The sequence below is a fragment of the Myxocyprinus asiaticus genome, chromosome 8, assembly GCF_019703515.2.
Source record: "Myxocyprinus asiaticus isolate MX2 ecotype Aquarium Trade chromosome 8, UBuf_Myxa_2, whole genome shotgun sequence".
Classification (NCBI taxonomy): domain Eukaryota; kingdom Metazoa; phylum Chordata; class Actinopteri; order Cypriniformes; family Catostomidae; genus Myxocyprinus; species Myxocyprinus asiaticus.
In genome coordinates, this window is record NC_059351.1 from 38,814,593 (window position 1) to 38,941,055 (window position 126,463).

A 126,463-nucleotide genomic window follows, 5' to 3' on the forward strand; every position below is an offset into this window, starting at 1 on the left:
GAGCCTCAGCTTCATTAACATAGAGACCAAGCCCCATTCCCCATTCAAGGTGCTTAATTTAAAAACTTTACCAAATAAATAAAGAACTAAATAAATATAAGATTCCACATATAGAATAATAAACAAAGAAATTGAAGAAATCAGTCATTCACAAACATTTGTTCAGCATAAGCATGCAGATATTGTTATGCGACATACAGTATTTTGATATACAGAATTAGATTTATGCATTTTTAATTCATTTCTTACTTTCATTTACAATTTGGATTATATTTGAAGCATCCCTGCAATGCTTTTTTTGCCACCTTTAAATTTAATCTGTGATATCTGTGTGCAACACTGATGATGGACATTGAAGTGCAACTCAGTTCATTGCTGTATATTTGCAGACATAAAGAGTTAAACTATCCTCTGTATTCTGTCATGCTTCTTGCTGGTGACCCATATAGTGGAGGAACACTCCACCCACGTAAACTCATAATATCATACAATCCAAGTTTCATGTTCAAGTTACTATCAATTTTATTATCCCTTTAGGGAAATTTGGTTTGCATACAGAGTTTTGAGAAGACACCATAAATGCATAAAAACATAAAATTATCTTGATCACAAGACAACACAAAATAAAAAATAATCAGTATTATTAGTCCATCACCTGCTGATAATCAGGATGTTGAATCAAACACTCACATCTGTGCTTTGCTCTCATTCCAGTCTCTGTCTTTAGAGAACAGACAGAACAGAATAAAAAGCTTAATGTATTTTTTATTATTATAAAATAATAAAACATTTTTTTAGATTACATAGCCAGTGGCACCTCTAGGAAAGTTTTAATGGAGTGCCCAGAGGGGGCAGTAAAAGTCCTATAAGGGCACTCTAAAATGCTTAAGCATAAGCTGCAGATGGTTGATAAGGAAAAAAAGTCAAAGACGAGCTCAGCAGCGGCACACAGCGCTGCTGCTACGTGTACCAGTTGTGAAATATTAATAATTCCTTACATTTATAAAGTGCTTTTCTAGGCACTCAAATCTCCTTAACCACCACCAGTGTGCGGCATCCACCAGGATGATGCGATGGCAGCCATAGTGTGCCAGAACACCCACCACGCACTAGCTATTGGTGGAGAGGAGTAGAGTGATGTAGCCAATTCAGGGATGGAGATTATTAGGAGGCCATAATAGATAAGGGTCAATAGGGGGGATTTTGGCCAGGACACCAGGGTTATACCCCTACTTTTTACAAGCAGTGCCCTGGGATTTTTAATGACCACAGAGAGTCAAAACTACTATCTCAGTGTTCATGCACTACACGGAAGGGTTTAGCCATTGAGCACCCTGTCTATGTTAACATCAGTGTCTCCCACAGAATGCATTTACATACGTCGACACAAGAACGTAGACAGGAAAATAAAGCCAACTGGGCCCCTGCGCTTAAGCCCAGGTAAGCCTGTGCATTAATGTGGCCCTGCCTGTCACTATAGTGGGGCATTAGGACCCACACAGACTGCAGGGTGTGCACCCACTGCTGGCCTCCCTAATACCACTTCCAGCAGCAACCTTTGTTTTCCCCAGGAGGTCTCCCATCCTGGTACTGGACAGGCTCAACCCTGCTTAGCTTTAGTGGGCAACCAGGCGAGGGCTGCAGGGTGATTTGACTGCTGAAATGTCAAAACCAGTGCCATTCCAGTTCTTTTTACTCTAGAAAATCTTGGGAGACTCTCATGGCATCTTGGCAAAGAGAAATGCAGTCCGATTGTTTGTCTTATTGTTTACTGTAAAGTCCCTTTAACTTGCACAAAAACCATGGGAAAGCTTGGTAATTATTATTTAATTACTTATTAAATTTTGTTAATTATTTCAATTTGAAAGAATTTGAAACTATATTAGATTTTGAAAAGGTCAAGAAATTGCTTGACGCAGTTCCCTAACCATGAAGTGCCCCTGTGAATGGTAGTTAACACCAGGTTACTTTTTTTTTTCTTCTTACAGAGGACACACTTTTTTTCTTTTTCTTTTTTTACAAAGGACAAGCTAAAACAAAACTACCCTTTTACTAGTAAAGGAAAGCGAAACCCACCAAAGACATCTAAACTCGCAATATGTGCTCCAAAGGTGAATTTTTGAATAAGGGATGCTGCAGCTGTGAGCTCCAGGGCAAAGCGAATTCTCTGTTGCTCTGAGATAACACCCAAACTCTCTTGTCTGTCTGTTGCAAATGATGAGTGAGACTACATTACTTCAAAGTGCTCACGTTTATTTTTGTCATCAACAATATCTTGCAGGGTATGAACACAAACGTCGGGGTGGGCAAAACTTAAAACTTTTTCCTCACTTGGTCTTCTTACACCGAGCAGCATTGCTCGCACACACACTCGCACTACACTACCTAAAATCCCCGAACTACTTCAAATCCCACAATCCTTACACATCTTAAAGTGGTACACTCCTATTTCTCAAAACACTACCCCCACTCTGGATGGTGATTAAACTTAACACCACTCCAGCACCCCTACAATTACTGAGGGGTGAACCAAAATTACCACTGAATTATTTTACAATGCATATGCAGAAGTAGAACATAGGGTCAACCGTTTGGTACGTTTTAGCAAACATTAGACGTTAATTTCCCCCTAGGGGTTTTAGAGAGCTCTTTGCTCTTCTTTCTTTTTTTCTTTTTTTGAGTTATCTTTCTTCTTTCTCTTTCTCTCTCTCTTTTTTTTTTTTTTTTTTTTTTTACTCTCTCATCCTTCCATTTTTTTCTTATTATTACTTTTGCATGTACAGGGGAGCAATAACACTACACAGCAGTCCATATAATCCAACTCCACTAGACGGAGCAACCAGTCCATGTAATCCAACTCCTCTAGATGGAGCAAACAGTCCATGTAGCAGGTGGCTAGCACAGTATCAGTACTCACACAGTCTAACAGAAAAGTTCCTTTCCCCTATATTCATGCAAAGGCAAAGGGTTAGCACTCAATGTAAACAACTTCAGTTTTACAGAACCAATATTTTGTTTTCATTTCACTTTACTATCTTTTCAGTGACAACATGCCTTGAACATAGATTGCCCACCCCTAACACAGAACAAAATGGCAATCAACAATTACATGCTCTTGCATTATCTTTTTTTTTTTTTTTTTAAACAGAACAGCAGAATAATTTGCATGTTTCACTTCAATCCAATATTAGGATTTAACAATGGATAAAACAGTCCTGTCACCAAACCTATCAGGGGGACAGCTTACTCTTTTTGGCCTCCTCACAGCTGCCTGTCAGTTTGCCACTGGACTGTCAACAGTCCACATTTGATCTTATCAGACTTTGCTACCCCCATTGCCTTGAACATCATCCAGTGTTTCAAGCTTGGGCATTTGCAAAATCTCCTCAGGGATACTCTCTGCATCCATCCTGGTGGAAATTTCGGGTTAATTCACAAACAGGCTAGACAGTTCAAGATCAGAGGTGCTATGGTCCATGTCGAGAGCAGGTGGTGCGACTTCTGCAGGCTGCCAGGTTTTTGTGCTTCCAAGCACCCAACTGTTGTCTAGGGTTTGACGTGTGTGATATGGCTTGAGTTTGTCATGATGAATGACTTTAGCCTTTGTCTTCGGCATTGGCATAGCCAAGGGTGGGCCGGGATGGGCCTAGCCCACCCAAATTAGACCCAGGCCTACCCAGAATATTAGAGATTATTCTTTGACTTCAAATATATATTTATAAAGTAGTATAAAAATGCGTCAATTCTGATTTCTGAAAGCGTGAAAGAATTCGTTGAATGTGCCGCTTCTCTGTTGTTAAGGAAAATTTGGTAAAACTTGGCCTATCCATTTTTATTGAGGCCCACCCAAAAGTAATTTCCTTGCTTCGCTCTTGGTCTTTGGACCCTTCTGAATCCGATACACCTAGTCATCCAATTGTCCCAGAATGAAGTAAGGGCCCTCATAAGCTGGTAGGAATTTCCTGACTTTGTTCTTCACTCGTTTTGTCCCTTTTATCAAGTACCACACTGCATCACCAATTTTGTATTGTGTCCTCACAATATTTTTATCATACTGCTTTTTGGCACATTCTACAGATCGACCTAGTGCTTCTCTGGCAATCTGATGAGCAAGCTCCAGTTTGTTTCTCAACTCTACGGCATACTGTGGAGGGGTTTGAGCCAGTGCATGGTCAGGAGGCAAGCCTGCTACCAAATCAATCGGCTCTGTTAATTACCTACCATAGAACATCATATTTGGGGTAAATGCTGTGGAGTTGTGCTTGGTGGCTCTGTAAGATATCATGGCATAGGGAGTCATGCATAGGGAGTATTAAACCATTAAACCTGCACATCAGTCTGGGGTTCAAATGGGGTCATTCAAGTCTTTTCAATAGCCAACAGCTCACACATCCTCTGGAAGACTTCAGACACAAAGTTGGAGCCTTGGTCGCTGTGAAGTGTCAGTGGTGCTCCATAACAACACCCATTTGGATACTAGAACCTTGGCCACTGTAGCAGCTTGCTCATTGCGCAAAGGGTATGCTTCCACCCATTTAGTGAAGTAATCTTGTACTACAAGCACGTAGCGATTGTAGCATTCAGTCTCATTCATGGGACCCATGACATCTATGGCAATTCTTTCCATGGGGCTCCCGCATGGACAGTGCCCATAGGTGCTTTTTTTTTTTGATGGTCTGGCCTTGGCAGCACAACTGGTACAGGTGCGGCACCAGAGTGTGACATCTTTCCTCATTTGATACCATTAGTACCTTGACTGCACTCGAGCAAGTTTTCGCTCCATGCCGAAATGTCCACCAATGGGCCCGTCATGCATCTTGTGCATGATGTCCGCTCAAAACTACTGTGGAAGTCCTCCAGGTAAAAACGTTGCACCAAGACACCGTCCTTCAGATATAGTCTCTTCCACTGACTCCAATAGGCTTTAGTTGCTGAATCATAAGGTGACACATCATTCCAGTATGGTCGCTCTCCTCCCTTCTCCATCCATCTTCTGACAAGTGCTATATCAGGATCCACTGCCTGGGCTTTACATAGTTTCTCAGTAGTCCATCCAGAGAACAGGGAGGTGCTGTTCATGTCTGCTGCTGGATAAACAGGCTGCACTTTCCCCACTGGACAGAACTCTATAGTAATGGTTTCAACAGCATTATTTACTGTGCTGGTGCCCAAATCACACTGTACTGCTTGGTGACAGAATTGATTGCTATCCTGGGAGAGATATTTCATGTTACAGGGGCAAGTCTGTCTGCATGGCCTTCTGGACATAACATCTGCATTGTCATGTTGGCGTCCAGGGCAGTGCACAACTTTGAAATTGTACTCTCCAAGCTTCTCAAGCCATCATGCAAGCTGTCCCTCTGGTTCTCTCATCTTTATGAGCCACTGAAGGCTACTGTAAATCAGTGCACACTATGAAATTTCTTCCAAGAAGGTACTGACGGAAGTGTGCAGTTAAGTCCACTACTGCCAGCAATTCCCTCCGTGTGGTACAGTAGTTCTGTTCTGTGGGAGACAACCCTTGACTCCCATATGCCAGCACACACTTCTCGCCATCCTGCAGCTGAGATAAAACCCCTCCGATGCCGAAGTTGCTTGCATCCGGGTCCAAAAAAAAGGTCATCACTGTCCAGTAGATTGCCCAGTACAGGAGCGTTAGTGAGCAGCTCCTTCAGCTCTTCAAAGGCCTCCTGGCACTCCGTGGTCCAATGGAAATGAGCATACTTTTTCATGGGACTGTGATGGGCCTTAGCCACTGCTGCAAAATCCTTGACAAAGTGCCTGTAATAGGGTGCAAGGCCTACAAAGTGACGGACCTCAGAAACACTGGTTGGCTGTGGGCATTCCCGGATTTTCTGGACCTTGTGGGGATCGGTAGCAATGCCATGCTGGGAGACTATGTGTCCAAGGTAGGCTACTTGGTGGTGAAAGGCAGCATTTGGCCGGTTTTAGTTTAAGGTTGGCCTGATGCAACCGGTCGAACACTTGGTCAAGACACTGAAGCATCTCCTGGACATCCCTCCCCAACATAACGATGTCATCCAAATAAACCAGGAAGGTCTCCCATTGCATGCCAGCAAGTACACAATCCATTAATCGCTGGAACTTTGCCAGTGCATTGCAGAAAACGAATGGCATCATGTTCCACTCAAAGAGGCCCTTTCAGCTGCAGAAAGCAGCTGCTTTACGAGCCCTGAGAGTTAATTCCACTTGCCAGTAGCGTGATGCTAAGTCCAAGGTTCTAAACCATTTGGCAGTGGAAAGGGTGTCCAGGGTGTCTTGGATACATGGAAGTGGATATGCATCCGTTATAGTGCACTCATTTAAAGCTTTGTAATTCACACAAAGCCAATAGGTTTTGTCCTTTTTCGGCACCATAACTATTAGTGAAGCCCAACTGCTATGGCTGGCAGAGGCTAGGCCAGCATCAAGATTCTCTGAATCTGCAGGCCTGCACTGCACTGCTCTCAAATGCCATTCAACGTGGCTGATGTTTCACAGGTGGTCCAAGCAATGTCTGGATGACATGCTGCATGAGATTACTGCGACCAAGCTCCATTGGTCCAGTGGTGAAGACATCCTGATATGCACTGAGTAGCTGGGCCAGATCACAGCATTCATCTGCCTTGAGGTCAGCAGAACTTTCTGTATACAAGAATTCTAAATGACTTGGAACATTCAAAGGAACAGATCTTATTTGCAGTGACTCAGGGGCCACATCAGGGTCTTGAACCACATTTGCTGACTGAAAAAACCCAGCAATAGCTCCCTATATACTATGCTTCCGCCCATTTAGATATGTAATGGTAGCCAGCTGGGACATGATAGCTGTGTGGTATGTGTAAACCTCACTCCCTTGGCCTCAAGAGGTGCACGCGACTGACGCTTGAGGCTGTGGCCTTTAGTCTCCTCATTAGCATGCTCGCCTCCCATGCCGGCTGATACCGGTTCAAATCCCACTCTGAGTGGGCCGAGCATGACCAGTGATACACACACACACACACATATATATATATATATATATAAGGGCTGTCAATTGATACAATTATTTATCTAATTAATTACATGACATGGTGGCAAATTAATCTAATTAATCGTATACATCATTATTTGCTGAAAAAGGCCACCAAATAAATATACCACCAAAGTTACACATTAAAAACATGAGTTTAAATAGTACAATATATATATATATTGTACTATTTAAACTAATGTTTTTAACGTGTAACTTTGTATATTATCTCTAGATCTTCAAGCAACAAAAAAAATGATTTGAGTGTTAAAGGTAAAGTATTATTATTTATTATTTTTAAGTATTTATTTATTTACATGACCATTTATTTTATAAGTACAGGCCCAATATACTGTATATATACTAAACAACCAGTAAAGCCCGACATATACTAGCCAGAGATTATATGTAGGCTGAATTAAAAATGATCTAATACTTGTTAATGCACAGTGCGTAATCCAGGTGAAGGGTTCTGAATTCTTTTGGTTGGAAAAACGGGTGGGGAAAAGTGCGACAGGCAACACTGAAATAACAGGTTTTTAAGTCAGAGATATCACCCTCCTTTGTGACTGCACAATGTGAAAAATTCCATGCAATAATAAAAAGAAGAAAAGTATCCATCATTGATTCTCCAGGTCTGTTTGAAACCAGCCAAACTGCAGATGAGGTGGTGGACAGAATTAAACAATGTATTCCACTCTCTTCTCCTGGCCCACACGTGTTCTTAGTTGTGATTCACCTGGGCAGATTCACAGATGAAGAAGCAGAAGCAGTTAGCAATTTTTGGAAAAGAATCCTCCACTTACACCATGGTACTGTTCACTCATGGAGAGTGATTGAAAGGCAAAAACATTAAAACATTTGTGTGTGACAGCCCAAAACTTGTCAGTTTCTTCAAAACTTGCAGTGGACGATACCATGTGTTCAACAATAAAGGAGAGAATCCAAAACAGGTCATTCAGTTGCTTGACCAGATTGATAAAATGGTCACTGGAAATGGTGGGCAACACTACACCAGTGAGATGCTGGAGAGGGTAGAGAGAGCGATTGAGGAAGAGAAATGACATATCCTGAAAGAGACAGAGGAGAAGAGACAGAAGGAGATAGCAGCTCTGAGGGCTCAAATAGAAGACGAGGCCTTTGAAAAAGAAAAAAAGAAAGTTAAACAAAGAATATGAGCTGCTGGCAAGAATGGAAGCTGAAAGAAACTTTCCATTCCTAGTGGTCCAAGTGATCAATTCTTTGATTATAGCATTAAAAATGTAAATTTTTTGATCACCTTCTGATGTGAGCAATCTGAGACCTGACAAAGTGTAGCTAGCTACTGCAAGACAAATTTAATTAATTGCAGAAGGCATTTAAAATCTCATGACTTTTACAGGGCTTTAGGGTGCAAACTTTGAAAATAAGTGAAATCCACAGGCCATTAGCAGCATAATTGATTTTTCCTAAATGTATTCCTGGTGATTGTATCAGAATGGTAAGAATGTATTGGAACATAAAAATTAGATTTTTGGTTTATGTTAAATATATGTTACATATGTGTTTAATATATGTCTCTTTGTGTCTTACTAACTCATTGTCAAAAGAAGGAAAGAGTAAGCGTCCAGTATGTTCTATCAAAACTTTTATTCTGCGAGAAAGATGCAGTGGTCAAGAGTGAAAGTCTAACTGCAGCGTATATAACTTGTCTTATCCCATGAACTGTTTTAGGATACATAGCCTGATCTTTGTCTGTTGCCTGCTGATCATCCTGTTTTAATTATTCTAAGAAGCCTCAACATTTTTCCACAAAGCTTCAGGAAATTCACACATTTGTGCTATGTAATGGCTTACATTTTGCTGACTTTTGCCTTTTGTATTTACTAAATAATTTAACCATTGATTAAACTTGTTATTCCTTTTAGAAAAAACAATTTCTTTCCAAACCCATCTTTACAAATAGTTATTAACACACGCTGTTTTGGATATATAAAATTCTAAGACAAATTTACTGGCTAGATTTCCCAATAATGTTGCAACTTATGTCCAGGAGTTTGTCTTCTCAAAATGAATCAAGAATTTCACTTAGCCTGTAGTTTTGCTCCTTTGGCTAGAAACTGATCAGATGCACACAGAACAGAATTTAAATGACTGTGATGAGTATCAAACTTCTCATAGACCTATCTCAACATAGAGAGACATTTGTTGTATTCATAGATCATCTGGTCTAAGCACTGTGCACTTGTAGCCTTACTGCCATTATGCAACATGCAATTTGTGACCGCCATGTAAAAAGATAGGCTCTTGGAACAGATTTGAACCAGCCATTGGAGGAAGGAGGAAGAGAAAGATGAGGAGAAAGGAAATTAATAGAATGAAGGAATTGCTCACTGCACACGGTAATCTCATTTTTTTAAGGAATAGTTCACCCAAAAATGAAAATTCTCTCATCATTTACTCACAATCATGCCATCCCAGATGTGTATGACTTTCTTTCTTCTGCAAAGCACAAACGAAGTGTTTTAGATGAATAGCTCTGTAGGTCCATGCAAAGCAACTGATTAGTTACCAGAAATCTGAAGGTCCAAATTACACATAAAGGCATTATAAAAGTAATCCATATGACTCCAGTGGTTTAATCAATTTCTTCTAAAGCGACCCAATTGATTTAAAAAAAAAAATTATACACATCTGGGATGGCATGATGTTTACTAAATTATATGAGAATTATCATTTTTAGGTGAACTATACCTTTAAAGATAAAATTGTTTAGTTATTTTTAGGCCTATTTACTTAGGCTTAAACTGAAGTGTCATATGTGTCTTTTGTGAAATCAATGTGACTAATAAGAACTAATCATCACTCTATGGCCATTATAGTTGCTTATCAAAGAAGGCCAAAATAAAATTCAGTAATCTGTCATGTAAATTAAGCCCTATTATACCACATGCACAGACTGCGGAGTAACATAGTATAACCTAATAATTTCACATAAAGGCATCATAAAAGTAATCCATACGACTCCAGTGGTTTAATCAATGTCTTCTGAAGCGACCCAATTGATTTAAAAAAAATAATAATTATACACATCTGGGATGGCATGATTTTTACTAAATGATATGAGAATCTTCATTTTTTTGGGTGAACTATACCTTTAAAGATAAAATTGTTTAATTATTTTTAGGCCTACTTACTTAGGCTTAAACTGCAATGTCACATGTGTCTTTTGTGAAATCAGTGTGACTAATAAGTACTAATCATCACTCTATGGCCATTATACAGTGCATCCGGAAAGTATTCACAGCGCATCACTTTTTCCACATTTTGTTATGTTACAGCCTTATTCCAAAATGGATTAAATTCATTATTTTCCTCAAAATTCTACAAACAATACCCCATAATGACAACGTGGAAGAAATTTGTTTGAAATCTTTGAAAATTTATTAAAAATAAAAAACGAAAAAAATCACATGTACATAAGTATTCACAGCCTTTGCCATGACACTCAAAATTGAGCTCAGGTGCATCCTGTTTCCACTGATAATCCTTGAGATGTTTCTACAACTTGATTGGAGTCCACCTGTGGTAAATTCAGCTGATTGGACATGATTTGGGAAGGCACACACCTGTCTATATATGGTCCCACAGTTAACAGTGCATGTCAGAGCACAAACCAAGCCATGAAGTCCAAGGAATTGTCTGTAGACCTCAGAGACAGGATTGTATCGAGGCACAGATCTGGGGAAGGGTATAGAAACATTTCTGCAGCACTGAAGGTCCCAATGAGCACAGTGGCCTCCATCATCCGTAAATGGAAGAAGTTTGGAACCATCAGGACTCTTCCTACTAGCCGCCTGGCCAAACTGAGCGATCGGGGGAGAAGGGCCTTAGTCAGGGAGGTGACCAAGAACCCGATGGTCACTCTGACAGAGCTCCAGCATTTCTCTGTGGAGAGAGGAGAACCGTCCAGAAGAACAACCATCTCTGCAGCACTCCACCAATCAGGCCTGTATGGTAGAGTGGCCAGATGGAAGCCACTCCACAGTAAAAGGCACATGACAGCCCGCCTGGAGTTTGCCAAAAGGCACCTGAAAGACTCTCAGACCATGAGAAACAAAGATTGAACTCTTTGGCCTGAATGGCAAGCGTCATGTCTGGAGGAAACCAGGCACCGCTCATCACCTGGCCAATAACATCCCTACAGTGAAGCATGGTGGTGGCAGCATCTTGCTGTGGGGATGTTTTTCAGCAGCAGGAACTGGGAGACTAGTCAGGATTGAGGGAAACATGAATGCAGCAATGTACAGGGACATCCTTGATGAAAACCTGCTCCAGAGTGCTCTGGACCTCAGACTGGGGTGAAAGTTCATCTTCCAACAGGACAACGACCCTAAGCACACAGCCAAGATAACAAAGGAGTGGCTCCGGGACAAGTCTGTGAATGTCCTTGAGTGGCCCAGCCAGAGCCCAGACTTGAACCCAATTGAACATCTCTGGAGAGATCTGAAAATGGCTGTGCACCGACACTCCCCATCCAACCTGATGGAGCTTGAGAGGTCCTGCAAAGAAGAATGGGAGAAACTGCCCAAAAATAGGTGTGCCAAGCTTGTAGCATCATACTCAAATAAACTTGAGGCTGTAATTGGTGCCAAAGGTGTTTCAAGAAAGTAAAGCAAAGGCTGTGAATATTTATGTACATGTGATTTATTTTTTGTTTGTTTTTGTTTTTTATTTTTAATAAATTTGCAAAGATTTCAAACAAACTTCTTTCACATTGTCATTATGGGGTATTGTTTGTAGAATTTTGAGGAAAATAATGAATTTAATCCATTTTGGAATAAGGCTGTAACATAACAAAATGTGGAAAAAGTGAAGCGCTGTGAATACTTTCCGGATGCACTGTAGTTGCTTATCAAAGAAGGCCAAGATAAAATTCATAATCTGGCATGTAAATTTAGCCCTATCATGTCACATGCACAGACCTAATGTTTTAAATGCAACTTTTTTGAACACCTTTTTCTCATCCTCTGAAATAGTGTGATGAACTGGCTGATAAAAATATATTAATATAATTTAATAAAAGTACATTTGTCTCTGACAAACTATCCAATTCAAATATACTCATGAATAGGGGAAATTGGAAAGCTGAATATGGCGACTTGAATATGAATGGAAGTTCCACCTTACAGTTAAATGAGCTAGTTACCTATTTGTCTGTTTTCAGTGTGAATGCACATGCGCATTAGCTGGACCAGCCTGAAAAATTGCATTTTTAGCATGATCTCAGCTATATAGAAGCACAGTTTATGATATTATTTTTTTGCCATATTTTATTGCTGAATTGAAATACTGTATATTTTGTGCTCATAATCTTGACCAACCATTTTGGAGACTTTAGGCCACAGAGTGACCTGACTTGCCTTATAGAAGCTTTGTTTATATGTTTCGGAAACCGTCCATAGATAAGGTATTGATTAAGGATGCCTCAACTACATTTTCAAACATTAGTTGAAAATAAAAATGGACAAAAAACACTATTTTTAAAAAAAAATTTTTTTTTTTACATCTAGTCATATCAAGGTGCTTTTTGAGTTGACAACTAAACTGTCCAGTCAACTTAAAAAACTTAAAATGATTTTATCAGATTGTACTTATGTTGAATCAACAAGTGTATTTGTCATGTCAACTCGCTTAACAAAGCTGTCTGAATAAACAAAGACTTGCCAGCTCCCAGCATGCATTGCAGCATGAATAAATAATTAGGCTTTTTTCTTTGTGGTGCTATTTGTGTACTTTATTTGTGCTGCTGCTGTTGTTGTTTTTGTCATTACTGTTAATTAATAGTTGTGTGGTGATTTAAAGCTAATCTTTTACTAAATGGTGTTTTTCGAGTATCACCATTACTGAGGTTATATGTTGATGTCATTGTTCCTCCAAATCAAACTACAGTGTATCACATGTAGCTTGTGACTTTCGGGAAGAGACCATCCTACAGTGCAAATCATGCAGGGTTGTTTTGACAATTGAAGTTAGGTTCACTGAAAAATAACTTTACAGCAGTATGCTGTGAAGTTCTATCAGAAAGACTTGGTACTGCATAGTGTAAAGGGAATGACAATTTATTTAATAAAATAATAAAGTAAAATCTTTTGCCGTAAGCCCTCGTCTGATGGACCGGTGCAAATTTTAATGAGCCGTCAAATCCTACCGGGGAAGACGGCAGGGGCAAGGAACCTACCCGTCAGACGAAGACTTGCTGGTGGTGGTGGGGAGGAGGCGGTTGCCACATTGGCACCTGAAGGCAGCAGAGTGGTTGGCTGCTGGCAGACCTTCAAAGCAAGAGGTGAACAGTGATTGGTTAAAGGAAATTATGAACGAAATGATGACATGTTCCGAGTCTCCCTGACAGAACTACCACTTATGCTTCCATTTCAATTAGAAAGACTCAGAACAGCATAGCATAAAGGGAATGACAATTTATTGATGAACAATAAAATAATAAAGTCTTTTGGCGTAAGCCCACATCTGACGGTCAATTTTAGTGAACCGTCAAATACTGCTGGGGAAGATGGCAGGGGTGAGAAGCCTACCCCAAAAATAACTAATCTGTAAAAGATAATGGAGCAATTAAAAACATATATATTTTTTTGGGTTAAAATGCCATGCTGTGGGGGGTGGTGGGATGGGGGTTGGGTGGGCATCGTTTGTGCAAAACCCCTGAAAAGGATAACAATGCTAATGAGGAAAATGAGGGAGGGGAGCATCATTTGTGATGTTTGATGCATCAGAACCCTGACTTGGGCGAGCATTTGGTTGTGCTTTGACAAGAGTAACCAAAGCTTATGATATAAGTGAGCCCTGAATTGGGCAAACATTTGAGTGTGCAGTACCCTTGAAAAGAGTAACCAATGCTATATTTAAGCCCTGAATTGGGAGAGCATTGGTTGTGCAATACCCTTGAAAAGGATAACAATGCTTGGAGGAGTATGAGGAAGGGAGTGCATAACTTTCTTTGTACCTTTGATGCGTTGCTTAATATGAGCTGAGCTTGGTTGATTGAATGCAGGTTGGTATGTATGTATGTCTTGTATGATGAAGAAGACCATCATCCCAGCATCTTAATGGAAGACTCAGGAAGTCCTTGTGAAGCAGCTGCTGTAACAGCTCCTATCCTGAAGGAATGGCCAGAATACGATCAAGGGGAGAGACTGCAACGTATAGGCGTGTCGGAAAGATGAGATGTGAACCAATGGCGAGTCATGGGGTCCCCCAAAGAATTAATAAATAAGGGGGAGGCAGCTGAAGCGTGAGGCTGTGACTTCAAGGTGTATGGGCAAAAGGAATTATTGGGAATTTTATATATTGTAGTGGTGCGACCATGATCTAAACTATCTGTTTCAGAATGTTTAAGAAATAAAAATAATTTTTGGAGAAAATAAATATCAGAAAAAGTTCAATGTCGAGAGGGCAAGAAAACTAGAGAAAATGACATGAATTCCCCACACTTCAAAAAGCCTTAAAATGCCATAAGAAAGACTGCTTCTAAAAGAATGTCATATAATTTAGAAAAACAACCTGCTCTGAGAGTGGAAATAAGGAGGTGTAGAATGTCTAAAGTGATAGGAAGCCGTTTATCAGGAATGGTAGGGGAGATTTTTCTGATACCTCTTAGAATTAGCCAGATGGATGAAAAGGAGAAAAGACTTGGGAATTCAGGTGAATAACATCTAGCATGAAACTGAATGCCTGCCACCATTTTATTAATGGATGAAGGTTTCATTAATCGGACGTTAAAAAAGAAAGCAATGAAAGCACAGACAGTTGACACTAACACTGGGAAAAAAGGGGTCTTGTGAGAGTTGCAGAATGAAGAATATTGAAACCAAGCTTGAGCTTTGAGCATAGAGGAATCTAGCAGGGGCAAAAGGGATGGGTTTAGTCGAGCAGAAGGTCCGCTACTGGAGGACACGGCACTGGGAGATCGCTGGCTGATGGGCAGAGGTGACGAAACTCCTGAAAACGAAAGCAAGACAAAGAGTAAGCCATGGACGGGGTTGGGCGGGTTACTTTTGAAATGTATTCCACTACAGATTACAGAATACATGCTATAAAATGTCATTTGTAATGTATTCTGTTAGATTACTCAAGGTCAGTAACGTATTCTAAATACTTTGGATTACTTCTACAGCACTGGTAGATTTTTTTCACTTGTTTTGACTACAGAAACTCTGCCAATTAGACAAAATACACATGTTAAAAATACATTCTCTGAAAAACCTAAATATCTTATGCAATGTTGTTTCTAAAACAAGATCAATCAAATTTATCTTGTTTTAAGGATTTTTAGATATTTTTACAAGAAAACAATACAAAACTTATCAAGAATATGATTTTTGCCCTAATATAAAAGATCTTACTAGAAAAAAAGAAATTATGATCTAACATGAATTTTCTTGATAAAAAAAATATGATTGTGCCTGGTAACGTGCATGTAAAATGGATAGAAATAGCATTTTAGCTTAACGTAAAGCTGACAAATTACACAAGGTTTATTTCTAATTCTTCTGCTCCAAACTTCTCTGTCTGCTCGTATGAATGTAACACATCATAAGAAAGTGTTTCACCACTGTTCAAATGCACTTTGGATCGCATCATTTATATGTATAAATGTTTTTCATCTGAAAGGAATAAGTATTAAATGAAACAAATGACAATAAAATGCAAAGTAATCTCTTCAGTAATCAAAATACTTTTTGAATGTAACTGTGTTCTAATTACCAATGATTTAAATTGTAACTGTAGTGGAATACAGTTACTTATATTTTGTATTTTAAATACATAATCCCGTTGCATGTATTCCGTTACTCCCCAACCCTGGCAATGGAATAGTGAAAACCAGGGATGTGTTGCGCTGTGAGTATGAAATTACAATTAATGCTCTGCCAAGTAAGCCATCTCAATAGAGACATGATCATACCGCAAGAAGATCAACCTTTGTTGATTATTGCAACAATGGCTGCATTGTTGAAATAAATGACAACGTGCTTGCGTGACCATTAGGAGACCCATAGGATTCTGGCTACCACGATGGGGTAATTTTCAAAGAGATCAGTTAAAAACAAACTGCTAACTAGCGCTTTAAATTCTGTTGGCCAGCTCGCCGTGAACCACAACTCATCAAAGTAGCCCGCGAAGCCGATGGTGAGAGCTGCGTCAGTAAAAAAAGACAGGGAGTTGGAGGATTCAGGAATGTCTTTATATAAAAAAGAAATGCCATTCCATTGTTTGAGAAACATGGACCAAAATTTAAGGTCGGATTGACAGCCTTCGTTTAGGGTAACCTTATCTGACAGGTTGGCCATGGAATGGGCTAAGGTGAGAAGGCGTGAGAGGAATGAACAGCTTTGGGGTATAATACTGTAACGGGGTTCACAGGACAGGCAAGGAGGATGCGGGAACTGGCAGAACAGTCAACATAATTTTAATGACATAACTGAACTTAAACAAACATAAACACACAGACACACACACAGCGGCCACGTGTGTCTCTCTCTCTCTTGAACTGGCACCTCTGGCTCATCTTTATCCCCCTCACGGATGATTAGGACAATTCAGCGCCAGGCGTGCATACTCATGGCCCGGCGATGCCCTCCTCCTCGTCACACTTATGCATTGCAAATTTGAGATGCCCTAAAAGAGACAGAAGGTCACGTTTAGAGATGTCATCAGAGTGAATAATAAAATCACAAAAAGTTCTGATTCGGTCCAGTTTATCTGGGGGTAAAAAAGCCTGCATTTTGCGGTATCAAGTGTGATCCCTGGAAATTCCAGGGAAGTAGAGGGCAGGCAGAAAAGGCACAGAAGATGGGGCTGAATTTGGCATTATCGGATGAATGGAAGCTGAAGATAGCGGAGCAGGTTGAGAAGTTTCCAGGAATTGCAATCTGGAGTCGAGATTTTTGACAGTGCCGTCTAGAGAATGCATGGCCTCCAAGAAATCCGGCCGATGAAGTTGAAGGAGCAGCTGGGTGAGGAGTAGATTTCTTGTTTGGCTGAGAATGAATAGGGGATCTTGAATAATTAGCTGTACATTTCTCCCTGTACGGTATTTACACGAAAACAGAACTGTCCGTTATGAAGAAAAGCAAAAAGAAAGCCGGCATACAACAGGTATCCAGGCCCTCATTATGTGCTCAACACCAAATGGTGAGTTAAATTTTTTTAACTTAAATTTTTTTCTCTTGCATGCAATATATAATTCACTTTATGTATATATATATATATATATATATATATATATATATATATATATATATATATATATATATATTGATATATTTTTTCTTTCTTTTTTGCTTAAAAAAATAAATAAATCAGGTACATTTTGTTGCTGCTTTGAAAGGAACCACAGAGATAGAATGTAGAAAAGACAGAGCTAGAGCATGCACACACATGCATTTTTTTTTTTTTTTTTTATGTTTAGTGTACAGTACACTAGTAGCCAAGATCTAAATCTAGCTTGGAAATAGTTACATAGCTTAATTTGCATATCTGTTTAATGGTAAAAAGCTGCATTTAGTCAGGATGTTGTATTCCGTGCATTTGCACAGATCTTTTACTTGCTGTAAAAGTGACATAAATGTAGTCCTAGAAAACATATTTTAGTAGAGAAGAAACTCTAAAATGTTGTAAAAATTAGATGTGATCTGTGACCTACTATAAGCACAGTAAGGTCAACACAGAGATTACAATCATGGGAAACAATGGCTGTTTCTCAGTGTGTGTTCTTATGTGTTCTTGTGGACTCGATCAACATCATCATCCACTGCCAAAGTTCGATTCTGGCACTGTGTTCCAAGTAGGATAAATCCTCCTCCGAAGGGCACTTTGAAGGCAGAACAACCATGGTGGTCATGTGGTAAGTTCGCTTCAAACAGAATTTCCAATAAAAATGACTGAAAAAGTGAGTTCCGAATTACCCTTATTTTTGAGCCCCACACCTTTTAGCCTTTCAAAGCTCTCACAATGGTTGGTAAAGTCTTCAAAGGGAATATCACTTCTGAATGAAACGCAACCCAATCCTCAAGAACGCAAGTCCAAGGGGGCCTTGGTAGCTCAGCGAGTATTGATGCTGACTACCACCCCTGGAGTCGTGAGTTCGAATCTTGGGCATGCTGAGTGACTCCAGCCAGGTCTCCTAAGCAACTAAATTGGCCCGGTTGCTAGGGTGGGTAAAGTCACATGGGGTAACCTCCTTGTGGTCGTGATTAGGGGTTCTCGCTCTCAGTGGGGCACATGGTAAGTTGTGTGTGGATCGTGGAGAATAGCATGAGCCTCCACATTTTGTGATTCTCTGCGGTGTCATGCACAGCGAGCCATGTGATAAGATGCGCGGATTGAATGTCTCAGAAATGAAGGCAACTGAGACTTGTCCTCCACCACCCGGATTGAGGTGAATAACCATGCCACCACAAGGACCTACTAAGTAGTGGGAATTGGGCATGTCCAGAGAACACATTAAATTACCCTGATGTGTTCTTGATCAGGCTGAATATCGAGGGGTGCTTCTCAAACGAAAGGCTGCAGCCTAGTAAGGCTGTTTCCTCAGACCAGACCTTCTGAGGCTGTAGGCCTGGCTCCTCCTCAGCAATTAGCGCTATGAATGAGACTGTCTAGTATAAAGGTTATTAAGGTTTCTGCCTCCGCGGTCACAGCATGAAAATTTTGAAAATAAATTATTTGTGAACCACTACAACTACTTTGGAGGAAGCCACCAGGAGGGTGTACATCCCTTTGATTTGTTTTCTGATATTTAAATAAAAAAATTTTTTTTAAAAAATTTGATTTGTGTAAAGGATTGTCTGTGATTGAAGGCTGCAAAAGATGCACCTGATGCATCCTTCAAAATGTGGCAAACGAAGGCTGCCTAATAAATGTCCTCACAATTGAGATGGCCTTCAACAGTGTTTGATGATGTAGCAGCCAAGACATCCAGCCTAACTAGGGTGCAACCTACCAACCGGATGGTGACTTTTGGGCAAGAACCCAAAGTCATAGCGATACTACTGTGGCAGACAAAGGACAATTATCGTTGTTTTTTCCCTCAAGAGTTTCCCGCTGTGAGTTTGCGAACGTCTGGCGACTTGTGAGTCATGAGAGTCGTTATAGTCTGTCAACATTTGTTGCTTTGTTGGGCATGATTTTAATAAAGTAATAAAGTAGGAAACGATTGTTAACAAACTTTATTAATTTAAAGTGTCACTAGTCCTGCAAAACCTCACTGGTGTGATGATAATAATGCTGTCACTGGTGTGTGATAATGCCAGTAGTTCTCTAGTTGATGTTCTTAGGACTAGATTTCAAGGCAGACACTATGAAAAACAAAAGGAAAAGATGGACAATGATTATGAGCAGTGGGCAAGTTGGCAAGCTGAGAGAGACACTCCTTTTCTAATGAAATTGTTCAGTTATTTTAAGGAACTATTAAAAAACAAGCTGAGCCAATTATTCTCCAATAGAAACATTATTGTTATTCAAAATCATTTTTTTCTTTAAATTTCAGTGGGCAATAATCTGTGTTTCATGCCTTTATGCATCTTCACTTTTTAGTGCTTCAGTGTACAAGACTGTGAATGATCTATGAATGAATTATTTTTGCTGGCTTCTTTTTCCAATCAACATATATCCTAATCAATTTTGACAAAGTAATTGATTACACTTAGATTTAGATAGCTACACAAGCTTAACTTAATACTTTAATGTAGATCTTAATACTTTATAAAGAGGTGTATTCTAATTGTACAAGATCTGTATTTTCAACATTTGTGGTTTTGTAAGTTTTATATTCTTCCACTCTCTTATTTGTTTTCTTAAATTGTTGTATATCCCTCCCTTTTAACAACAAAAATGCATAAACATTTTTGTTAACCTCTTGCAGATCAAGACTATAGGGCCCTAAGATTGCTAGCTTTAAGGGCAGCGCTATGCCATAAGTCACAAATACAAAGTCAGCGAGCATGGCCATGAAATTTTGATGTTTTTGTGCCGCATGCGCTAAGTCTAGGTGCAAGTAGGTTTGGTGAAATCGCCCACACAACGTGCAAATGAGCTGGATTAAGTGCAATTGAATTCCGAGGTTCTTCTCTGGGATTTCCACTGTCTGTGTCCTATTATAGTCCATACCCTGTCAAGCACCAGTGATATAAACAAAGACAGCACATTCATAAGAAGCTGGTAGTGTACATGGACTGTATGCAATGAATTAGAAGAATAGAAAATGCGCATTAACTGCGTCCTTGATGAATTCCAGGCATATTTCTATGATAGTGACACGCTCCTTTTATATGAATAGAAAATGTGATTCTCTTCGGAATTTGGATGTACCCTCAGGTAAATTATAGGAATGTAAGTATTATTACTTATATCATTTTCATCTACTGACACACAAATCATGGTTAGTATTAACAGTGATTGTATTGGCACGTACTTCACTTCTACTGGTTGATTTTGGTTGAAAAAATTTTTATTAATGTATTCAAACACAAAATATTTCTAAATTCAAATTACTCTTTAAACGAAACGAAAATATAATCAAAATAACGAAGTGATACAAAAATCATACCCAATCCAAACATTTTAATCTCTCCTTCTTCCACTGGCCCCTTTTGCAGTGACTTAAAAATTAGTCTCAACAACAAGTGAAATATTACTATTAGGATACAAATTAAATCATAAATACAATTGTAAATATACAATAATAATAATACATATAAACACAGCATTAAAAAAAAAAAAAAAACAAAAAAAAACATGACCTCTATAAAGTTTCATTCAAATCTCAAGCGATTACCCCTGAAAAATTGTGATTCACGGACAATATTTGATGTTCTGTACTTTCAGAATTTGCACATGAACTTTATTACCACCTGCTGGTGGAATTTCCAAACTGAATTTGAACTTTGCACTGAGTTAAGAGGTGGTTTTGAAATGTCTTAGCGCAATGACCTATTTCTCAGGAAAATAGCAAATTGCGCGTTGCGCCATTTAATTTACATAATATACACCCACAGTTTGTGCGCCTACACCCACAATAGTGCAAACACTCCCACCCACGCCCATTTGCGCTTTGCGCTGGCACGAAAATTGCATTTAGAATTAGCACTTTTACGAAAATTGGATAAGATGTTGCGCATGGTCGTTGAGCACTCATGAAAATAGAGCCCTATATGTTTGTTCCCAGGCTATCTTAAATATTAGATCAAATACCACCATAACATGTTATTTATTTGGGACTATTCAGAATCACTTTAGTGCTTATCAGGTGAAGGAAAATTAACTGTCTAACTATCTAATATGTGCTCATGCCTAGTATAAACTGTATGCAACCTGAAGTCTTCTTAGTTCCAGTATTGCATTTATGAGCATTCTGTTACCCTAAAATATTAGCTCTTTAAAACTGATTCTGAACTTTGAATTTGTTAGTTGTGTATACACGTTAGTAATGTGCTCTCAATTCTGTTCCACTCAATCTGCGCACAAATCTACATTATCTTAAAAATCTGAAAATGTTTGTAATGAAGTGACTATAGGAATAATTCTAACATGCCTTAACTGATGATGAAGGCCAAACATTTTCTGCCAAATAAATAAATAAAATATACTACCTACATAACTTTTGTATTTCAATCCATATATATATATATATATATATATATATATATATATATATATATATATATATATATATATATATATATATACATATACAGGTGCATCTCAATAAATTAGAATGTCGTGGAAAAGTTCATTTATTTCAGTAATTCAACTCAAATTGTGAAACTCGTGTATTAAATAAATTCAATGCACACAGACTGAAGTAGTTTAAGTCTTTGGTTCTTTTAATTGTGATGATTTTGGCTCACATTTAACAAAAACCCACCAATTCACTATCTCAAAAAATTTGAATATGGTGACATGCCAATCAGCTAATCAACTCAAAACACCTGCAAAGGTTTCCTGAGCCTTCAAAATGGTCTCTCAGTTTGGTTCACTAGGCTACACAATCATGGGGAAGACTGCTGATCTGACAGTTGTCCAGAAGACAATCATTGACACCCTTCACAAGGAGGGTAAGCCACAAACATTCATTGCCAATTGGCTGTTCACAGAGTGCTGTATCCAAGCATGTTAACAGAAAGTTGAGTGGAAGGAAAAAGTGTGGAAGAAAAAGATGCACAACCAACCGAGAGAACCGCAGCCTTATGAGGATTGTCAAGCAAAATCGATTCAAGAATTTGGGTGAACTTCACAAGGAATGGACTGAGGCTGGGGTCAAGGCATCAAGAGCCACCACACACAGACGTGTCAAGGAATTTGGCTACAGTTGTTGTATTCCTCTTGTTAAGCCACTCCTGAACCACAGACAACGTCAGAGGCGTCTTACCTGGGCTAAGGAGAAGAACTGGACTGTTGCCCAGTGGTCCAAAGTCCTCTTTTCAGATGAGAGCAAGTTTTGTATTTCATTTGGAAACCAAGGTCCTGGAGTCTGGAGGAAGGGTGGAGAAGCTCATAGCCCAAGTTGCTTGAAGTCCAGTGTTAAGTTTCCACAGTCTGTGATGATTTGGGGTGCAATGTCATCTGCTGGTGTTGGTCCATTGTGTTTTTTGAAAACCAAAGTCACTGCACCCGTTTACCAAGACATTTTGGAGCACTTCATGCTTCCTTCTGCTGACCAGCTTTTTAAAGATGCTGATTTCATTTTCCAGCAGGATTTGGCACCTGCCCACACTGCCAAAAGCACCAAAAGTTGGTTAAATGACCATGGTGTTGGTGTGCTTGACTGGCCAGCAAACTCACCAGACCTGAACCCCATATAGAATCTATGGGGTATTGTCAAGAGGAAAATGAGAAACAAGAGACCAAAAAATGCAGATGAGCTGAAGGCCACTGTCAAAGAAACCTGGGCTTCCATACCACCTCAGCAGTGCCACAAACTGATCACCTCCATGTCACGCCAAATTGAGGCAGTAATTAAAGCAAAAGGAGCCCCTACCAAGTATTGAGTACATATACAGTAAATGAACATACTTTCCAGAAGGCCAACAATTCACTAAAAATGTTTTTTTTATTGGTCTTATGATGTATTCTAATTTTTTGAGATAGTGAATTGGTGGGTTTTTGTTAAATGTGAGCCAAAATCATCACAATTAAAAGAACCAAAGACTTAAACTACTTCAGTCTGTGTGCATTGAATTTATTTAATACACAAGTTTCACAATTTGAGTTGAATTACTGAAATAAATGAACTTTTCCACGACATTCTAATTTATTGAGATGCACCTGTATATATTAAAATACAGGCTACATTTATTTTATGGTGAATCTAGTACTATGTAAAATCATAAGAACAAATGTGCAATTAAATAATTTGCAAAGAGTTGTGGGGAAGCTATATTGCTGTGACTTACTTAGCAGTTTCTGTCTCCAAGCTGATTAAGTTATATATGTAGAGCAGTTGCCCCATGAATGAGAGGACCAATATGTTGCTTTAAAAGGGTAATATCCTACATTGTTATTATTAAATTATTAAAATTTTCTTCTTTTTTTTTTTTTTTTTTTTTTAATGGACAGAATATTAATACAAATAATAAATATTACAAGAAGGAAGCCAAAAGTCAAAAGAAGTTAAAAGTCAGTGTTAAAGTAACACTGGTCTTTCTTGTTAATGAACTAAAGTTTATTTTTAATGTTTGTTTAATTTAAGGGTTTATTTCTATACTTTGAAGGTTTCTGACTGAATGATTCATTTGCATGGACATCTTCTTTCTTGCTTCTTTGGTTGTATTCATAAATATATTACATATATTGTTCATGGTTGTAGGTAAGAAATTACCTACAACCATGCAGCACTACACCATGTGACCCATACATGCAATTAAAACATGTCTATCAAGGGCAGAGTACATAAAAATGAAACCTTTCCAGCTATAGAAAAGGGAACTGCAACATTGTCGTAGGCACCCAGACCCTGATTATTTCCTCTACAACCACAATGAATGGTGAGAGAGAGCATGCACACATTCAATAATGTAATCAGGGATTTTAGTAAAGCTATAGTTTGATAAATCTTGGTATGATGTAGAAGCAAACAGAGTTGGTGTCAATAGGAGTAGTAGGCTGTATGTGCACACCTAGAATGATCACATGCAGTGTGCAGATGCAAATAGAGCTTGTGCAAACTAACTGGGGGAAATAGAATAGTAAAAGCACATAATTCTCCAAATAGAACTTAGTTGGTATTACTGAATACAAAATAAACAAGGAATATAAGGCTGAATTTATGACATAGATGAAGTGAATATTGTACTAAATTCAATTGGCATAACTTTGAAAGTGTAGTTTTTGTTTGATAAAATGTGCATTAAACCTTGTCTCACAGCCAATATTTGCTCAAATGGTAACATTGTGTGCATAGCATATTGAATAGCATAGTTTTGTCCTCATTTCATTTTCACTGACAATTCTCCCGGACAGCCATCAACAACCTCAGAGTCAAGGTGGACATTTTATTCCACAGCATTAAAGTTGGTGTTGTCATTGGCATTGCTGCAGTGTTGGTGTCCCTGGTATGTATTAAAAAAATCAACCTGGTCTCATAGTGAAAATGTGACTATATACATTTTTGCAAAACTTGTTAAACGTGTCTTCAGGTACAATTCTCTGCAGTTTCCAGGTGAAACACTAGAGGCTGTGTGTTTTATTCACTTTCACTCAAATCATGACTTAAATGGCTGATAATGACATCACAAATACTTATTTTTCTCTCTATTACTCAGACCCTGTTATTTTATGATATCGACACACTTTTACTCAATCACATCTTTTGAAAAACAATACATTTTATTACAGACTCACTTACATATATACTTATTTCTAACTGGATAACTTGTGCAGTAGCTCACCTGATAGCACGTTGGACTTACAATTGGAGGACAGCGATTCAAGTCCAGCCATGAACTCAAGGTAACGCGTGAGTCATAGAAGTGGCACAAAATGAGGTGGTTGCTTCAGAAAATGTGCTTTTTCATTTTGCTTCTGCATTTTAAAACACTAATGGTTAGATTTAGGCATTGATTAGGTAAGGATGTCTTTTTTAACTTCTTAGATATATTTTAAAACACTAATGGCTTAGGCACTGATCAGGCAAAAATTTTAGATTAGGGGGGTATGTTTTAAAAACATCCATCTAAAATTCACCTGAAAACATCGTCAGAATACAACACCATTTGAATTGCTTTTGGTACCCCAGCTGGACATTTCACTGAAAACCTGCAGCCAAACGTGATATACAGCACGTACATTTTAAATTGCAAAAATGTTGTCATGTTCACGAAAATTTCATGAGACCAGGCTGTAAAAAATACACCATGATGACAGAACCACCCAAAACAATGCATTTGTCTTAAAGATTTTATCCTGTTTGAGTTGCACACCCACATGTTATAATGGAGGCCCTAAAGTGTCCTTGGAAAAAAAAAATTAGCTGAGACTATCACGTGTGCATGAGATACTTTTGCGTGCGCACGAGAAAACTTTCGCGTGTGCACAAGAAGATTTTCCTGTGTGCACAAGAAAACGTTTGTATGCTCACGCGTTTCAATTTACGGTGTATGTATGTCTTATTTCCTTTTGCATCACCGCCATCTTCTTTACAGAGAACGCGAGAGCATGAATGCACATGAATTGATAAAGATATATTTTAAACCCTGCCTAAAAGGATAATATACTTGCATACATTTTATTGTGCCCATTTACTAATGATAATCCTTGTATGTGGCCATTTATATGGATTCATGGTAATCCTGAGGTAACAGATGTAATAATGCATTAAACCAGGGGTGACCAAACTTCCACATCCAAAGAGAAATAAGGTGTCCCAGGCTGCATCGTTGTAATAATAATAATAAAAAAGGCTAGATGCCACTATTACATCATCTTTATATTGTATGCTTAATACAAGTTTTGGGTGTGACACATAACAATAATCAGAATAATATTTTGTTACGAAAGTGCAAGCTGAGCATGCGCAGTACAATACATGTGAAAAAGCTAATGCAATAGTTAATGGAAGAAGAGTATCAGTTATTGACTCTCCAGGTCTGTTTGACACCAGCCTAACTACAGATGAAGTTGTCAAGAGAATTGACCAGTGCACTTTATTCTCTGCTCCTGGTCCACATGTCTTCCTAATTGTGATTCAGTTGGGCCGATTCACAGATAAAGCTGTAGATGCAGTTAGAATCATCCAAAACATCTTTGGTGAAGAAGCCTCAACACACACCATGGCACTCTTCACGCATGGAGATCTACTGAAGGAAAAAAAAACATTCACACATTTGTGCGTGACAGCACAAAACTGGTCAGTTTAATTAAAACTTACAGTGGAAGATTCCATGTGTTCAAGAATGAAGAAGAGAATCCAGAACAGGTCATTCAGTTACTAGACCAGATTGATAAAATGGTTACTGGAAACGGTGGGCAACACTACACAAATAAGATGCTTGAGAGTGTAGAGGGAGCGATTGAACAGGAGAAATTACACATCCTGAAAGAGACAGAGGAGCAAAGACAGAAGGAGATTGATGTTATTAGGACAAGATTTCAAGGAGAACACTTTGAAAAAGAAAAGGAAAAGCTGAACCATCAATTTGAACAAAAGGCAAGATGGCAAGCTGAGAAATACATTATTCATATTTCAAATGGTGGGATCTCTTTTCTAAAGGAATTAAGAAATTTTTTCTTATTTAAAAAAAAAAGAGCAAAAGAAACAGCAAAAATTGAATGAAACAGATAAGCAGACATTGAGGAAGACATGAAGCTCTAAATGCTATTTAAAGGTGAGAATTTTTAAAGTGCAGATAATGGTGAAAAATACATTTTAGCACCAGGCAAGACGGCAAGAGAAACATTTCAATTATATTTCAAGTACACCTTCTATACTTTATACCAAACCATAACTCAAATACCCCACACAAAATTTCAAAGTATTTCTTTGTCACACCCACATCTCTTTTCTAGCGTGTACTTTTTAAGCACATTTTGGAAATCTGTATTTTAGCACTAACGTAATTTGAGTCCTATGTTTTTATGTGTTTTATGTTTTGTTGAATTCTTATGCTGTGTTCCTGTTTTGTGTTTGTTGCTTGTCCCACTCCAAATGCTCCCAGGTGTGTCTTTGGTCCCGCTGTGTATTTAGAGCGCTCATGTTTCATTTGTGTTTGTCTAGCATTGTTTGACGTAGGCCACCTGGTTTTAGAAGCACATACTGTAAATCTCTAAACCGAAATCACTTGGAATTATTGAATGAATAACAGATAATTGAGGAATGCTATAATGAAATCTAGAATGCAAGTTGTATTTAGCTTTAAGTCAGGAAAAATAGTTCATTGTCTTTAATGCTATCTTCTCAGACATTATTCAATATTAGGTGGTTCTATATGCAACATATTTGTTGTAGTAAATAAATACACACTTTGCATCCCTCTCTATGTTTTTTTTTTTTCCATCTTAAAAAAATGGTACTCCCACTGAACCATGACCCCTGAACCTTTTGCAGTAAGAATCCATGAACATGTACGACATTGACATTACTTTTCTTTGTGGGAATATTGGCTTTTAATGTTTGTTCAACATGCTTAGGCAAAGCACACCTATTTGCAATGTGTGGTGACCCTATCAAACTAAGCCACCCAGTTTAACAAGACAATAAGCAGCATCTTAGAGAATACAAGTGAAACCCAAAGTGAAAGTGTAATAACACCTCCCAAACTACCTTTGGGTGCAGACTACACCGATTAGATTGACCCAACAATACTGAAATACTCCACTCAGGTTAGTTTAGAATCAGTGTAGTTACAAACAGTACAGTAAGCTCATAATTTACAACAGTATCAGTTAATTAGCAACTTACAAAAATGTACAAATTCAAAGTCAACATCAATACTCTGCACATGAAATAAGCAGAGCAGATCAACCCATAGTCTAAACTTAGAAACAAAAAAGAAGGAAGACCAGCAGCTTATGCACACACATTAGTGAAGCACAGCTTGGAGGCAAAATTAATGGGTCTTACATATTAAAGAAGTACATGAAATAAATTACATATTAAGTAATACTAAAATTACACTTTACATTAAGTTCCCTTTGTAACGGGTTTACAAAGGGTTCATTAATGACTAATAACTCATCTACAAATGCATTATAAATCATTTAGATGCAGTCATAACAAGAATAAAAAGGGTGCCTTTCATGCATTACTTGCCAAATAATGAGCCAATTTAAACTCACATGTTATAAATGCTTAATAAGGTACGTATTAATACTTAATTTAATCAAAATCATGAAATGTCATAATTCATGATTTACGTCATGATGCAGCAAAAACAGATTGTTATAGAGAGAATAAAAAGTGTTGCATTTGAATTTATTACTCTAATATCTTGACTCATGTCACTTTGCTTGTCAAGTTGGTGATAAAATAATGCCAGTACTCAGAGTGGCAACCTATGTATCAAAGTTGGAATGCCTCAGCCAAACACCTTTCAGGTCTTCATGCTCATCCAGAGCAATAATATATACCTTTAACATTGATTTCTCTCACTTCTTAGAAGTGATCTATATTCTTTATTTCCCTTCATTTTATTGGTCATTTATGAATTAAGTAACAATATCTGTACTCTTTAATACAAGTCTTAATGTAAGATGGATTTACAAACTTATTTAGCAACCTTAAAAAAGTTACCAAAATGCAAGCTAGACAATCATGGCCTGTTTACTGAGTTACCAGTGAGCCATTTACTGTATCACAGTTTTTCTCAATCACTTTGGCTAATTTTTTGAAACAGTCTTAACATTCTCTAAACTGTAAGTGCAACTGTCACAACTGTTTTATGGGACATCACAACTCTATTGCATGTCTGCAAAATGTAGTAACACACCCCAAACATTTAATTAATGTTTCAAAACCTAGTTATTGTGTCAGTAAATTGGCCAGTGCCACCAAAATTAGTTTTTTTTGTCATTGTGTGAGCCGTACTGGTCAAAATGTTTAGATGTTTTTTCACAATGGCAGTCAACCCTGGAAATGTTTGTTATATACAAAGTCAATACTGTACAATACTGTAGTACAAGGATATGCACATTTGTATGTATACAGTAAATATATTTTTGTAGCAATGAGTTCAAAGGATGTTTTGTAGCAAAGGATATTCACATTTGCATGTCCATTTTTACACATTTCTTACATGTAAAGTCATATATAGTGAACAGAAAATCACCACAAAATGACAAAAAAAAAAAAAAAAAAAAACTGCCGTAGTTCTGTAAAGAACAATAAATTGTACCTCCTCACAGTACGTTAAAGTACAAGTTCCCATCTTCTTGGTGGACATCCTGTTGCTCTTGTTGGTCTGGCCAGAGATTTAGCAGACATCACAAACATACCATGTCATAGATATTTATGGAATATTCATGTATGTCTGACAGATTTTGATAACTGAATGGATCATTTTGCATGTGATGGTGTGAACAAGAAATTAATTGTTCAGAGATTTGAACTTATTGTTTTGAAAAAAATAAATGTCATTCAAGAATTGAGCCAAAGCGAGAAAAACTGTATAGCAACTGCAACAGACTTGCTATAATTAGTAAGCTATGAAAGTGTACCTTAATGTAAAGTTTACATCCGTGAACCATTTATTAATGATTTCCCAACATTAATAAGCTATTAAAGGGTACCTTAATATAAAGTGGACAACAGTGAAAAGTTCAACCTCCTGGCCCCTGACACGTCAAATTCATTCAGTACTCTTTGTGAATGTTCATAAGTACCAAGCCTGTGAGGTGCATCTCCGTCTTGCAGTTCCTTGTGTAGGATTTATGAGAGATAAAAAGTTCAGGAATTGTATGCTGTTTGTTTGTATCATTTTTATAAACACTAATTAAATTCCCATCCAACTATTTTTATGAGAAATTTAAAATTGTGCATAAAAAATCCTGAATAAAACACTTGATATGCAAATTAACTCTCAAAATTTGCTTAAAATTCTATGTGCTAGGCAGACGTGGATTTTCTAGAGATTTACTTTAGTTAAAATGTGCATTCAGATGATGGAAACAGTTTATTCGCAAAACGATTACGTTTTGACCATTTGTGCTTGTGTTATTATAAGTGTGCGACAGATTGATGTGACTGGCCCAACGAAAGGACCAAACTTGGCACACAATTCCTCAAACATAGCCCTTGACATTCAGAAGTGTTTAACCCACAGCTGTTCGTTAAAGTGGGTCCTCATAATCCGCCAGAGAGTTTTTGAGAGCAGGTGCTCCCGGGTATGCAGAGTCTGGTGGTGTGTGCGCATCGCTGCCATTTCAGCCCTCATTATATCAGATATTACACCTATTCTGTGGTGTCTCCTGGCATCATTAATAAAACATGGTACAATTCTCCTATTAGTACTGTTGGGGTACTGTTGATCTATGACCAAGTGCTACACTGACGACTTTCGCGGTTGCACGGTTGAACGTCAACGGGGGAGAATGGGGTGGCAGATGCCACGAGAGGGGCCCCTCTGGGAGTTGGGGACCCCTGGGCTTCAGCCCGTGTAAAAACACCTGCCTAATATTGTTTAGGTCCCCCTCTTGCTGCCAAAACAGCACCATTCTGAGATGCTATTCTTCTTACCACAATTGTACAGAACGCTTATCTGAGTTACTGTAGACTTTGTCAGTTCGAACCAGTCTGGCCATTGTCCGATAGACCTCTCTCATCAACATGGCATTTCCATCCACAGAACTGCCTTTCACTAGATGGTTTTTGTTTTTGGCACCATTCTGAGTAAACTCTAAAGACTGTTGTGTGTGAAAATCCCAGGAGATCAGCAGTTACAGAAATACTCAAACCAGCCTGTCTGGCACCAACAATCATGCCACGGTCCAAATCACTGAGATAACATTTTTTCCACATTCTGATGGTTGATGTGAACATTAACTGAAGCTCCTGACCCGCATCTGCATAATTTTATGCACTGCACTGCTGCCACACGATTGGCTGATTAGATAATTGCATTGATGATTGCTGGTGCCAGACGGGCTGGTTTGAGTATTTCTGTAACTGCTGATCTCCTTTACTCTGAATGGTGCCAAAAACAAAAACATCCAGTGAGCGACACTTCTGTGGGTTGAAATGCCTTGTTGATTAGAGAGGTCAGCAGAGAATGGCCAGACTGGTTTGAACTGACAAAGTCTACGGTAACTCAGATAACCGCTCTGTACAATTGTGATGAGAAGAATAGCATCTCAGAATGCTATTCTGAGATGCAGGATGGCGCTGTTTTGGTGGCACGAAGGGGACCTACACAATATTTGGCAGGTGGTTTTAATGTTGTGGCTGATCAGTGTATTTTAATTGGTGTGTAATATAATTTTGTCCTTTTAAAGTGCAATATTTGAATGTAAATATCCTACCTAATGTATTTTAAAAATAAAATCGCACATCACCTTTCATTAAAAATTATGTAACAGAGAATTCATATGGAATTCAAATGCTGAAAAGTGAAGTACCCAAGAGCCCATGAGTAGAAAGCAAAACACACACGTAAGTCAAATCTCATACGTAATTTTTTCTTTCATCTTATCCAATGAGAACACCATGAAATGAGGTGGTTTCATAATCCCCTACAACATGAAGACCAACACACTCTCATAATGATACGTTCCTATAGCAACTTTTTCTCTGTGCTTCCAAAACGTCCTCTTTAGTTTGTTGCCTTTATCACCAAAACGTCACTCTGATGCTTTTTTCAACTAATTTTAGAGGATTTTAATTCTTTAACTAAGGCTAAATTTTAAAATTAAATTATCTGAAAAGTCTGTCATCATCTGCTCATTGCTTTTATGTATTTATTGCTTATTTGCTCATTGTTAGCTGTGTGACACAAAAGGAGTTTCAGAATGTTCGTGTTGTGGCTCAAAAAATGAGAAAAGCACCATAAACATTATGATAAAAATAATTCATGCTATTTGTGCGCTATTTTCCGGATCTTCTGATGCTGTGTGATCATTGTAAGTAAGGAACAGATCCGAATTTAAGCCTTTATGCTGTGACCAGCATCACCATTCACTTTTGCATATTTTGTGACTGATTGCAACATTGTAATGCTTGGATGTATATTTGTTTTGGGGATTTGACTGTTTTTATGGAGAGAAAGATTTTCAGCAATTAAAACATTCAGTTTCACTCTATATCTGATGCGGAGCTATCATGCGACTTTGAATGCAGCATGAGTCATTTGGAATAGATTAATTGTGCTTTTTTTATTTTTTTGTAATAAAATATGGTTATATTGTTGTTATATTACTGGTTAGGTTTAGGCATAGGGGTGGGGTTAGGTGGTCAAAAATATCTATATGATAGTGTAATATAAATAAAATAATGGTGGTGATTGTAAATGAGATGGCTGGTGAAGTTCAAGGCACACAGTTGTCTGTGTGGCTGCCTCTTCCAACCTAAAAGACCTTGAGAGGATCTGCAGAGAAGAATGACAGAAAATCCCTAAATCCAGATGTGCAAAGCTTGTCACATGATACCCCAAAAGACTTGAGGCTGTAATCGCTGCCAAAGGTGCCAAAGTAATGAGTAAAGTGTCTGAATACTTATGTCAATGTGATTTTCAGTTTTTTCTTTTTAATACATTTTCAAATTTATCAAGAGAGAGAGAAAGAGAAAGAGAGAGAGAGAAAGTTCCCACATTCCCACCAGAAGCCTGTGGTCGGCTAAGGAATGGCGCCTTGTTGTACCAATACAAAGAGGCACCAAAACACTTTCCCGGACTTTCGGTTTCATCATACCACGTTGGTGGAATGACCTTCCCAACTCCATCCGTGAAGCTGACTCACTTTCTGTCTTCAAAAAATGGCGAAAAACACATCTTTTCCATGAGCACTTAACCAGTCACTAAAATAAATAAATAAATAAATAAATAAATAAATAAATAAATAAATAAATAAATTAAATAATAATAATTCTTGTTGCACTTTAATCTGTCTTGAATACTACTATTCTGATGCTAGTGAAACTTTGTAATACAGCACTTTTCGTACCGCTGTCTCCTTAAGATGATTCACTTATAATGTATTCCTCTTTTGTAAGACGCTTTGGATAAAAGCGTCTGCCAAATGAATAAATGTAAATGTAAATGTAAATGTAAATGTAAAGTCTCAGCAGTGGTCTCATTATAATTGCAAAAGCCTTTAGGGTGAGTGCTTTTGAACTTATTTGTCCAGAATGCTGGCAACAGTAGTATAGAACCCGCTCTCTTTACGGAGATACTTTCAGTTTTACTTAGGAAATAAACAAAATATAGGAATTATGCGACTCCTTATTTAATTCTTTGACAGCAGAAACCTGAAGTGTGCATTTTTTCCCTTGTGTGTTGCAGACATGATCGTGGATTTTGTTTTTATGTTTAAACAAAGGACAGATGTTTCTGGGTGGTGAGAAGGAGGAAGGTAGTAGAGTAAAAACTCCATCTTCGTCGGCAAATGTAATATAATGAAGGCACACATTAGTTGAGCTGTTTCTTGTTTTACTTAACACAGCATTCACTTTCAGAGTAAGTGCGCTGTATCTATTTCATCCTTTACATCAGTGTTGTTTGTGTGTCGTGTTTTTTATTGCTAACATATACCCTTCATACCTTTTGTTTTACTATGAATCATTCAGTTTGGATTTTATCCTAACCCAGATTTTGAGCTTTGACCATTAATAGAGGTTCCTGCTGGTTCATGTCATGATTTATTGAATTAGGGGGAAATTTAAACCTTTTGACAGTCCTTATATCCATTTCATAGAGCAAATGTAAAAGTAAAAACAAAACAGGTGTGGCCTTTTCATCTTTGCATTTGTTTGAATATATGGGAGGGCTAGACAAATTATTAAAGAGTTTGGACTAATTTTAATGTGCCAAAGGATGGAAAATCTTCAGCAAAATACTTCAAACAACCGTACACCTGACCAATCCTAAAATCTTAGCACAATGGCAGCCGAAAAAGGTAATTCATTATTTTACATGCAGTTTGTTTTTGTTTTTTGTTTTTTGTTTGTTTTGTTTTTTTACAGAGAAATGTTTAGTGAATTTAAATTCTCTCGCTTAGTTGGAATAGTAAAATATACATATAAAGTATATTTTCAGTAATAGTTTTTGTTTTATTTAAATGTATTTTTTTATTATTATTATTATTATTATGCAGAAGAAAGTGTAAGTAAAACATTTTTTAATCTGAAATAATTATATGGGAATTTAGAACTGCAACAATGGAAAAAGTGTGGACTTACACTCCCAATAAATAAATAAATAAATAAAAAATCTCTCTATTTTTAAGATTCACACATTTCAAATATATGACAAATTTCCATTAAACTGAATTAAGTAATCTTTAGATAGTGTACATATTTTGAACTCTTAATAAATGTGAAGTATTTAATTAAAATGAATGAGTATGATTTTTAAAGAATTTGTGAACAAAATTCATTCAAGTTTTGAGCAGTACAATCTGGTAAATTGCAAAGCATCTGCATTTGCTTTGGCATTAATTCAACAAATGTTATACTTTATACAAAGTTTATGCAATGTATAAGTGTGCAAGTGAAACATATTTGCTTGAATTTGACCTTAGCCAGAAATATTTTTTTAGTGTATTACTGCAACAAGACCTTCATAGAGGAAAACATTTTATGTAATTATTTATTTATTATTTGTCATGCAAAACAACATTAAATAAGATATAATAAAAAATATAATCAATTAAAAATGAAAACTAAAAAAAGAATATGATTTAAATGCATAGAATGTGCAAAAAATTAAAAAATTAAAATAAAAATCACTTTGACACTCGATTGGTACAGAATTCATGAAATAATGAAAATCATCATAATAAACACAGGATGATATTATTTTCAGACAAGAAATGGTGTAATTATAAAACTGACGAGGTGGACGGGTTTGGGTGGTTACGAGGACTTTTTTTAGGTTACAAACTGGTAATTACAAGGGTATTATGCTATAAATGAGGTTTATGAGGACATTTCTAGTGTCCCCATAATTCAAATAGTTTAAAAAACATACTAAACGATGTTTTTTTGAAAATATGAAAATTCAGAAAGTTTTTTGTGCGGATTAGGGTTAGGGGATAGCATCTATAGATCGTACAGTATAAAATCATTATGTCTATGGAGAGTCCTCATAAGGATAGCCGCACCAACATGGGTGTGTGTGTGTACATGGATTAACTTTTTTGTTTTGCATAATCATTAGGTTATACCACCCACTAAATGCATTTATTTGTGTGTGTGTGTGTGTGTGTGTGTGTGTGTTTGTGCAGGTGTGAAAATAATATTTAGCATTTTTTCATAGCTGATCAACATGCAATGCTACTGGCATATTTTTCTGAGCTGTTGGCTACATCCTAAAATGGCATTTACATTCCTGTCTTGGAGGTCATGTATTAGATGCTATGAGTGCTTGTAAGAAAATAAATACCTAAATGTAATTTTTTTTTTTGCCTTGATTTAAATATTACACCACAAGAATCACTTCTCTTGTTTACACAGTAGTCAATGTCCACTCTGGTTGGCTAAAGGTATAGTTCACTCAAAAATGAAAATTCTCTCATCATTTGCTCACCCTCATGCCATCCCAGATGTGTATGACTTTCCTTCTTCTGCAGAACACAAAGATTGTTAGAAGAATATTTCAGCTCTGTAGGTCCTTACAATGTAAGTGAATGGGTGCCAAATTTTTGAAGCTCCAAAAAGCACATATAACCATCATAAAAGTAAACCATATGACTTCAGTGGATTAATTAATATCTTCTGAATCGAAATGCTAGGTGTGTGTACGAAACAGATCAATATTTAAAACTTTTTCACTAAAAATGTTAACTTCCGGACAGATTGTGGTTTGCACAATTTAACCCTCCATATTTGTATCCCTAATTCAACACTATGTTGGCCTCAATAAGCTTGATAGTTCTCTGCTATGGGAAATATAATTATGATTAATTGCTTTTACAAGGAAAAATATATTAAATTTATATTAAATATAAAAATATTCTTCTTGGCACAAAGCACAAGAATACTTGCTATAAATAATGTAGTTTGGTACAGTGATATTTGATAGCTGAGGCTGTTCATAGACTGTTTTGCACTGATCTTTAACCCTGTAACATTCAATGGCAAAATCTGTAACAAATCAATGTAACAAAAAGGGAAAGAAAAATGTTATGGGTTTTTGGGGTCAGTTATTACAAGATACACCAAAACTGAATGAAACTACCAAAATTTACTCATTCAGTATTATATAAGTAGGCCTATATACATTTCAAAAATACTGTAACAGGGTTTAAACAACGTTGAAATAACAGAGCTTTAGGGTTAGGTTTAGGGATTGGGGTCAGGGGTTAAAGTTACGAAAACACAGTTTTGGATTAACGCAGAACAAACACCACATTGGGAACTACAAGGACACGAGGGAAGTGTATCTCATTGGTGGGTGTATAACTCGTAAAAATGAACTCGTACTCGCCACCTCATACTACCCTGACGAAATAATTAGTTATTTAATCTTTATAGGCAAGTGATATTTTTTTTACTTAAAGATTGGGCTAACACTTTAGTTTAGGGATCAGAAATTAGACAGTAATTCATGACTAATAATTACACTTGTAAGTGACTAGTTATGGACTTGTTTGTCATTATAACGTATTTATTAAGCTTTTATTGGCTGGTTTCTTATTCTTACATTATAGCCCTTTACATTTGCTTTTGTCATAACAATGAATTTCTTAGTTAAAAACAAAACATATCAATAGCTAGTATGATGCAAAATACATCCTTTAAAGGTTATCAGTACTCTGTGTGAATGTGAGGCTTGTAAGTTTGAATTACATGTAGAATGCATAGAGTATTTCAACAAAGCAGGGAAGGTTAGGGTTAGGTTTAGGGTTATGGGTTGATGTAGGGTGTTTGTGGGACTCTAAATAAACACAATAAACATGCTGCAGTGATGCACCAACACTGTATGGTAGTATTTAATTAGAAGTGAAAATAGCATCTAACACTATTTGCCTTTAGCGCAAAGAGGATGCTTTTTGTTGCCATTTACACTAAGCAACAAAGGTCTCTGCCTTCTATATTTATTTTATACTCATAAGTTGCACATTCACATAGTGTAATGAGAACTTGTAAAGGATGTGTTTTGCACTTTACTATCTATTGGTATCTTTTGTTTTCACCTAATAAGTTCATTGATTGTACAAAAAACAACTGTAAAGAGGCTATTTGGCAAAGGTAAGAAATCAGCGAACAAAGGCCAAATAATTACCTTATAATTCCAAACAAGTCCGTAACTAGTCCCTTACAAGTCCAATTATTAGTCATTAATTACTGTCTAATTTCTGATCCCTAAAATAAAGTGTTACCAAGATGGGCAATTGAGATACGAACTGAGATGTAATTTGTATGCCAAAAAAAAAAAAAGGGTAGGAATTATGCTCAACACTAACAGTAATTAATCTACAATTACAGTCAAATATTTGGACACAAACTAGATTTTAGTTCAATCCCAAGTATCACAAGACTGCACAAATGGCATGGGGAAATCAATGACAATCTAAATCCTGTTGCAAATACACATTGTTATATAAAGCATTTATAAGTCATTTATATGAATGCAAAAGAGTGTTGAACAAACCTATTATCATTTCACTTCAGAATATATCCTGCTATTAAAGTTGTGACCTGTAGGAGTTTTTAAAACAGTTTGGAGATGGTGCCATTTGAGGCTTCTCCTCTTTACAGTTATACAAGACATAAAGCACAGCAATGAAAGTGAAACTTAAACAAATACCTAGAGAAATTCAAATGAGCACATTCTGCAGATCTACAATGAAAGGTAGGATTCAAGTTATAGAATTTAATTTTCACATGAAAAATTGAATACCAATAGCAAATTTCCTTAGTGTTATATATTTTGACAAATAAGTACTAAAAAATAATTTTAACACATTATATTAACAGTTGGACCTTCAATCTCAAATTTCCTAAATTACAGCTAAAAGCAGCCAGTCTATAGTACATCTGAATGAATCCAAGACCTGGTTTCAGTCTTTCTGCAGCACTGTTGCAATTGGTCTACAGGTAATTATTGTATTTTCAGAAGCAACATATTGATTTATTTTGTGATCATGATGCATTATCATTGCTTGTTGTGACTCTTGCAACTCTGTGGCTTAAATAGATTGTTCGGCCAAAAATGAAAATTCTTTCATCATTTACTCACCCTCATGCCATTTGTATGACTTTCTTTCTTCTGCTGAACACAAATAAAGGTTTTTAGAACGGTATCTCAGCTCTGTTGGTCCATACACAAGTAAATGGTGAACAGAACTTTGAAGATCCAAAAAGCATATAAATTCAGCATAAAAGTAATCCATATGACTCCGGTGGTTAAATTCATATCTTCAGAAGTGATATGATAGGTTTGGGTGAGATACAGATCAAAATTTTAGTCCTTTTTTATTTGACTATAAATGCCCACTTTCAATTTCACTTCCACATTCTTCTTCTTTTGGTTTTGGCAATTCACATTCTTCATGCATATCACCACCAATTGGGCAGGGAGGAGAATTTATGGTAAAAAAGGACTTAAATATTGATCTGTTTCTCACCAACACCTATCATATCGCTTATGAAGACATGGATTTTACCACTGGAGTTGTATGGATGACTTTTATGCTCCCTTTATGTGCTTCTTGGAGCCTCAAAATTCAAGCCACCATTCACTTGTGTTCGTATGGACCTACAGAGCTGAATTTCATTTTTTTTTCTTTTTTTTTTTTCTCTTTTGTGTTCAGCAGAAGAAAGAAAGTCATACATATCTGGAATGGCATGAGGGTGAGTAAATGATGAGGAAGTTTAAATTTTTGGGTGAACTATACCTTTAAGAATAAATTGAAATACTGGTGAGACAAAAGTAACAGTATGACCCAAACCATAAATCACTGGCAGACTGTCTGCCAGCATTTACATATGAAAAGCCTTTAGGCATGTATTTCCTTGGGAAATGAGAGAAAAAACATCTGTTTCTCATACTTCTTTGGGGGAAAAATTATTTCAATAATTAGTAATGTGGAAATTCCTCTAAAGAATTCCTTAAGCAGACAGCAAAACAAGGTGTAATTTATGTAATTACTGGTTTTAGTATTTTTAAAAGAAAAAATAATTTAATCATTTTTGATGGATCAGACCCAATTGTGATATTTCAAAGTAGGCCTATATTTTTGTAATTTCACACTTAAATGTCATTCAACCATTTAATGCACATTATTTTACTCTAATTATACACTTATTTACAGATTAGGAAGCCTGAGATGAACACTTCTTGCAATGGTGATCTCAACAAAAATGAGACAGGTAAAATAAAAAGTCAATTTCATAAATTGGTGGATCTTTCCCAATAGTCCAGGGATGGGCAATGAAGGGGGTGAGGGCCAACATTTTTTCTCCATTGGGGCTGGATTACAAATCCGCACTCTAACAATGTTCACCCCTTTACTCAGTTTCTTCATTATTGTGGGTAATCTATGCACAACTAATGAAATATTCTGAAGGGGGGTTTGCCCAGGGTGCCATACAAGCTAGAACCGCTACTGGACAAACACACAAATGAACAGACAACATTTTCAAACCTACCTCATAAAACAGTTTATAGGTATTAGTTCAAATCTAAATATTATCATCAATAACAATACTGGATACAAGAACATAACATTTCAGCACCGCAACATACACGCACGGAGCGAACAGTCTCGTGCGTCAGAGAACATTCTCTCTATTCGCAAGACTTTTCAACAATCAGTCAGGCATCTCAATCATGCATTTCTTCAAAGTTTCTCCCTCTTATAACAACTTTTTCATTTTTCACAAGCACAAGCGAAACAGCATTAGATGTCTTTGGTGATTCCCGCACTGTCATGGATTTCGTAAACACTTTTGATGCCTTTTACCCTTGTATTTTATTTACCCTTTACATCTGTGAGGAGAGCAGCTCTGGTGTATGTGTCTCTCATACTGTACACCTCTTTGATCACTTTGATCAATGGTGTATTTGCGAATCAAATTGAAATCTTTAATGACAGATTTCGTATCCAGGCAAACAAAAGACATGGGTTCCACCTGTGTACATTAACAACAGCGTGCACTATGTCGCTGACAAGCTGAGGTAAAATTTAGCTCATAAATGATGAGCAAGTGTAAGATGTTGCATGCTAGAATCCTAGAGTGATCAGCAGGTCTGCTAAGAACAAGCGACCTCTTCTGGTCAATAGTTGTAATAACATCATAAACTGAATGCAGTCTTTACATAATCCCTTTTTCAAAGAAATAAAATCAATCCTCAGAAACGATACAGAGGGCCGTTTTTTCAATGTTTGTCAGTGGAACAATCAAAGCCACATTTAAAGTACAGCCTATTGAAGAGACTGTAGGCTTACTCTATCCTCACAGCCTCGTTTTCATTTCCATCAAAAATTAAATATAGAGCTACTTTAACTACGGTTCATTGTACACTTTTGTGTGTGTGTTATTTATGCATAAACATAAATTATTAGACTGGCCTAAATGTTACATTTAAAATGGAATTTCTTCAATAAAACATATTTAACTTTCATGAAAATTATTGATTAAAAATGTAATAGAAACAGAATCAACAAAATTTGTTTTAGCATATGATTATTCTTGTCATCTATAACAGAACAAAAAAGTGAGCTACGGATTGTCCTGGTTGGAAAGACGGGGGTGGGAAAAAGTACAACTGGAAACACCATCCTAGGAGAAGAAGTCTTTGAATCCACCCTCTTAGCTGGATCTGTAACTAAAGAATGTAAAAAGGAGTTTAGGATTATCAACGGAAGAAAAATTTCAATTATTGACACTCCTGGTCTTTTTGACACACGCATGACCGAAGAGGAGGTAGAAAAAGAAATAAAGCAGTGTATATCTTTTTCTGCTCCAGGTCCACATGCCTTTCTAGTTGTAATTAAATTGGAAAGATTTACAAAGGAGAATGCAAAAACAATAGAATACATAGAGAAAATATTTAGTAAGTCAGCTTTAAATTACACAATGGTACTGTTCACTCATGGAGATCAACTTGAAGGACAGGACATTAAAACATTTGTGCACAGCAACCCAGAACTACGAACAGTACTCAGAAACTGTGAGGGACGGCATTTTGTGATTGACAATAAAAAGCAGGATTTTGCACAGGTTAAAAATCTACTAGATCAAATTGATGAAATGGTTAATGATAATAATGGAGAACACTACACTAATGACATGCTTCAAGAGGCAGAGAGAGCAATTGAGGAAGAGAAAAAACGGATCCTGAAAGAGAATGAAGAAAAATTGCAGAGGGAGATTGAGGCTCTAGATCATAAATATCAAGGTTTAAAACTAGAGGAAATGAAAATGCAATTAGCAAAGCTACAGCAGGAAAAGGCAAGAACTGAAGCTGAGAAAATGAATTCTTTCCTTTTGAGTGCACTTATGTTAGCCGTCAATGTCATAAAATTATGGTTTTCGTCCTAAAAGTTTGATTTGATTTTAAATCATTACATTTTCCCAATGAAATATGCTCTCCACTGACATCCCAGCAGAATCTCCGAAGAGCCAATGTTTTCAAACAATTTTGTTTGCCAAATGACGGTTCTTATATGACAAAATGGCAAAACTGTACGAATAGGGAAATTAAAGATTGACTGGTTTTATTTTGTTATTATTGTTTTTGCATGAAAAACATTAATAACCATTTTAAGATTATTTGTTTTTTATGGAGGGTATAATTGATTGTTACACTGACATTTAGAAACCTGAGTTAATACGTATTGCTGAACTGATTATTCCAAGTATGGGATGAAAATATTGGTCTATGAGAAACGTTGAAATGTTTTGATTATTGTTTTACTGAATTATTTTTGGTGAATTGGTATTGAACTGTTTTCATAAAATGTTTTCTTTCACCATACCTGCAATTAATATTTGAATGTTTAAAAAAGAGATTTACTGTATTAATTAAAAATTCTTGATTTTTGACATTGCATTCTTTTTCACCTTTGTTAATGTAATGCATAAAACATTTGATGTGACTGACCACATTTACAGTAAGTGTCTATTATGTTATTCTTTCGCTCATGCTGTATATATAACAGTTTGGAGAATCATTTGGTTTTCCAAACATTACATTAATGCTGCTGGGCTGTTTTGAAACTGGCTTCTTTCTGTTTACATTATTATTTTTTTTATGTTAAATTTGACAGAAAAAAAAAGTTCCCAGATGATCAGTTCCCAACTTCCCCATGGATTATTATATTTGACCTCACCGGTTTTCAGTGCTGAACTGATGGATCTAATGAAATTGCTCTGAATTAAGTCAGGTTTGACTTTTTTTTTTTATACCAATTATAATAATAATTATATTAAACTTTATTTTATATAGCACCTTTAAAAGTAGCTTCTCAAGGTGCTTTACACAGTAAAAACAAACATAAGAATACAAAACATTAGGATTAATGAAATACAGTAAATAAACATGCACATCAAAATACAATTAGTAATAAATCAGAAACACAATAAAACATGCAAATGATAATACATAATATAAAAACATAAAAACAAAACTAAAATAATCAAGTAAAAGCTAACCTGAAGAAGTATGTTTTAAATAAGATTTAAAAATGCCCAAAGTCTGTGCTTCTCGAATATCAACTGGAAGTGAATTCCACAATTTAGGAGCATAAGATGAAAAAGCCCTGTCACCCATGGAACATGTGCAGGTTTGAGGGACAGCCAAAAGACCAGATTGGGAGGAGCGCAGATTACGCTTCCTTTGTATATTGTTAAAAGTTCAGACAAATTCTGAGGAGCCAGACCATGCAATGCCTTATGTGTAAGCATATGTATTTTAAAATCAACATTAAACATGACAGGGAAGCCAGTGCTTCCAAAATAGGAGTAATATGGTCACTTTTTCTGGTCCTAGTCAGGATCCTAGCTGCCGAATTTTGTACATATTGCAATTTGTTAAGTGTGGATTTAGAGACCCCAACAAGAAGTGCATTACAACAGTCAATATGTGAAAAGACAAAGGTGTTGATCAGCTTTTCAGCCAGAGAAAAAGATAGCATAGGGCTTAATCTTGCGATATTTCTGAGATAAAAAAGAAAGTCTTAACAGTGTTCTGCACATGGGCATCAAATGTCAAACAAGCATCAAAAATCACTCCAAGATTCTTCAGTTTTCTTTGAAACTCCAGAACAGAGCCATCAACAGATAGAGTTATAGTACCAGCTTTACAAAGCTGATAAGGAGAGCCAAGAAGCAAAACTTCAGTCTTATTAGTGTTTAGACAGAGAAAAATGTTAGTCATCCATATTTTATCTCAGAAATACAATTTGAAAGAAAAGAAACAGCTGAAATGTGTCCATGTTTAGAGTGGATATAGATCTGAGTATCGTCTGCATAAAAGCGATAGTTAAGGGCCGAGTGATCTTAAGAGCTGACCAAGAGGAAATAAATAAATACTAAAAAGTAATGGGCCTAAAATTGAACCCTGGGGGACACCAGTATGAACTAAACCAATCTCAGACCTGTAACCACCCATAGAAACAAACTGGCTATAGGAGAGATAGAATCTAAACCAGTTTAAAACGGTCTCAGAAACACCAAAAACAGTTTCAAGGCGGGTGAATTAAAGATTGTGATTGACAGTATCGAAAGTGGCACTGAGATCATGAATTAGATAATAAATCATTGGTGACCTTGACCAAGGCCATTTCTGTGCTATGGAATTTTCGAAAACCAGACTGAAGGGGTTCAAAGAGATTATTAACAGTAAGGTGATTATGCAGTTGAGAGGCAGCAACCCGTTCTAGGATGTTTGCCAAAAAAAAGGACGATTAGAAATAGGATGGAAGTTGTTTAAATGGTCCAAATCAATGTTTTACTTTTTTGGAACTGGAGTTACAGCAGCAATTTTTAATGCTGCTGGCACAACAACGGTACACAGGGAGTCATTTATCATGCAGAGAACAGCCGGACACAAGGACTCAAAACAAGATTTGTTTTGGATCAAGTATGCAAGTGGTGGCTTTCATACATGATACCTCTTTAGTAAGCAAATCAGGGTCAAGTTGAAAGAAATTAGAAAAAGGGGTACCAGAAAAACTGGACAAACAGAGTGGTGAGGTAGAAGAGACAGATAGAGTAAGAATAAGTTTAAGGGCACTGTCGATTTTAGAACTAAAAAAATAAAAGAAAATTATTGCATAACTGGTGTGAAACAGACAAGGTGGTGCTCATCCATTTGGCTCACTGTCAGTGCTATATTGTTGTTATAGCCTTTTTTTATTATTATTATTATTATTGTTGTTGTAAAACGTCTGAAAGAATAAAAAGAAAGTAAATATGAACCACATTCCTGATTTCTGGTTATCACTAATTATTTAACGAATAGTGATAGTGTTAGTGTACTAGTGTTGTAATAGTGTTAATTGATTTTCTTTTTTGGAGCTTGTAATTTTATTGGCCAGGACAGTGAAGACTACAGTGCTACAGCTCTAGCTCCTGTCCCACATATTGATCAGACTCATCATATGTTTATTCTCTTTACAATGCTCAGTTCTGGTTGCTATTAACCATTTCTATCTACATTTTCAAATTAGTTTAACTCTAAAAATGACAGAGAATCTTACATTCAGTCTTTTTAATTGATGAAATTGTCATAAATAACATGACTCTTTGACATTTATTAAAGCTGTTGATCCCCAGAACTCATAACAATAATCATAGAGATAAGTGCTTTACTTTAGAGAGAAAGATAGTCCTCTCTTAAAAAGAATTTAAACAGCAATGTGACACATGGACTTTACAAATCCTTCTCAATCTGTTATAACATCACTTCATCACTGACAAAAAGGAGGCAAGTTATGAATGTCTGTGCTGTACAAATACACATGATCAAATTGCTTTCAATGGATTAGCTCTTCAGTGCACTGAAAATTATACATTTAGATTTGATTATCAACTTTCTGAAAAGAGAGGACATTAAGTTTCACAGCTCACTTCCAGGCTTGACAGATTAGTATTCAAAAACTTCAACTCTTTAAAGTACTAAAAACAATTTAGTTCATTAAAACATATTCCTCAAGAAGTTTTAAAACTATATTTTACTGGATTAACCAAGAGCACTTCTTATTGCATCCATATCTCAATTCTGAATTCAAACTTGACTTGAGACAACTTCACCTCTGATGCCAGCCTGAAGGGAACTGCTAACGGACTAGAAAGCTTCTTGGCTACTGTCATGCACCGATATGTACAGATCACTCTTTTGTACAGTACTCAGCATGCACATACTTCCTACGCTCATAAGCAGGTGTTCATACACAAGCATGAGGAAATTCAGTGGACGCATTTCTAAGGTGTTACATACACTTCAGAAACTCTGCAGTTTGGTCAGACCATGAATACACCAGAACACACAGAGCAATACAGTCTCTCTGAGATTCTGGTTTATTTCTAAAGACCATAAACTAATACAAAACTGCAAAAGGTGAATTAGAATTCTGCATTTGCATTCAATCAATTTAGACTGAATATAAAGAGATGGGTCAGTTCAGGATCTATAGTATAGGAGACTGCATTGCATCTAGGCTGCTGTGAAAATTTACACTCATGTACATGTTCAAACACAATAGATATATTAATCACATGCCTCATTATTGCCTTAAAGGAATAGTTCACCCAAAACTGAAAATTCTGTCATGGAACACAAAAAAGACATTAGGGTACAACGGGGCTAATGGCCTCCCTGGGTAAAAGGCACATACATGATTTTATTTTCCACCAAAAACAAAAAACAGCAAAAACTCTCACAGCACTTTCCTTAACACCTGTTTGACACTTGCACTGCAATATTTTCCTGTTCCACGAGATCATTACGTGTAACGTTTAAAGGTTTATTTTGAGGTAATTTGATCTAACATTTAATCATTTTTAAATTGTTGCAAATAGCTAATGAAAATCCCTGAAATTATCACATTTATTTTTGGACAAAATAAGTATTTGTTATTTTCAGGTTTGTTTAAGGCGATTAAATGAAACATTTTTCAATAATCCAATCACAATGGAGATTAGTTTGTATTAATCAATTTCAATAAAATCGTTTTTGTTTTCCTTGATCTTGATACATTTTGTAACCAGAAAAAAAAGCAAATTTCCCTTAAAGGTGTGCCTTTAGTCCAATTGTACACTCTGCTAAATATCTCCTTCTGTATTCCATGAAAGAAAAAAAAATCATACAGGTTTGAAATGTCATGAGGATGAAAAAAAAGTGACAGAATTTTTGTTTATGAATGAACAATCCTTTTCCATTGTCTATGGTGGCATCTGGAAACACTTTGTGCTACACAAAATGCTCTTTGTGCTGATCTAGGACCATGTTTCTACATATGATTCCATTAAAAATCATAAAAAAGCTGAGCTAGCTTTAGATTAAAGGTGAAAGTCAACTTTCTACATCACTTTCAGCAGAAAAAAACTGCTTATTCCTAATAAGAGTAGCATTATTGGACAAGAGTGAATCATCCTGACCACTAGGGGGAGATGACAAAATTGAAATCCTATACGAGTACTCCACAAAACCTTCCTTTCTGTAAAACTAAAAATTTGCAATTTTCATTTACAGATGACTATTAAATAGTATAGTTTGCAGTATTACCATAGGACATGCACACACTGCTTTTAAACTAACACATATATCACAAAGAATTATCAACAAAAGTTTTACATCAGTATACAGCATCACACACCCTCATACACTCTCAGGGTAAAGTGAAGAGCACTCAGTCTTGAAGAGGAATGATTATCTAATAAATAAATAAATAAGCTGAAAATGCTTAACATTCTACTATTATTTGGAATGATGGGTCTCCATCATCCCAAACACAGTTTCAGGGATTGTTTTAAACACAGTCACTTTAAGTGGATCCAAAAAGAGCAAACATTTAAAAGCACCCTTTGTTGTATATTCATAATATTAACTGTAAATCTGGATTATGTTAAATAACCAAAACTATGACACAAAACTGGCGCTACAGGACCAAAATGTGTCTCTTAAATTGCCTCATCCACACATTACAAAATCAAAAACCACCAGTAGTTAAAGCAATTCTCTGTACTTGCTTTTCTCTGCACCACATTCAGTAAGATGACCATACTGACATTACTGCTGCAGCCTGACAGTGTGGTGTTGTAAATAAAGTGTCATTTCTAAGATTTTGCAGCTTTTTTGAAGTCACTCTCTTTAGGTTTGGGCCTCTGGAAGGGGTAACCCTGGCTCACAGGTTGCTGTGGGTGGAGCCAGACCCTTAGTTCCACGACAGAACTTTGCTGTGGCTGCAGATGCCTCCCCTCCGTTGAGGTTCCTATATGGTCGTCGCAGGGGTGCACAACGAGGAGGGGCTCCACGCAGGCACATGGAAGGGATGCTGAAACCAGCCAGACAGCAAGCAGGACAGGAAATGACATCGTCTTGTTCGGTAGTGGGTCGTACTGGCTTTGGGGCAGGGCTGCGGTAACCATTTAGTCTAGCCCATGCAATAGGCCGCCCAGGCCTTAGCAGTCCGTTGTAATTGTCCAAACGGGGAAGGGGAGGTAACAATGGCGGTCCGTTAGACACAGGCATAGCCCAGCCATTGGGCTGCAAAGAGGAGGAAGAGGAATAAGAAGAACCGCTAATAAGCCTCTTTACTGGTGCGGTGCCCTCTGCTGTGTCAGGGGAGCTACTACAGTCCATGGGCTCTGTGAGGCACTTCTCCACCTCTTCCTCCTCCTCTTCTTCAACTCGTTCTAAAGACACCATCTCTAAATCCAGTACCAGGCCTGAGTCTTCAGCTCCATCTTGCCATCCCTCCACCTCTTTCTCTTTCTTTCCATCTCCTAGTTCTTCTTTCCTCTCCATATTTTCTTCTTTCTGCTCCTCTTGGTCTCGGAAAGGTAGTTGGCGGCCCAGCTCAGGGGTGCACGGCAGGGACCGACACCTTCGAGGGGGTCCGCGGAGTGCCGGGCTACCGTTGAGGGATGGGGAGGCACAGGGGTCTAGAGGTGGCGGAAGGGTAAAAGTGAGGGAGATGACAGATTTGCTAGGAGTGTCAAACAGCTTGATGCGACCACCATTGAGGTCTTGGCGAAGAGAGAAGGGGTTGACCCGCACAGGTGTGCCTAAACACGGTGATGTGGCTGGAGGCAATACGTCTGACTGACTACGTGACAGACGCTGGTCACCTGGATGGAATGGCGAACTTCTCCTATATGGGCTGTCGTCGATGGAAACAGGTTCTGGGGAAATCACAACAAGGAGTTGTCAAACTGAACACAGTTACAGTTGAGGTCAGAAATTTATATAAACTTAGGTTGAAGTCATTAAAACTATACCAAAACTAAATTTCATATTAGCAAACTATAGTTTTGCCAAGTCGTTTAGGACATCTATTTTGTGCATTACACGAGTAATTTTTCCGATAATTGTTAACAGACAGATTGTTTCACTTTTCATTGACTATCACAATTCTAGTGGATCAGAAGTTTACATTCACTAAGTTAACTGTGCCTTTAAGCAGCTTGGAAAATTCCAGAAAATGATGTCAATCCTTTAGACAATTAGCTTCTGATAGGAGGTGTACCTGTGGATGTATTTTAAAGCCTACCTTCAAACTCAGTGCCTCTGTTTGACATCACAGGAAAATCAATAGAAATCAGCAAAGACCTCAGAAAAAAAATTGTGGACCTACACAAGTCAGGTTCATCCTTGGGAGCAATTTCCAAACACCTGAAGTTACCATGTTCATCTGTACAAACGATAGTACGTAAGTATAAACACCATGGGACAACGCAGCCATCATACCGCTCAGGAAGGAGATGCATTCTGTCTCCTGGAGATGAATGTAGTTTGGTGTGAAAAGTGCAAATCAATCCCAGAACAACAGCAAATGACCTTGTGATGATGCTGGAGAAAACAGGTAGACAAGTATCTATATCCACAATAAAACGAGTCCTATATCGACATAACCTGAAAAGATGCTCAGTAAGGAAGAAGCCACTGCTCCAAAACCACATTAAAAAAGCCAGACTACAGTTTGCAAGTGTACATGGGGACAAAGATCTTACTTCTTGGAGAAATTTCCTCTGGTCTGATGAAACAAAAATTGAACTTTTTGGCCATAATGACCATCGTTATGTTTGGAGGAAAAAGGGTGAGGCTTACAAGCCAAAGAACACCATCCCAACCGTGAAGCATGGGGGTGGCAGCATTATGTTGTGGGGGTGCTTTGCTGCAGGAGGGACTGGTGCACTTCACAAAATAGATGGCATCATGAGGTAGGAAAATTATGTGGATATATTGAAGCAACATATCAAGACATCAGCCATGAAGTTAAAGCTCGGTCACAAATGTGTCTTCCAAATGGACAATGACCCCAAGCATACCTTCAAAGTTGTGGCAAAATGGTTTAAGGACAACAAAGTCAAGGTATCGGTGTGGCCATCACAAAGCCCTGACCTCAATCTGTTAGAAAATTTCAGAATCAGAATCAGCTTTATTGCCAAGTATGCTTACACATACAAGGAATTTGTCTTGGTGACAGGAGCTTCCAGTGCACAATACAAAACAGCAACAAGACATAGATAATAATAATAATAATAATAATAATAATTAAAAATAAAATAAAATAAATTAATAGAAAATAAAGTATATATAGAATACACAATATGACATACATATATACATATATACATACATATACACATATTCACACATACATACACACACATACATACACACATACGTAGTGCAAATCTAAATACAAATCTGTTATATACAGTGCAAGGGAATGTAATGGCAGAAGAGGTTGGATGTGTTGAATTAATATAAAAAGACTAGACTGTGAATTGCACATAATTATTGCTCAATTGGGCAGATTTAACTGTTCATGAGATGGATAGCCTGAGGGAAAAAACTGTTCCTGTGCCTGACGGTTCTGGTGCTCAGAGCTCTGAAGCATCGGCCAGAAGGCAACAGTTAAAAAATGTAGCGGGCAGGGTGGGTGGGGTCCAGAGTGATTTTTCCAGCCTTTTTCCTCACTCTGGAAGTGTATAGTTCTTGAAGAAAGGGCAGGGGGCAACCAATAATACTCTCAGCAGTTTGAACTGTCCTTTGTAGTCTTCTGATATCTGATTTCGTAGCTGAACCAAACCAGACAGTTACTGAAGTGCAGAGGACAGACTCAATGACTGCTGAGTAAAACTGTATCAGCAGCGCCTGTGGCAGGTTGAACTTCCTCAACTGGCGAAGGAAGTATAACCTCCGCTGGGCCTTTTTCACAATGGAGTCAATGTGGGTCTCCCACTTCAGGTCATGTGAGATGGTAGTGCCCAGGAACCTGAATGACTCCACTGCTGCCACAGTGCTGTTTAGAATGGTGAGGGGGGTCATGTTGGGGTGTTCCTCCTAAAGTCCACAATCATCTCCACCGTTTTGAGCGTGTTCAGCTCAAGGTTGTTTTTACTGCACCAGACAGCCAGCTGTTCAACCTCCATTCTGTATGCAGACTCATCGTCATCTCGGATGAGGCCGATGACAATGGTGTCGTCTGCAAACTTCAGGAGCTTGACAGAGGGGTCCTTGGCGATGCAGTCATTGGTGTAGAGGGAGAAGAGTAGTGGGGAGTGCACACAACCCTGGGGGGCACCAGTGCTGATTGTACAGGTGCTGGAAGTGAATTTCCCCAGTCTCACTAACTGCTGCCTATCTGTCAGAAAGCTGGTGATCCACTGAAAGACAGACGTGGGAACAGAGAGCTGGTGTAGTTTAGTCTGGATAGATCTGATAGAAAATTTGTGGGCAGAATTGAAAAAGCATGTGCGAGCAAGGAGGCCTACAAACCTGACTCAGTTACACCAGTTCCGTCTGGAGGAATGGGCCAAAATTCCAGCAACTTATTGTGAGAAGCTTGTGGAAGGCTACCCAAAATGTTTGACCCAAGTTAAACAATTTAAAGGCAATGCTACCAAATACTAACAAATTGTATGTAAACTTCTGACCCACTGGGAATGTGATGAAAGAAATAAAAGCTGAAATAAATCATTCTTTCTGCTATTATTCTGATATTTCACATTCTTAAAATAAAGTAGTGATCCTAACTGACCTTAGACAGAGAATGTTTTCTACAATTAAATGTCAGGAATTGTGAAAACTGAGATTAAATGTATTTGGCTAAGGTGTATGTAAACTTCTGACTTCAACTGTATTACTCTAGCAGTGGTAAAAATAAATACATACATACATAAATAAATAAATAAATATCGCTAATTAAACTCCATCTGGGTTCAATTCAAGTTATGCTCAATCTACAGAATTTGTGGCATAATATTGATTACCACGGAAAATAATTTTAACATGTCCATTTTTTATTTTAAAAAACACAAAAATCGTGTATACAGTAAAGCACTTACAATGGAAGTGAATGGGGCCAGTGAAACATACACACCGTTTCAAAAGTATAGCCAGAAGGTATGCAATTTTATTACACTAAAATCATGTAAACACGTATAATGTTTATATCTCATGGCTGTACTTTTGAAACAGTGTGTATTTTAATGTTTATGAACTGGCCTCATTTTTTTTTTAAATAAACAAGGGACGAGTTAAAATATTTGTTGTGATAGTCAACAGTTTGCTACAAATTGAGCTTAACTTGTATTGAAAAAGAAAAAATTATCACATTAGCCCAAAATCCTGCTCCACATAAATGTGTATTAAAAATCAAATATGTTCTGATTAGCTGTGACTGCATCAAGACACACAGCAATTTCACATTCAGTGTGGACTTGATTGCTTGTTGCATTGCACCTGGTTATATGAGTAATTACGTTTTTACATATGTAAATTATTTTATACATACAATATGTGCATGTGAGTTTATACAAATTATTTATGTCTTTGTATTTCGGTTCAGTTTGGTCTTTGATAGTGCTCAAATGGCTTAACAGCTCATTTCTGTTACAGCTTTTATTTTATTTTCAACTATGAATAAATTAATAAATCCTTACCAATGTGTAATTTGTAACAAACTTACCTAAGATAACTGGAGCTTCATTCTTCTCCCTCTCTCTCTCAATCCTCTCAAGGATCAGTACTATCTCAGAAAAAGCAGGACGACTATCTGCACACATCTGCCACAGAAAGAGAATAACAATTTAAGTGACAGAACCATGGCCGGGTCTAAGGGGGGGCTAGATGGGGCACTCCCCCCAAGAGAAAAAACTTCTGATGCCCACTCCTCCACCTCCCGTCCAATGGCGAAATGATCAACTTTGCTCAGTGTGTATATTAAATGTCAACATATTCACAAAGACTTCAAATAATGTGTTTTTGAATTTAAGGTATATGGCTTACATTGCAGCAGTTGACAGCCAGGCTAAGGAATGAAGGTGGACAGTCACCCACCATGTGCTCAAAGGCGTCAACATCCAGTCCAAAATCCTACAGACAAACAGATTCCTTGGTGATGTTTCATATGTACTGGACAGGTAAGACACCTTCACATATGCCTTGTTTCCGAGACAAAATACAAATATGCACAGACAATTTTGATATAAATCCTGAGGTTTGAATATTGAACATTGAGTTAAACATCTTCATAAAGAAATATGCAATATGCTGCATCACCAGCAGAGGGAACTAGCTCTCTAAAAAGTAGATGCTGATTTCAACTGTCAACACCGCAGTAATCATGAAAAATTCAACATCAGTGTAGAATTCTCATCTTGGATCAATAATGATTCGAAAACCATGTTATGAAAAAAAAAAAAAACAAGAAAAAAAAAAAAACATGGGAGTAACGAAACAATCAGACTAAATTGAAATTTTAATTTTAAGACCAGTCATTATTTAAATTTGGTTATGAGGTGATTCTCCACAGAAAAAAATTTAAGCCTAGATCTAGGCTTGATTTATGTCTGTTAACCCATCACATATGCAGTGATTTTTCTTCTGTGTTTAATTCACTGCTGTGATGTGTGCGGTCATGTACCTCTGTCCGTGGCATGATATCTGGGTCAGCCTCAATTCGGCCAATAATCTCACAAAGGATTATTCCATATGCAAAGACATCCACCTACGATACAAAAATGCTTATTTTACACTTTGGCACTTATTTTACACAAGTGACAACAGAACACTGCACTTGGATGTTGAGATGCTAAAAATAAAAAAGTGTACCTTCTCATTGTAAAGCTCTCCTCTCAACATTTCTGGGGCCATCCAGTAGGGGGAGCCCACAACAGCCAAAGGTTGCTTTTCAACACCATCACTGTGACAAACAAGACAGATGTTTCATCTTTCCTTATCAAGGGGTCAAGGTTTGGTTGTTTAGTGTGGGGCCGTAGTCAGTTAGCCCCTACATTTAGATACCACAGCTAAACTATCAAGGTGGCATAAAGCAACTTTCTTTATTGAAGGCCATTTAAAAGTAGTAGTGTATTTAGACTAACTAAAAATGTTTGCAAGAAACATTACTATTATAGGAGATGTTTTGCAAGTGACTCTGCCGGAGGTCTACTAAAAGTGAAAGCTGTACTAAATGTTTTCTCTCTTTGTTGCCTTTCACATTACAGCTTAGGATAGATGATAGTGAAGGGCTTGTGTACATTCATTGGGTGCTATCAGACAGTCAGCATTGTCATCATGTCAGGACATAATTTTCCTGTGGCTCGAGAGTGATTAGTCACATGGCATTTATGGATTCGATAGCTGAACAACTCGCATTGATATGAATAGGAATGCTAATGCAATCCAGTTATAACACAGCTCTGGAACACTTGATTCTGATTGGTCAATAACATAATTCAACGGTCAAATATTCCTGATTAATGGTCGCACATTATTTTGCGGTAATGACTGGCTGACTGTACATTATCACTTATGTATTACATTCCTTCTTGTTCCTTTCAATCAATAGGTGGAATTCCCAGATAAGTTAAGATACTTTAAAGCAAATGTTCACAGAAAAATGAAAATTCTCTCATTATTTACTCACCCTCATGACATCTCAAACTTTCTTTCTGCTGCAGAACAAAAACAAACATTTTCAGAAGAATATTTCAGCTCTGTAGGTCCATAAAATACAAGTGAATATTGACTAAAACTTTAAAGGTCAAAATGCGCATAAAAGTAATCCATATGACTCCAGATATTTAATTCATGTCTTCTGAAGCGATCCAATCGATTTGGGATGAGAACAGACCAAAATATAACTATTTTTTCACTATAAATCTTGACAGCAGTCTCCTCGATCATGATTTCAAGCTCGATTACACTTCCTGATGATCATATCAGTATATCACAGACTTTTGCAGTTTAATTATCACACAAAGACATATCACAAATTTAATTTGATTAATTATGTATAACTAGATTCCATGATTCCGTCCATGTTTTCCACATACTACATGTGGAAACCATGGTATAAGCTGACTCCGATTGTTGATTACTGAAAATTAATTCACATCCTGATGTGTAAAGGCCATATCACCATGCTACCAACTCAGGGTTTAAAAAAACAAAATGTGTGGTCTGGCCGTCATTGTTGTCCAAACTTTAGAAACAAAAATCATATTTTGTACTAAATCAACACTTAAACTGTTGTGTCGGAGCAAAGCACAGATGACAGCAGATGAGCAGAGAATGTCTGTGACAGGTAACTGTTCATGATAGTTAAATGTTGATGTTGATTCACAATGTGCAGTCGACAGCAGTGACAAAACTATTTGAATTTGTGTATTTGACCGATTCCGAGTCCCGATCTATTTCCGTTTTTTTATGTACGTGCAACAAAAACCTTGTTAGCAACACAGTCAAACAGTTTTATTATACTAAAATATTTTCCAGGAGGAATAATTTTTTTCCAGGACATTTAGGTATTTTTTCTAATTTTCCATGACTTTTCCATGAATGGAAAACTGCATTGCAAAATTCCAGGTTTCCCAGGACGCATGGGAACCCTGGCTCTGCACACGCGTTAAGCGCTAGGAAGTGTAATCGAGCTTGAAATCATAATGGTGCCAAGAGACTGCAATGGCAAGATGTACAGTGAAAAAGGAATTTCATTTTGGTCTATTCTCGCTCAAAACCAATTGGATTGCTTCTGAAGACATGGATTTAACCACTGGAGTCTTATGGATTACTTTTATGCTGCTTTGATGTGCTTTTTGGAGTTTCAAAATTCTGCTCACCATTCATTTGCATTGTATGGACTTACAGAGATATTCTCCTAAAAATCTTTGATTGTGTTCTGCTGAAGAAAGAAAGTCATACACATCGGGGATGGTAAATGATGAGAGAATTTTCATTTTTGAGTGAACTACTCCTTTAGCTTGTGTCACTAGATTAATACATTTAAAATGTTAAATCAAAAATATCATGATAAAATGAGTGTCAAAAAAGCTGTGTTTTTCGAAGTAAAAGGTGAGTTGGACTGACCTGTAATCAGGGATTTTCTCTGCCAGTCCAAAGTCACCAACCACAGCTGTAAAAGCACCATTTTCACAACGCACCAGACAATTCTGCAAAAGGGTGACATGATAAGAATATATATATATATATATATATATATGGCATTTTGTATGTTCCTATACAAGTTTCAACATCTCAGCTTTATTTATGTGTCCCATAAATGCTTGCAACAAGCATGCAGGGACTAGAGTAAAGTGGTGGTGTAATAAACTAAAAGACAATTTTTTATTTGTGTTTGTTTACCTTAGATGTGAGATCTCGGTGGAAAATGCCCTTGCTGTGTAGATACTGCAGCCCTCTTGCAATATCCAGAGACAGACCTATCCTCACAGTCCATGACAGATATATATCACTGTCTAGCAGCTGCTCCAGGTTGCCCCCATTAATGTACTGTAACCATGACACCACTGTTATAATCACATCAACCAGACAGACCATTAACTCCTGTAGTCTGGATTTCTGTGTGAAGTCTTACCTCAGTAAGAGCATGAAGCTGTCCTTCTTGAACACAAACCCCCAAAAACCTAACAGAGCAACACAGGGATATAAAGTGAAAGAGAGAAAAAGGGGGTGAAGTTGAGTATTAGCACACATATAACAATACAATTTATGATTTTTATATGAATATTATGTTTTATAAAATATTCAGTGCCTGATGAATGTCTCTGACCGAAACACTGTGTTATTTAATAAAGATTTGTGAGCTATGACTATGCATGAGTTTTCCCATTTGTTCCTGAATATTTTAGAAATAAAATAAAATCCCCTGGAGTCACGAGTTTGAATCCAGGGCGTGCTGAGTGACTCCAGCCAGGTCTCCTAAGCAACCAAATTGGCCTAGGTTGCTAGGGATGGTAGAGTCACATGGGATAACCTCCTCGTGGGCGCGATTAGTGGTTCTCACTCTCAATGGGGCATGTGGTAAGTTGTGCTTGGATCGCGTAGAGTAGCATGAGCCTCCACATGCTCTGAGTCTCCGTGGTGTCATGCACAACGAGCCACGTGATAAGATGCACGGATTGACGGTCTCAAAAGTGGAGGCAACTGAGACTTATCCTTCGCCACCCGGATTGAGGTGAGTAACTGCACCACCACGAGGACCTAGTAAGTAGTGGGAATTGGACATTCCAAAATTGGGGAGAAAAGGGTATTAAAAAAAAAAAGAAATAAAATACAATTATTTAAAAGAAATATACTGTATGACTATTAATTTTTCTGAAGTGCTTTTAGTGAATCCTTTCAAAAGCCGTAAATTAGCACAAAGCAAAACATCCAGTGAGAGAGTCAGATGTTAATTCAGTAACCGCTCGGACAGATTGAGGAATTCGTTAGACTGATTCAAACTCATGAGTTTGTGATTCTTTTTGACTTCTTTAACAAAAGAACCAGCACATAAGAGTCATTCATTTCATAAATCATCATAGTCTGTTTACTGTAATTGTATTATTTTGCAGTACCCAATCTTCTGATCTCGTCACATTCAATTCAGACTGCAACGTGATGTGGCACTATAAATTCAGCAGCTGTGCAATTCTGCTACCAAATAGCGGCACAGGAAACACTACATTGTAGTATTTTCAAATAATTTCATACATTAACAGTGAAGTATTCCCAGTTTTATGAGGAAAGAGGAGAGAATGGTGCATTTCAGACCTGAGGATGTTGGGGTGGTAGAGGCGGTTCATCAGTTGCACCTCTCTCAGCATGTTGGCTTTGTTACTGGCCATAGTGTTCATCTTCAGAGCCATCACCTGCCCTGTGATCCTGTGCTGCACCTGTATAATACACACACAAACTTGTTTTTATATCTTTGTGGGGACTCTCCATAGACTTCCATGTATTTTATGGATTTTATACAGATCTAACAATAATTTCTATCCCCTAACCCTACCCCTAAACCTCACAGAAACATTTTTACATTTTCAAAAAAAACATCATTTAGTATGCTTTTAATATGCCATTTCCCTTGTGGGGACTGCTGGCTGGGTAGGTAGAGAATGGGTAGGTAGGTGATCTCAGGTTTTACTATCCTTGTGGGGACAATGTAGTATAAACATGTACACACACACACACACACACACACATACACACACACACACACACACACACACACAGAGAGAGAGAGAGACAGAGACACAGAGAGACACACAGAGAGACACACAGAGAGAGAGAGAGAGAGAGAGAGAGAGAGACAGACAGACAGACAGACATTCAAATTCAGAGAGACTCATTTATGGATGCCACCATTGAAAGCACTTTTTGAATGATACAGGTAATGCACAATATTATATGTTTTCTGTTGATTTTTCATTAAATATTTTATTTTTCCTGGGATTTACTATTTATAATATTTCAATATGTTGTCAACTCTAGACACAGATTTCCTGATTTGAAAATTCATGCCAAGTCTTCTGTAAAAACTTCAGTAAAAACTCATCATTTCCATCTAGTTTCAAGCTCTAGTGTTTTCACTCATATTCTCCTCATATTCATATATATATATATATATATATATATATACACACACACACACACTGCAAAAATGTCTACTAGAAAATAGAGGAAAACTTCAAATAAAACTTCACAAGTGAAGAAAATCTGCCAACAGAAAATAAACATATTCCATTGAGATACATACACTCAAAACAGGTCTTAATTTCTTGTTTAAATGTATTGTGTTAAGGTTGTATAGATGTTTTTACTGTAAAACAGGACAAAGAGACTGATTAAGAATAGTATTTTTGCAGTGTATACAGTAGGCTAAATATTGGCATTCACTTTTTTTTTGACAGTGCAGCAATGCTGCAAAACCCATTTTCTAAAATAAATTTAGGCCACATCCACACTAATATGTTTTCGTTTGGCAACCACGCTCAATTCACCATGCGCCTCACCGAGAACAAACCACATTATAGCGACCACGAGGAGGTTACCCCATGTGACTCTACCCTCCCTAGCAACTGGGCCAATTTGGTTGCTTAGGAGACCTGGCTGGAGTCACTCAGCACGCCCTGGGATTCGAACTAGCGAACTCCAGGGGTGGTAGCCAGCGTATTTTACCACTGAGCTACCCATTTTCATCGTTCTAACGATATTGTTTTCCAAAGTATGCCGTAATGGAGAGCATTTTTTAAACATTCCATTTTCAGTGGTGGAAAATGCCATTCTAGTGTGGCAAAATTAAAGCTTTTCCAAACAAAAATGTATTAGTGTGGACACAGCCATAAACAGCAAATGGTAGACTGCTTTTTCCCCACTAACATTACATTTTGATCCAGACTTGTAATTATCAATCTATTAGGGATGTTAACGATAATCGATGATCAATTATTTGTCGCTGATATTCAATCCATTAAGCTTTTCGATCATCTATGAACATTTTTCTATAGAAGAACATTGCGTTTACTGGATAAACCATGATAGTGTGTTAAAGTACAACATGACAACAAGCAGAGTTGATCCGCCATTCTCCCTGTATCATCAACACCGACAATCACCTCCGCTCTCACCAGTAGAACATGCAGGTGCAGCAGTTATAAACTGTATTCACACAGCGTGTTATTATTTGACTTAATTTCAAATAAATAAAGTAAGGTCTGAAATATCCCACAATCTACACCATGAAGTTTTTAATTAACTTAAATCTAAATCTAAGTTATTATGAACAGTAATGCAATTAAATGTGCACTCAGTCATTTTTTCCTCATTAAAAAAAGTTTAACTCCTAAAGACATGAATTGCAATTTTGCAATAAATGTAGGAAATCATGACCACTCACATTAAAATGAAGGCTCAGTTACCTTTTAAAATCTGTTTTATTCTACATTGAGAGGGTCCCCTCATGGGGGCTGCCATGTTTGAATCACATGATCAGCTGAATACTACTCAATTAGTCTCAGTAACCGTCCTGTTTTTTGACACTTTCACTCATTGATTAAAGTAATCATGGCTGACTGTGAAAACTAAATTTCTAAAATGGCATCTGAAACTGAAAACAATTGATTTTAAATGATGCTGCATCCAAACTGCTAGGTGTGAGTGTCAGTCCACGATGTCACAAAGACAAAAGTTACTGTGTGCGCCTTTAATAGTAAATTAAACAATTCACAAATTCATATAAAACACAGACTGAATTCATTAAAAATACACTGAACTGAAAATATATTAAGAGGAGAATACATTACCAATACTCTCATTTATTAAGTGTATTTAAATTATATTTAACAGTATGCAACATGCATATACTTCAATGTTTCATGATTTCACATTTTCTTCTACAGTTAAGGATTTTTTCTCAGATGTTGACGTTTTCAAGTTTGCATTAGTATGGTTAATCAGTCAAATATAAAACTTTGTATATAGCTTTGACTGAAGAAAAATATGCGTCTTGAATTATTTTGAGTTTCAAGCTGTTCATCACGTGCAGTCTATTATTGTTAATGATTAATCGATTTTCATTCATTAACCTTAATGATTGTTGAGAAAAATTCTTAAAATTCTTAATTAAGTTATATCTTCCTAAATATGTTCTTTTCTTACCCAAAATACTAATCAAAAGTGTATTACTACACTAGAGTGCCTTAAACCTCCACAGCTGGTCAGCACAGCAGTGTTGAGAGTGCATGATGGGTAATGCCATTCAGTCATGTGGTTAACCTGCAGTCATTCAGGATGAAATCTATATACTGTACAGCTGGACTAGGGCATCTAATACTGATTTAGCTGGCCATAGTAGGTAGAATTACTCTGAAACATGCATTAGACTGATTTGACCTTCATTTTAAGGTTACTAAAGGATAAACGAGTTGAGTTCAGAAAACAGCTGTAGGTATTTGTTGGTTCAGAAAATAGTTGCATTAGTGTCTTTTTTATATTTGAATTAAATATGACCATTGGCCTGAGAAAGAGTGAGAGACAGAAAGATCCAGTATGGTGTGTGAAGTATTAATAGCCGTTAGGCACTAATAGGCTTTCTGGATTTCCCATCATCCCACCTAGCCTGCTGGGATCCAGGACATCATCGCAATGACATCACACACAAAACTTCACATGGGCTGCAACCACTCCCACATAATATCTATCACCAAACATCATAACACACAGCATCCCATGTGTATAAATCAAGATATCAGACTGACTTTGATGAATAACTATTTGCAATAGCTGAAACCCAATCATATCAGCAACACTGTACATTCATATCTCATTCTCTATCGCTTTAACACAGAGCCTTTTGACAGTCAGATGTATTTTTCTATGATGCTTTTGTTGTATAGTAGTGATAAATTACAATTCTGACTTCTACATCATTTGCTCATCGTGGACAAAGGGGAAATGACTGTTGCAAAGACCATTTTTTCTGAAATCTGGCACAAACAACACATTCTTTAAATATTCAATTTCTGTCCCAAAAGAAATCAATCAATATATTGAAGAGTGCTATAATTTAATTGGACTGATGTTGGACTACGCACTTAGCTTTTACTCAGTAAGTGGCCTTTTAGTGATGCACTAAACCTACATTGCTCTTTTGTATCTAGTTGTAGATCTCAGAAGTACAAAATACTGTAATGTACAGAAGTTAAGAATATGTAAAGACAAAAAGTTCACAAATCAGAAAACTTGCCATATTAACATCTGTTTCTTTATGATTTATAGAGGCCAATAAAAGTCATAAGTCAAGTGGGCTTTTTAAATTTGAAAACCTCATTAGTTTAACCTTATAACTTATGATATATGCTCATGTATAATGAGCCTACTCTAATGCATCTGTAATACTGAAGTGACTCAACTAGGAACCACTGATCAAGAAAAGTGTCATTTCTGTGTTAACAAATGTTCAAAATGACAGCCACAAATAACAGAAAAAGATAAGAGACTTGAATACTCCACAAGGTCCACCATGAGCCAAGTCCAAAAGGAGTGTCTGTGGTTTGTTAATTATTAAATATGTTAATTTTTGAAGTTCACTATACTAATTTGTGCCCAGACTGAAAGAATGTGCATCAAAGTGAAGGGTCACGCTGTGATGTCATCAAAATTATGCTGAACAAAGAACACAAACTGTTTTATATTGTGTTCTTTCCACAACAAGAAAACCAGAGAGGTCAACTGTTGACAATGTCAGCATGAAATATTATTTATATAATTGCATATTTTAAGCCTGACTGTTTAATAGGGTGGCAAAAGCATAGCTTTTAAATAAAGGGAATAGACAGGTATTTTGTGGACTAAAGACTTGGGCACTGAGACAGTCAACAGAGACATGGGCCAAAACACTTCTGTGATGAGGTAGACAGATTAGGACAGGTTGGTAATCTGATTATGCTGTCGAGTAGAACTGGCCTGCTTTATCATTTAATCACAGACGCTGATGTTGCTCTTAACATTGATACACTGTTACTATCACAAGATGATTGGGAAACAGTGATTTGAGCTATTATGCATTGTAGTTCATGAGACTTCCATTAAAGTGAAATATTCTCTACATCTAGCTACATATTGTAGGCATTCAAATTTCAGTGTGTATGTGCTTACAGGTTCCTACTGTTTGAATAAGGAGGCTCTTATGCATCCCATGAACTCCAGTAAGGACCATCATGAATGCATTTCACAAGTCTCCTGGACCTTCTTGATCAGAATTAAAAGTCTATTCTATTCTTATTCTATATGTTCTGTTATGGATTGACTCCAAAAATCTTTCTGATTGCTTTCATCCCAAACTTGAAGTTATTTAGGTTATAAGTATATTTCATCAAACCAGCAGCCAGTAGGCACATGTGCAACCAATCATCTGTCAGTAAAAGCATGACCACTGCAATATGTCTACAACAGCGGATAATCATTTGTGGGTGAAAAGAGAAAAGGTTACCTTGAACACTTCGGAGAAAAAGCCGGAGCCGATTTTTTCACAGAAGAAATCATCAATTCGTGCCAGGCTGGACACTGCACTACGCAGAGCCCGGTACGATGATGGCCGGATCCGGTGGGGCCCGTAAAGCACTTGTGGAGGGGGCTCGCATGGTTCTTGGTTATCATCTTGATCCATTATGATCGAAGGATAGGCAGCAGGTACCTTAACGCAGCCAAGTCCAAATATCCATGACCCAAGTGTGATGAAATACAATTAATCCTCTACTAAAAGAAACTGCGGCAATACTCTTGTCTAGTGAATGATTCTCCCTGTTGTACAATTCCGTATTTAACCACATAAAATTACCCAATTAAACAGTCTCAAAAAAGGACTTAACGCAAATGATGGGGAGTGTGCTTGAATTCTTTCCAGAGTGATGCGGTTGCCATGTTTCATATTCTGGTCAGTCGTCCTCTCAATCTCTGTTGCCCGGTTTGCCGGAAGCTTCAGTCCATATGGGTTACGGTACCAAACCTCCTGTAAAAACAATTCAATATGTTTTAAATACAAATAGCTAGCATTAGGGCCCGTCTTGTTGCGCTAAAAAAGCCAGACGCAGCGCAACAAATAGAACAGAACGCAGGTGCCACAAGAAGCTTTTTTTATTTAAGTTAAAGGAATATTCTGGGTTCAATACAAGTTAAGCTCAATCGACAGCATTTGTAGCACAATACTGATTACCACAATAAGTGACTCATCCTTACTTTCCTTTAAAAAAGAAGTAAAAATCGAGGTTACAGTGAAGCACTTACAATGGACGTGATTGGGGCCAATTTTTGGAGGGTTTAAAGGCAGAAATGTGAAGCCTATAATTTTATAAAAGCACTTACATTAACTCTTCTGCGAATACGTGTATTATTTGAGCTGTAAAGTTGTTTAAATCGTGCTTTTTTCCGGGATCACAAGGTTTACGATATTACGTTGTCATGGCAACAAAGTCATAAAATTGGATTTAACTTTACACCGAAAAGGTTAGTGACTTCACACTAAAGTCATGTTAACACGAATACTGTTTATGTCTTGTGGTTAGAGCCTACTTTTGAAACAGCGAGTATTTTAATGTTTACAGTTTGGTCCCATTCACTTCCATTGCAAGTGCATTGCGGGAAGCCAAATTTGTGCTTTTTTCAAGAAAAGGAAGGACGAGTCGAAATTAATTTTTGTGGTAATCAACATTACGCCACAAATGCTGTCGCTTGAGCTTAACTTGTATTGAACCCAGAATGTTCCTTTAACTTTAACACGGCGTCGAAAAAACGCAGCGCTCCTGCGCAAGACGCTAAAAACCCAGCGAGACGCGTCGCAACGGTCAAAGAAGTCCGTCTAGCGCATCTTAACATTGAAATACAAAGGGAAACAGCACAGACTGACACAAAAACGAGTTCGGTGTGAACGGCCCCTTACTCCGAGTGCCTCCTCATTCTATTGCCATAGGCTGATCTATTAAATGCTGTCACTATTTATTATAGGCTTAAAACAGAGTAAAATTATACCAGTAGGTTGAATGGTGTCTTGCTGCAAGCTCTTTAAATCACTTTACAATCCAGAAAATGTATTCCATCTAAAAATTGCATTTATTTTGTTGCTGAAAGAGAGGCGGTGTGTTGTCCGCACCATCTGTCAAGCCTGGCTACAGGATCCATTGCGGATTGTTGCTGAAATGGCATGACCGCTACAGCTGCTCAATGCAATTCGTGTCTCGCCTTCACCGAGTTTAAAAGCGACTGTCGTTTCACAGTTTTTGCAGGCTTAACTGGAAATTATTTTCTATTAGAAATGTGATATAATAATAAAAACATTTATAAGTAGGCACATGCAAGCCTACCGGTTAGCACAGGGTCGGTCGGCATGCACGTAACCGGGCCCATCCGGCAGCCCTAGAATAAGACACTTTACCTGATTTAAATAAGATCGAAGAAATATGTCTCGACAGGGGACAAACGTAGCATGTAGCAGATCTTCGGTGTTTAGTCATACGACATCTCGTCCGTAAACTGTCACTGTCCGCATCGGCCATTTACCGCTTATTCCGCTTGTAAATTTGCCCGTTCATTGGTGAAGAATAGGGGCGGGTCTTGGCAAGGCTGGACATTGCGATTGGAGCATGCGCAGTGAGTGCTTCCACGCATCCCAGTCTGACACTGCACGAGATTCAGAATTTCAGATGTGCATTCAGGTCAACTTGGATGTCCACAAAAACCACCGAGTAGCTTTTTAAGACCCTAACAATGCTGCTTCCATTCAATAAATAGAGTTATCAATCTTTAGCTCAGAAACAGCACGTTATTGACCACCACTGGCTGCTTGCTAATCGTGGAAATTATTGCTTAATTCTATTTTAATGCAGCCTAAACACATTACAGGCATGTTTTGAAATAAAACCTCAGCTGCAATTTATATATATATATATATATATATATATATATATATATATATATATATATATATATATCCCTTTCGCATGATATAAGCTCTCATACGTTGGCTTGTCATTGGCTGTGTTCTACATCATTCAAGCATTTGAGCCAATAAGCTGCCAGTCCGCTAGCTTAGATGAACGCTAGCTTTTTTATTATTTATATATTTATATAAATACTGTTTGCTGGTAACAACACAGTGATCTTCAGCTCCTCTTAGCCAAAGCCACAGTTCCTTCACCTGAAAGCCTTTGTTGTTCAGTAATGTCAGTATTACAACCCACAACACAGTGAATTTGATTTAACCTGAAATATAAATGTTTTAATTCAATTTGATTATTATATTTCTATTTATTTTCTTTTCTTTTTTTGCTTTGCTATTATGTGTCACAATGTTCTCTTTAGAACCGTACCATTAGTTTATAATAATAATCTAGTTATAGTTTATGCCAGTATCTAGATATTTCAGCAAAAACGTGTTTCACAATCAGGAACTAAAACCTAAATGTTTTTCATTTCGGTTCGTTCTGAGCAAAAACAGTATTTTTTCGTACAGGTTCGGAAGTTCCACAGCCTCCTTTCCAAATGGTTACCGGTTAGAACAAAATAAAAGAACGGTTGATAACATTCTTTTTAAAATGACAGTACACTAAGCTAAGGGTGGGTGAAATACCAATTGCAGTGTTGCCAGATCTCACAAGAGAAACAAGCAAACTGTTCTGGAAAAACAAGCCACTTGTCTCACAAAAATAAGTGAAAATAAGCTATAAAATTGTTCCTGTATGGTGGATTTATCAGCATAGAAATCATAACAAGCATACAAATAATTAACAGTGAAGTTTAATTTTACAGATCTGCTTCTCAGTCAAAACCCAGCAGCATCAAATCTGTATTAATGCATCATATCTAACAATAATTCAGCAAAGACTTGGAAACAACTGAGAAATGTACTTTTTTACCTCTAATAATATTTTCCTTTTATCTGGATTGTGTAAATAATAAATTTAGGCAAAGCCAAAGTCAGCAAAAAAAAAAAAAAAAAAAAAAAAAATCCTCTCATTTTCAACTGCTTTTATTTTCAGCAAACTTAACATGTGTAAATATTTGTATGAACATAAAAAGATTCAACAACTAAGACATAAACTGAACAAGTTTCACAGGCATGTGACTAACAGAAATGGAATAATGTGTCCCTGAACAAAGTGAGGGTCAAAATCAAAAGTAACAGTCAGTATCTGGTGTGGCCACCAGCTGCATCTCCTCCTCATGGACTGCACCAGATTTGCCAGTTCTTGCTGTGAGATGTTACCCCACTCTTCCACCCAGGCAGTTCCAGTTCCTGGACATTTCTGGGGGGGGAAGAGGCCCTAGCCCTCACCCTCCGATCCAAAAGGTCTCAGACGTGCTCAATGGGATTGAGATCCGGGCTCTTCGCTGGCCATGGCAGAACACTGACATTCCTGTCTTGCAGGAAATCACGCACAGAACTAGCAGTATGGCTGGTGGCATTGTCATTGGAGGGTCTTGTCAGGATGAGCCTGCAGGAAGGGTACCACATGAGGGAGAAGGATGTCTTCCCTGTAATGCACAGCGTTGAGATTGCCTGCAATAACAACAAGCTCAGTCCAATGATGCTGTGACACACCACCCCTAACCATGATGGACCCTCCACCTCCAAATCGATCCCGCTCCAGAGTACAGACCTCGGTGTAACGCTCATTCCTTCGACGATAAACGCGAGTCCAACCATCATCCCTGGTGAGACAAAACTGCGACTCATCAGTGAAGAGCACTTTTTGCCAGTCCTGTCTGGTCCAGCGAAGGTGGGCTTGTGCCCATAAGCGACGTTGTTGCCGGTGATGTCTGGTAAGGACCTGCCTTACAACAGGCCTACAAGCCCTCAGTCCAGCCTCTCTCAGCCCATTGCAAACAGTCTGAGCACTGATGGAGGGATTGTGCATTCCTGGTGTAACTTGGGCAGTTGTTGATGCCATCCTGTACCTGTCCCGCAGGTGTGATATTCGGATGTACCGATCCTGTGCAGGTGTTGTTACAGATGGTCTGAACTGCAAGGACGATCAGCTGTCCTTCCTGTCTCCCTGTAGTGCTGTCTTAGGCGTCTTACAGTACGGACATCGCAATTTATTGCCCTGGCCACATCTGCAGTCCTCGTGCCTCCATGCAGCATGATTAAGGCATGTTCATGCAGATGAACAGGGACCCTGGGCATCTTTCTTTTGGTGTTTTTCAGAGTCAGTAGAAAGGTCTCTTTAGTGCCCTAAGTTTTTATAACTGTGACCTTAATTGCCTACCGTCTGTAAGTTGTTAGTGTCTTAACGACCGTTCCACAGGTGCATGTTCATTAATTGTTTATGGTTCACTGAACAAGCATGGAAAACATTGTTTAAACCCTTAACAATAAAGATCTATTAAGTTATTTGGATTTTGAGTTTAGTTGTTAAAAATGCCTTCATTCACAGAATGTGACATCCACAACAAGCAATCAGGCAAAGAAATATGTGATGCAGCCGGTTCCTTCAGGATCAAAGCATGTTTAATGTTTTCTGGCAACATGAAGTGTAGTTCCAAAAATGTACTGTGATAAACCCTTTGGCCTTTGGTTTCATGAAAATTACCGGAAAAAAAAATTACCAGTTATAACCAGTTACCAGTATTTAAATATAAAGTTTTCACTCTGGAACAATTGAAAATCACATTGTTCCCATTTTCGGTTACGTTATGCATAAAATTTTGTTCGTTTTCAGTTTTCGTTTTTGTTCCTTGAACTGTTTTTACTCCCTGGTCACAACTACCACCAAGACCTCTACTAATGTTTACCTACAGAGCTGAAATATTCTTCTAAAAATCTAAATTTGAGTTCTGCAGAGAAAGAAAGTCGTACACATCTGGGATGGCATGATGGTGAGTAAATAAAGAGAAAATTTTCATTTTTGGGTGAACTATCACTATCAGGGATGTTGATCTATATCCCAGTAGCTGGGCCCCTGAAAGCTGTCCCCTTTTTCCCCACCTTATGGGCAGCCCTGCCTCCATGTGGTACATTAAAATCATTTAATGCACACCTAGCCATGGATTATCCCTTACTTAATCAATAAAAAAATATTCACTTCACTGAATCAACCTGAATACATTAGGTTGTACCAGCAAAACACATTTTAAGGGTTAGATCAAGTACTGTAGAAATAGCTTGTTAAATAACAATTGCAGGCTACCACTTTTTACAGTGTGGTCTTGTGGATGCTGAAATAAAGCAAGATGCTTGTTTAAGCAGAAGGAGAACAAACTGCACCCAAACATCATTGGTCCTCCGGTGCATTGTGACGTGGCAGTTCTGTACATGTATGGTTTTGACGACTTGGAATCATTTTTGGCCCTTTTTGGAGCTTGAAAGCCCAAGTCCCCATACACTTTTACTGTTTGGAAAAGAGCAGCTCGGACATTCTGCTAAATCTCTCATTGTTTTTCCCACTAGCAAAAAAATAAAAAATAAAAAAATAAAAATAAGAATAAACAATTTAAAAAGCTTAATGTTTACAGTAGTTTTTGCATTGAGAAAAGTTTATTTGGTATTGTGTTTACAGTACATGAAAACATTTGGTCATAATAATGTCTGATCATACTTTATATTTAAGGTTATAAAGTCTTTAAGCCTTGCGTGTAACTGCAGTATGCTCTTCAGCATGATTTTAGCATTTAATTAATTAAAATAAGTAAAATATAGCCTATATATTTTTAAATCACATATGATTAGGCTGAATCTGGGCTATTATTAGGGTTATTAGTTGTTATTTGCACTATAATGTGCTATGAAATCAGTGATATAGTTAGAGTTTGAATAAGAAAGGAGTCATTTTAAAAGTTGCATTTGTGTATTTTTAGGATCGAATTGAACCCACATTAAAATGGAAGTAAAAAATGATGTAGACTATTCATTGCTTTAAAGGAAATTGCTATAACCCTTTCACACGTACACATCACACTGGTTTGTAATGAATAAGGACTAATGAACTCTGAAGTCCGAGCAGTGATGCGCTAAATGACGTCATTATAAACCATTGTCCTTATGACATCAAAAGCCACGATGAACTTATTTCACGACCCAGCTGAGTAGTGTGCAGGAAGATGATTCACCCCCTCTAAAAAGCTAGGTAGCGTGCGTGTGAGTAGTGTGTCGCTTGTGCACTACAGATGGCATGCAAGTCACAACATGCTTTACGCATTCCATGTATCCTGCACCCTGCAGCAGACAGATTTACGTAAGCAAGCAACGAAAAAGAAATAAAGAGTGACTAGACAATAGTGAACGACAGTGAACGCTCCAGCAATGTCTTGGATTGTCTCACTGGCAGTTAGACAAGTCAGCTGTGAACCGTCATGTGACTGCCCATTATCACGTGACAAGCTTAAATAATTTAGAATTTACGTGCTTGAAGAATACAAGAATTACTTCCTTTTTAGTGATTCAGTTACACCGCTCTGCATGCTGAGGGCAGCGAAGAGCCAATTCTCTTTTACTTTGAAACCAACCTGCGCACTGGTGTCATTTATGGTCACTGACTATGGCTTTGTCCCGGTTCGAGAGGTTCTTGGGCCGCCTGCTCAAAGCTGTGGTGTGGATGCTGTTCGCCGCTTTCAAGTTATTTGCACCCCAGCCACGGCATGCAGGGGCTTCCCGACTCCCTCCTATCAGTAACCCACACCTGCTGCTCTCAGCGATGCAGCTTGCCCGAAAGATTCGTCGGAAAGAAGTAAGATGCAAACAAAAACTCTAAAGGCTGATCTTTGATAATGAAAATACAACATGACATGTTAGTTACTCTTCGAATTTCGGTGCGGGCATAGATCGTATTTCACACCCTTCTAGGAAACGCTGCGACAAGTTGAACAGGAAGGAATGCTGGGAGTTGTAGTTGTTTCTCTGAACCAAACAGTTTCATTTTTACCACACTGTACAGTTTATTATATTACAGTTTGTGAGCTGACGTGATTAGTGCTGTGATCAGGCTGGGAAATGTCTGCTTTTCTCTTTAAAATGTTTTGTTAATCACTGTAGTAACTACAAAAAGCCACATGATGACTAACAGTTAATCAAAAGTGGCCCTTATAGGAGCATATATTCTGATAGAGACAGTGCGCAGTGTCAGTCACACAGACACAAAACACCATAACACATGTGACACTAAATTAATTCCATAAAAATTAACTAAACTACATGAAATATAATGCAAAACATGTATTCTGTAATATAAATTTTTACAGTTAACGATGCTGTAAAATCATACTTTTTTATATCTAAAAGCAATTTTTACAATATTATTTACAATGTATTGTCTTGTTAAATATATTATATTTTTTACGTTAACGAATTAATGTTGTGTTTTGTTTTTTTTTTTTTAACTGGAGAATTTTTAATGTTTTTTTTTTTTTTTTTTTGATTTTTCCCCTTTTTCTCCCAATTTGGAATGCCCAATTCCCAATGTGCTTTTTTTTTTTTTTTAATTTTTTTTTTTTTAAGTCCTCGTGGTTGCGTAGTGATTCGCCTCAGTCCAGGTGGCGGAGTATGAATCCCAGTTGGCTCCACGTCTGAGACCATCAACCCACGCATCTTATCACGTGGCTTGTGGAGCGCGTTGCCACGGAGACATAGCGCATGTGGAGGCTTCATGCCAACCACGCTCAACTCACCACGCGCCCCACCGAGAACGAACCACATTATAGCGACCATGAGGAGTTTATCCCATGTGACTCTACCCTCCCTAGCAACAGGGCCAATTTGGTTGCTTAGGAGACCTGGCTGGAGTCACTCAAAGAATTTTTAATTTTTTAACTTTATTTATATATATATATATATATATATATATATATATATATATATATATAATATTTTGTATAGATTTTTGGGCAGTAGTAATATATTCCACATTATGCAATCTACATTCTTTTTTTCTTCCAATTTGTCTCTAGGTAACTAGTGTTGAAGTGGTCCAGGCCTATATTGATCGCATTCAGGAAGTCAACCCACTTATCAATGCCATGGTCAAGGACAGGTGAGTGAGTGGAGATGTGAAATCATCACACATTTTACTCTGTTTATCCTGAAAACACATTGACCATGTTAACACGCACTTAAGAAAACTGTTTATTCCAGGTTGGAATTCTGCAAAGTCATGTAAACAAGAACACTGATTTCCATACAGCGCTCAAGGTATTGAGAGAAAGTGGTTTAACACACCTGGGTTTCTCCCCGAGAATGCGTCTTATGTGGCCATGTAAATGCAGAAGCAGCGTTCTTACAGGTTTTTGAGGAGTGCGCATGTGCATGAACAGACCGGATATCAAACATCATAGGATGGAGCCCAACAACAAGTCAACACAGCAGAAAGAATTCAACATTTCTGAGAGTACAGTGGGATAAGAACATACACTATAAACTATACCCTTTTATGCACCCAATGTAAAATATCTACTGTTCCTCACATTCATGTATATATCCTCGTGCATTGGGGGAATCGCTGAGTTTTATGCAGGGGCAGACTGGCCATAGGGAGAACCGGGACTTTTCCCGGTGGGCCGGGTACGAAACGGGGCCGAACGGGGCCATAAACTGAAACGGGCCACCGTGTTATGCCAAACGGCCTCGACTGGCTGAAGAGGGCTACAAAATGGCGCCGTGATATACATAAAAGGACCGCGACAACCCCATTGGCATCGGCCGATTTGTTTCTTGGGGGTGCTGAAAATCGCCTGCTTGCATGTGAAGTGACTGAGACATGTAAACGACCAGTCATGGTTCATTTTGTTGCGTGCCATCGTGTTACTACAATAGACCAGTGTGCAACAAAGTCTCATTTAAACGGTCCGCATATCAGAGCCGCGAAAGACACGCTTGAGTTCTTAATGTTAAAGTGCTCGCCTGTTTCATTCTCTCTCTCTCTACTCAACAGTTCCCTGTAACTTTTAACTGTCTTGTCTAATGATAAAAAGGCAAATATCTGTAAAACTAATATCATATATCATCTGCAAATATGCGCATATCTCGTTTAAACAGATGTAATAAACCAACCTCACACAACTTCAGCAGATCCAGCGTCCTGTGGAGCGCTCATTTATTTACCTCTAAATAAATCATATCAGACGGTCCACATATCAGAGCCGTGAAAGATACGCTTGAGCTCTTAATGTTAAAGTGCTTTCCTGTTTCATTCTCTCTCTCTCTCTCCTCAGCAGTTCCCTGTAACCTTTAACTTTATTTTCTAATGATAAAAGTCAAATATCAATAAAACTTGTATTATATACCATTTGCAAATATGCAGATACCTCGTTTAAACAGATGTAATTCACGAACCTCATGAAAATCCAGCGTTTTCTTCCCATCGAGCATTCATCTAATATCTTCCTCTGAAGCGTGTATTCTATCAGCCAGAATAAAAACTTCAGGATCAAAAGTTCCTCTCATTCACAAATCATGACGGTCTGACCTGTGACAATCCAAACAGGCGATCCAGGCCGTTTAAACTGTCAGGAGATTGAGGCTCACACTGGACCCGCACGAATGTATGAGTGCAACTTCAAAGCTGCGTCTGAAACCAGGAAAATGCTGCCTCCGTAGGCTGTATACAGAGGTGCTTTTCAAACTGTTCAGAGACCAGTTTCCTTGAGAGTTCCATTCATTCAAAACAGATGTCAATTAAGCCATTAACTGATTAGGTAGCAAGTCAGCTGCCTACGTTTTCGGATGCAGCCCAAAGTAAAAGCGCTTCACGTGTGCTATAAGTAAATGTCTTATTCATAATGCACTATATGTGCAATTGGTTTGATTCAGTATTTTTTGACAGAATGCAATTGCTAATGTGGACATGCCATCCATGGTTGCTGGACTAATGTGTGTACTGTTATTTCCTTCTTTCTTATATATTAACAATTTCTTTATTTGTTAATTTTTTCTTAATTCTTAATTTTTATTTGTTGACTAAACAGAAAAGTAGAAATAGTAAAGAGAAAGCCACGAACACAGCTCATGTAAACGCATACACCAATTTCAAGCCTTAATCAGCTTTCTCGCAATAAACGGCTTTCTGGTTTCCATGTAAACATGGTCATTCTCTCTCACTTCATCAGGTTTTCCGCAGCACTTCAGGAGGCTGCACAGGTGGATAAACTAATAAAGGAGGAGACGGGAGGAGAGGACGTGTTGGAGGACAGACTACCTCTGCTTGGAGTGCCCATCACTGTTAAAGAGGCATTTGCCCTGCAGGGTATCAGTGACCAGATTTCAAATGTGTTCTACATTTGTCCACCCTACAAATTGTCATTTGTCTGCATTTGGTTTTCGTTGACAGTTTTTATAGACAAACACTGCATCTACAGACCCCATGAAATTACTTGACAAGCACAGTATCTATTCAGTCCCATTGAAACAGGAAATTTGTGTGTGACATATTGAAGGGCTCATCCTTTTTCAAATAAAAAAAAAAAAAAAAAGCCAATAGCCTTTACTTCACAACCATGAAGCATGATTTGCTGCTTGCTAGTGGGGTGCATGTGGTGGTATTAGGGGGAGAGGACACTCTCATCCTAGAGAGCATTTGATTGCACTAAAATCTGTGTAGTGCAAGATAAGTCATCAATGTCCTTGATCTGTTTTGCATGGAAGACTACATTTTAAATGTGAATACCTGCTAAAGGTTCATTTTTTCAACTTTTATGACTAAACTAATATATATATATATATATATATGTACACATACGTACACTGGCGGCCAAAAGTTTGGAATAATGTACAGATTTTGCTCTTATGGAAAGAAATTGGTACTTTTATTCACCAAAGTGGCATTCAACTGATCACAATGTATAGTCTGGACATTTATAACTTGAAAAATTACTATTACAATTTGAAAGAAAATGTTCAGAACTTCTTAAAAAAAAAGAGTTCTCATCAAAAAATCCTCCACGTGCAGCAATGACAGTTTGCAGATCCTTGGTATTCTAGCTGTCAGTTTGTCCAGATACTCAGGCGACATTTCACCCCACGCTTCCTGTAGCACTTGTCATAGATGTGGCTGTCTTGTCGGGCACTTCTCATGCACCTTACAGTCTAGCTGATTCCACAAAAGCTCAATGAGGTTAAAGATCCATAACACTCTTTTCCAATTATCTGTTGTGCAATGTCTGTGTTTCTTTGCCCACTCTAACCTTTTCTTTTTGTTTTTCTGTTTCAAAAGTGGCTTTTTCTTTGCAATTCTTCCCATAAGGCCTGCACCCCTGAGTCTTCTCTTTACTGTTGTACATGAAACTGGTGTTGAGCGGGTAGAATTCAATGAAGCTGTCAGCTGAGGACATGTGAGGCATCTATTTCTCAAAGTAGAGACTCTGATATACTTATCCTCTTGTTTAGTTGTACATCTGGCCTTCCACATCTCTTTCTGTCCTTGTTAGAGCCAGTTGTCCTTTGTCTTTGAAGACTGTAGTGTACACCTTTGTATGAAATCTTCAGTTTTTTTGGCAATTTCAAGCATTGTATAGCCTTCATTCCTCAAAACAATGATTGACTGACGAGTTTCTAGAGAAAGCTGTTTCTTTTTTGGCATTTTTTTACCTAATATTGACCTTAAGACATGCCAGTCTGTTGCATACTGTGGCAACTCAAAAACAAACACAAAGACAATGTTAAGCTTTATTTAACAAACCAAACAGCTTTCAACTGTGTTTGATATAATGGCAAGTGATTTTCTAGTACCAAATTAGCAATTTAGCATGCTTACTCAAGGATAAGGTGTTGGAGTGATGGCTGCTGAAACATGACTTTTTTTCAAATAGTGATGGTGCTGTTTTTTACATCAGTAATGTCCTGACTATACTTTGTGATCAGTTGAATGCCACTTTGGTGAGTACCAATTACCTTCCGAAACAGCACAATCTGTACATTATTCCAAACATTTGGCTGCCTGTGTGTGTGTTTGTGTGTGTGTGTGTATCATTACGACATGATCTTCTATCGATTCTCTTGGCCTGTGATCCGATATTTGCCGATACTTCAAAGTCTGCCACGATACGATTTAGATTTGATTCAGGACCCTGCGATTGATATTCTGATGTTATGTGTCTATTTTACACAATCAATTAAAAACATTTTTGCCCTCAAATGCAACCAAAATATAATTTGAATATTTTATTGAGCTCTCTGAAAAGTGCAAATTTAGTATCCGCATTGGGACATCCACAACATATTAAGGTACTTCAGATGTTGAAAAGAATTATACAGATAATAATATAAAAAATAACGTCACACACAAGTGATCATCAATCGTTTGATTACAGTTTATTTTTCAGTTTAGTCCAATTCAAAGTACTGATATACCCATTACTTTTTTCCAACTATCTGTGCTCTCCGCGGTTTTCTTGGCTACAACTTCTACAGTTGTAATGAAAAATTCTGTTACAGTTAACCGGGATAAATGTTAGTAAAGTGTTGCTGTGTAAAGTCTTATAACTGATGCTGGAGCTGAGCAGGTGTTTCTCTTTCACTCATTAGTGCTGTTCAGAATGTCTGCGTTGTCGAGATGTTTCACATGATTGAACTTCTCCATGGTACATTAAAATGGCAAATTCTCATGTAAAATTCAAATGGGTCGCATGCGCAACGATATCGATGGAAGCCCGAATTAATCGCGCATGTGAGCCGCTCTGCCTTTGTCGCATTTCAAGGAACACCCGGTTGATGCATGCGCACGCCGCTCGGATAGCAGAGCACAATCTGGCTTTAAAGACGCCAACCCCACGCACATCGGTGTCCCACATGAAAAGCATATTTAGCGCTCATAAAGTGAAATTAATGTAATACGGTTGCTTCATCGCCTGACAGAAATGCGTACGGACGTGGCTGACATGAGAGGAACATCTTAAAAAAAATTTATATATAGATATTTACGCGTTGTATCAATAACATTGGATCTTTGGTTATTGGATCGATGAATTGTTACACCCATATTCGTTTACTCATAAAAGTTAATAACCTTTAGCAGGTATTCACATTTAAAATGTAGGCCTATTCTTTCTTTTCCATGGAAAACACACACACACACACACACATATATATATATATATATATATATATATATATATATATATATCACACACACACACACAGTTGTGCTCAAAAGTTTGCATACCCTTGGAGAATTGGTAATATATGTACCATTTTAAAAGAAAACATGAGTGAGCAGGCAAAACACATTTATTTGATTTCTTATGGGATTCATATTCAACTGTAGGTTATAACAGAATGGCACAATCATAAAACAAAACATGGCAACAAAGAAAAAAATTAAATGATCCCTGTTCAAAAGTCTGCATACCCTTAGTTCTTAATACTGTGTATTGCCCCCTTTAGCATCAATGACAGCGTGCAGTCTTTTGTAATAGTTGTCTATGAGGCCGCAAATTCTTGCAGGTGGTATAGTTGCCCATTCATCTTGGCAAAATGCCTCCAGGTCATGCAAAGTCTTTGGTCGTCTTGCATGAACCATACGTTTGAGATCTCCCCGGAGTGGCTCGATGATATTAAGGTCAGGAGACTTTGATGGCCACTCCAGAACCTTCACCTTTTCTGCTGTAATCACTGAAGGGTCAACTTGGCCTTGTGCTTAGGGTCATTGTTGTGCTGGAAAGTCCAAGAGCGTCCCATGCGCAGCTTTCGTGCAGAAGAATGCAAATTGTCTGCCAGTAATTTCTGATAACATGCAGCATTCATCTTGCCATCAATTTTCACAAGATTCCCGTGCCTTTAGAGCTCACACACCCCCAAAACATCAGTGAGCCACCACCATGCTTCACAGTGGGGATGGTATTCTTTTCACTATAGGCCTTGTTGACCCCTCTCCAAACATAGTGCTTATGGTTGTGACCATAAAGCTCTATTTTGGTCTCGTCACTCCAAATTATAGTGTACCAGAAGCTATGAGGTGCAGTAAGGGCTTCTTTCTGGCAACTCAACCATGCAGCTCATTTTAGTTTTTATGTATTGTGCTCCTTGAAACAACCACACCGTCTTTGTATTTCTCCTGAGGTTACCTGTGGGTTTTTCTTTGTATCCTGAACAATTCTTCTGGCAGTTGTGGCTGAAATCTTTCTTTGTCTACCTGATCTTGGCTTGGTATCAAAAGATCCCCGAATTTCTCACTTTTTAATAAGTGATTGAACAGTACTGACTGGCATTTTCAAGGCTTTGGATATCTTTTTATATCCTTTTCCATCTTTATAAAGTTCCATTACCTTGTTACGCAGGTCTTTTGACAGTTCTTTTCTGCTCCCCACGGCTCAGTATCTAGCCTGCTCAGTGCATCCACGTGAGAGCTAACAAACTCATTGACTATTTATACACAAACACTAATTGCAATTTAAAAAGCCACAGGTGTGGGAAATTAACCTTTAATTGTCATTTAAACCTGTGTGTGTCACCTTGTGTGTCTGTAACAAGGCCAAACATTCAAGGGTATGTAAACTTTTGATCAGGGCCATTTGGGTGATTTCTGTTATCATTATGATTTAAAAAGGAGCCAAACAACTATGTGATAATAAATGGCTTCATATGATCACTATCCTTAAATTAAAGTTTTTTTGCATGATCAGTCATATTTTCAAAATCAGTGCCCAAATTTCACAATTTCTGCCAGGGTATGCAAACTTTTGAGCACAACTGTGTGTGTGTGTGTGTGTGTATATATATATATATATAGATATATATATTTAGCTTCAAAGCTAAACTAGAAATGGACCAAAGTGAAATTTGTTTTTGGGGTATTTCAATTTCAATTTCATGTATGTAGGATGACACATTCATTTTCCTTCTTTCCAGGCATGCCAAACTCGACAGGGTTATTGACCAGAAGGGATCTAGTTTCAGGGGTTGATGCTCCATCTGTAGCTCTGTTGAAGAGGGCGGGAGCGATTCCACTGGGTGTGACTAACTGTAGTGAGCTCTGCATGTGGCTCGAGTCTCACAACCACCTCTATGGCATCACTAACAACCCCTATGACCTAGACAGAATTGCCGGTGGCAGCTCAGGTCATTGTTACACACACACACTCTCTGATAGAAAAGTCCAAGCTGCACTCACTCTTATTCTGTAATTGTAAATTTGACAGCTGTTTTACACAAAACATTTAGGAGTTTAGCATAGAGTGTTTTTGATCTGTTAATTGCATCATATATGCACTCCTGACTTCTAAAATAAAAACCTGGACATTTGTTAAGAAATATTCCAAGTATTCATTTTTTTCCTTTCTCTTATTTATATTTTTCAAACAAAACGTGTTTTCTTGGAAATATTGTTTTAATTAGTTTACAGTTTTATAAGTGTTCAAATTGAGAATTACTTGCTCTTACTTGCAGGAGGTGAGGGCAGTATATTGGGTGCTGGTGCCTCTGTGATTGGAATTGGGTCAGATATTGGGGGTAGTATCCGCATTCCCTGCTTTTTCAATGGCATCTTTGGACACAAGCCATCAGTAGGTAAGAAGAGTTGGTTTACTAACTGTGTGATAAATTTGACAAAGGCAGTATGTAGTTTCTCTGTGTACTTGATGTTGTAAAGTTGCTTAAAGGTATAGTTTACACAGAATGGAAATAAATAAATAAATAAATAAAAATATTGTTGTCATAATTTACTCACCTTAAGGAATAGTTAATCCAAAAATGAAAATTCTCTCATCATTTATTCAACTTTATACCATCCCAGATGTGTATGACTTTCCTTCTCCTGCAGAACACAAACAAAGACTTTTAGAAGAATATTTCAGCCCTGTAGTTCCTCACAATGCAAGTGAATGGTGACCAAAACTTTGAAGCTCCAAAAAGTACATAAAGACAGCATAAAAGTAATGGGTGAACTAAACCCATATGAGACTTGTGTGTCACTGTTTTCTGAAGTCATACGATTTTGGTAAAAAAATAAAATAACCTGACATTTAAATAATTTTTCAGTGAAATCCTGATGTCTGTTGAGTGTTCATGAAAACTGAGAGAAGCTTGTTCACAGTGGCTTGTGTGCTAAAGTATGACACACTTTTATAATACTGTACTTTTGGGTTCTATTTTAGTAAGCCCCTATCAACTACCATTGTATTGAGAATATGAACTGAAGCATTCATTAAAATTGTATCTATTATGTTCCACATTGGAAAGAAAGTCCTATGGGTTTGACACTACATGAGGGTGAATGTATTATGACAGAATTTTCCTTTTTTTGGGGTGAACTATTCCTGTAATGTCATGAGGAATACAAACTCCATTTGATTTTCTGTGTGCATTTAGGTATCGTAAGTAATGATGGGCAGTACCCTCCAGCCTCTGGACAGCAGATGGGATTTCTATGCACAGGGCCCATGTGCCGTTATGCTGAAGACCTGATTCCCATGCTAAGCATCATGGGAGGACCTAGTACACATAAGTAATATACTACAGTGTTAACAAAATGACTAGATAAATCAGCTCATCACACAATACTGCTAAAATATATGAGCTTTACATAACCGCAACACAGAAAAGCAATCAGATTCTCCTTTAACATGGCATGTTTTTGCAAAGTTGTTTAACTGTTTTTCCTTTCAGCATATGTCTGTTTTATGGGGTAGCAATGAATGTGCTGGCATTCATCACTGCTTTCATAAAACCACCATTTCAAAGGCATCTTAAATTCTCTCTCTTTCTGTCTGTCTTTTACTCCCTGTAGATTGTCTCTCTCTGCTGAAGTAGATTTGAAAAAGCTGAGGTTCTTTTCTGTTCCCCACAATGGAGGCTCTCCTTTGGTCTCCCCAGTGGATGCACAACTGCTCCAGGCACAGAGGATGGTAAGTTGGTGTGTGTTTGTGGATCTGCTTCAGTTAGTTATTATTCATGTGATGATGGGTTTCTGTTTTTTTAGGTGGTTAAACGTTTAGAGGCAGACCTTGGTGTCAAAGTTCAAGAGCTGATCATCCCTCAGCTCAAATACTCCTTTCAGATCTGGGGAACTATGATGTCTTTACCTGGCAAAGATGGAAAGGTGTTCATTTTGCATATTATAATTAAGCTAGTCTTACTGGTTCATCAAAAATATTTTATTTATTTATTTTAGTATGGAAAAAGAACTGTGCAAGTTGTCAGAAAAATGTTTTATCAAATCGTTTTCTCAAAGTTTTTTTTTTTGTAATCTCAGCTTCCCACCGCCTTTGCTGAGCTAATGAGCGAAGGTGGAAAGAAAGTGTGGCCAACCTGGGAGCTGTTGAAGTGGTTTCTAGGGTTCTCTTCTCACACCATAGCAGCAATAGGTGTGTTTTAAAGAGCTAGTTAAAGGGATAGTTCACCCAAAAATGAAAATTCTGTCATCATTTACTCACCCTCATCTTTTTCCAAACCCATCTGACTTTTTCTTTCTTGGAATACGAAGGAGATTTTAAAGGGATAGTTCACCCAAAAATGAAAATTCTCTCATCATTTACTCACCCTCATGCCATCCAAAATGTGTATGACTTTCTTCTTTTGCTTAAACAAAGATTTTTAGAACAATATCTCAACTCTGTAGGTCCTCACAATGCAAGTGAATGGGTAACAACATTTTGAAGCTCCAAAAGTACATAAAGGCAGCATAAAAGTAATACATACGACACTAGTGGTTAAATATCTTCAGAAGCGATATGATAAGTGTGGGTGAGAAACATATCAATATTTGAGTCCTTTTTTTTACTATCAATCTCCACTTTCACTTTTACATCATTCTTCTTTTGTTTTTGGCACTTTGCATTCTTCATGCATATCGCCACCTTCTGGGCAGGAAGGAGAATTTATAGTAAAACATTACTTGTATATATTGATCTGTTTCTTACCTGCACCTATCATATTGCTTCTGAAGATATAGATTTAACTACTGGAGCCTTATGAATTACAGTTATGCTGCCTTAATGTGCATTTTGGAGCTTCAGATTTCTGGTCACCATTCACTTCCATTGTGAGGACCTACAGAGCAGAAATATTCTTCTAAAAATTGTACACGAGAATTTTCATTTTTGTGTTAACTATCCCTTTAAGGAGAATGTTAGTCTCTGTCACTATTGACTTTCATTGCATCTTTTTCCATATATTGAAAGTAAGTGGTCATTCTGCCTAACATGTCATTTTGTGTTCCACATAAGAAAAAAAGTCATACAGGTTTGGAACAACATGACAGTGAGTAAATAATGATAGAATTTTCATTTTTGGGTGAACTATCTCTTTATGTGTGTGGTTTACAATTGGTGAATCCTTCTGTCTCTCATCTCCTATATTTTTTTTAATTTTGATGAAAGCCCAAAGACTCTGCCAAGATGGTTTTTGGCACTATTTTACAGTATAGTTTACATTATATGAACATACATATGTAGATATGCTTGGATAATAGTGTAATTGCCATTCTCTTGCTGTCTGTCTCAGGTCTGGCTCTAGTTGAGCTATTCCAGAGTTCCCATCCATCCCCATTCATTGTTCAGCAGAAGGACAGTCTGCAACAGGAATTGGAGAAGTTATTGGGCACAGACGGAGTACTGCTGTACCCTTCTCATCCCCAAATTGCTCCCAAACACCACCACCCAATCTTCACACCTTTCAACTTCTCTTACACTGGTAGGCATGCCGTTATCTTTAACTCACACCTGCATTTTAATGTATCCAGGAAAGCTTGAAAATGTAAAGACCATATGAAATCACTTTGCAAGTGCAGTTTTCTTTCCTATATTTACAGGGTGGATATATTAAAGGGCCTTTTTTAATAGCCAATAGCCTTTAGTTTACGTCACAGTCATGAGACACTCTCATACTAGAGACTATTCTATTGGATAAAAAGAGTGTGTGAAAGATCAAGAGTCATCAATATTTTTTGTTTGTTTTTCCAGAAAAGAAAGTCTGCAAACTTTAAATGTGTATATCTGCTAACGTTTCATGTTGTCAACTTTTTTTTCCCATGGAGAACACTAGCGTTTAGAAGCAGATATCAGAGTGTTTTGATTCTAAGACACAGACTTAAAGCCTCAGTGCTTCAATATTGATTTAGTGGGTTCTTTATTGAGTAGCAACTTGCAAAGTATTTGCATAAAATATAATGCAAAATCAAATATTCCAGAAACATGTATTTGTGTTCTTAAAGGGTTATTAGTTCACCCAAAAATGAAAATTCTCTCATCATTTACTCACCGTCATGCCATCCAAGATGTGTATGACTTTCTTTCATCTGCTGAACACAAACAAAGATTTTTAGAGGAATATCTCTGATCTGCAGGTCCTTACAATGCAAGTGAATGGGTGCCAAAATTTTGAAGCTCCAAAATCCACATAAGGGCAATAAAAGTACTCCAGATGACTCTGGTGGTTAAATCCATGTCTTCAAAAGCAATATGATAGGTGTGGGTGAGAAACAGATAAATATTTAAGTCTTTTATTTTATTTTATTTATTTTTTTTTTACTATAAATTCCCCTCCCTGCTTAGTCAATCTCCACTTCACTTTCACTTTGACTTTGACATTCTCCTGTTTTTGATGATTCACATTCTTCATGCAATATCGCCCCGTACTGGGCAAGGAGGAGAATTTATGATTAAAAAAAAAAAGACTTAAATATTGACTTCTTTCTCACCCTGTCATATCTTGTCTTAACACATGGATTTAACAACTGGAGTCATATGGATTACTTTTGAATGGATTATAAGTATATTTATAATCTAAATTTCTATTGCTTCGTCTGCTATCTTGGATTTATTTTTCCACCGAGCTCATCACGGTGCATTCTGGGATCACCTACCCGGGGAAGGATACATACGATGCTACCTTAGAATTTGGCCAAAACTAGATATCTTAAGAGGCAGCATAATTAATATACCTACCTTTTGGAACAGTCTTTGCGTCGGGAGCGTGCCTATGATGTCTTAAAATGCTGCCTCCAGAGGATGCTCACTAGGTTTTAGAACAGACCCAGTTCCTGCCTCCTCCTCCACATGACACGTGACCTTACCAATGAGCTTACGTCATCCCTCTCATGAGCGCGTGTCACAGAGATGTACGGAAGTGAACATTTGTAGTTAAAAAGTCGTGTGGATTATTTTGATGCACCCTAAATATGCATTTGGAGTACATTCACTTGCATTGTTTAAAGGAGGAGGCTTAAATTCTGTTTTGATGAAGAAAGAAACTCATCTTGGATGGCTTGAAGGTGACTAAATATTCAGCAAATTTTCATTTTTGGGTGAAATATTCCTTTAAGAATACCAATACAAATTAATAAAAGTAACATTATCAAGTCTGAAACAACACATTGCCACAATAGCATGTTCCTAATTATGTACTGACTTCTTTGTAAATATACAGGTGCATCTCAATAAATTAGAATGTCGTGGAAAAGTTCATTTATTTCAGTAATTCAACTCAAATTGTGAAACTCGTGTATTAAATAAATTCAGTGCACACAGACTGAAGTAGTTTAAGTCTTTGGTTCTTTTAATTGTGATGATTTTGGCTCACATTTAACAAAAACCTACCAATTCACTATCTCAAAAAATTAGAATATGGTGACATGCCAATCAGCTAATCAACTCAAAACACCTGCAAAGGTTTCCTGAGCCTTCAAAATGGTCTCTCAGTTTGGTTCACTAGGCTACACAATCATGGGGAAGACTGCTGATCTGACAGTTGTCCAGAAGACAATCATTGACACCCTTCACAAGGAGGGTAAGCCACAAACATTCATTGCCAAAGAAGCTGGCTGTTCACAGAGTGCTGTATCCAAGCATGTTAACAGAAAGTTGAGTGGAAGGAAAAAGTGTGGAAGAAAAAGATGCACAACCAACCGAGAGAACCACAGCCTTATGAGGATTGTCAAGCAAAATCAATTCAAGAATTTGGGTGAACTTCACAAGGAATGGACTGAGGCTGGGGTCAAGGCATCAAGAGCCACCACACACAGACGTGTCAAGGAATTTGGCTACAGTTGTTGTATTCCTCTTGTTAAGCCACTCCTGAACCAGAGACAACATCAGAGGCGTCTTACCTGGGCTAAGGAGAAGAAGAACTGGACAGTTGCCCAGTGGTCTCCTCTTTTCAGATGAGAGCAAGTTTTGTATTTCATTTGGAAACCAAGGTCCTAGAGTCTGGAGGAAGGGTGGAGAAGCTCATAGCCCAAGTTGCTTGAAGTCCAGTGTTAAGTTTCCACAGTCTGTGATGATTTGGGGTGCAATGTCATCTGCTGGTGTTGGTCCATTGTGTTTTTTGAAAACCAAAGTCACTGCACCCGTTTACCAAGAAATTTTGGAGCACTTCATGCCTCCTTCTGCTGACCAGCTTTTTAAAGATGCTGATTTCATTTTCCAGCAGGATTTGGCACCTGCCCACACTGCCAAAAGCACCAAAAGTTGGTTAAATGACCATGGTGTTGGTGTGCTTGACTGGCCAGCAAACTCACCAGACCTGAACCCCATAGAGAATCTATGGGGTATTGTCAAGAGGAAAATGAGAAACAAGAGACCAAAAAATGCAGATGAGCTGAAGGCCACTGTCAAAGAAACCTGGGCTTCCATACCACCTCAGCAGTGCCACAAACTGATCACCTCCATGCCACGCCGAATTGAGGCAGTAATTAAAGCAAAAAGGAGCCCCTAACAAGTATTGAGTACATATACAGTAAATGAACATACTTTCCAGAAGGCCAACAATTCACTAAAAATGTTTTTTTTATTGGTCTTATGATGTATTCTAATTTTTTGAGATAGTGAATTGGTGGGTTTTTGTTAAATGTGAGCCAAAATCATCACAATTAAAAGAACCAAAGACTTAAACTACTTCAGTCTGTGTGCATTGAATTTATTTAATACACGAGTTTCACAATTTGAGTTGAATTACTGAAATAAATGAACTTTTCCACGACATTGTAATTTATTGAGATGCACCTGTACATTCGTAAATTTAGCACTGCATACATCTGGTGACATCAAGTGATCCATGAAATTCACCAATCAAGATTCACCATCTTCTCTCTTTTCTTTGTTGCAGGTATCTTTAATATCTTGGGTCTACCAGTAACCCAGTGTCCGGTAGGGTTGAGTGCTGAAGGCGTGCCTTTGGGAGTACAAATTGTGGCCGGAAAACTACAGGATGGCCTCTCTTTGGCCACTGCCCTCTACCTGGAGAAAGCTTTTGGTGGCTGGAGGGAACCAGGCAGGACAACAGCCAAATCTTAACCCATGTCATGCATCGTCATATGCAACAATGGGACCATGTAACCAACAATACAGACCACACACACGGCATGTGTAGCCATCCAAAGCTTTGTCACATTTGTTCTGCCTTATAAACGCAGAATGCATTATACATTAACTGACATATTACAGAGGGCTGCATTTGTGCTTAACCTAATACTGTATGAAAACTTAGTAATATTTGTTATTTTTGGTGGGCTTTTCATCCTATTACATTGAGTGGATGCCAGATTCAGGAAAAAAATTGCATAAGAAAGCGATTTACTTGACAAAGCTAATAACGTGATAATTAATTAAGAATTAAGTCATTTAATAACAATACATATTTTCTTTCATGCACTAAAACTAAAATGTTTGAACAAACATTAGGGCTGTTTACTTTTTTAAAGCAGGCTCTTTTTTTGTGACAAATGTGTTTTACAATTGCAATGTTTTAAATAATCTTGCTATAAGTAAGTTTCAGTGTTGTAGTGGCAAGAGGCAGTGTTGTAACACTGGCAAAAAAGACAAAACAGTCTTATTACATTTTATTTAATAAACATATTTATGTAAATAATTACCTGGAGCATTTAAATGCAGGGCATTGACACATTTTCTTTGACTTTATTATTCTTAATTTGATATGGTTCCTCTGTTGCTTAAATTCCCCAGTTGCACGATAATTGAGAAAAATATGTTAAATATTTTGTAATGTGCAGACTTATTAAATAATGCACAACACAGGAAAAAACATTAAATAAAGGTCTATTTTGCTGTGATTTTAATATGTTCTGTCAAGTGTACTATAAAGGCAAGCTATTTTCGTAGGATAAATAAAAACATTTAATGTCATCTAAATGATCAGCAACATCATCATAAACATATAGCCTAATATAAAAAAACATCTACATTACTATAGTAGTCTTTCGTTGAAAAATAAAAAATAGCAGATTGTTAAAGATTGCTTAATTCAGTTTGATGGAAATTTGTCAAATAATTGAAATGTGTCTTAAAAATAGACATATTTTGAGTAAATATGTAGGATTTGTAAGGAGCTAAATACTTTTGCAAGGTAAGCTACTGTACATACAGTAGACTAACCTACATGGTTATTTGGTTTTGCTCAGATAAATTACTTGGATTTGAAAATGGGTCTGGGGTTGTAGCCTTAATCTTCCGATAAATCTATAAAGGCTACTTGTTTTTATATTCAGTGACATCTTTCAAACATGCATTTACGGAAACACAAAGATTCTGCTACAATGTTTCTCAATATTGTCCAAACTAATTTTCAAGTTAATGCGACGATTAAATATTTCCACGCGAAGAGATTCCGGTCAGTCGGTGCATGTGCGAGAATTCCGGATGAGTGATAATCCTGAGGTCCAGCACGTCTTTCGGGAGGGAATGCTGGAGATGATACCGGACAGCGTTCCGCACCCTGAAGCATCGTCCTGAGAAGCAGCTCCTCTACATCCTCATGACGAGTGAGTTACATAAAATTCCATAGCATTTTTCATTAAAAAAGTTAGAATAAATCTGTAACTGCAAGTTTCAACCTATTCAGGGTACAAGATTTCCTGTTTTCTTGTTTAATTTGCAGTTCTGTGTCACTTCTTTTGCAATTTGTGGGTATTAACCTGCTGTGTGCCTGTGTTTGTGCTGTGCGGATGCTACTAATACCGTGGGGTACCTCAAATCGGCATGAAACTCAGACATGAGCGATATTGAGAAACACTATATGAAGTCATCAGGTTTTCTATATATCCATCCATCCATCCATCATTTACTGCAGTGGATTACAGCAGTGGTTCTCAACAGAAAATAAATAAAAATTATATACACTTTAGGTAAATCATTCAACTTTTTATTTTATGTAAGCACAACTCGAAAACCTTTGTTAGATATACATAAATGTAACAGTTCAACTCTATTTACTTAAAAATGTCACAACAATAAGATTTAGCAACTAATAGTCAGGGTTTGTGAAGGGAAGAGATGAGAGAGTAAGGATACAAAACACAGAACTTTAACTGTAAACAAAAGAGGATACAACGAGGACAGTAATCTTTCGAAAAAGAAAGTGACACAATAATGCATCACATACAAATAAGAACCGACCAGGAACAAAGAACAAGAGGGTATTTGTACACATGGGCTAACAAGACGACAAGTAACACCTTGGACCCAATTAGGGCAATGGACAGGAAGACATACATAAGAGTCCTTGGGGAAAACATAAGAATTACGTGACAGAAACCCCCACCGGCTCAGAAAAAAAGGAAATGCCGCAGTGGGCGGAGCAGAGGGGCCTCTGTCGAGGGGGTCTCTGGGACCACCGGAGCTAGGAGCAGAGGGGCCTCCATCGAGGGGGTCTCCGGGACCACCGGAGCTAGGAGCAGAGGGGCCTCCATCGAGGGGGTCTCCGGGACCACTGGAGCTGAGAGCAGAAGGTCAGCCCTTATGATTTCAACGATAAAATCCTGAAGAGACTGACGATTACAGTCCAAAGGAACAAGCTTCCTCACAGGGCCATTAAGTCCCATCCAAAACATGTCCTGAGGGTTCTCTCATTCCAGTGCAATTGAGCGGCCAGATTCCAAAAAATGGAGCAGTACTCAGCTGCAGAAGTGGACCCTTGGGAGAATTTCTGGATATGTTCTGCTAGATCCATAATGTAGGTCGGTTCTTCTGTCAGGGTTTATGAAGGGAAAAGACGAGAGAGTGAGGATCCAAACGCAGAACTTTAATTGTACACAAAAGAAGAGGATACAACAAGGAAGGTAAACATTCGAAAAAGAAGGTAACACAAACTCTACAGCAGGATGATGGCTAATATCACATCACATACAAACAAGAACCAACCAGGAACAAAGAACAAGAAGGTATTTGTACACATGGGCTAACAAGAAGATGAGTAACACCTGGGACACAATTAGGGCAATAGACAAGACAGACATAACATAACTTCAAAATAAGAGTCTCTTCAAACTTTCAACATAAGAGTCTTTGGTGAAAACATAAGAATGACGTGATGTGACAATAGTATGTTGTTTCAAATTAACATTTATGTCACTGTTTCTACTTAATTTACTTGGCTCAAAAGAAAATAATAACAGATCAGGTATTAAACTTGATTCCCCAAAGAAGTGCACACAAAGCTGAACTTCACTTCAGCTGTGCATATTCACATTTACGTATGGAAAAATTACAAGGATTGAACTAAACCAAACTTCACCAAAGACAAATCACCATAATGGTGACTTTACACCAGAGATGCCCAAACCAGGGCCAGCGTGCCAAAGTTGGCCCATGATGACCTTTGATTTGGCCCTCCTGACAAGAGAAAAAAGAAACGAGAAAAAAAAAATGCCATTGACGCAGCTCTTCATTGCACTGGTTAAGCAGATTGCAGAGTAATGTTTTTTTTATAGACCATTTCAAGGACTGTTCTTTGGTGATATTAAGTGACGTCATTGTTCCATGAACATTTCCTGCTTGTCAAAACAGAGACTGTTTAGCAGAGATGGGCCACTTCTGTTAAAATGAATGGGAGAATTTGGAATGCCCAACGGCAGCCAATGGTCAACCCGCCTTGCAGGCAGAATTGGAGCCTTGATCTTGTGATCTTGGTCTCAAGACCTCTTGAGACCATATAAACATGGTCTTGGTCTGGATCTGGGTCTCGCCTTATGGTCTTAAGCCGCCTTTCCACTACATCCGACAGACGATAGACCGGAAGTCATTCATTTCCAATGGAGAGTTGCACAGGGGCTGTGTGAGGTTATGACCATCTCCGGATGCAACATTTTCGGATCCGATTTGAGCCTCGGCTGCGTTAAAATATTTCAACTCGTGCGACTAGACCGCATGCGACCGCCCGACCAGAAGTGATGTATTCATGCAAAACTATCAGCGCGAATATACATTTTGTCCTAAACTTTTTTCTAAACGCCTGCTACTTCTGTATTTTGGTCAATTAATAATGTAAAAGTCAGAAATGATTGTTTGCGTTGCAAATATCACAAAAAGCTTTTGTAATTACAGTAAACGTTATTAAATGTGTACATGTGTCATTTATTTCTGCACATGCAAAACCTACATTTTTAAAATCACATCTATGAATTTCTGATTCATATTTGCTGAATTGGGGTTGTTGTTGCTGTTAATTATCATACTATAAAAACAGTAATAATGATAAATAATACTATTAATAATAAATATACAACAGTTAGTTCCAGTCCTCGAATCTGATTGGACGAGAGACCTTCCATGAGCACTGATGGTCTCACATCATCAGCACTCAGAGGCTTGTGTTCGTGCCGTTCTAAACTAAAGTGTAAGAGCAGTGCATATGTGTTAAGAGCTACTGTATGTGTGTCTCTTACATGTATTTTATTGTATTTTTTTTGTCATTACATATGTTAGCCAGCAGGTGGTGGCAAAAGATAATTTTTGTGTGTAATATGAGTCAGTTAGTATACATGAAGTGAATCCGCATCAGCCAGTGTTTACATAGAACAGCTCTACATGATCGCTTGTATTACTACTACACTACTAAAGCTAGTAAATAGCTTTATACGGCTTGAAACGAACAACTTCAGCATTAAGGACACAACAGACTGATTAATTACACAACTCAAGGCGCTTACCTCTTACCGGACTTTCCACATTGGAGAGGACATACTGTTTAAAATGGCGGAGGACATTGCAGTTTCTATAGTGAATGACTTTTGCGCACTGGCTACCGTGAAATAGGGAGAAATACCCCCACTTGGACGGCTATTTTTCCACTGAGAAAGCTGATCTTCAGAAAGCTGACAGCATCTCTGCTTGGGAGTGGCAACAGGTGATCGCACACGCTCCATCTCTCTCTTTCTCTCTCTCACTCACACACACACCCACACACGCTCATCCTTGTTAATCCAATAACTTGTTAGAAACAGCACAAGCCGTGATACTATTTCTGAAGTGACATTTTTGAATTACTAATGAAGGCTTGGATGCAACATTTAGTTTGAACCAGCAACGGCAGATTCTGATCCGTCGCGTAAGGATGTAGTTCCATGCACAAATGCGTTTTTATGACCGTACTTAGTTTTTCCTAATTTTTTAAAATATACTTTTGTATATAAGCAGTATCACACTTGCAATCATGCTGTACGGCCCTAAATCAGCACTGCTGTGATTACCTACGGCACTGGGCCTGCGGCCGAATCACAGCAGTGCTGATGTAGGGCCATATCGCACTCTTGGTCGTGTGATATTGCTTAAATAGCTACTGAGTGAAAATTAATTCTGAATTTTATTGAATTCATTCATCTGCTCAACAAAATCACACTCGGTAATGTCATTCTGAGGTAAACCTTTGGTAGCTTATCCTTCAATGAACAGAATACATTGGGAGCAAAATGACAATACGACATTCGAATTTTGGAGACAGTGAAAAAGCGGCTTCAGTCAAGACCGCAGTGTACTAAATGTGATCATTATTTCAACCAATAGTTAGCGTGGCATCTTCACCATTACTGAAAATGCCTCTGTGTCATCATGCATGCTTCGACAAGCATTATTTCGCTCATCACTTGAATGTAAGTGCAAGAACTATGGTCTAACAATACATAGCAATCATTAGTGATTTATAGTTATAACTGCCATCTAGAGGCCATGACTTTACTCACAGTAGCCGCGGGAACCAATAAGATTGTTATGTTGCGGGAGTTGTAAGCAGGATTGGCCGGTATCCTTATGAGTTGTTGGAGGGAGTAGGGCTGCACGATTATGACTAAAATCACAACTGAAGATTATTTCACTTGATAATATTTGCTATTAATAATACTAAAAATGTACTGCATGCCGTATTGTTTATGTAGCTACACATCCCAAACAAGCTGAGAACTGTTCCTGAATTAGTTCAATGCTGAGCGGATTTCTTCGGTGACTTAGACATGTCTGTTGAGCACATGAATGCAGCGGCCAATCAGAGGCATTGAAGTTTGTGATTTTGAAAAATAAACATTGTTATTTTGTTATATTAATAATGCATATGAAACACAATTCAAAATAATGTATATTTTTGTTTATATATACTTTATATATTATTTTTTATTGTATAATGTGTATTCTATATTGTATTGTATACTGTACATTGTATGTTATTATTTGTATATTGTGTTGTAATTATGTGTATATTAGATTTTAAATTGTGTTGTAAATCTGATCTTTATTGTAAATTGGTATATGTCTCATCACTGTCATGACTACTATGTTGCTCGGAACTGCACCCAAGAATTTCACACACTATTGCACTTGTGTATATGGTTGTGTGACAATTGATTTGATTTGATTTGATTCTGAATTACCCATGGTTTTGGGAAGTCCAACTCATTTTCGTGAATCAATTCTTTCAAACTGTTCTTTTCAATTATTGTGACTGTTTTACATAAGCATTTGTCTTTCTTTCTTTTGATCAGAGATGGTCAGTGTTATTGTCAGCGAAGAACATTCTGTTTATGCATAGTTGTTTTAATAGTTTAATTTTCCAACAATTATTTTTTTTTTTCAATTAAGTTTCCATCTCTTTGTTTAACTTTGATTAGCAATGATGAATTTGGCATTTAATGTTAACATGTGAAGCAGCCAGTGCCAGTCCTCCCTACAGGCAAACTAAGCTAGTTGCTTAGGGCCCCATATCTGCCATGGGGGCCCCCCACATTGTCAAAGACATTTAAGTAGTGTTACAAACATACTGACGAGGGCCCCCACACAAAATTTTTGCATAGGGCCCCCCAAAAGGCTAGGACCAGCACTGGCCATCTAGGACCAGCCATCTGTTTTTTGAGTGTTCGTTTTTGATGCAAACAATTCTTGAAGGAATGTTTTATAATTTTGAACCAATCCTAAAGGAATCAGATAAGTATCCACTAAAAATACATTAAGATCCTATTGGATAAACTGAAGTTTTATTATTTTATTAACAATCTCTTAGCAATCCTTTAGGATTGTTTTCTTCTTTTAAAAATCATGCCTGCAATAAAGAGCCATGAATAAACAGCTTTGTGACACTTCGGGGGTGAGGTGGTGGGGGAATAAAAGGAATAGGTGTAGTGAAAATCAGATCAATAGCCAAGTTGTGGCATAAATGGGCACTAAGTCACAATTTATGCACTACTAAATATTTGAGCATTGCACCATTAAACTTAGGTAGGACGTAACCCTACGTATAAACTAAATATTTACAGCAGACTCAAACCAGGAGTAACGGATGGAATAAAAAAGCAGACTCATTAAGTCAGACCAATGTTCAATGTATGTGAAAATAACAGTCAGTAAGTATTTACACACCACAAGATGGCAGCATTTTAACATTGGCATTAAAGCAGTGGTTCTCATAGTGGCAGGGGAGAGCCTAAAATATCTCTTAAGTTGGCTTTGTATTGGTGGCCTATTAAAGGGGCCACATTTTGCAATGTTGTGTCACTTCCAAAAGCATTTAACTCGACCACATCCATAAACAAAGGTTCTTCCCATTAAAAAAAAATCTGTTCTATCTTTTGTCTACTTTTCTGCATTTTACTTCTCTAACTTCTGTATACAACTAGCTTACTTTTGAACTTGGCAGTGTGATACTGAAGATGTTGTTGGCATGTTTTGAATGACAATATAAATTGCTCCTCATTTGTAAGTCGCTTTGCAAAAAAGTATCTGCTAAATTATTAAATGCTTTTACTGGTTTTGTTCCTGTCCAGAAACCTAAGATTAATTGTTAAATTATAACATGATGTTCATGCTTCAGTCAAACTTTTAGGACCATGCAACCAACCCATATCACCTTTAAGCAGTTGTGAATGGAAGGCTGTCTATGCAAATGATGGAAACACAAACACCTGGAATCTCTCAATGGCTACCAGTGTGATGAAGGCAATAGAAAAGGAGGTACAGAGGCACTGTTTTGTATCTGTGGCAACACAATATTCAGAGACTTCAAAGAGCAAGGTTTAATTATTGCAGATCCTATTGCTACACACTCAACACAAATCTCATGCATTATACATTAGTGTTCAAAGAAAATAATTAACATGTGATTGAATGGGATGGAATGAGACATCACAGAACAGGTGAAATGGAAGGCTGCGCAAAAGAGCAGAAAATAAATGGAAGCAAATGGCACCTCGTGAGAGAATTAAACATATGGGGCCAAAAACATGGTTATAATAAGATTTCGTTTGTTGTTGTTTATCACTGTTAGGACTGTGTAACTGGAGTTTTTAAATGATGACTGTGTTTCAGAACACAAATAATTAAAGTTGTATTTGAATCACAACATTGCCATGACTAATTATCAGGTGCTATTGAAGACCATGGCTAGTTGTCACATGGGAAAGTTGTCACAACAAGGCAAAGTAATGATAAGATTTGGAGTCATAAGTCTAATTGCACAGTTAGCAATATTTTGTGTGTTGGGTTCAAACATCTTGTTCACAACCTTCTTAAATTAGAATCATTTTGTGAATTCTATCCTCCAAACAACATTTTCACTAAGGTAAACAAGCGAACATCAAACCACACTGGCATACATTAGAGCAAGGGTCAATATTTTTACCAAAAGGTTTAAATATGTTTGTAACAAGTTCGAGGCGTGTTTGTAAGGCGGAAGCGGAGAGCGTTGAAATTCAACTCAAAATGTAGGTTTATTTACACAACTCAGGGGAAAACTCGCTTTTCAGCAGACTCAAGCAACTCACTCTCTCTCTCTCTCTCTTTTTTCAATTTCAATTGCTTTATTGGCATGACTGTATGTTACAATGTTGCCAAAGCACAAGTTATAATCAAATCATACAGAGTAGAAACATGTGTATATCATTAATCAACAGATTTAAACTGTGATATTTAGAACACAGTAATTAACAAACAAATAAACAAATGCATTGTATGTAATATACACAGTAATATACAGTATATATAATGAAATAATATATGAACTAATGTATACATTTAAGTGAAAAGGTTTGGTTTATTGGCTCAGAGTTCTTTCTCTCAGGTTATGGCAGAGTGTGACATATTTAGCAGCTGTAGGGGCCATGTGTACTTTCTCTCCTAACATGATTTGAATTTGTTCGATTCACTGCATTTTGTGAAGAATGTGTTTCTAATGAATTTATATTTTCCACAGTGGAGGAGAAAGTGCATCTCTGTTTCAACCTCTCTATTCTGGCAGTGAACACACGTCCTGTTTTCTCTGGGGAGCCAAGACTTTTTAAGTCTCCCTCTTTTTATGGCGAGGTTATGATCACTCAGCCTGTATTTGGTCAGGATGTGCCTCTGTTTTACATCTCTGACAGTGGACAAATAAACTGGCAATTCATATTTTCTTTTTAGACCTCTATAGCATTCTAATTTGTGTTGTGATTTAGTTCCATTCTCCCAATATTCCAAATAGGTATTTTTATTGTGCTTTATGATTTGGCCAGATTTTATATGTTTTATTTCAGGAGTACTGGTCTGTAACTGGTTTGAGCTGGTGAGATTCAGGACCAGCTGGCTGGGGTTCAGCTCTTGGTCTAAAAATGCTTCATGGTGGAGTGTTTGATGGGGGCTTGATTAAAGGTGTTTCTAAAATTTTATAGATCTCTTTTGAATGTGTAAAATTAATGGGTATCTGCCTTGTTCGGCTCAGCATGCATTATTTGGCATTTTCTTTTGGACTCTTAAAATGTTCCTACAGAATTCTGTATGGAGGGTCTCAACAGGGTGTTTATCCCATTTAGTAAAGTTGTGATTACAGAGGGGTCCCCAGATCTCACTTCAATACAGGGCGACAGGTAAAATGACACTGTCAAATATTTTGTTCCAGGTTTTGATCGGGATTACTGTTATGACATTTTTTTTTTTAATGGCATAGAATGCTCTCCTTGCTTTCTCCTTCAGTGTGTTAACAGCCAGACCAAAGCCAGCTGATGCGCTCATTTTTAGTCCAAGATAGCTGTAATTTAGTGTGTGTTCTAGGGTGGTGTTGCCTAGTGTGAAAATATATTTGCTATCTTGAAGTCTGGCTTTCTTTTGAAAAATCATAATTTTGGTTTTAATAGGATTGGTCTGCCAGAGTCCAGTTGTGGCAGTACTGCTGGAGCAGGTCTAGGTGCTGCTGTAGACCTTCAGCAGGTGACAGCAGCACAACATCATCTGCATACAGGATAAACTTCACTTCTGTGTTGTTTAGGGTGAGGCCAGGAGCTGCAGATTGTTCCAGTGTTGTTGCCAATTCAGTGATATAAATGTTAAAAAGAGTAGGACATAACCTGCAGCCCTGTCTCACCCCACGGCCCTGAGTGAAGTATTCAGTTCTTTTGTTGCCAAGTTTTATAGCACATTTATTGTTCAAATAAATTGATTTAATGATATCATACACTTTACCACCAACACCAGTTTGGAGAATTTTATAGTATAGTCCTTCATGCCAAATGGAGTCGAATGCCTTTTCAACGAAACATGCAAAAATGTTAGATTTCTGTGTTTGGTGAACATGCTTATCAATCAGTGTGTGTAGCTTATAGATATGATCTGTTGTGTGGAAGTTTGGTAGAAAGCCAGTCTGGTTTTTACACAGGATATTGTGCTCTATAAGGAAGGCCTGTATTCGGGCATTTATAATACTGCAGAAGACCTTCCCCAGGTTTCTGCTGACACAGATGCTCCAGTAATTGTTTGAGTCAGATTTGTCTCCGCTCTTTTAAATAGGGGATATTAGTCCCTTATTCCAGATTTCAGGAAAGTGGCCAGTTTGTAAAATAAGGTTGAATAAATAAAGTAAAGAAATTTGTAAGTCAGGTGAGCTGTTTTTGAGCATTTCTGTTCTAATTAAGTCAGGGCTACATGCTTTGCTATTTTTTAATTTTTTAAGTGTATGTGTCAGTTCTTTTAGTGTGAGGTTGTAATCTAGAGAGTTCTGGCTGTCTTTGATAGCTGATTCTAGTGTTTCAAGCTTGCTCATGGTCAGTAATTGTTGGTGTGATAGACTAGTTGATGGGAGTTCTTTGTAAAGAGTTTTAAAATAATCTTTCCAGATATTTCCATTTGATATAGGTATGTCCTGATTTCTGGTCGTATTTAAAGGTGCAATATGTAACAATTTTCATGTAATATTCGCCCTTTTTTTTGCCAATGTGTGAACGGCTTGTAATGCAACTTAAAAAATGAGCCCTTCCCGGACTTCCTAGGTTGCCTATTAAAGCCTGTAGACTGATTTTCATGCGAAGGGAGCGGGTCGCTTTTGCCGGGAAAATCCAAAGGATGTGATGTTTATGCGCGCTCCCAATAGCCTTGCCTCAGTGCTTCTCTTTCACTATTCAACAGCGACAACAAACTGCAACACTAGGTAATTTTATCTTAGAGATGGAATCCAGCAAACATCTGGCTCCCAGCACAACACCGACTCCTACACAAACTCTGAGTAAGCCAAAAAACAACAAAAAAACATTTATCTACTGAATCCCATCTGGCTAAGCGGGAACGTGATCGTGCAAGAACTACAGTAAACATCAGCAGGGACCTGCGTTCGGTTTTGGGGATCAAAACCGACCCTGAATTGCCGTTCTTATTGGACAGGTAAACTTACATAAGCGCAAAGCCTGTGAAATATAGTGCCATAAGGACTGATCTGTGTAATTTTAGCTAAACTACAATATCACATGAAATGAATGCTAGACAATGTTCAAGATAATGCAAAAACCTTCATTAGTGTAACGTAACTTGGTTATACAGAAAATATATACAATCTATTATTATAAAACAATAGCGAATCGATATATCAAAATGACAGTTGTGATGGAATCACATCAATACTGAATTGTGTCAACATATTTATAATGTGCAGTCTATTTTATAAACAGCTGCTGTCATCATCCACCAAATTTAGCTAACAGCTGTTGATAAAGCTGGCTAGCTAACGCCAACATAGGCTATCGTATAAATGCAAGTTTCTGAATCTTACATACTGCAACTTTAAAGTAATAGTTCACCCAAAAATGAACATTCTGTCATCTTTTACTCACCCTCATGCCATCCCAGATATGTATGACTTTCTTTCTTCTGCAGAACACAAATTAAGATTTTTAGAAGAATATCTCAGCTCTGTTGGTCCATTATATGCAAATGTAAGGTGACCAAAACTTTAAAGCTTCAAAAAGCACATAAAGGCAGCACAAAAGTAATCCATACAACTCCAGTGGTTTAATTCATGTCTTCTTATCCACAATATTCTCAGCGAGTCCACTGTATTTCGCAAGGTAGGCGGAATGTCCGGTTGCCTAGCGGAAGTGCGTTTTGTGTGTAGCCGGTCACTGCTTGCTTGCGTGTCATGCGGTTAGATTCTTGCTTTTTAAATGTTGTAAGATGTCTCAAAAATTTCCCAGACAATGTGTGCAGTTAATGGTTATCCTAATAATCAAGAAAAATTAAAGTTTTGTCTAAAACATCAATGTTATGATCAGAAACCACTTGCAAACACAGCCCTCCTGTCCCAGATGCTGCTTCTTCCATCGGCTGCCTACAGAAGGATTGACTTAGGAACATCTGTTTGAAAAAGCTTTGGAATAATTTGTTTGTGTGCTCTTTTCACTTTATTGGCAAGAAGTCAACAGCAGGTATTACTTATATTATCCACCGTTACGGTCCAACTATGACAGACATCCAGAAAAGGAGCGCAGTGAATTACATAACTGATAGCATTATGGTGCCAACAGGTGTGTGTACATGTGCTTTAAGTTCATTAGAAATTTTGAGAGTTTGTTCATTCCTATTTAGCATCTTTTTTTGTGAATGCTTCACATGTTTTGAAATGGCATTATTACTGACTATAAAAAGGAACAGTGTTTTTCCTGAACTGTCTGTGAGTAGTGACGATGTTTTCAACTGTTTTCATGCTGTGATGCTAAATGGATAAATTCTACAGTGGGAGACCATAATTATTAGATGAGACACGTACAGTAGTGAGATGTTTTGTCATGTTTGAAAATAACTGTATTCTGATTTTCCTCTGCCCTGCAATTTACTTTTCGTCTTTGAAGAATGTACTTGTCTTCCCTTAAGGGGAAAAACTGATTTGGAAAACAGTGTGGACATTAATTCAGTATAAATTAAATTAATTTGTACAGCTAGTACTTTTAATAATACATACTGTTTTATAGTTGCTTTACAGAGAACATTGAATATTTGTGTACAAATGTATATCCAGATAAATATGTTTATTTGTATTGCATGTAGTTCTTTTTTTATGGTCCAGTTTATTGTGTGGCTGCTAATACATCGTTATTTCCTAAACAAGAATAAATTCAATCTAGCAACAGGATCAGTTGTTCAGTCAACACTAAAACATTTCCTGTAGGTTATAGCATTTAGATATGGATATTATGTATGTAAACTAACAATTATAAAGCTAGATTGAGCTTACTACACAGTCATCTCCCACAAAATAATTGTATTTTATGCGAAAAACAGCAGCATGACAGTCTCATCGCCTGAGTCCTGTAATACACGAGCATCCTGCTGTCTGGACCTCCACTGTGTCTGCAGTAAGTATATAATCTCTGTACAACAAACTCTTCAGGTTCTGACTCGACTCAATATATGCTTTAAAATAAACATAATTATCTACAGTTCTCATAACATTTCTACCTTTACAGCTGTGAAGGCGCTGATAGGCTACATGGCTTTTCAGGTTAGTCTGCTCAGGTTCTTCCATCGATTGATAAAGACTCAACAAAATAACTAAAATGCTTCTAATTGTGATATTTGGCCACCATCCTCAAACACATAATCATTAACAGATAGGTGGGGAAGAACAATATCGCCTCGCTATAATTCTGTGATCATTTGTTCTCAAGTTTCTGTCATTTTTAATGCTGCATTAGTACATAACATAACGATTGTTTATGCTTAAACTGAAGTTCCGCCCACATCGCCCGCAAAGCGTCATGGGACTCAAGAATATTGTGGATACGATCTGGGTGAGAACAGACCAAAATATATAGCTCCTTTTTCACTGTACAACTTTCCATTGCAGTCTCTAGGCACAATCATGATTTCAACTTTGATTACACTTCCTAGTGCTTGACACATAAGCAGAGCACTAGATAGCGCTATAGGAAGTGTAATCGAGCTTAAAATCATGATCACCAAGAAAACTGCTGAAGATCTATAATGCAAAAGGAGTTATATTTTGGTCTCTTCTTACCCCAAAATCAATTGGATTGCTTCAGAAGACATGGATTAAAGACTGGAGTTGTATGGATTACTGTTATGCCTTTTTTTTTTCCTCTCCTTTTTCTCCCTAATTTGGAATACCCAATTTCCCAATGTGCTCTAAGTCCTTGTGGTGGTGTAGTGACTTGCCTCAATCCAGGTGGTGGAGGACAAATCTCAGTTGCCTCCGCATCTGAGACTGTCAATGCTTGCATCTTATCACGTAGCTTGTTGAGCGTGTTACTGTGAAGACAGCGCGTGTGGAGGCTTCATGCTATTCTCCGCGGCATCCACGCACAACTCACCACGCACCCCACCGAGAGTGAGAACCACATTATAGCGACCACGAGGAGGTTACCCCATGTGACTCTACCCTCCCTAGCAACCGGGCCAATTTGGTTGCTTCAGAGACCTGGCTGAAGTCACTCAGCACAACCTGGATTTGAACTCATGACTCCAGGGGTGGTAGACAGCGTCTTTACTCACTGAGCTACCCAGGCACCCCTGCTTTGTTTTTGTTACTAAACTGAGCTGAGATTTTCTTCTAAAAATCTTCATTTGTGTTCTGCAGAAGAAAGAAAGTCATACACATCTTGGATGGCATAAAGGTAAATTAGTAAATATTGAGAGAATTTCCTTTTTTGGGGGAACTATTTCTTTATAGGTATGTGGCTATACAAAAATTGGTTTAAAAACATAAACCTACCCTAAGAAATATTCACTTTAGTAAAAAGGCATATCCCCTATATTTTAAACATATATATATATATCACGGTCTCGCACCAGTACACTATAAAGGCTGAGTGAAATATTTAGGGTTAACCACTGCTATCTGATCTACCTAACCTGATGCCTTCAAAGGGGAGGAATACAATTAATAAACAGAAATGATATCTTATACAAGCAATCCTTTAACCCTGTTATTGATAAGGCAAAAGTACATCTGGACTGAACAAATATTGCCATTAGTACTGCATCAGTAAAATATCTGACAATTTTTCCAGGAATAAAGCTGCAGTAGCTTTTTTTTTTTTTTAGGAAGAATGAACACAATGCGCCATAATGATACTCCCACACTGAACCAAGAGTTACAGAAGGGCCATTTCTGGTTCTTCAGTGAGACGCGTTTAGGGGTAGGGCATTGCAAAGAAACGGTGTAGTCTAGCCGCTTGATTCAGAGAGAGAGAGAGAGAGAGAGGAGAGATCCATTTTTGGCGAGAGCGCGCGAGAAAGCTTTGTTTTCTGAGCTCGAGGCAACAAAAAGCGACAGAATGATCATCGTCATTGAAGATCAGGTGAGAGTGCTGCTTTAATTCAGTAACAGTTCATTTTAATTATATATATATATATATATATATATATATATATATATATAAAAACAGTGCTCTATTACAGAGGTGGACACGTTTTGCTGACTAACTACACGCAAGTCTGTAGCTTTCCATCAAGCCAATTTAACTGTCAATGTATTTAGTTTGGGATACCTCACACAACTGTTGGATTCCTAAGTAGTAGCAAGACATTAAATTATTTAAAAGGTCAGTTCAAGTTGCGATTTTGCGGCGTATTGGTGAGAGTTTTAGTTTGTTAGCCTATCTGCTAACCAATTCTTTTCATCTACCGGATATCAACAAGTCACAATGGCATCCGACAGAGACAAGAATGATTAAGCGAACCAAATCCCGTCTTTTAAACCAGGTTATTAGGATTGGAACCGTTTTATTATAAAAGCATGACCCAATTTTAGTGAAATATGCGGAGTTCATACTGCCTCATATTACATCAGTTGCGGCCCACTTAAACACACTGTGGTCTAAACCTACCATTAAAAAAGGATATGTTCTCATTTACAGTTTTCACAACATTACGTATTACACTCATCAATCATTTGGTTAACCTCGGTGATCCGCTCGATGCGACATGCATGAAGCGCGCCATCTCATCACGAGGGCTTAACACTTTTGAATTCTTTGCGAGGACATCTTTAGATGTCAGCAGCACGTTGATTTGCATGAACTGTAATGTGAATGAGGGGAAGATGACAGACACTCCGTTATGTGATGTGTTGTGTCGAAGTCTGATTCCCCCTAGCCCCGCCCCCGTCCTAACGGCAAAGGAAGTGCGCGTTCTCAAAAAGCTCACCCCCGAGATGCTGTGCTCGTACCACTGAGGTACTACGGAGAGCGCTAAGGCTCAAAACTAGTGTTTTTAACGAGTTTTATCTGTAGAATGTTGTATTCTAGAAGTGAAAGGCAAATTTCATGACTGTCTAGTTATATTTTGAAAATGGGGTAACAGAACCTATGTTGCGTTTTTTTTACGTCTTTATGAACACAAACACCTACTGTTATTTCTATCAATACATACTATTATATTTGTGAGAGTTTTCATTTTGAATGGTGTAGACTTTTGGAATAAATGTGTGCTCACTCACATAACTGTGATTTTATAGGCTAAATATGCGACCGTTCTCACAAGGCACAGTACCTGGACATATTGATCATATTTCTCTTTTTCCCCTTAGCCCAGCTTTTTTTTTTTTTTTTAGAAATGCAATTGCGTGATTTGGCCACAAGAGAGCTCCGTTGTCCACTTTAGTTCAGCTGTTTACAGTAAAACTAAATCTGATGGTTTTCTGTCCCAACAAGTACACTTTCACCACAGTTTACTGAGAAAAGTTCAAAAGAAAATGTAGATTTAAGAAAAACATCAACACAAGTTTTTAGGTTTTATCTTTGTCTTAAAACCACCCCCTTTATAGTGGGGGATTGCATCCTGACAGCTGAGAAATATTACTGTCTTATACTGTTCCTCCTGTGTTCAATAAGAGAGAAATTTCTGTGTGTAGCATGCTGAATCTCAGTGAAACATAAGGAAGGAACTAAAAGACCAAAAACAGACAGTTTAATGTTTTTTACATACTTGTGATTTTGAGATTGATATTGTTTGTTTTTCATTGATTTTGAATGTTTTAAATTACTTTGATTTTTCCATATATTTTATTTGTAATATTTCTTTAATTCCCACGTTTTAAATGGTATATTGTTTTCTTAATTTTTTTGTTAATGTGTTAAATATTGTCCATTTAGTTTTGTATTTACTGAAATTTGTAGTGATATATAACAAATTATCACCATCTATATCTTTTGTGAAAAACATTTAGACAGCAAGGCAAGCTGCTACCGTGCTGGTTTCAACTAAAGTTAACTGTATTGTATATTCTTAAAGGTAAGTATGCACAATTTTTTTTTATTTTTTTAATGGTATTAAAGTATTCCATGTAATGCTTGTATGAACTTTCTTTCTTATTGAACACAGAGCAAACAGTATCTGACAGTATCATTCCCAGCTGTCAGGATGTGTTCCCCCTGCTATGATGGACAAATTTAGGGATAGCAGGCTACAAATCACAGGACTTATGTGTTGTGGGGAAACAAGACAGCAGTATGAATTTGACATGTATGAGCTTTCTTTCTTATTGAACACAGGGGGAACAGTATCCAACAGTTGCGAGCTCAGCTGTCAGGATGCGTTCCCCCTGCTATAATGGGGGTGGTTTTAAGACAAATATAAAACCTAAAAACTTGTGTTATTTTATTTTTTTTATCTATAATTTGTTTTGACCTTTTCTCAGTTAATTGTGATGAAAGTGTACTTGTTGGGGCAGAAAACCATCAGATTTAGTTTTACTCTAAACATCTGAACTAAAGTGGACAACAGAGCTCTCTTGTGGCCAAATCACGCAATTGAATATTTGGAGTGGTGGTGGTGTAGGACTAAAGCACTGAACTGGTAAGTGGAAGGTTGTTGGTTCAATTCCCACAGCCACCACCATTGTGTCCTTGAGCAAGGCACTTAACTCCAGGTTGCTCCAGGGGATTGTCCCTGTAATCAGGGCACTGTAAGTCGCTTTGGATAAAAGCGTCTGCCGAATGCATAAATGTAAATGTAATTGCGTGAAAAAAAAAAAAAAAAAAAGAAGCTAGGCTAAGGGGAAAAATGTTCAGGTATTGTGCCTTGTGAGAACGGTCGCATATTTACCCTATAAAATCACAGTTATGTGAGTGAGCACACATTTATTCCAGAAGTCTACAATATTCAAAATGAAAACTCTCACAAATATAAAATTATTTATTGATAGAAATAACAGTAGGTGGTTGTGTTCATGAATACATAAAAAATGCAACAAACATACGAGCACAGCATCAAGGGGGTGATCTTTTTGAGAACGCGCGCTTCCTTCGATGTTAGGATGGGGGTGGGGCTAGGGGGAAACAGAATCCAACGGGGAAACAGACTTCGACACAACACTGGAATCAGTTTCACATTCCGTGATGGAGTCAGTGTGCATGGTTTTCCACCGGTAAATGTGCAGCTGTAATGCAGTTCGTGCATTTCTTCTCCGCCAACGGAAGTGAAAAACAGGTCAAAACATCAAGCAAAACTCGCTTTCCGCACTGCTCTCATATTCTGGTTTTGTGTAAGCAAATTGAAAACATCTTTTAAAGGTACACTCTATTTTTTCCCTATTAAAAACTTTATACTCCTAAAGAAATTAATAGTAATTTTGAAACATATGTATAAAATCATGACCACTCACATGAAATGAGGACTCTAGTCATATCAGTAACCTTATAAAAGCTGTTTTATTCTACATGAGGCAGGGGCACACTTATGGGGGCTGCCATTTTATAATCACATGACCAGCTGAATACTACTCAATCTCAATCTCAGTAACAGTCTTGTTTTTGGACACTTTCACGCTTGGATTAAATTAATCATGGCTGATTGTGAAAAGTGAATTACTACAATGGTATCTGTAACTGAAAACTTATTGATTTTGAATGATGCTGCATGCACACCACAAGGTGTCACTGTAAGTCCAAGATGACACAAACAAAAAGTTACTGAGTGCACCTTTAAGTGAACAAATAATTCTCGTGTCGTTCACTTCCGTTGTTTCGGAGGGATTGACTCAACATAAAAGACGTTCATTTGTCACCACCTAGTTGGGGGAAATATGCAATCTCCAGAAACAGTCACTGAACGAATCAGGAAGAAATCTAAATTAGCCTTGAATCAAAATTCCCATCACTGTTTGGAAAGCTGCGAACACAGACTGATTCAAATAGTGAAGCATCACAGTGCTGTTGGACTGTATATCAGCACGCTTTCAGTCAGTTTCGCAAATGCTTTTCCACCATCGAGCCGAATGTTTCTGAGTATGGTATGGAATGGTTACATTAGCATTTCCACAGCTTATTAACACTCAAAATATATCAATATATTCTCATATACTACTTTCATATAATACTTGCATAATATTTTGTCAACAAATATCCTTTTAACTAGTTTTACCTTTCTGCATGTTCGTGTCCGGTGGCAAACACAAGCCCTCAACATTTGATGGTAAACCTCTTGCCTTTTTCTCTTTGCTTTCTTTTTTGCAACATGGTCCCTGTCTTTCCTGTGTAATAGACAGAGTAAAACGAGGGGAAAAAAGCAGTCCTAAAAACTTAAACATGCGATCATCCTCCATAGCGCACTCGCTCCAGTGTTTTTCCTCTAACGCTGTCGCCACAGATGGATCTGTTACATACATTCTCCTGATTTCACAGCACCACAGTGGAAAAAGAAACCTTAACCGCACCAACTAGCTCGAATCAGCACGGAACAGCACAGTTTTGCGACGAGAACTGTTCGGCCCGATGGTTTTACTGACCAAACACTAGGTGGTTCCAAAATTGAAGCTTTACTGTTTTTTGGTTCAGGTTTCAATAAGAAGCAATGTAAAAACTACTGAAACGAGTGACCCAGATGGAGAACAACAACCACTTTAGGTGTTAGTTGGAGTAAAAATAAGTTCAGGCTCAACTTTTGCAGTTGTTGGTTGTCAAAACTCAAAGTAGTCAATGATATCAATGTTACTAACCTCGGGCCATTGCTTCATGTCATCAACCAACTCCTTAAACTTTAATGGGTATGTCACTTTCAAAACATGCTCATCGCAACTCTGGAAAGTATAGGCACTGTGGAGCTACATGTTTTTATTATTTGGCAATTTTTACAAATGTTATAAGCTAAACATCATATTAGCTGCTAAAAACATACATCGATGTGAGTGAAAACACTGGAGACCGGACTACTAAAACAGGGTTTCGATATGACTCACAGAACACTTACACGTTCGGAAAAAAAGGTGGAAGCACTTTGCACTATTTATTGGTGACAGAAAATGAAATCCATATTTGACTCATGTGTTTACAGGATGCCTTTAACAAAGCTCTTGCTGAGGCAGGCGATAAACTGGTAGTGGTTGACTTTACAGCTACGTGGTGTGGGCCTTGTCAGAGCATCGCTCCATTTTACAAAGTAAGCGATCATTTGTCTTATTCAAAGACTGTGCTCAAAATTGTATTACTGGTAATATTAATGCAATAATTTGTACATACACTTAATTTTTTATTGAGAAGACTGTCAAAGGGACTGCTTTCAGAACTGCGTTTTCAACATTTAGACATTTGAGTAACTGTTGCCTAATGGGAATTTACTCATTTGATTGACTTTATCTTTGGCCTTTTTCACTACTAGGGTCTTTCTGAAAATCCTGCCAACTCTAATGTGGTCTTCCTCAAAGTAGACGTGGATGATGCTCAGGTGAGATAGTTAGTAATTGATTTCTAGTACCATGCAGTTTTGCAAATTCGGTAAGCTCATTTCCTTAATCAAATTGGAGTACTGTGGTAATTGTGCCAATCCCTAAACACAACGGCACCTGAATACTAAATATGACTAAAGCCAACAAGCCTGTCCGTTATATCTGTATTGCAAGTGTAGTGTTGTAAAATTATATAATTAATTATACCCAACAATATGAAGGAAATGGGTAGTAATTCTGCAGCAGCTTGCAGAGTTCATGCCACCTCATGTTACTTTGTGGCTTATGAAAATGCACAATACAAATACAATGTTGTGATATACTGTACACTCAGAATCATGCAGATACCGGTCAGGAGCTTCAGTTAACACCATCAGAATGGGAAAATATATGTTATCTCAGTGATTTCAACCGTGGCATGATTGTTGGTTCCAAATGAGCTAGTTTGAGTATTTCTGTAACTCCTGGGATTTTCACACATAACAGTCTCTAGAGTTTACTCAGAATTGTGCCAAAAACAAAAAACATCCAGTGAGCGGCAGTTCTGAGCACGGAAATGCCTTGTTGATGAGAGGTCAAAGGAGAATGGCCAGACTGGTTCGAGCTTACAGAAAGGCTACGGTAACTCAGATAACCTCTCTGTACAATTGTAGTGAGCAGAATATCATCTCAGAATGCACAACTTGTCAACCTTGAGGCGGATGGGCTACAACAGCATTGGGTTCCACTTCTGTCAGCCAAGAACAGAAAGCTGAGGCTGCAGCGTGAACATTGATATGAACATTAACTGAAGCTCCAGACCCGTATCTGCATGATTTTATGCATTGCACTAAGGGCTGCCCCCTAATAGTCGTCCAAATGTTTGTTGATGAGAAGAGTCTTGGTCGACCAAGTTTTGATTGGTCGGTTGGTCGCAGGAAAAAACCCCCACAGGAAACCACGAACACCGGTATTACTGCTGGTTGGACGCTAGGTGGTGCTATGGGGTGATTTTCGTTAAGCAGGGTTAGGGTTAAGCCTACACAATAAAGCAAGACACCTTAATTTCAAACTTTATTTTTTATTTATTTAATTAAAAATTCAAATGAAACTGGAAAAAAATTAAGTGCAATTAAAATGTGTGTTTTTGAAAACCTTTTGAAAGATGGCTTTACAACAGTTGTGAAGGGCAACATCTCTCTGGCAAAGAACCTACTTCATCTGTGCATTCTCTACTGGTTGGGTATTTCGTTGTCCGAGAAAATACATCATGTGTGTGAATAAATTCGTTTTGATCCCTCCTTCATGATATATATATATATATATATCGCAATATCCAACCTACATTGGCAACCCCTGGTCTTAGGGATCAGTGGATATTCTTGCTTTTGTGATTTTGCATTGAAAATTCAATTAATTTAAAAAACGAAAAACTTAAATCCAATACATTTCTAAATTCAAATTGCACTCCAAACGAAACGAAAAAGCAATTAAAATAGTGATAAAAAAAAGAATATATATAAGTAACCACCTTTCCATTTACCGTCAGGCAAGTATCTGTCTAAACATGCAGGCGGAAGGTTACTTACACAAATGAAGACATAAAAACAAATATAAATGTAAAGATAATAATTATATTGATGTATAATAATCACTGAAATATAAATCATGGTTCGAGGTGAATGTGTTTTTGTATTATTTTATGTTTTAATCACAGATGTATAGGCTACAGAGTTGTGGTCACAATGAACTGCTTTGTGGAAATAAAGCGAACTGAACTCAAAGCACCTCCTGAGCTGAGATGAAATTATGAAGAACCTTTTACATGCACGTGTTCCACGAGCCTCCGTACAAACAGCGTGTCATACATGCGCATAGACGGCTTTTTTGTCATCTGTTCTTAATAATATAATAAAGTGTGTTTCTTCAAGTGCGTGTCAGTGTCTCTACGGGCAAATAATTTGTAATATTAATTTGATAATAATAATAGCCTAATAATAATAATGATGATAACAATTTAATACATTAATGGAAAAACGAGCCAAATATCGTCTTGACATCGTCAAAGGCATCAGCTATTAGTGATGACTCTGACCATCTTCAATCCCCGAGATCATCGTCTGTCAGCACAACCCTAATGTGTATTTCTCTCTATAAATTAACAAAATGTTCAGACAGTCTCCTTGCTGGTTTTTCCGACATATTCAGAATCATTACCGCTTTCGCTGGTGTCGCTGCAGCTCGCTTTGTGCGTGCGCTTGTCAAATTTATATTTTAAAGTCTCATTATTACGGTTTAGTATTTCTCTGTAATGTAGAACAGTGTTAGCAATGTTACTTATAACATTCTTTCTCAGCCCTGGAACTCAAACCATTTTCTGATGCCCTCCCAAAATATATATATTTATGTAATTAAATTAATATCATAAATGTGCGACAACTAGTCGACTAATGGCTTAAACTAACAACTACTAGTCGACTAGGAAAATCTTTGGTTGGGGGCAGCCCTAATTGCACTGCTGCCGGACAATTGGCTAATTAGATAATCGCATGCATAAGTAGGTGTACAGGTGTACCAAAAAAAAAAGAAAAAAAAAAGATTATTTTAAATCAGATTTAGTTTGGAGTAATTACATTCTAAATGTTATTATATTACATGAATAATTTTATAATTCTAATAACACGTGTTTGTGTCAGTTCCCTTGTGCACCATAGATTGGCAAAAACTGACTTGATAGCAATAGACAATATTGGTTATTTGCAATACAGTGAAAAATGTGTGAATAGGAAACTGGCCAGTTGTGTTAGAGACAGTGGTAATGTTTCTGAAACTGGCAAAATAGTCTTGATTTTGGGCTGATCGTGAATCTGACAGCAACTCTTCCCACTTGCTCATGTTCTTTTCAGTCATGTGAGTAGTTACACAGGGAAGCAATTGGAATCTAAAGAGGATCATTGAGTTTGGATTTTCAAACAATAATACTGTTTAGAGGGAATACCTTGCATTTTTTTATTGGCACTAATTTAAAAGATGAGACTTTTATATTGTTGAAACATGAGACAAGTGTCTTGTCTGTTTTTAGGTGCACTTAAGTTTAAAATACACCACTAGAGGGTAGTAGAATTTAATAGTGCAAGAAATACTGTAGTGACATTCCAAACATGCCTTCATTTGGGTTTGATTTCTTCCTCTTAATGCACCTTGCAAATTCTTTTGACGTGGAGTTAAATTCTTATGTTCCATTGACCTAATTCCATATTGGTTTATTTTTTTTATTTATTTTTTTACCTTGAACATGTTCTGTGATTTATCCTCTGCAGGATGTGGCCCAGTCTTGTGAGATCAAATGTATGCCAACATTCCACTTCTACAAGAATGGGAAAAAGGTTTGTTCTGTTGTTTAATAAGTCCTGCATAAAGCCTCCAGTTTGAACCAATAATTGGCACACATTTTCAACTTGACAAAGATACAGATAACTTGAGGAATCTCTATCATTATGCAGTGTTGATTTTCCTTCCAGTTAGTGTTTGATTGATTTCATTGTTTGTTTCATAGGTGGATGAATTTTCTGGGTCCAACCAAGCTAAACTGGAAGAGATGGTGAACAACAACAAATGATCAGCCCTAATGAGATGGCCTCATAAGTTTCCTGTGCAGCCCAAGCTCCAAGTTTACTAACAATAACACCCTGAATTTCATTTTCTAATTAAAGATTTTCTTAGAATGATTTTAGCTTGTAAAAATCTGCCTTACCTATTTATCATCATTTCCATAATTAACGATTACCTCTGTCTGTAGGCTCTTTAAACCTGTGTGTTAAAACTCAGCTTAGCAAAGGTCAATAAATTAACACAATTATAAAAAACAAAAAATACGATAATACATTTGTTTATGTGTCTTTGAAAATGTCCCACTCTACACTATTTCAAAACCAAGTCTTCTGAAACTTGCTTTTCATGGAGAAAATGTTTTTGTGGTTTCAAATTTTTCAAATTAAAAAGAGAATTGTGTTATGGAATTAAATACGATTTGTCAGATTTCTTAAACCCATTTGTAACAGCATAAGGATGGGCAAGGAGGAGGCGGGAACCAGCTGAATAGTCAACATAAAGGTTTAATGATAAAAATGAACTTAAAACAACATAAACGAACACAGACACACATGCAGCACGGCCGCATACGTCTCTCTCGAACTGGTGTCTCCGGCTCCCCTTTATCTCGCTCTCCCGCTGATCAGCTGATTCAGCACCAGCCATCACGGCCTGGCCATGTCCTCCACCTCGTCATACAATTCTTCCTAATTTAACATATAATTTAGCCATAGAATATTTAATACCTTCAGTCGTGCAAATCCAAGAAAGACATTTCCAAGAAAGTTATTTGTTCCATCTCTAATTGCAATTCATTGTGTTCCTGTTTCAACAATTATTCTTGATGCTAGCAGGCCTATTACTCGGCAGTGCTACACCCATCCTGATGCATAAACCAATTTGTGTCTTGATATTCATATTTGGTGCATTATATTGTTTGAATTGGACTAAAGATGTTGCAGTGATTTTATATTGCAACACTTAAATTCAGTAATTCAAAGTCAACATAAATCAATATTTACCTCTTTCACTTTCATTCTTTTTCATTAAATGTTTCAGGTTAAATACTTTCACGACCAGTGCACAGGTGTACTAGTTCATCATGTCAGCATAAAAGCAAGTAACAAGATTGATGGCACATATGGCATATACTGTGCAAATTATTTAAAATGCAAATAAAATCTAAAAGAATCATTGTGTGCCCCTAGAAGTATGTACTTCCTTTCAATTTTTTTTTTAGTTGTGAAAAGAAAAGATACAAGATATTAAATGGTATTATCAGAAAGAAGTTTGGCTCATGCTAACAGTTTTTCACTTTCCACTCCTCACCTCCACATAGACAACAGACTCCATTTACTTTTTGTTTAGCAACGTATTGATTGCATCAACATACTGTCCTCACTCTGATTTCATTTGGCCAGAGTCTAGTTTTGTCTCATTAAATGTGTTTTTGAAAATTAAATGATTCAAATCCTGCCTATTTTGGCTTATAATTGTATTTATTTATCACACATATACAGTGAAATTCTTTTTTTCACATATCCTAGCTAAGCTGGGGTCAGAGTGCAGGGTCAGCCATGATACGGCACCCCTGGAACAGATAGGGTCAAGGGCCCAACAGTGGCATCTTGGCAGTACTAGGGCTTGAACAGCCATTTATCACTTTTCCTTGAACAAGAATTTTTGGTTTCAACATGCAAATGCTGTGGTATCGATGGTAGGCTACTGTAGGAATGTCACACTTCATTCAATTCATGTATATATATATATATATATATTTTTTCCTTTTTATTTTCCTGTTTGCAAGAGGTAGGTTATTACTGTGCATGAGAAAATACATCTCCATTTCTTTCGGCTCTCTTTCTCATTCGGAACCTCCTCTTTGGCAGTGGGGCTTCATGAATCCCCTGCTGCATCAGAAACTACCTATAACAGTATGGGTGCATTCATTTTGTAAAGATGACTCTTAGGGAAATGGGAAAGAGATGAATTAAAACAGACTTTCTTCCTTGATTGTTGTCTTTTATGGGGTCTTGGATTTACCTGCCACATCACAAGATTTACAAGAGGCATTGATCATGTGTTAAAAGTGTATAAATACAGAGGCCGTAAATGTGCTATACTTCACTATACAAAATCTGCTAAAAGGTCATAAAAATGTATGTGTGTGTGTGTGTGTATGTATATATATATATATATATATTGTAATGTGACTTACTTGTGAAATGTACTGATAATAAAAATTACCTACATACATTTTAAATATGATTGTTATAAATATCTGTCTCGTTCCTGTACACATTTTACAACTCTCTTATATCTATCAGTCAGCTGTTAGCCTTAATGTGAGCCAAAGATCCCTCTCTTAATCTTGTGTAGTAATCTTTGAACTGCGATGCATCTCAGTGATCTCTGCCTGCATCACCTTTGTCTATTGATGGACTACACTCTTGAAATGGAACACATAGACTATCATTTAATTGCCAACAAAAGCCTTCATCTGCTAACTAACAAAAGACAATGCATCTATGTTTCTGCAGTTAATCCAGGATTGACTTCAAAGACATTAGTCATTAATCTTAAAGTTCATACAAAATCTTTTATTTTATTTTTAAACACTGGACCTTAACACTTACTTAATTTACACATTTTAAACCATGACTTGCACTGCACACAAATAACTAATATTGGCATTATATTCACGTTGTTTAGCTAGAGGGGAACTGGCCCCCACAGTGAGCCTGGTTCCTGCCAAGGTTATTTTTCTCCATTAACCAACATCTTATGGAGTTTTGTGTTCCTTGCCACAGTCGCCTTCAGCTTGCTCACAGGGGTTCTAAATACAATTATTATTTAATTATTTAATTTTATACACAATTTAAAATCACATTTAATCAAACTACACAATAATCACTCTAAGACTTTATAGATATTACAGTTTTTGTTGTTAATGCATGATTTCCAGTAAAGCTGCTTTGAAACGATGTGTGTTGTGAAAAGCACTATACAAATAAAAATGACTTGACTTGCAGTAAATTGTGTATCTCCGGGGTGCTAAATCCTGACCTGCACCCAGAGGTCTACCCTCCTGCCAATTTTAGTTATTGCTCCAATCAAACACGACCAACCCAGCTGTCTTTCTGAGAAGCATTGCAGTCATCAACATTATGTTTTGGGTGCTGGTTTCCTCCCTTACCCAAAATTGAGAGTTCACTGCAAATTTGCCACAAACTCACCACAGATCATTTTCACATGCAAATGAGTTTTGTGGCAAACTTCATTGTTGCCAAAGGTTTGCCGGAGGTTCACCACTACCAGTGAAGATCTGCACACTTCTGGCAAACTTTTGCGGTGAGTCACAAGATAATTTGCATGTGAAAATAACGAGCGGCAAATTTGCGGCTAGTTTTGATTTTTTGCAAGACTGCAGAAGTGTGCCATGAGAGAAGCATTGCACAGGAACAAGACCTTAAACTAACTGTATGAAAAAGGACATGGGAGTGAGCTATTTAGGGAACCAAAAATGCTGTTTACCAATTATTTTCCTGAACTGACTTATTTAGAATGTCAGGTGTATAGACTTGCAGTATTTCTCTTTGTTTGATCTGAGTACATTCATCAGCAGTTAGTCTTATCACACTATTACATGTCCATTTCCTCATATCTTCAGTCCTTTTACTTTTTTTTCTTTTTTTCTTCTTCTTCAGATCTTTCCACAGACACTGCTATTTCTTGACTGTTAAGGGCTTTTTGTTTGAGCCTTCTGTGATAGTCCCACCCCAAAATCATGCCACTGGTTGTGCATTAAGTTTACAAGTCAGACCACACATTTGTTTTATTATTATTTTTTATTTTTTTTAAATAAAAATTACATCACCTTTAAACAAAGAGTAATAAGTTCAGTAAACAAATAAATTCTGTGACATTCTGTAATGGAACACTTTCATAGACTACTTGAAATGTCTATAGTGAACCTCTTGTGTATGACAATAATTATTGGTTAATATCTTCCCAAAAAGGCACTTTCTTTTTATCAACAACCAATTCAAAGGTGTGCTCAAAAAAAAAAAAAAAAAAAAAAAAAAAAAAGCATGATATTTTGCATTTTTGAAAGAAATTTTCTCTGCTCCCATCTTGCACCTCCAGATCCACAACAGACTGACTTCAACTGCTGTCCAAAGAGCCTGTTCAAGTTCACATTCTGGCCTATTACAACTATATAATTTTAATTTGGCTCTTGATGAGATTAGCCTTAGCAATGCAGCCATGGATAAGAAGCAATTTAGTGCTTCACATCATTTTGATAATGAGGCTTTGAAAGAGGGGCAGAACATCATCATTCAGGGCATTGCCGCAGTAAAAGCTAGCATGAAAGAGGGGAGATATACATCTGCATGCATCAGCCTGGGGATTGTATGTCATACTTTATATGTATTACTAGAGACACTTGTAGTTGTCTAAAAATATATGTGTGAAGAAGCTTTTTATTTCAAGCCTTATAACATGAAATTTAGAAGGATGGAATTTTTAATAATGAAAAAATAAAAATTGCAGATTAAAAAAAAAACAAGAAAACCTGTGAAGACTGTTCAGAACAACTCCGTATTCCAAAGTGAAATCATTACATAGTAAAATACCTATGTAAAGTGAAACCTGATTGTACCCAGAGATATACAGTACATACTTAGATACCTCGCTGGTTTGGATACATGAACCACGCCACCAGCTTAGAATTGTCAACAAGGAAACCTGTTTGAATGGAAGTCAAAGACACTTTAGAGCGCTGCATAAACAGCTTCTGTTTGGAAACCATTCATCCATCCATTTTCTCCCACTTATCCGGGTCATGGGGAAACCATGAGAGTGTTTTACAAATACTGTTTAATTTGGACTTTGTATATAATTGTCACGGAAGTATTGTGTGTAGTAGAGATGATGGAGAGGTGAGAGGCAATGGATCAAGATGCAGGCTAAACTGGAGGGTATATATACAAAAGGAACTAATGAGGGAATAGAAGACAGGTGAGGATGATGAGGTACAGATGGAAGTGATGAGGGCAGTGCACTATGGGGGATGCAGTCTGGGAGAAAACTTCAAAATTAGATTCCTAGGGAAAACATGGAGACAGACTGTGACAATAATCTACAATATTGTCCAGTGTTTATGGCAAATCAAATCTTGTTAAAAATGGCTAGAAAAAAAACCCTCCAGGCTCTTGCAGACTGAATCTGTCTATTCACTTTCATGCTGGGCCGTAACCACCATAGACATTGATGGGGACATGTCCCCCACAGTATTCATAATAGTGGTCTACTGATATGGGGTTTTTCTATAGTTGATTATTAAATCTTAAGCATAAGAGCCGTGGAAGTGTCTGATGGCGGAGCCGTGGAAGGTGGAGCCGTGGAAGGTGGAGCAGTGAAGGGCTCGAGGGGCGAGGACATGGAAGATGGAGCCATGGGAGGCAGAGCCATGGAAGGCTCGAGGGACAGAGCCATGGAATGCGGAGTCATGAGAGGATTGAGGGAAGAGTCCATGGAAGGCTCGGGGCCAAGAGCAGTGGAAGAGAGTACAGGCAGAGACTGGGGAACGACCTCCGTGGTCGTGAGCACTGGCAGAGACTGGGGAATGACCTCCGTGGTCGTGAACATGGGCAGAGACTGGGGAGAAGATGTCCCTTTCCTTCTCCTCTTCCGGCCAGCAGGGGGCGTGGTTATGGGGACGGTCGAGGCTACAGGCACTGGCTCGTTAACCGTGGCAGGTGCGGGCGCTGGTTGTGGTTCCCGCCATAATTCACAGTATACGGGGGAAATGCAACTTCTGTGGTTGCAACCGCTGCCTGCGGCAGGGAATCAACCACCGGAACTTGGAGAGGATGAGCCCCCCCCCAAATTTTTTTTTAGGGGAATTGTATGAAGAGGAGTTACCTTGGAGATAGGGGCCGTGGAAGACGTGGAGACAGGGGCCGTGGAAGACTTGAGGATGTTCACTGTGGGAGGAGATTCAAAGTCCTCATCCTCCAAACCCACAGTGAATGGTGAACCGCAAAGTTGCAGAGCCACCTCCATGTAGTCAGAGATCATCCAGTGAGGACCCGGTGGAGGCATCAGCTCCTTCAATGCACTATTCAGGTGTGGTCATCATAGTGCACCAAATTCGTGAGATGGAGAAACTCATGTACGTGATCCTCAACTGGACGGTCTCCTTGTTCTAGAAGGAGGATTGCTACTGCAGACAGTAGATCCATTTGGTTAGGTCAGTCCTTCTATAACGTTGGGTTGTGGAGAGGAAGAGATGCAGGAGTAGATACTTTTCAGTCTTTTAATAATAAATGCTGGAGTGGAACAAACTCTGGAGTGGAACAAACAATAACATAGCTAACATAGCTAAACATGCTAACATAACACAACGTAACACTTCCAGGACTGACAAATGAATGAACAAAACTAGAGGGTATTTAAACACAAGGACCTAAATGAGGGAATGGAATACAGGTGAGGATGATGAGGAGCAGATGGAAGTGATGAGGGCAGTGCACTATGGGAGATGTAGTCCAGGAGAAAACTTCAAAATAAGAGTCCTTGTAAAACAAGAGGGAGACAGACTGTGACAATATTAAGAACAGTTTTGCAAACGTATGTGTTTTTGTATGCAGGATTTCTATAGCCATAGTAATTGGGTGGAACTGGGAAACATCGCTCCATTCAGTAACCTGATCAGACCTGACCTTCCCCTCAACATCCTAGCTGGTATAGTAGTTTCTGAAGTAGTTGCTATGTACTTTCTTTATCTCAAAACTAAATTCTCCAGTCCGTGGTGGTAACTTATGACAGTTAGCCATCTTTACAATTTTCCACCCCTGTCAAATAACCTGTTATGCCACACTTTCAAAATTGTGTAATCCTACTCATACTTATGAAACGTATGTATGTATATATGTATGTAGGTCTAGGCCCCAATACAGCAACATGCAGAATTTGCAATGGACAAAATTGCAGTGACAACATTCTCCCAGAGATACTGCAGCAGAAGATATTAACTTCAGGATATTGTGGCCTTTTCTCATCAACCAAACCTGCAGGTAGGGAAACTTAATAGGCTCTGTATCTGCGTTCAGCTTTCCTTCAACCATGACCAGTCCCCCAGTCCCTGCTGCTGAAAAACAACCCTACAGCATGTTGCTACCACCACCATGCTTTACCGATGGGATTGTATTGTGCAGGTGATGAGCGGCGCCTGGTTTCCTCCAGACATGATGCTTGGAATAGAGGCCAAACAATTCAATCTTTGTTTCATCAGACCAGAGAATCTTTTACTCACACTCTGAGAGTCCTTTAGGTGCTTTTTTGCAAATTCCAAGCAGGCTTTCATGAGTCTTGCACTGAGGAGAGGCTTCCGTCTGGCCAGTTTGCCATAAAGCCCAGATCGGTGGAGTGTTGCATTAATGGTTACCCATCTGTAAGTTTCTCCCATCTCCACACATGATCTCTGGAGCTCAACCATAGTGACCATCGGGTTCTTGGTCACCTCTCTTACTAAGGCCCTTCTCCCCTGATTGCTCAGTTTGGCCAGGCGGCCATCTCTAGTAAGAGTCCTGGTTGTTCCAAACTTCCATTTAAGAATTATGGAGGCCACTGTGCTCTTGCTTTTTTTGTAGCCTTCCCCAGATCTTTGCCTCGATACAATCCTGTCTCTGAGCTCTGCAGGCAGTTCCTTTGCCCTCATGGCTTGGTTTTTGCTCTATGCATTTTCAGCTGAGAGACCTTATATAGACAGGTGTGTGCCTTTCCAAATCATGTCCAATCAATGGAATTTGCCACAGGTGGACTCCAATCAAAGTGTAGAAACATCTTAAAGATGATCCAGAAAAATGGGATGCACCTGAGCTAAATTTCAAGGGTCTGAATATTAATTTCAATGTGATATTTCAGTTTTTTCTTTTTAATAAATTTGCAAAGTTATCAAAAATCTGGTTTATGGGGTATGGAGTGTAGATTGATGTGAATTTTTTTTTTTTTATATATATATTTAAAGCATTTTAGCATAAGGCTGCAACATAAAATGTGAAAAAAAGGGTCTGGATACTTTCTGAATACTCTCTCTCTCTCTCTCTCTCTCTCTCTCTCTCTCTCTATATATATATATATATATACATAGTTGGTCATTATGTATTTTATATATACAATACACACATATTATACAGTTGGTCATTAAACAAACAGTAAATTAATTAACTTTACAACAGTTAAGAACAGAATGTACATTGGAATAAAAATGTGTAATTTTTTTTCTTTGTTCTAATGATTTCTCCAATACCAACTTAATATGCAAAGATATCTATATGTAAGCCAGTTATTGGCTGATTTCCCCAAAAATGTGCACTCGGGTACCATCAAAACACAGCTCTTTGTTTGAGCCTCTAAACTAGCCTGATTTGGCAACGCTTAGGCAACCGGTGGTGTGAGTTTTAAGCTGGACTACATGTTTAATCGACCAATGGCAGACTGGGAAAGTGTTAGTAAAAAACAATTGAAAAAATAAATACTTTTAGTGGCAAGTAAAATTATACACTTCACCTTAAATTTTATAGCAGAGTTGGTTCACAAAATGAGTATCTAAAAACTGCCCATACCTGCCACGGTTAACGAGCCAGTGCCCATGCCTGCCACGGTTAACGAGCCAGTGCCCATGCCTGCCGTGGTTAACGAGCCAGTACCCATGCCTGTAGCCTCGACAGTCCCAGAGCCAATGTCTGTAGCCTCGACCGTCCCAGAGCCAATGCCTGTAGCCTCGACCGTCCCAGAGCCAATGCCTGTAGCCTCGACCGTCCCAGAGCCAATGCCTGTAGCCTCGACCGTCCGAGAGCGAATGCCTGTAGCCTCGACCGTCTGAGAGCCAATGCCTGTAGCCTCGACCGTCCCAGAGCCAATGCCTGTAGCCTCGACCGTTCCCATAACAATGCTCCCAGCTGTCTGGGAAAGGAGGAGAAGGAAGAGGACACCTGCTCCCCAGTCAATGCCAGTGCTCACAACCACAGAGGTCGTTCCCCGGTCACTGCCAGCGCTCATGACCACGGAGGTTGTTCCCCAGTTTTCCCCTGTGTCTTGTCCATGGCTCCTTGCCCCACACCCTCCACGGCTCCTTGCCCCACGCCCTCCGCGGCTCCTTGCCCCACGCCCTCCGCAGCTCCTAGTCCCGAGCCCTCTGCAGCTCTACCCCTTGAGCCTCCCATGGCTCCACCTCCCATGACTCTGCCTTCCCTGGCTCCGCCCCTCAAGCTTCCCATGACTCTGCCTTCCATGGCTCTGCTTCCCATGGCTCCGCCCCTTGAGCCTTCCACGGCTCCGCCTTCCCTTGCTCCACCTCCCATGACTCTGCATTCCATGGCTTCACCCCTTGAGCCTCTCATGGCTCTGCCTTCCATGGCTTCACCCCTCGAGCCTCTCACGGCTCCGCCTTCCATGGCTCTGCCCTCTGAGTCTTCCGCGGCTCCGCCCTCTGAGTCTTCCATGGCTCCTCTTGCCTTCGTCGAGCCTCTCTCGGCTCAACCTTCCCCCATTGACCCTTCCATGGCTCCGCCCTCTGTGTCTCCCTCAGCTCTGCCCTCAATCCCTGAATCTCCACCTCCTATGGTTCAGCCCACTCTGCCACAATCTCCACCACCTGAGTCTCAAATCCTCCCTCCTCCTGTGGCTCCGTCTCCGGACCCATCTCCGGCTCCTCCATTGGGATCTCAAGTCCCTACTCCTGCTGCTCCACCTCTGGATCCGCCTATGGCCCCATCCCTATGTTTCCACCTCCCATGGCCAAACTGCTGGACCCAGTTCTCTTCCTAGAGCTGCCTCCCAGGCCTCCTGACCCAGTCTCTGCTCTGTGGCCACCTCCCAGGCCCCCTGACCCAGTCTCTGCCATGCAGTCACCTCCCAGGCCTCCTCCCGATTCTATCCCAGCCCTGAGGCCACCCCCCAAACCTCCGGACCCAGTCCTTGCCCTGGGGTCTCCTCCCTGGCCACCTGATGGTCTTCCTGGATCCTTCCTCTCCTTCTGCACCATCCTACCCTCCTCATCTGTCATCCTCATAGGGTGCCAGGAGTTGCCCTTTGGGTGCGGGGTATTGTCACAGTTATTCACCATTCTGTTCCAACTCTTATTTTGATATGGTTTTTGTCCTCTGTCTTCAGTTTTTCCCAACTACATTTCCCATAATGCACTGACCTCATCACTGCCATCTGTTTCCGATCCTCCTCACCTGTCATTCCCTCATTAGCACCTGTGTATAAATACCCTCTAGTTTTGTCCATTCCTTTGTCAGTTCTTAAAATGTTACTTAGTTGGGTTATGAATTGTCACGTTGTTATGTTTAGAATGATATTTGTTCCACTCCAGCGTGTTTTCCTTGATTATCTCCTTGTATGATGTTTGTTCCACTCCAGCGTGTTTTCCTCGATTATCTCCTTGTATGATGTTTGTTCCACTCCAGCGTGTTTTCCTTGATTATCTCCTTGTATGATGTTTGTTCCACTCCAGCGTGTTTTCCTTGATTATCTGCTTGTATGATATTTGTTCCACTCCAGCGTCTCCTTATAAAAAGCCTGAAAGTTGATCCTGCGTCTCCTCTCTTCCACTCCACTAACCAACATTACAGAATTAATTCTGATTTGATAAACCATAAAAAATACATAGGAAAATTAAAATGAATAAGAATGAAATGGTAAATTAGTATATATTTTTAGACCAGTTTTGCCAACAAAGGTCGGCTTACATGAGCATTCACTGGGTTTAAAAATGCAAATATATTGATTCTGTAAAAGGACGTTTGTTGTGATAGTTGCCTTGAGTTCAGAAGTTTTATCCAGTTCCTAAAAGTTTTATCCTGTTTTATGGCAAAATCTTTATTGGTCCTTTATTAACCAGGTGTCACAGGTGTTGTGCCTGATTCATTATAATCTTGCAAATGTAAGCCACAAAAGTACACAAGTTCTAACAAGTAAAACAGACTAGCGAGGATTAGTAAAATGGAAGCTACTGGATGAGATTCTCGACTGTATGCACCTTATTCCTGTCGAGCCTACTGCATTTTAAAATATGGGTGGTATATCCTCCTTAGATTATTAAATACATTAATTATACAAAAATGATAAACAACAAGTTTAATTACATTAAACAAATGTCTGTATTTACTGTAAAAAATTAAGACTAAACACTGAAATAGACCATGTAACTTTAAAACCTTTTAAAATTATGGGGTACAAAAATGACACTGCATCTATGCCCTGCATCTTCTGGAAGTGAGGTGATTTTAATGGTGAAATATGATCTACCTCTACCACAAACATATAATTAACATAACTCCAGGAAAAGTTCCAGCCTAATTTTATTATCAAATTCAACACATTTCCTCTTTTTCACATGAAACAGATTCATTGGATGGACAGCACAAACAGTTTTTAAAAAAAGTTTTTCATCTTATCTAACTTTCTAATTATTTAGTTATGCATTATTTTTTATTTTATTTTTTTGCTAAATGAAAAAAGAGACTTGGTTAAACAGCATTTCTCTCACTTTCCTTTCACCTGTCCTGTGGGGGGAAAATCTCATTTAAAGCAGAAGTAGATTGTGATGCATGCTTCTATAGTTTGAAACAAACTTATTTGTGAAACGTTTAGCTGGAAAAGTGTGTTTGTGCTATCTTTCTTTAAACAAATTCTTAAATAAGAATTAATTATTATTGAAGAATATTAAAAATTAATCTTAATCAAGAATTCTTATTCTTCAGTCAATTCTCAAATAAACTCTTCAAATAAATTCTCAAACACTTGGTTTGATATTTTGTTGTCAAATATAAGAATTAAACATTTAACCTCAGAAAAGACCACTGCATTTTCTGATTCATGTAATCTATACAAGCTTGCATGTGGAATATGCTTTGCAGCATGTAAACAGCAAGAATATACAAAATATCTCCACTGGCATGATTTGCCCAAAATTTGGTCATCGCCTACTCACCCGCATGCTGCTCTTTTCCTTACAATGAGAGTGAAATTGATTCTTCTTATTCAAATTAATCAAAACTTACCATAAAAGTAGTTTATGTGACTAGTGCACTATTTTCCAAGTCTTTGGAAGATGTACAATAGCTTTGTTCGTATGAGGAACAGACCCAAATTTAGATCCTTATTCACAAAGATCTCCACTTCAAATCTACAATATTCACGAGTGGTTGCACACGCTGTATAAGCTACCCATGCTGCAAAGGGAAAATAAATAGTTTGTAAATGTCTTTGGTTCTCGATTTGAATGAGTAACATTTGGAAGCTATGGAACGATTTTGTAACGAAGAACCACACGCATGACAAATAATACAATCATTGTGCTATTTAAGTTAGTTCCGTGCGTCCAATTTTGATGGTGTTGCTTACAGACATTTAAAAGGAAAGGCACTTAAATAAAGGTAAAAACATTTTAACATTTAAAAGTGCAAAGCCAATTTTTGTGGTTCTACTATGTAAGTAGATTAATGTTATATAATTTATTATTATAACATTTCGAGCAAAATTCAATTCGTTTGTTAAAGGGATAGTTCACCCAAAAATGAAAATTATCTCATAATTTTCTCACATCACACCATACCAGATTAGTATGACTTTCTTTCTTCTGCTGAAACCAAACAAAGATTTTTAGAAAAATATCTCAGCTCTGTAGGTCCTCACAATGCAAGTGAATGTGTACCAAAATTTTGAAGCTCCAAAAAGCACAAAATGTCAGCATAAAAGTAATCCTTAAGACTCCAGTGGTTAAATCTCAACAGTGTTGACAGAAGTAGGATGAGACGGTGCTATTCAGGAATGGATGAAAGAGCTATTTCATCTGAAGCCACCGGCATCTGCCCAAAAGCTCCCTTGCAGTGGTGTCAGAGCAAAGAGGGAAATGCATTGAAGAAAGTGTTGGTAGGGATGGAGAAACACAGCAAGGATGGATCACAACACATGGACTAAATCCAACGATCATGTGTTACCAGGGCAGCAAAGACATCATGCCGCAAAGAAAGGGTGACCAGAGGGTGAAGATGCCCCCTGGCCCTGGGGATGGGTTTTCTGTCCCGAAGAGGAACCCTAGGGATTCACACTCAGCATCACGAAGCACGGGTGACCAGAGGGGGCAGATGCTCTCTGTCCCTGGGGATGAGTCAGCTCTCCTGAAGATTGATGGCACAGCTGGAGGGGAGGGTCAATGCCTCCCCTCAGCACACAAGATAGATCAAATGGTACGTAACCTGCGGCAGTCGCTAGATAGCTTAGAAGCGTCATTCCGGCTGCCTCTAGTACCATGCAGTGTTGGGTAAGTTACTTTCAAAAAGTAGCCCATTATTGATTACTAATTACTTCTGTAAAATTTATTTAGATTACTAATTACTTAATGTGTAAGTAATCAGATTACTAATTACTTTACTTTGAAGTTTTTTGAGATTTGAGTAGATTTGAGGAGGATTTGTCGGTGGCCCAGCCTTGCGTGCCTCAGCCAGGGCTCGCTGAGATTGTTTGTGAGCGCATGAAAACTTGAAACTTTGAAACGCTTCACTTTCATTTTCAATTGGAATAAACAACTACACTCCACTGCATCCACTACTTTGTAATGCGTTACATCCAACACTGGTACCAAGAGAGGACTCTGTTCAAGCAATCCAGCCGGTCCTAGCACCCCTGAGTCTTACCCCTCGGAATGTACCAAAAGTACAGAGATGCGATGGCAGTGGCAATTGGCAGAGCGAATAGAGGCCACTTTGAATAGGCACAATCCTAAGGCAGCAGCAGTGAGCTGGAGTGGTATTCCCGAAACATCTCTGCAAAAACAGTAAAGGCAGCAGTATCAGGGAAAAAAATCATCCAGACCCAGTGAGGTCACCACTGAAGTCAGCGGGACTTAATCAAGGTGAATGGGGTGGGGTGCACCAGGATCTGGCAGGCCTACTGTCGGCAGTTTGAAATTATTGCAAATGCAACTGGGTGGGATGACACGCAACATACGGTGCACCTGGCAACAGCTCTGGAGGGGGGACGCACTGCAAGTATTCCTTGACCTGTCTAAAGTTGGTGAGATTGATTGGGACAGTTGGTGGCAGTCTTAAAGAGAAGATTTGGTGAGAAAGTCTGGGTGAAACACCTCAAAGAGAAGTTGCACCAGTGAGAACGGTGGCATGAAGAGTGCCTGGGTCCTCTCGTTGCTGATATAGAGTGCATAATAGGGGTTGCCTATCGAGAGCTCCCACTAAGCACAAGAAGTTGCCTAGCTCTTGTTGTTTTCCTAAAGGAGTTGCGTCCTTTGCAACTATAACAAATTCACTTGCGAAAGCCTTGCAACCTGGCTGAAGCCATTGATATCGCTGAGGAAATTGAGGCCATTTTGGGAGAAACTGTTCAGTGGGTACCAGTGAGGATGGCTGAAGGTTGGCTGGAAGAAGGAAGCAATGAGGAGGAAACCACTCTCAGGGCAGCCTGGGAATCAGTGTGCCACTTTTACCAGTGTCCTGGCCACATTATGGCACAGTGTAGGAAGAGAAAGAAAAACATCAGTCTAATAAGGCCCTATTTAGTTTCCAGTCATGGCAGGCCACCACGCTGTGCCTCGAGACAGCAGACATGGACGGGAAGCAAAAAGTGTGCCTACAGTTGGGTTCCGTGTCTGTTGAACAATGGTTTTACATGGCACCACTGTCGGATGATTGAATATTGGGATTTGATGCCTTGGCTGTCCTGAAAGCAGCTGTGCCACCCACTGAGCGCTGTGTGACAGTTTCCGGAGAATGAATAGAGGCCATTTTGAATAGGCACAATCCTAAGGCAGCAGCAGTGAGCCAGAGTGGTATTCCCGAAGCCTCCCGGCAAAAACAGTAAAGGCAGCAGCATCAGGGAAAAAAATCATCCAGACCCAATGGGGTCACCATTGAAGTCAGCGGGACTTAATCAAGGTGAATGGGGTGGGGTGCACCAGGATCTGGCAGTTGCACTAAATTTCCTACTCGAGCGTAGCAGAGAAGGCCTAAGTCAAGAGGAGTGTTTTCGGATATATTTACTCCTATTTGAGTTCAGAGCTCTGTTTGCTGTAAAGGATGAAGAGTTGCCATCTCACCCCATTAGCGCAGCACCACATTGACACGGGTGACAATTTCCCTATTCGGCAGCAAGTCCAGCGTCTTCCCCTGACATTGCAAAGAGAGGCAGAGTTGAAGATAGCCAAAATGGCAAGGGCGGGCATCATCCAGCCATCATCCAGTCCTTGGACATCACCAGTGGTGCTGGTTAGGAAGAAAGATGGAACATTGCGGATTTGAGTAGACTATTGCAAGTTGAATGCGGTGACTAGAAGGGACTTATACCCTATTCCATGAATCATCAATAGATGATTCTATGATTGCCTTGCCAAATCGGGGTGGTTCAGCTCACTCGACTTGCGTAGTGGGTATTAGAAAGTCCCCTTGCTCAAGATGCCTGCCCAAAGACTGCCTTCACTGTGGGGCAGGGTTTATTGGAATTCAAAGTGATGCTGTTTGGGCTCTGCAACAGTCCAGCAACATTTGAGCACCTCATGAATTGGATGTTAGAGGGCATACCTAGAAGTGATTGCATTGTATATCTGGATTATGTCTTAGTGCATGCTACCAATTTTGAGGCAGCCTTGCGGAAACTACGAGATGTCTTTGAGTGCATATAAAAGGTCCAGCTATCACTGAACCCGAAGAAGTGTACCCTCATTCAGAGAGAGACAAGCTGCCTTGGACACATAGTTGGAGAAAGAGGTGTGTCAACTGACCCAGGGAAAGTGAGGGCAGTGAGTCAATGGCCTGTTCCCACTACAGTTCACCAGGTGCACAGCTTTCTAGGACTGGCCTCATATTATAGGCGGTTCATCAGGTGCTTTGCTGATATTACCCAACCTCTCCATGGGCTGACCAAAAAAGTCAAATGCTTTGTTTGGACAGAGGCCTGTCAAGAAGCCTTCAACCGACTGAAGACAGCACTAGTGAGTACTTGCCGTTCCTGACTCAGACCCTCATTTTATTTTTGACTCTGACGCCAGTAACTTTAGTGTGGGGGCGGTGTTGTCCCAGCCATATGAGGATGGTGAGCGGGTCATGGCTTATTACAGCAGGGCCCTTTCAAAGCCAGAGTGGAAATACTGCTTGAAACACAGGGAATTATTAGCCGCGGTGGCAGGACTAAAACACTTCCACTCTTACCTCTATGGTAAGCACTTCAAGGTGAGGACTGATCACTCCTCCTTACAGTGGTTGTTTAACTTTAAGCAACCGAAAGGTAAGTTAGCGAGATGGTTGGAAGTACTACAGGCCTATGATTTCACAGCAGTGTATAGGGCAGGCAAGAACTACAACAATGCTTACAGTTTATCCTGGCAGCTGTGTGCATTAGAGGATGGCCGCTGCAGTGCTGCCTTGGAGAAAAAGGAGTATGAGGCCCAACTGAGAGTGAGAACGATAAACACCTCTTTGGGGAGTGACGACTGGACTGCAGCAGAGTTAAGGCATTAACAGCGTCAAGATCCACACATTGCTGCAGTAATTGCATGGCTGGAGATGGGAAGTCATCCTGAACGTGTCATGTTAGCACCTTTACTGCACAACCACCGAATGTGGGACACCCTAAATATGCTCCATGAGGGTGTTTTTT

The 126,463-nt window shown here is 38.1% G+C and overlaps 4 protein-coding genes and 2 pseudogenes across 4 annotated transcripts; 5 read left to right on the forward strand and 1 right to left on the reverse strand.

Moving 5' to 3' along the window:
• The first annotated feature begins 7,494 nt into the window (after positions 1 to 7,494).
• On the forward strand, positions 7,495 to 8,190 carry LOC127444765 (GTPase IMAP family member 9-like; annotated as a pseudogene).
• An 8,783-nt stretch (positions 8,191 to 16,973) lies between these two features.
• LOC127444767 (GTPase IMAP family member 7-like) lies at positions 16,974 to 33,495 on the forward strand (annotated as a pseudogene).
• Positions 33,496 to 34,035: 540 nt separating this feature from the next.
• si:ch211-113e8.5 (uncharacterized protein LOC100307103 homolog) lies at positions 34,036 to 42,095 on the forward strand. Its single transcript, XM_051705435.1, has 3 exons — positions 34,036 to 34,102; positions 39,464 to 39,521; positions 40,861 to 42,095. The coding sequence occupies exons 2-3, from the start codon at positions 39,479 to 39,481 to the stop codon at positions 41,694 to 41,696; spliced, it is 879 nt and encodes a 292-aa protein (XP_051561395.1). The 5' UTR covers positions 34,036 to 34,102; positions 39,464 to 39,478; the 3' UTR covers positions 41,697 to 42,095.
• A 2,758-nt stretch (positions 42,096 to 44,853) lies between these two features.
• LOC127445375 (dual specificity testis-specific protein kinase 2-like) lies at positions 44,854 to 64,687 on the reverse strand. The gene is made up of 11 exons (XM_051705416.1): positions 64,544 to 64,687; positions 62,606 to 63,124; positions 57,388 to 57,509; positions 56,210 to 56,258; positions 55,978 to 56,124; positions 55,702 to 55,784; positions 53,443 to 53,533; positions 53,255 to 53,338; positions 52,618 to 52,704; positions 52,298 to 52,394; positions 44,854 to 48,503 (listed from the first exon to the last, which is right to left on the reverse strand). The coding sequence occupies exons 2-11, from the start codon at positions 62,780 to 62,782 to the stop codon at positions 47,470 to 47,472; spliced, it is 1,971 nt and encodes a 656-aa protein (XP_051561376.1). The 5' UTR covers positions 62,783 to 63,124; positions 64,544 to 64,687; the 3' UTR covers positions 44,854 to 47,469.
• A 4,534-nt stretch (positions 64,688 to 69,221) lies between these two features.
• LOC127445378 (fatty-acid amide hydrolase 2-A-like) lies at positions 69,222 to 86,093 on the forward strand. The gene is made up of 11 exons (XM_051705419.1): positions 69,222 to 69,833; positions 71,050 to 71,132; positions 73,204 to 73,340; positions 77,939 to 78,148; positions 78,476 to 78,595; positions 79,397 to 79,532; positions 79,815 to 79,932; positions 80,007 to 80,126; positions 80,280 to 80,391; positions 81,530 to 81,718; positions 85,130 to 86,093. Exons 1-11 carry the CDS (start codon positions 69,645 to 69,647, stop codon positions 85,315 to 85,317), a joined length of 1,602 nt encoding a protein of 533 aa, XP_051561379.1. The 5' UTR covers positions 69,222 to 69,644; the 3' UTR covers positions 85,318 to 86,093.
• Positions 86,094 to 100,640: 14,547 nt separating this feature from the next.
• Positions 100,641 to 110,213, forward strand: LOC127445392 (thioredoxin-like). The gene is made up of 5 exons (XM_051705440.1): positions 100,641 to 100,847; positions 105,820 to 105,924; positions 106,144 to 106,209; positions 109,510 to 109,575; positions 109,746 to 110,213. The coding sequence occupies exons 1-5, from the start codon at positions 100,824 to 100,826 to the stop codon at positions 109,806 to 109,808; spliced, it is 324 nt and encodes a 107-aa protein (XP_051561400.1). The 5' UTR covers positions 100,641 to 100,823; the 3' UTR covers positions 109,809 to 110,213.
• The last annotated feature ends 16,250 nt before the right edge of the window (positions 110,214 to 126,463 follow it).

Bases quoted from the DNA above. Each gene is read 5' to 3' on its own strand.
- LOC127445375 (XM_051705416.1), bottom strand. From the start codon at position 62,782: ATGGATCAAGATGATAACCAAGAACCATGCGAGCCCCCTCCACAAGTG. The intron at 56,125-56,209 runs GTAAGACTTCAC...TCATGGTTACAG, and splicing joins AGCTTCATGCTCTTACTGAG to TACATTAATGGGGGCAACCT. The intron at 53,339-53,442 runs GTACACTTTTTT...TTTGTATCGTAG, and splicing joins GAGAGCTTTACAATGAGAAG to GTGGATGTCTTTGCATATGG.
- LOC127445392 (XM_051705440.1), top strand. From the start codon at position 100,824: ATGATCATCGTCATTGAAGATCAG. The intron at 105,925-106,143 runs GTAAGCGATCAT...TTTCACTACTAG, and splicing joins GCATCGCTCCATTTTACAAA to GGTCTTTCTGAAAATCCTGC. The intron at 109,576-109,745 runs GTTTGTTCTGTT...TTTGTTTCATAG, and splicing joins TCTACAAGAATGGGAAAAAG to GTGGATGAATTTTCTGGGTC.
- si:ch211-113e8.5 (XM_051705435.1), top strand. From the start codon at position 39,479: ATGAACACTTCTTGCAATGGTGATCTCAACAAAAATGAGACAG. The intron at 39,522-40,860 runs GTAAAATAAAAA...CATCTATAACAG, and splicing joins TCTCAACAAAAATGAGACAG to AACAAAAAAGTGAGCTACGG.
- LOC127445378 (XM_051705419.1), top strand. From the start codon at position 69,645: ATGGCTTTGTCCCGGTTCGAGAGGTTCTTGGGCCGCCTGCTCAAAGCT. The intron at 69,834-71,049 runs GTAAGATGCAAA...ATTTGTCTCTAG, and splicing joins GAAAGATTCGTCGGAAAGAA to GTAACTAGTGTTGAAGTGGT. The intron at 80,127-80,279 runs GTGTTCATTTTG...TTGTAATCTCAG, and splicing joins TACCTGGCAAAGATGGAAAG to CTTCCCACCGCCTTTGCTGA.